Below are 118,878 nucleotides of genomic sequence, written 5' to 3' on the forward strand. Positions count from 1 at the left end.
GAACGGATACAGTTCAGATGTGTGGGGTTTATGACTGATAAAATCATGTATATTAATTTTTTTCAAAATCATTTTTAGGAAAAGCCTTTTCTTTTTGCACAAATCAAGGTTTTTCTCAAAACTGATTTTGGGTGCTCATGATAGTGAAACTCAGTTCTAACAGGTTTAGGACTGATATAATGTTCTAATAGCAGTCTCTGAACTCCAAAGTATGTTCTTGCATACTAATTCTAGCATATATGCATTGGTTTTGGAACCCCTACCTCATAAAGCTGAAAATTGATCTTTAAGTCGTACAAGTACACGATTTGCATGGGCCGGTCGGATCTCTTGGTTGGTCCTTCTCCTTCATAGCTACACCTCCACTTTAATGGTGGTCGACACCCTTGAGAGAAGAAGAAGAATAAGGGAGAGATATGGACTGAATTTGGGAGAGAGGGAGAACAAAAAAACAAAATAGTGAAAATTTTAAAGAGACCTCGGCTAAGGAGGGCTTGCAGCCTCTTTTATAAGTCTATTTGGATTTTCCAAATCCTAATAGGCTCTATTTACTTTCTTTTTTTCTCGCTATTTTATAGCACACAAAATCCTAAATCTAATTCATACTTTATTAGTTCATTCCTATCTTTTCTCGTTTCTTATGTTTCCTTTATTTTTTCATTTGCTCAATTATGGCAATGTAGGAGGGTCCACCCTTCTTCCTTTATTAGTTCCCTCTTAATTAAGACGGGCCAGTAAGAGTGACGTCCCATCTTGATTCAAAGTTGCCAATTAAATTGGCTATAGAATCACATCTTTAATCTCTAAACCCATTTCCAAATTTTGGAAACTATGGTTTTTTTTTCTAAGTTTCAAACTTTGGAATGTCCACTAGGGAGGGACGTCCCATCCTACGGATGCTTTTTTATAATTTTTGCAACCTAACTTCATACCTATATTTTAATCCTATTACTAAGTAGCATAAATTTTTATTTTAGGAAATCTTTGAAATTCCTATTGACTTTGGATTCAAGGAGGTTTCTATTAGAAAATTCTAGTTTTTTTGACAAAGTGGGAAGGTCCATCTAGGTTTGGCCCACATAGGGGATGTCCTGCTCCATTGGACTCCTACAATTTATTAATTGTGATTGAATTTCAATTCTAATAAATTTTTAATTTAAAATATTAATTGGATCCAAATCCCAATTGAATCCAATTCTATTTAAGTTAGATTATATTCAATTAAGTTTCATACCAAATTACTAAAATCCATATCCAAATAAAAATCCAAATTCACTTTAAATTTTACTCAAATTAATTTAAATTTTACATGTAATTTAAATCCAATTTAACTTTGAATTTAAATTCAAATTTCAAACTGTAATTAAATTTTGATTATTTTTAACATGTAAATTCAAATCTAAAGTTAGCATTAATTTAATTTCTAAATTTCACTTAATTTAAATATAAAATTTACTTTTTAATTATTTACTAATTACCAAAAATCACAGGTATTACATATATGCTGCATCCAAAGTCTCTACTTTGATCCATGGTTCCGGCCAGACAGTACACATGAACAATAGTAACACCAGCCAATGAGACATACGACCATGCCACTTTTTTATTTCGACAGAGAAAGTTGGGGTTAGATAGACCCCTACTAGTTATACAACCATACCATTGGGTTTCGAAACTTGCAACATCCAAACAGAAGGTGACATGCACTAACTGCTCCTACCAGACAAGCGGAGCGCATGATCAAAACAAAAATTTTGTGTTTTGAAATCACCACTGTTTGTGGCCTTCGTCACCACCATTCATTGTACAAACAGTAGAGGCATGATCAGGTGCAACCACATTGCACGAATGGCTGCTGCAACTGATCACCCTCTATCTTCTGTCGTACATCCTGTCAGAATGGGACCCAGCAGCAGATAGACGGTGATGAAATGCTGTGGCACATTGCATTTGTGCATTGTGATTGCGCCTGATCTCAACACACAAACAGTAGGGCTCACCAAAAGTTGCTGATGTCATTATTACTCAAATAAAAGCGTCAACGAAGGCTACAGATGGTAGAGATTTCAAAAAACATAAAAAAAAAAAAGCGTTTTGGTATATCACCTGATCTGACCTCCTACCTCCCTTAGGCTTGATTACAAGTGTGCACCATCAAATGGGCCACTCGGTTTCTTTGGATTTCGGTCAAACCCTTGGGTTCTGTCATACTCTGCAAGAACTCTGTTCAAACCATTCTTGTGCTCAGTTGGACATGTGCTCTCTAATCAAACAATCATTTCAATCTAAACCCAAAAAAAAATTATCATAAATCATAAATAAAAATATCAAAACATGTAGAACTTAGAAAAGAATCCATACACCAATATGAAGTTATAGAACAAATATTTGTGCATTAAGCACCTGATCACCCTCCATCTTGGGGACAAGGCCTGTCAGTTGTGGGACCCAAGGCCTGATGGACGGCGACCAGGTGCTTAATGCACAAATATTTGTGTAATCATCTTACACCCGATCCGGACTCTACAACTCATCTTCCACAGCGAGGGAGGATAGGGTGAAATCACATTGCACACAAAATCTGTGCCATACAACAGCATACATTTTTTTGTGCAATGTGATTGCACTGATCCCCATTCTTCCATGGCTGATCAGGTAAAACAGTGTTTTACAAGACAACAATGAAATGCCAACACAAGACATCGCTTATGTCCTCTTTGGCATACAAGGCAACCAGAAAGTCTACAAAATCCCCTCCATTTTAGAGGCGTTTTTTTGCAGCTTAAGCGTGCACAACGGACCCCTCAGGAGGCATGAACATATCCAGCAACAGAGAAAAGGAAAATGAATGGACGTAGAAAACATCGCAAGAGCCAGTTCATTGAACTACCTCAAGTCTAGGGATGCAAACAAATCAGATCTGGATCAGCAAAATATAAAAAAAAAAGTTGGATCTGGATCGGGTCTGAACAGCCTGCATATGATGTCAATGTTCAAAGCATCTTGATGGTTATTGCCTCATCTTCACTGCTACGGCAAACATTGACAAGATACTATGGTGTTGCCCACAAGGCCTCAACACATCTGGCTAGGTGGATCGGCTTAAGGCATTTAAGTTGAAGGATGTCATGACTCATGAGCAAGATACCAGGGGTGTGACCACCGAGGTGGTATTCCATGTGGTAAGCGAGGTCATGTGCCAAACTGAAGGCCCAGGTTCAAATCCCTCTGCCACATGGGGCTTAAGAGATATCTGGTAGGAGTCTGCCTAACCCCAGCTTGCCTATAAAAAAAACACCAGGGGTGTATCCCGTGCCTTATGGCCAAAGCAGCAATCTCCCTGGTGGGCAAAGGCAATGACAAAGAGGTTTTAACCGTTTGAGATTGGGCCATACCGCAGAGCATCAACCTCCAGCGTGCACTACCACCTGAACCAACAAGGTTTTTCCTTGATATATATATATATATATATATATATATATATATATATATATATATATATATATATATATATATATATATATATATATATATATATATATATATATATATATACCACGGCATTGCACAACAACCGAAACTTAAAAGAACATTCAGCTCACTTGAACTGAATTAAGATTTTGAGTGTGCTGTCTCATGGCAAAATAATGAAATCGCATTAGCAAAACGGCCATCTGACGATGGCATTGAATGCCAGAAAGTCACATTATCAATTCATCACCCATGCTGTAACATCCATGCAGATATCAGGCTACATACCTGAATTTTTATCCAGCTGACATTCTTCAACTCTTATAGACCACTAACCTGAAACCTAACTAATTCACCAAAATCTGAAAGGCAAACCTCCATTTCTGAGATGTGGGTTCGCCAGTTTAATATACAGAGGTAGAAAGAAACTGTATCCTAGTAAAAGAAAGATAAACCGAACCAGGCATAACCAGTTTTCCCCATGAAATTATACAAAGATTACAATCACCTCTATCAGGTTCCGTCTGTCCAAACCCATCAATCTTGTATACAAGTCGAACAATGTTGGCAAGCCAATAAATGAGATGAAGTCAAGGCAGCAGAGACGTCAATTGTGCACTGAAGAGATCACCCAAAGCTCCTCTAATGTCCATCTGGGGAAAAGAAAGGAAGAAGATTAAGAACAAAGCAAACATGCTTAGCTTTCCCCACAATGTCTTGTGACTGTGTTTGTAGTCATGCAGTCGGAAAGAAAGAGTGACATAAAAAGTAGACAAGCAGGGGATATATATGCTGCCTGGTTTTGCCCGGTGCCATACCTTCTGGTTCCCAAAAGGTATAGAGTTCAATGGTGCATAAGTAATGGCAGTTTATGCCATGATTGTGCACATAAGCAAGAAATTAAGCACATAAAGAACAATCAACAGCAGTAATATCACCTGTGCCTCAACAATGAAGAACTAACCCCAAATGAAGAACTATGTTATGAAATTATAGCTAGAAATCATACGGTTTTCTCACAAAATACACTTGCTGCACAGATGTATTATTTTGCAGGACTTAGGGACAGAGAGTAGTGCTGCAACATCACGATTTCCAAAATCAGGAAACTCGTGAGTCTTTCTTTACTATATAAGCAAACAGTTACAACCAACGTTGTCAGTATCGGTATCGGCCCTGAATCGTTTGGCCACCGATTCAGCTGCATTGGCCGATACCGATAATCAAGTGAATTGTTGTGTATCGGCCCAAAAATAATAATAAATTATTATGTGTCAATCATAACATGACACGTGTTAAAATCATTAAAATAATATTAAATTTTTATTTTTTGGTATTTTTTAGATTTATTAAAAAATAGCCGATTCAGGCTTGCAGCGTATCGATTTTCTGCCGATACAGGCAGATACGCACCGATACTGATAACATTGGTTACAACCAGTAATGTTACATAAATGCGCTTAATAAAATAACAACACCCATATACAATAAAGGGGCAATCACGGAAAATAAATTAATCACAAAAATATACTCTGGATTGGATCTGGATCACAGACCCAACAGGATCCAACAACCATATATCACGTTCCAACAAGATGCACATAAAACACAGGGATGGGAGAGTAAAAAGGAGAAATGGATTTCTTATGGAACTTGGTCAATGAATAGATGTTCATTTCTCACTGAAGTGGTTCAATAAACAAATGACAGACCACTGCACATGATTACTGATAGCGCAGACACCTATCAAGAAGGGCCGTCAGAACTGGTGACCTATTCTCAGCATTAGTGGGCATCAGTATGTTGCTTCTACATCATTGCATTGAGAAGCAACTAAGTGAAAAGACATAATTTCCCAATAATTCCCCAGCACTTCTACTGTAAGAAAGTGGACAAACACCTACTTCAAATTGGCCACATAAATAAACACAATTTTGTCTAATAATCCCTGAAGCAGGCGAAGGATATAGGATTGATGCTTATCAAAAGTACTTGTCCCAAAAAAAGGAGGAGAAAACAGCATCCATAGTGGTCACGTTTTGCACAAACATGAAGATTTACCTGATCGCAGCAGACAAGTCTAGTGATCAATGGGTAGAACTCTCTCAAGTGCTTTATGAATATCTGACTGTTCATAACACACATCCCTTTTAAGACCTGCAAAAACCAAATTATTTTGCAACTTTGAACTAGAAGAAACATATTTACAATACTAAAGTGGCACCTTCCATCATAGTTGGAAAACCCGGCGAGTCGACTCGGGAATCACCCGAGTCGACCCGGATCGGGCCCCAACTGGGTCACGATTCAGGACTGGCGATCCAACCCATTATATAAAATTTTTTATCATGTATTTTATTATTTTAATGCATAATTCTTATATAAAGTCACTTGTTATGAAAAATCTAATATTGTTCAATGAAAAAAGTTAATAATCATGAATAATTATATGTTTTTGTAACTTAGCTATATTGATAATTAAGCTTGAAGTTTAGTTATTTTCATGTCTTATTCATGTGCCTACACTATAAAATATAAGTCCTGACTCGTCAGAGACAACCCTCTGACTCGGTGACCCAGTAGGGGTCCGATCCGAGCCCAGGTCACGAGTTTGCCAACTATGCCTTCCATAACCTAAAGAAAATTGCCACAGTTTACTAGCAATGCAACATATTGCTGTATGCAGATGATGGGACAGAATGATTGGAAAGGCAGTGCATAAATTGTTCATCAATGCTGAATTATTCATTCTTGACATTTACTATGGTTAAATGCTCCTACTTCCAAGTTAACTCATGCCAGCTGAAGACTCGGGGAAAACCTATATTAGGTCATCAGGACCTCCTAGAGACATTAAAAAACCTGCAAAACACAAAAAACTATGCTCATACAAAATGCTCAATACCTTGACAATAACAGGAGACCGGAGCTCAACAACACGGTGAATGTCCACATTAGCAGCCTCCCCTGCACTGGATTGCAAGTCTGATACTTCTTTCAGTATCTGGCCACAGAATGAAACTAACTTCCCTTCTGCTAAATCTCTCAGCTTCCCTTCTGATTCAAAACCAATGCCATCCAAATCATCTTCTCGATCATTGGTAAGGGAACCATTACATGAAACCTGCTTCTGACCATCAAAATCGATTGTAGAAGTTGCTTTGTGTAAAATATCCAAATAAATATCAGTTCCAGCTATTTCTTGCCGAAGAAGATTCATGGGTGGCCTGGAAAAACATGAAATAATCAATGTAAGATAGTGCCTGAAGATTCAATGACCCATTTTTGGGTAGGATAACCCATAGTTGGCAAACTCATGACTCGGGCTCAGATTGGACCCCTACTGGGTCACCGAGTCAGCGGGTTGACTCGGACGAGTCAGGACTCTATTTTATAGTGTAAGCACATGAATAAGACATGGAAATAACTGAACTTCAAGCTAATATGTCAATAGCTAAGTTACAAAAACATTTAATTTATACATGATTATTAACTTTTTCATTGAACAACATTAGATTCTTCATAACAAGTGACTTTATATAAGAATTATGCATTAAAATAATAAAATACATGATAAAAAAAATTTATTTAATAGGTTGGATCGGCAGTCCTGAATCATGACCCAGTTGGGGTCCGATCCGGGTCAACTCGGGCGATTCCCGAGTCGACTCACCGGGTTTGACAACTATGGGATAACCCAACATCCGTGATGCTGAAAAATGCAGTGGACTAGATACTCAGCCAGAGTCAATGGAGAAAAGAGAATAATAGAATGTCTCAGTATATTACAACTCTGCCCACTAAGTCAATGATCTCTGTTACATTTCAGTACCTCGGTTTTGGACTCAATAGTTCCCGTGGCAAGTCTCTTAGACCATGGTGTGCTATCAAAACTGGTAGAACATTCAAAAGTATAGTGTGCAGCTTACCTTTCCAAAGGCATCTGATGCATACGCATCCTAAGGTTGGCAAATGAATTATATTGGGCAGCAAAGTCCAAAACAGACAACAAAATGTCTATAATGGTAATTTTTTGCGGGGCCTTCAACTTTCTCCAGTATTTCCTCTGCAAGTGTAAAAGAAATATGGTTATAGTTGAGAAGAAACAACAGAGTACACAAATAAAAGTCTGTACATAGGATATGTTCATGGAAATAAGCAACTGCAGCTTGCTGGGTTTGGGACATTCCCGAACGAGTATCAACCCTTTGAATGACATAACTAGATATTAATCAAACTCAATAACAATGTTGAATATCTTAGCAACATAGCTTTAGGCCGTCCTATCATGCCGATCTCATAAAAAATCAAGGGTCCTCCAGTAGATCAAGAATCTCCTCCAGCAAGCAGAAACCAACAAAAACTGAGATGCAAACTTCTTCCCAAATACATTGGATCCTTTCTTCTATTTTGGCTGTCCATGTAATAGTGCAATTGGTACTATTGACAGCATTATTCTATTAGCAAAGAGTCATACTGCAAGTATTTTTTTGGTTTAATTGGACCCTGTAGATATGTTTATCATCACTTGTTTCACAAGAAAACATTCTCTGGATCTCATTCTTTCAGCCTAATTTTTTGTAAAGTTAACTGATTTTTAGACTTAGTTAAGAACATTTCTAAACATCAAAATGTCCTAAACTAATGTGTCTGTTTTACTAGACGAACTATAAAGATCACATATGTGTGCAATAAAGGGTCAAAAAAACTAACGGTCCTACTAAATAGTTGTTGTAGCACCTCACTTTCACGAGGCCTGAGGTTTTATGGTTACCAGTCAAGGAAGTGGAAGCGGGAGCAGGAAGCGGAAGCAGGAAGCGTGGCACTTTCAAAATTTTAGGAAGCGGGAAGCGTGGGACGATTTAAAAGCAAATCAAGAATCTTTTCGGAAGCGACCTAGGAAGTGAACCGGAAGCGACCTAGGAAGCGAACCGGAAGCGACATAGGAAGCGAGAGGGAAGCGAAAAAAAAAATTAAAAAAAAATACAAAAAAAATGGAAAAAGGGGGGAAGTGCGCTTCCCAAAAAATTTGATGCTTCCCACTGCGTTTCAAAAGCGCGATGTTTCGCGCTTCCAAAACGCGCTTCGGGGAAGCGCGATTCCCCACTAGGCTAGGCGCTTCCAGTAACTCTGGAATTTTTATTTGCCATGAATCAAGTGTCTCGGTTTATGCATAAACCAAGGAAAGTAGATAGGAAAGTTGTTAAAAGAAATTCAAGGCACTTGAAGGGAACACTTGGGGCCCACTTGTTTTCGCTGAGCTGGCATCCCTTTCCCACCATGAATGAAACAAAGATCAATTTATCATGGCAGAAAAGTGCTACAAGCGGGGCCCCAGTTTTTCCCACCACCTACTACATTTCATGCGCAAATCCTTCCATACCTCCCCCCATATGAAAGCATTCTCATGGGAAAACAGAGATGGCATGATCTTTCAGAAATCCATGCCCTTTCCCATGAAAGGCCCTTCCCTTCCATGGAAATGAAACAAACCGGCCCTTGGTGACAGATGATTGTAATGAAACAAGGTACAATGAAACAATAGTGAAACAAACACAATGCCAACAAAGGGCTTTAATAAACTCACTTAAGGTTGGTCACTAATGGACCAAATACAATCTCAAAAGAGATAAAAATATCAAACAACACAAGAGGCATACAAGCCTATAAGATGGGAAAAAACCTAGAGAAAACCCTCAAATGCTTCTAAGAGCATTGCTGAATAACAAGGGAGTGAGGCTCTATTTATAGATCCTCACTCCAGCACATGGGAGGCAGTCCAGCTCTTTGGACTGCCTTCCAACAGTCATATTTTGACAGTTGTACCCAACATTCCTATTTTGACTGTTGTGCCTAACAGTCAAAATATGGTTGTTGGGCAGTTTATTTATTACAATGCTAAATTACATTTCAGTCTCTAGTGGATTGTACTATATGATAAAAGACAAAAATACCCTTAGCGGGTATTTGAATACAATTCTATTTTTAACACTCCTCAAACTTATGGGAAAATCACTGAAAGTTTGCTAAGAAGATACAAAAATTGAGGCAATGGAAGAGCTTTAGTGAAGAAGTCTGTAATCTGAAATTCGGACTGGACATATGGCAATGTAATAGTCTCCTTCAAATATTCTTCGCGAGCATAGTGACAATTCGTCTCAATGTGTTTTGTTCGCTCGTGAAATGTGTGATTGTTGGCTATATAGATGGCATTTTTATTATCACAACATAGCTTTGAAGGTTCTGACACATCAACACCCATATTGGAAAGTAGTGCGCTTATCCACACACCTTCAGTAGTTGTAGTAGCCATTGCCCTGTACTCAGCTTCCGTAAAGGATAAAGATACCTTCTGTTGTTTTCTGCATCGCCAAGAAATGAGAAAATCACCTAAAAACACACAAAAGTCAGTAGTTGAGTGACGATTATTGGGATCTCCTCTCCAGACAGAATCAGTGTAAAAAATAAGACTTAAGGATGAGGAAGAGGATAAGAATAGTCCTTTAGATATAGTTTTCTTGATGTATCGAACTATTCTTAATACTGCACTCATGTGTACGGTTGTGAGCGCATGTTGAAATTGACTTGCAGAATGTACGGCATGCGCAATATCTGACCTTGTAAGGGACAGGTACATCAATGATTCAATAAGTTGTTGATAAGGGATTGGATCATCTAATAATACTCCATCTTTAGCTCCCATTTTCGCATTTATTACTTCAAAAGTATCAGCATATTTTGTGTCAGTGATTCCTGAACGCTCAACAATATCAGCTGCAAACTTGATTTGAGATAAAAGGTATCCTCTTGGTGAGTAGACTACTTCAATTCCTAAAAAGTATCTTAAAAAACCAAGATCAGTCATATCAAAGGATTTTTTAAGCAAAATTTTAATATATTCAAATTCCTTTTGATCAGTGATGATCATATCATCAACATACAAAAGAAGAATGATCAATCAGGTACCTGTAGATCTCACAAAAAAAAGCAGTGTCAGTGTAACAAGATTTAAATTCAAGTTTTGTACCATTGAACCGATCATACCATGCTTTAGGGGTTTGTTTAAGCCCGTATAGGGCTTTTTGAAGATCAAGGACCATGCCTTTTTCAATAGACAGAACAGGGGGAGGATCCATGTATACTTCTTCATTTAAGTTTTCATTCAAGAATGCATTTTTAACATCTAACTGATATATCAGCCATTTTCGAATGGATGTTATAGCAACTAGAGTTCTAATTGTAGTCATGCGAGCTACTGGGGCAAAGGCCTCTTCATAATCTATATCATATTCTTGATAATATTCTTTTGCAACAAGTCTTGCTTTATATCTCTCAAGAGACCCATCACTTTTGTTTTAATTTTAAACACTCATCTATACCCTATTGTCTTCTTTCCGATAAGAATAGGTTGAATTTCCCAAGTGTGAGCCTTATGTAATGCATCTAATTCAATTTTCATGGTTTCAACCCATTCATTTATATTTTTGGCCTCGTTATAGTTGGATGGTTCATGATAGGAATGAATGGCTAGAAGACATGCCCTGTAGTTTGGTAAGAAGGATTTGTATAAGACAAACCTACTTGAAGGCCTATGTGTTCGCTCTGACCTTCTAACACTAGTTTCTTCAGTATTTGTTAGTTGATTATATTTGTCAAGGGCAAATGGATGCTCCCCAGTATTTCGTCTAGAGTATTGAAGAAGATCTTGAGATGGTTCGCTACTTGAGTCATTAATAGACTCGAAGGTTTCAATATCATTACTAATACCTTTATTGGGTAACAAATCAAATAAGAAAGCATACTCGGATTCTTCCTTAAGAACTTCAAAATCAAATCCATTGTCATTTTCTAGAAAAGTAACATTTCTAGAAACATAGAGTTTATCATTTGTTTTATCATAACATCGATATCTTTTTTTATTATCAGCATAACCAAGAAAGACACATTTTATGGCTTTATGAAAGAGTTTGCTATATTTTTCAAGAAGCACGAAACATTTACAACCAAATACCATTAGCCTTTTTAAATCAAGAGAAATTTTAAAGAGTTTTTCAATAGGAGACTTGTTTTCCAAAGTTTGAGAAGGCATTCTATTTATTAGATAGACTGCGGTTAGGACAGCTTCAGCCCAAAATTGCTTTGGAATTTCTTTTGAAATAAGTAGGGTTCTGGTAGTTTCAATGATATGACGATGTTTTCTTTTAGAAATTCCATTTTCTTGAGGTGTCCTAGGGCATGATTTTTGATGCACAATTCCATGATTTTTTAGATATAATTAAAATTCATTTGAAAGAAACTCTCCCCCAGAGTCGGAGCGGAAGACATTAATATTTGTTTTAAAATGATTTTTAACTAGATTATGAAAGTTTTTAAAACATGAAAAAACTTCGGATTTGAGTTTTAGAAAGTAAATCCAAGTATGTCTACTAAAATCATCTATAAATGTAACATAGTACGAATAACCACCTTTTGACATAACAGGAGCGGGACCCCACACATTCGAATGTACTAATTCAAAAATTTTATGTGTCACAGAGGTTCTAGACCCAAAAAGTATCATTTACATTTTTCCAAGTATACAATCTTCACAGACAAAATTTTTATCTTTACAAAAATTTTCCAAAAATAGAAAAAGAGATCATTTAGTTATACTTGGGTGTCCTAATTTTTTATGCCAAAGATCTATATTAATGTCTTTGACATGATTACAAAACGAGTATTTTGATAAACACAGGAAATCCATGTAGTAAAGGTCTCCTCGTCTATGGCCTTGCCCAATATGCTTCCCTAACTGGAGATCCTGCACCCAACACGCCTTAGATGAGAAAAATACTTTATAACCATAGTCAACAATTTGAGAGACCGAAAAAAGATTTAAATCGAGTTTGAGAATGACTCGCACTTTTGGAACAAAGAATTTTTTTAAAATATCATCAAGGTTTCCTAAGCTTTTGACTTTTAAAGAGGTACCATCGGCAGTTGACACACATGAGAAATATGATTTAGTGCAATCGGATAATAGAGACTCATTATGAGTCATGTGGAAAGAAGCACCTGAGTCTAGAATCCAAGAGATCTTACCTGGAGGAGACGAGGAAGAGATGGCAACCCAAGTGTAGAAGGTGTAGCCTTGAGAAGTTGTGAGACGGCTTCTGGTATTTGAGCAAGATTTTTAATTCATTGAAGTTGCCCCCTTTTCTTGATTCTTGAGGTTCTTCACTTAAGGCGGCCACCTTTTTAAATTTTGGACATTTCGGTCTTATATGTCTGGGTTCCTTACAATGATGACAAATAATTTTTCCTTTGTATCCTCCCTTGTATCCCCCTCCATTGTGTCCTTCCTCATTGAACTTCTTCTCAAAGTGAGGTGGTTTAAATGTTTTCACAAAATTTTTGGGTCTTGCCATGGCAAGGACCTCATCATTAGACTTGTGCATTCCAAGTCTTGTCTCTTCTTGACAAATTTGAGCAAAGGCCTCACTTATAGAAGGAGAAGTGGTCCTATGAAGTAAAGAAGATCTTATTTGCTCAAATTCCGGTTGAAGGCCATAAAGAAAGGAGAAAAGATTTTCTCTTTCGATTTGGGTCCTTCTCATATCAATAGCCGAACCTTCCTATTTTGGTTCCAACATGGCTAATTCATCCCAAATAGGAGATAAAATATCGTAAAAATCTCTTACACTTTTATCTTCTTGTTTTGAATTGTGTACCTTGTCATGGAGATAATAAAGTCTAGCCATATCTTTTTGGATAAAGGTACTTCTTAAAAAGCTCCATACGTCACATGTCTTCTTGAATTTGATGATATTGGTGGTGATCTTGAACTCCATGGTATTCATAAACCATGAGAGTATTTGTGCATTGCTTGCCTCTCAATCTTCCAATTTATTTTGGTATTCTTCCAAGGCTTTTTTTTTCTTCTTCGGGCAAGGCTTTAACTTGATCTCCTTCTCTTCTAGTCAATTTGAGTTGTGGTTCACTAGTAGAACCACTAACAAAACCCCATATTATTTTTCCTTTGAAATGATTCTCCATAGCCGTCGTCTACATCAAGTAGTTGTTTTCATTGAGTTTGTAGGTGATGACGGTGGCGGACTCTTTCTCTCATAATGAATACTTGAGTTTACAATAGAGGAGATAAGGAATGATCAATAATCGAAGAACACATTCTTCACGAGATTTTCCTTCTTTCAAGAGCCTAACTTTGATACCATGTAATGAAACAAGGTACAATGAAACAAGGTACAATGAAACAATAGTGAAACAAACACAATGCCAACAAAGGGATTTAATAAACTCACTTAAGGTTGGTCACTAATGGACCAAATACAATCTCACAAGAGATAAAAATATCAAACAACACAAGAGGCATACAAGCCTATAAGATGAGAAAAACTCTAGAGAAAACCCTGAAATGCTTCTAAGAGCATTGTTGAATAACAAGAGAGTGAGGCTCATCTCTTAGGACTACCTTCCAATAGTCATTAACGTCTAGTTGGACTGTCTCCCAAGAGTCATATTTTGACTGTTGTGCCCAACCATAAATATAACTGTTGTGCCTAATAGTCATAATATGGCTGTTGGGCAGTTTATTTATTGCAATGTTAAATTACATTTCAGTCCCTAGTGGATTGTATTATATGATAAAAGACAAAAATACCCTTATCAGGTATTTGAATACAATTTTATTTTTAACAATGATGTATAAGAAAATGCAACCAAATGAACATATGCTAAACAGTGATGGCCATTTTCAATGATATGAATCAGTGATTCCAGTGAAAGGATATCAGTTTCAGGCAATTGATTGAACAAGCACTAAAGCATAACACATGTCTGTGGCAACAATCACTGCTCAAGTCGCATGGAATCGGTAAACAGAACATGCTAAACATGATCTAAAGGATAGATTTTCCTTTTGGAGCTTAGATCTATGTAAATCAAGTGTGTACCACCATAAGTTAAGGTATATATATACTTGAAAGCACGATTTTTAGGGGGTCGTAATAGGACGTAACAAAAAAAGTAGGACCATCCCCTTCTCATACATACATACATATATAGAGGGGAGAAGGTGCCTACCAAAGGAGCTATGTCACATAGGTGCAGGTGCGGATGCGGGTACGGATGCAGCACTTTAAAAAAACTTGGGTGCAGGGGTGCGGAAAGTATATATATATATATATAGAGAGAGAGAGAGAGAGAATTTTTAACAGTTTTAAGTTAACACTATGTGTATTTGTGTGCATTTATGTATTTATATATATAATATAGATAAATATGGACTTGATTAGGGTTAACTGAATCTACTTTTGGATAGAAATGGACCTCAGTGTGGTTGACTTCACCTAACATAAAGGAAGCTATGTCCAAGTGTTGTGTGACATAGCAAGGGAGTCAACTGCAGTACAGGGGTTTCCAAGGTGTTTTATGCAAATCTGACAACGCAGATGTGTTCAGCATGGTACATTTGCTAAAAAATGACACTTGGATCATATTTTTTCAATGAAAAAGTGTGAATTTTTCAGCTTGAATATTTATGAAAATTGCAAGCCATCAATTTTCAATCCTTATAAAAACCTACTCACGTATCTGAATTGGACGATCCAAGAGTCCATTCCTATAAAATAAAAGCACATCTGTACACTCAGATTTGAGAACATGAAAAAAAAATCCCTCCAGAAGCCTGGTAGGCTGGTGGTAGGCACAGATCGGAGTAAGCAGCTAAACCCTATATATATATATATATATATATATATATATATATATATATATATATATATATATATATATATAGAGAGAGAGAGAGAGAGAGTAATGGGTCCGTGCTAAATGAAATATGCTAAATGAAACGTGCTAAATGAGTTTTTTAGGGTTTTTTGTTTTATTTTTAAATTCTGACTGTAAAGATGTGATCTGTGTACTTGATTTTATAGGAATCAGCTCTTAAAGTGTTTGATTCCTACACATGGGTGGGTTTTTATAACGTTCAAAAAAACAATGGTCCAAAATCTTTGTAAATTTTCGAGGCTTCAATATCATTTTTTTCATCGAAAACACATGATCAAGGTGTGGATTCCTCGTAAATCGACCATGCCCAATACATTTATGGGGTCAGAACTGCGAAAAAAACACTGGAACAGCAGAAAAACCCATTTAGCATGTTTCATATAGCACGGACCTCTCTCTCTCTCTCTCTCTCTCTCTCTCTCTCTATATATATATATATATATATATATATATATATATATATATAGTCACATGATCTGCCAAAAAAAAAACAGGTACAGAGTTGTTTCACGGCTTATGACCCAGAATGTATATTCCACAAATTGTATCATTCGTGGTATATGGAGGACCATTTCACTAGCAACCCATGAACAAGTACAACATTTAACTCAAAAACAGAGAACCACGTCACCATCATCAAATGATCTATGCCTAGGTTGGAGACACCGCAACCAAATCGGGGGCTTTAGACAACGTCAGGCCCATAATATGAGTCCTGGCTCAGTCTTGTTAGGTCAGCTTTAGGTGGAACTTAGGAACATATCTCCAAATACTATCAGGCTCCACAACTCATCATGGACATGATTTCTCTTTGAGAAAGAAATCTCTGACTGCCTCAGAAATGTCTTTAGATACAGTAGACCAGAATGAACTAAATAAGCTATCTGGGTATCCATCTAAGCTTGGGGCGCTATCTCCATCAAGAATAAAGACCACCTTAACCACCTCCTCTTTCAACCCCACGGATTTGGACAACCTTTAAAAGGGTTACGATTGATGTAGCCCATGACAAATAACTTGAAGAAATAATTTGAGGCCTCTCAAAAAATACTCTCTTCCCACCACATAGGATTTGTCCTCCCTCTGAAGTCAGTTCATCTATTTACGCTACGTATTGCGGTTTGTCATAAGGTGGAAGAGTTGGGATGATCTCAACATCCAATGGTCATTAACGAAGCAGCGATCGATCCTACTGGCGCGATAGTTAGGACCAACTTGCTTGTTATGCCAAGTAAAACAGGAAGACCCATAATCAATCTCTATCAGTCCTGCTAAGTTTATGACATCATTGAATTCATTGGCACCCATATGATAGGTAGTCAAATCCCAACATTTAGAAATATGTTTGGTAACCGTCTGATCACTAATGAGCAATCATGGATGCGGGACCCGCCCCGGGGGGAACCCCCAGACCCCCCCCCCCCCCCCCCTTCTATATATATTTACATTTTTGCCCCTGCCGCACCCCCGCACCCAAGATTTTTTAAAGTGCCGCACCCCCGCACCCGCACCCATGTGACATAGCCTCAAACCTAAATGGGATTCTCCAAGAAAGCATCCACGCAAAGCTGCAGCAGATTGTGTTCTTCTCTGACATGTATTCACGTTACCATGGTCTTTAGCCAACTTTAGAATGTTTGAAATAGAAAATTTCTGCCAAAAGACTTTGAAAAGGCAGCAACCACAACATATTACATTCAGCATGCAACAAAGACGAAGAAGCAGAACTATCGGTTTCAAAATTTCTTCTAAACGTAGCCATACTGGACCTGCACTTTATAAACAAGGGAAAAGTAAATATCCTTACCTGTATACTGTCAATGGCACCTAACAGTAATAGTTGGGTAATGCATTTCCCTCTAATTGATCCAATGAGAGGACTCTCCTCGTCATCCTTAAGCTCTGATTCAATGGGTTCTTGGACCTGAAACAAATGAAGACCATAATAGCATGAGTATAAAGCTAACATCCAAGAGCATAATTTAGCAGGAAAAACAGCTGGAAAAGACCTTAACACATTAGGCACATAAAGATAAAGAAAAAATCAGTATTGTTTGATGATGATAGTTTCAGTTGTAAGTAAATGTACTAGTTACAGTGTAAGTCGATCCTATACAGATCAAGAGCTAGGGCCTGTTGTCCTGTGAAGGACTGGAGGAACCACGAGGTTGGTTCCTCATTTTCATCACATAGACCCTATACCAAAACAAAAAAAAAAGTCCAAAGAAAATTCTAATGGGATAAAAAGCAAACTCAATTTTCAAACTTTTGAATATTTGATTGCCATCATTCCAAACCATAGTTGTGAAAAGCATGCCTCAAGGTGCAAAAAGTGTGCCTCGCCTCAAAGCGAGGGGCTCTGAGCATTGAGGCACACTAAAATACCATAAAATCACTAAGGTGTGTGCCTCATAAGCCATGAGGCGTACACCTCATAGCGAGGCGCAACTCAGGATATTTGGCAAATGGGGGTGTTTTGACCCACATTTGACCAAAATTAACTCTCTCTCTCTCTCTCTCTCTCTCTCTCTCTCTCTCTCTCTCTCTCTCTCTCTCTCTCTATATATATATATATATATATATATATATATATATATATATATATATATACACACACACACACACACACACACACACACACACACACACGTGTGATTGCAATATCGCATATTTTTTCATGATTTTTAAAATCGAAAAATATAATTTTTAAATTATATATTATATTTAAATTGATAAAATCATGAGAAAATATAGGCGACGTCAACAGGGTCTGGGCGTGGCTCAGAGCTCTCTGACATAAGCTAATTGAGTTATTTATGATTTAAAAAAAAATCAGTTTTTAACCTTTAAATTTGAACAAAAATTGAGCGAAATTCGAAAGCAAAATTTAGGTATGACCACTGTTAGATCCGTCTCAGAATGCAGATCGCGTTGGCGGCCTGTTTTTCCGAAATTGAATTACGGTTGGCCCAAAAAATGCATTTTATAAAAATGGTCGGCCTCTATTTTTGACATTTTTCTGGATTGGATCGACCTAGATCTGCTCCATTTGATCCAAGTTAATATGGATCTTGACTGGGTCCATAATCCATATTGACTAGGATCTGGTCCAAGTAGGATCCATATGGATTTGGATCTTAGATCCAAATTTGAATCTGAAATCCATTGATGGACATTTTAAAACTTTAAAATCAACTTTAAATTAAAAATACGATGAGGTAGAGTTCTACTTGGGGTGGAACTCTACCCCATAGAGATTTCCAGAGGGGGGCAACACCCTCTGGAATATTTTTTAGAATAATAATTAAAAAGAAAATTTAATTAATAATAGAAAGGATAGGATATCTAGAAGAGGTAGAGTTCTAAATTAAGTAGAACTTTATCTCTAAGGTAATCATCTAGAGGGATATCAGCCCTTTCTAGATTAAAACAACTTTAAAAAAATAATAATAAAATAATATGATACAACAAAGTATAAAAAAGGGTTGTATCTCCCTCTCTCTAGAACTCGTGTTCTAGAGAGAGAGAGAGAATGAGATAGAAAAAAAAAGAAAGAAAGAGAGAAAAGAAAAGAAAGAAAGAAAAGAAGGAGAAGACAAAAAAAAATATTGTTTTCATACATCCATCAATTTTTTCAAGTTTTTTCGATCTTTGATTCAAGGTATGGGTTTCTCTCTAATTTTTCACAAGAAGGGATTGGTATAATCTAATTTAGGCATAGATTTAGAGGGAAAATCTAAATTTAAAGGTGATATATATAAAGAAATATATAGTGCCGATTTTATATAAATATATATATATATATTTAATGTTTTTTTTATTGACGATTTTTCCTTGTGCATTCAAACCTAAAAATATGCATGTTGATACATATATGATGATTTTCTTGGCCCTGCAACTAGAAATGTGTATGTAATTTTAGGCCTGTCAATTTTGTAAAGTATGTATCTAAATACATGTGTTGATTTTTCTTTATTCGCATCAGATTATTAATTTTATTTTTCAAGCTCATGCAAATCTCTCTCTCTCTCTCTCTCTCTCTCTCTCTCTCTCTCTCTATATATATATATATATATATATATATATTCAAGTGTGACGTGTTTTCTTGTTCACACAAACCTGGATATATATGTATATACATATATATTTCAAATTGGTTGATTTCTATAAATCCAGACATATATGCATGTGTTTCAAACTTAACGAGTTGTATGTTCATATTCAGATTCTGTTGAGTCTCATGCTCATGCATTTGAATATATCCGTCTGAATCAGATTTGTCGAGTTATATATGTATTCGCAAACCTGATTATATTTAGTTTGATTCAGGTTGTCGAGTTTCATATGCATACAGCTGAATATGTTTTGTTGTTTTGGATTCGCATATACATGCATATGAAATTATTTTCCTAGTTCAGATTTGTTGATTTAGATATACATGCATCTAAATATCTATATTATGATCAGATCTGCCAAGTATGTGCTCATGCAGATTCGGTTCAGATCTGCTGAGTAGATGCTTATTTTATTGGATCTGATCTGCTGAACACATGTATATGCTGTTCTGGATCAGATCTACCAAACAGCATGTATATGATGTTTTTGATCAAATCTGCCGAACATGTATATGTTGTTCTGGATCAGATAAACCGAACTCATGTATATGTTGTTTCAGTGCAGATCGGACTAATTACATGTTTATTTTGGATCAGATTTGTCGTGACACATGTTCATGTATGTGCATTTATCAAGTTTAGCATATATAAATATGCAGACCCGCAAGTATAGTTGTGTATACCGGTCTGGCCAACCCATGTACATGATTTTGATCGTGTACATGGATCAGCCAGCAGATTGATAGATATATATCTTTGGTTTGGCCGACCCATGTACCATGTACATGGATCAGCCAGCAGATTGATAGATATATATCTTTGGTTTGGCCGACCCATGTACATGTTTGTGAATATGTATATGGATTGGCCCGCAGGGCTGGTACATGTGTGTTTGATGTCTGGCCGACCCATGTAAATGATTATGATTATGATCATGTACATGGATCAGCCAGCATGCTGAAAATGTGTATTTTTCAGCATTGGCCGACCCATGTACATGAATTTGATTATGTACATGGATCAGCCTCATCTATTGGCTTGGCAAAATTTCTACATAGTTCATTGAGTACATGAATTTGGTCATATACATGTTTAAGATTGATATATGTATTCTTTTTTAGATGATACATAAACTTTATCCTGATTTGATCAGTTTACAATTGTAGATATCATACGCATGAATCTGAAATTTATTTGATGTTTGCATGACTGTGATCATATGCATGTTTGGTTGATTATGCATAGAATTGATCATGAATGGAGTGTTCTCCAAGCATCTATTGGCATGTGTATTTGTTTGTCTTAGTGTGCATTCATATTTTATGTTTTGAATATGCATTGTGAACATGTTTGGAAACAATGTGTGTTGCATGTTCACTAAAATTTTGCAAAGATGCATAAATTACTTTTGAGATGTATTGGTGGTCAGATGTGAACCACTAATGGCCGTAAAGGCTAAGAGTATGTGTTGCGCCAACTGTTGTTGATTTTATTTATGAATTGCAAATTTTTTTTGTAAAAATTATTGGTTTTCCAAAGTTAATTATATAGTTAAATTGTCAGGGTCAGGGCCCAAAATTGTTTTTGCATGTTGATTTGCAAAACGGTTCTTATGTAAAGAACTTGAAATTTATTTGAAATGGTAAAAGAGACCAGTGTAATTAATCTCTTCCTTGATGTCTCTTTCACAGTGTGGGAATCGTGGATAGCGGTCATGGGAGACCATGAGGATACTAAAACTCTGTGTGATTGTTCTCATAAACCTGATATAGTGGTTCACCTCCCGAACACGGTTTTAGGAAGATTCAACCACTTTGCTTGAGGGTGGTGGTGTTGACTCAACTGGAGTTATTGGTATATCAAGAAAATAGCATCAGTGAATGTCGATTTCCCTGATGTCCTGACATTAGATATTGATTTCTAATATTCTAATGGATGGTGTTGATTTCTGAAATCGATCGCGGAACAAGTGTGAAACCCGGTAATAAAATACAAATTATGTGTTAAGCTACAACTGGGAACCTAACTTGAACTTTGAGAATTTGTACTTGTTTTGAGTATCCGTAGGTTTAAGGAAAAGTAAAAATTAAATTTGTGTGCATTTAATAAGGACATGCATGCAAAAGCAACTCTAATAAATAACTTAATAAGTTATTAATTCATATGCATTGAATCATGCATATTTACTATTCAACATTAGTTCATGCATTCATATGCTTATTTGGTTTCACATGGTAATTGTTTCTGCTGGTTGAATGCTTAAATGGTAAAATAGTTGTGGTAAGTTATTGTTTGTTATTCCTCTAAAATTTATAAATAAATTGATTTATGCTATTTCTTTTATTGTTTGGATTTTTAGAGGAATCCGTACAAAGGACTTCCGTTCTTACCCGTTTTTTTTAAATTGTTTTACTAGCACGGATACTCAGTGATGTCCTCAACAGCTAGCTAGAGACAACAAGTTCTATGACTGGTCTACTGGTGTTCTGAGTTCTGACAGGGTGGCTCGAGTTGATATAGTCGATTTTCATGTTCTAGACTATTTAACATTTTTATTAAATTAATAAAGTTTGATTTATTTTTTCAGTTGATTCAATGCACGGTTTGGTTTGTGGTTTGGTATATTAAATATGTAATGCCCCGGATCCTTGAGTGAGTTTCTGTAATTGTTTAAAAAAATCATTATTTTCTACGAGGGTCAGTTGGGGTCGTTACAGTGATTTTGTATTTTTTGTTTTCTTCCCCATAAACTCGAAGAGGAAAGAAGAACTGAAGAACAAATCTTGAGTTTCGACGTTTCGTTGGTTTGTTGAAGAGGTAACCATTTCCATCTCTCTCTCTCTCAAGCAGCATACCGTGCTTCACGTTTTGGTAAAATATGTTTCCTAACATTCATTATTTATGACTTGCAACATGTTTTGTTACACAGAATGTTTCCTAATATTCATTTGCAATGCTTTGTTAAGATATATACATATATATGTATGTATATAAATATATATAATATGAAATGAAATGGGGATCTTCGAAACACGAGCTTAGATTCACAAGGGCAAGTGTCAAGAATGACACTAAAGCATAACCCTTAAAAAGGGTATAACTGAAAACAAAATAAAAATAAAAATGTATTCTTTATTGATATGAAAAACCAATTGCTTAAGAAGCAGTGGAATGAAATACAAGAGGGGTTGCACCCCTTTATATACACAGCTGAAAGAGAACTCAATAGAGTTGTTGGACACAGTCCAACAGCTCTATTAAGAGTTGTTGGACTGTGTCAGTCCAACAGCTCTATTGCTAGTCAAGTCTGGACAGTCATTCTAGTTCAAACTGAACTAGATGACATAAAGACAAAAAATAAAAATAAAGAAAAAAATTACAGAAATGAAAAAATGTATATATATAATAATATAATATTATTATATATATGTACAGTTTTACATTTTAACACTCCCCCTCAAACTTACGGTACAATGAGCAAAAGTTTATCTAAGAGAATGTGAAATCGAGGAGCAGCGAGAGGCTTTGTAAAGAAGTCTGCTAACTGATATTCTGAAGTGACATATGGCAGATCAATTATCCCGTGTAGATATTCCTCTCTGACGTAGTGACAATCCATTTCGATGTGTTTGGTGCGTTCATGGAATGTTCTGTTACTGACAATGTACATCGCACTTTTGTTGTCACAACACATTTGTGAAGCCTTTGTTGCTTCAGCTCCCATGTCAGCAAGCAGTCGTCGGAGCCAAACTACTTTCATGATCGTGGTTGTCATGGCTCTGTATTCAGCTTCGGTGGATGAAAGAGATATCTTATGCTGCTTTTTACACCTCCACGAGATCAATGATTCCCCTAAAAAGACACAAAAGCCAGTGGTTGAGTGTCTGTTATTGGGATCACCTCCCCAATCAGCATCAGTATATGCAATTAAAAGAAGAGAAGAGGAGGAAGATAAGAAAAGTCCTCGTGAAAGAGAGGACTTGATGTATCTGATAATACGCATGACGGCTCTCATATGAACAGAAGTAGGAGCATGTTGAAATTGACTTGTTGTGTGAACAGCATGTGTTATATCTGGTCTGGTAATGGATAGATAGAAAAGTGCCCCGACAAGTTGTCTGTAAGGAGTAGGCCCCTTCCCTTCGCTTCTTTGTCAGGCAGGGGCTGAGGCCCCTGCCATTCGCTATTTTGGCAGGCAGGGGCCGAAGCCCCTGCTATTTATTGTTCAATCGGAAGGGACCGAGGTCTCCTGCCGCCTTGCTGTTTTCGGCAGTGGCTCGTCCCTGTCGCCTAATCCTACCCATGCCCTCGTCGCACCATTAATTAGATTAGCATAATTAAATATTTCACACTCTTGCAGATTTACGCAACGGGTCCCGTTCGCGCTCCGCGGCCCGACCCTCGTATCATCTACACTCGTAGACGCACACAGTTGCACGACATCCCGAGGTAGGGGAAAGTCGCACGAAGAGTTTGTATGAATGAAATAAGATATAAGGATTTCATGATCGAATGGTTTATTTGGCATACATGCTTATCTACATGCTTATCTATAGGATTACTTAACTAGTGATTGTCTGTGTTGTGTTTCCGCATCCGTATTCTTTGAAATTACATACTTATCGTGAGCTCTACGAGTAGACTCGTTGCTAGAAAGATCTTATTATTGTATTTCCGCCTTGCTCACTGTTATAAGTTACTGTAGATGCCTTGTTGGTTATTGCCTGATGAATCTTGTATGAGACTTCTTACTTCTTAGTATTCGAGCATGCCAAGTAAAATACTGATTTTATGAAACACTGTGCTGGGTTATCTATCGAGAAACCCACGAACTTACTATCGTAATCAGACCTTAAGGCAGGTATGATACAAATAGTACGGGAGGTCATTGAGTACGTCGAAATGAACCATCAACACTTTATTGATATCAATGAGATAATACCGGCCTCCACAGGCCAATTGCGAAAAGAGCAATACATGTCATGTATGAACCAAAAGAATCATAAAACATTATATGTTGCCCTCTCATCGTAGTTGTACCTCTAGGAAGGTACGATCGTACTTTTTGGACAAGTACGTCCCATGTGGGTTACTATGGTTGGATGATGAGGTTGTAGCAACCTCGATGCGTGCATTTAGCACAATGCTGAGATCACATAAATGGTGACAACTCACCTTCACAGGCAAAATGCTCGAGTGGGTCTAATAGACCAGAGCATGTAGGATGGGGCGGCGGTTAAGAAACCCCCGCCGTACCCATTCGACCTTCACGGTTCATCAAGGGAGAGGATGGATGGTACAAAAACTCCGATGAACAGGTTGTTAACAACCACCCCACGGACAAAAGACTCGGCTTCCCCAGTCATCGGAGTTAGGGGAATTGGGATTAGCATAAATTATCCTAGGTGATAACTCCCATACTTCTGCAGAAGTTGGATGCATCCATGGGCCACGAATGCCTTTGGGGATTTACTCTCTTGGTCACTGATCGTCCCCTTAGGAGCAGACTCAGTCAGTCATCCGGGTTAATTAAATACCTAACATAATAAACCCCCGGATCGGTCTCGGTTGTTTCTACGTTTCGCATCTGTGCGTACCCACAGGCCAGTTAATATCAGAATTTAAGGAATATCTTTTTGAATAGTTGTAGCTGATTGAGACTTGCACTGCTTGAACTGCTTCGAATAATAGCTCTTTGCACATATTATATTTGTTAGAATAGATTACAACTTTATTGATTGTTTTAATATAACAATTGCTTATCTCATGAATGTCCTGCTTTATTTTCATTCTATTTATCTATTCGTGCACCTACTGGTTTGTTATGAAACTGACCCATTTTATGGGCAGGTGAGGAGTAGGACTTCACAGACGACCGATGGCGTGGTGCAATATGGCTCAAGATTTATCTTCTTTCTGCTGGCGGCTTGGCTCTAAGTCTTTTTGAGTTTTTCTTTAGATTATTGAACTTTGGGAAGATGTTCATTTTGTAATAAGCTGCAAATTTTTAATCTATTGCCTTATTTCCTCAATTCCTTTAAGTTGTGGTTTATGTGAATGATGGTTTTTTAGCTAACGTACCCAGGATTTGTTGACTTGTGCTCCTTTCTAAATGTCTTTCGCTGTCGATTTTAAAAGTAAAAACTTAAAATCTTTGAAAGGTTTTTCGATAATGTTTTCGAAATCACAAGTCGAAATTTTGGGGCGTTACAATGATCCCTGCATCAGAATTCTTAATAAGCAAAGCAGTGTCAGTTAAACAGAATTGAAAACCAATATCAATCATAACACGACTAAACCTATCATACCAAGCTTTTGGTGCTTGTTTAAGTCCATAAAGAGCTTTTTCTAAGCGAAGGACTTTACCCTTAGGAATACTTAGACCAGGAGGGGGTTCCATGTATACTTTTTCAACTAGCTTTCCATTTAAAAAAACATTTTTGACATCCATTTGAAAAATAGACCATTTTTTGATAGAAGCTAAGGCAATTAAGATTCGGACAGTTGTCATACGAGCCACCGGAGGAAAGGTTTCTTCATAATCAATCTCATATTCTTGGGCATAACCTTTGGCTACTAAACAGACTTTATATCTTTCAAGAGTATCATCACTCTTGGTTTTAATTTTATAAACCCATCGACATCCTATAGTTTTCTTCCCTAAAGGAAGATCTTGAATATTCCATGTAGAAGCCTTTTCAAGTGCATCTAATTCAGCTTTCATGGCTTCTATCCATTTGATATCATTTTTTGCTTGAAAATATGTGGATGGTTCTTCATATGAGTGAATTAATGCAATAATTGCCCTATATATGGGTGAGAAAGATTCGTATGATACAAACTTTTCTGGAGGCCTCGAGACTTGGAATGATTGTCTAGTTGGAATGTTAGAATATTTTTCAAGTGCACATGGAGGATTAGACTCTTGTCGCCTGGAATATTAAATACTATTATCTCTATGAACTTCTTCATTTTCAACATTAAGATCAATAATTCTTTGATCATCATCAAAGTTACACTCAAGGTAATATTCATCAGATGTTGATGTTAGATCTAGCAAAAAGGAGTACTCAGTGACGTCTTTTAATTTTCTAAAATCAAAGAAGCTCTCCTTTTCAAGAAATGAAACATTTCTAGACACATATAGTTTATTATTTTTGAAGACAAAACATCTATAACATTTCTGGTTTTCAGCATATCCTAAAAAGGCACAGAGAATCGCACGAGGGGAAAGTTTATCATTTTTGTCAGTAAATATGAAACATTTGCACCCAAATATTCTTAGTCTAGAGTAGTTTGGAGAAATGTTCATAAGTTTTTCAATGGAAGTGATATTTTTTAACGAAGAAGATGACATCCTATTAATGAGATAGGTGGCAGTTAAGGCAGCTTCTACCCAAAAGTCTTTCGGGACTTGATTTGCTATTAATTAAGTCCTAGTGGTTTCTATAATATGGCGATATTTTCGTTCTGCCAGTCCATTTTGTTGAGGTATATAAAGACAAGATCTTTGATATGTGATGCCATGCAATTTAAGATAATTTTGAAAATTTGTGGATAAAAACTCTCCCCCTGAATCTATGTGAAAAATCGTAATATCATTTTGAAACTTGTTTTTAACCATATTATAAAAAGTTTAAAAGTATAAAAATACTTCAGACTTATGTTTGAGAAAGTACATCCATGTATATCGAGAGAAATCATCGACAAAAATAACATAGTAAACAAATCCTCCTTCAGAAATTACTGGTGCAAGACCCCAAACATCCGAGTGTATTAATTCAAGTGGTCTTGAAGAGAAAAAGGTTCTGTTTTGAAATGGTAATCTTTTTATTTTGCCGAGAATACAATCTTTACAATCAAATGATTCAGAGTTACAAAATTTTTCTAGATTTGGAAAATGTTGGATTTTGGCTATATGTGGGTGACCAAGTCTCTTATGCCACAGTTCAAACTCTATTTTTTGAATATTATAACAAAAAACTTCCTTCGGTATTTCCAAAAAATCCATGTAATAGAGTCCTCCTTCTCTATGGCCTTCCCCAATCAGCTTGCCTGACTGACAATCCTGTACCCAACAACCATGAGAAGAAAAAGAAATATTACACCCATAATCAAAAATTTGAGATACAGATAAAAGATTTACATTTAATTTGGGAACATGTCTAATTTCTGGAATAGAAAATTTCTTTGTTTTATAAATTTTTTCAAAATTTCTTATTCCTTCTATTTCAAAAGAAGTATCATCAGCAGTAAAGACCTTTGACACACTTATTTTATTTTTAACGCATTTGGATAGACTTTGATTATTTGGGGTCATATGAAAAGATGCACCAGAGTCAAGGAGCCAATAAATTTTACCTAGATCAGAAAAAGATGAGGTTGTTGCGTCGGTTGAAGCTTCAGATGAGGAAGATGCACCTTTGATGAGAGGCTGAAGAATCTCCATTAGTTGGGCCAGAGAAACTGGTGCATCCTGATCTTTAGGCTCCGATCCAGCAATTGCAGCTCTTTTTTCTCTCAGCTCCTTAAGTTTGGGACATTGTGGCCTGTAGTGTCCCGGTTCATGACAGTGATGACAAATAACTTTCTTCTTATCATAGTCACCATTTTGTCGATTAAAGTGAGGAGGCCTATATGATCGAACATGATTCCCTGGTCTAGACACGGCTAAAACAGAATCATCTTTAATTTTTAAAGAACCTTTCCGGAGACGATTTTCTTCCATTGTTAACTCTTCAATAGTTTCAACAATAGAAGGAATTTTTCCCCGGTGAAGTAAGGGACGATTTAGTGGTTTCAAATTCCAGTGATAAACTGGTAAAAATGTTCAGCATCGAGTTGTTTCTGACGAACCTCGATGTCTTCGGCATAATGCCACTTTGGTTCTAAAAGGGAAAGTTCTTCCCAAAGTTCAAACAACCCATTGTAATATTCACGAATAGTTTTGTATCCTTGTGTTATCATTCGAATTTTTTCTTGGAGGTTGCACACGTGTGCAATATCTTTAAGGGAATACATATTCTTAAGGTATTCCCATGCCTTATCGGCATGATCAAATTTGGCAAGACTTAAGCATTTTTTAATGTCAACGCTATTGATAAGCCATGACATTATCTTCGCATGAGATATTCTTCATTCTTTCCATTTCTTCTCGTACGAGGCAATAGCCTTGATTTTCTCTTCTTCCGATAGAGGGACCTCTTTATCTCCCTCCTTTTTAGTAAGAGATAGCTTAGGTTCCGAATCGGAACCATCCACAATCCCCCATAGGCCTTTTCCCCATATATGGTGCTTCATGATTGAAGCCCATGTTACATAGTTCGTATCGCTTAGTTTCATAGGCATGATGGTGACTTTATCATTGTCATCCATCGATTACAAGGAGAGAAAGAATAGGGATAGAAGAGAAACAAGAAGGAAAATGAAAAAGAAAGAAGAAAAAAAACAATACAACAAGATGTGAAATCTTCCCCAATGAAGTGATAAAACACTTCTCTTCAAGTGGCGAACACTTTTGCAAACGGGCATGGAAACCGAGGCAGCTCTTCCTCAAGATTTAGTACTTCCACAGCTCTGATACCATAAAATGAAATGGGGATCTTCGAAACACGAGCTTAGATTCACAAGGGCAAGTGTCAAGAATGACACTAAAGCATAACCCTTAAAAAGGGTATAACTGAAAACAAAATAAAAATAAAAATGTATTCTTATTGATATAAAAAACCAATTGCTTAAGAAGCATTGGAAAGAAATACAAGAGGGGCTGCACCCCTTTATATACACAGCTGAAAGAGAACTCAATAAAGCTGTTGGACTCCAACAGCTCTATTAAGAGTTGTTGGACGGTGTCAGTCCAACAACTCTATTTCTAGTCAAGTCTGGACAGGACTTGACTAGCAACCGTCATTCTAGTTCAAACTGAACTAGATGACATAAAGACAAAAAATAAAAATAAAGGAAAAAATTACAGAAAAGAAAGAAATGAAAAAAAGTATTTATATATATATATATAATAATATAATATTATTATATATATATGTACAGTTTTACATTTTAACATAATATACATATTGTTTATATATATATATATATTTAACTCCACTTGTGTATAATTGTTTAGTTATACACTGTCGGTCCCAAGCCCGGATAAAGGAAGAGGGTTGTGATAGGCCAGTGACAACCAGCATAAAAACTTAGTCATACCCTATGAATATGAACCAATATGAGAATTTCGTTGGAGGCGTTCCCTACTGAGCGACGTGTTGTACTCTATAGGCCTGGAGGCAGTGATAAATGGGCAAGGGTTGCTAGGTCGTCGCCCAGAAACGACGCGTCACACCGGCGCCCGGGTGTGGTGTCAAATAGGCAAGGGTTCCCTCACTTTGTTGGACGGGTGGGGTAAAGAAGTTAGTCCAAGACCATAAAATTAGGTTAGCCACTTGGAACATAGGGTCTTTAACTGGTAAGTTGGTAGAGTTAGTAGATGTTATGTGTAGGAGAAAGATTGATATTTTATGTCTACAAGAGACCAAATGGGTAGGTGAGAAAACAAATGTGATAGAACCTTGGAGATATAAGATTTGGTATACAAGAATAAATAGGAATAGGAATGGAGTAGGGATTGTTATGAGTCGCGAGTTTATAGATAATGCAGTTGAGGTCCGCAGGAAGGGTGATAGGATTTTACTTATTAAATTAGTATTATGTACGGATATTATTAATATCATTAGTGTTTATGCACCTCAAGTAGGTTTAGATGATTCCATTAAGCGTCAATTTTGGAAAGATTTAGATGGAGTAGTACAAGGGATATCTTATGGAGAAAAGTTTTTCATGGACAGTGACCTTAATGGACATGTAGGCATTAGTAGGGATGGATTTGAGAGTATCCGTGGAGGCTATGGTATAGGAGAAATAAACGAAAGTGGAGAAAGGATTTTAGATTTTGGTTTGTCCTATGATATGATCTTAACAAACACTTGGTTTAGGAAGAGGGAGTCTCACCTAGTAATATTTAAAAGTAGGGTTAATACGAGTCAGATAGATTTTTTCTTACTTAGAAAGACAGATAGGGGTTGTTGCATCGATTGTAAGGTTATACCGGGAGAAAGTGTAGCTACACAACATAGAGTCTTAATTTTAGATCTTAGAATTAGACAATGCCGCAAAAGGGATAGACATAGGATAGATCCTAGAATTAAGTGGTGGGCACTGAAAAAGAGCTAAACAAGGAATGTTTGTAGAGCATGTAGTTAAGGAAGCTGATTGGTGTCTCGAAGATGATTCAGAATCAATGTGGAGTAAAATAGCGGGTGGCATGAGAAAGGTGGCTAAGGAGGTATTGGGTGAGTCTAAAGGCGGTGCACCGCTAGGTAAGGATACATCATGGTGAAACGAGGATGTCAAATTAGCTATTAAGGTTAAAAGAGAGTGTTATAGAAATCTAAGTAAGAATCGTGATAATGAGAATTTGGAGAAGTATATGATAGCAAAAAAGGAAGCTAAAAAAGTAGTTCGAAACGCGAGGGATAAGGTATATAAGGAGGTTTATGACAAGTTGGATACCAAAGAGGGCGAGAAGGATATTTATAGGCTTGCAAAGATGAGATATATGAAATCTAGGGATCGGGGTATGGTTAGATGTATCAAAGACGAAACACAAAGGGTTGTAGTCAAAGATAAGGAGATTAACGAGAGATGGAAAGATTATTTTGATAAGCTTTTTAATGGAAGTCATGCTCAGGATCTTGGAGACTTCGTCATTCCTTTTCATGAAATGAATCATGACTTCATGCGCAAAATTCAAAAGAAAGAAATTGCAGAGGCTTTGAAGAAAATGAAATCAAGAAGGGCAGTTGGCCCATATGGTATACCCATCGAGGCTTGGAAATACTTGGGAGAGAAAGGTTTAAAATGGTTGACAAATCTTTTTAACAAGATTTGGCAGACAAATAAGATACCTAGTGAGTGGAGGAAGAGTACTTTGGTGCCTCTATATAAGAATAAGGGTGATATACAAGATTGCACAAACTATCGTGGTATAAAACTCATGAGTCATACTATGAAACTTTGGGAGAGAGTGATTGAGTCTAGGTTAAAGAAGGTTATCATGATATCGGAGAATCAATTTGGTTTTATGCCTGGAAGATCAACTATGGAAGCTATACATCTTCTTAGACAACTTATTGAGAGATATAGAAAGAGGAACAAAGATTTGCATATGGTTTTTATTGATTTGGAGAAGGCATACGATAGAGTACCTAAGGACGTTCTCTGATGGACAATGGTGAAGAAAGATGTTTCTCTCAAGTACATTAGTATAATTAAAGATATGTATGAAGGAGTAGTAACCAATGTCCACACTTATGAAGGGGTGACAACCAATTTTCCTATAACGGTTGGGTTACATCAAGGATCTGCTTTAAGCCCTTTCCTATTTGCTATAGTGATAGATGAGCTTACGAGATCAATTCAAGAAAATGTGTCGTGGTGTATGTTGTTTGTTGATGACATTGTTTTGATTGATGAGTCTAGAGCTAGGATTAATGCTAAGTTAGAATTATGGAGACAGACATTGGAAGCAAGAGGTTTTAAGTTGAGTAAGAGTAAGACAGAAAATATGGAATGTCGGTTTAGTAAGCAACGAAGTAGTGATGGGAGTGTAGTGAAGCTTGGTGAGCAAGAAATATCGGTGGATGATTGTTTCAAATATTTGGGATCTATCATTCATAAGTATGGAGAAATTGATGGAGATGTAAATCATAGGATAAAGGTTGGGTGGATAAAATGGAAAAGCGCAACTGGAGTGTTGTGCGATCGTAGAATGCCATTGCGGTTGAAGGGAAAGTTTTATAGGACGACTATTAGGCCCGCTTTACTATATGGTACGGAATGTTGGGCTGCCAAGAGACATCATATTCAAAAAATGAGTGTAGTTGAAATGTGAATGCTTAGATAGATATGTAGAAATACAATAAAAGATAAGATTCGGAACGAGGAAATACGTAAGAAGGTAGGCGTTGCACCCATTGAAAATAAGATGAGAGAGAATCGTTTACGGTGGTTTGGACATATTCGGCGAAGGCCTAATGATGCTCCAGTTAGAAGGATGGAGAAATGGGAAAATATATTAGTTAAAAGAGGTCGGGGTAGGCCTAGGAAGACTTGGATGGAGATGATAGGAAAGGATATGAATGCTTTGAACCTCACCGAGGACATGGCATTGAATAGAAATGATTAGAGGAGAAGGATTCATGTGGAAGACCCGGAATGATTTTCTTTTTTGGTTCATATCGCCGACCCCAATTGTTTTGGGATGAAGGCGTAGTTGTTGTTGTTGTTGTATATATATATATATATATATATATATATATATATATATATATATATATATATATATATATATATATATATATATATATATATATATATATATTTTTATTTATTTATTTATTTATTTATTTATTTATTTATTTATTTATTTATTTTATCATTGTAATAAGTAAATATCCAATAGGGGTATTTTTGTTTTTTTACAATCTTGTAATAGGTTGTGCCCATTAGGGCCACAACAGTTTGACTTAAAGGGCAATAAGGGAATCCCTCCATAGAGTCCCAACCGCTCCCAAGGACTCTATGCTCCCTTGTGTATAAATAGGGGTAATATCCATCTTGTAATGCTAATGTTTTCTCAAGCATTTAGTTATACAAAAATCCTATATTTTAAGTGTGTTCTTGGCCCTTGTGTGGCCTATGTGTATGTGCTTTTGTGTTGACCCATAAGTGGTCTTGGTGTTATTTGATATTGTGTTCTTGTAAGCCTATAAGAGGCATTCTTTTGCATTCTATTTCTCATTTCATTACATGGTATTAGAACTATCGATTAAAGAACTTGTTTGTGTGGACTTGAGCATGTGCATCGTGTGATTGTAAGCTCGGGTGTCTAAAGAGTACTTGACTTTCAATTTACCACTTTTCTGTTTATTTTTTTTCTATTTCCCTCTCTCTATTCCTTATTTGTAAAAATTTAGAATGATAGAGAAGTTGTCATCAACATTCCCGTGAGACTCAATGATACAAACTATGTCACATGGGTGTGGGTGCGGGTGCGGCGCAATTTTAAAAATTTTGGACACGGGGACTCGGCTATATATATATATATATTATTTAAAAAAAAAAGTGCGTGACTGTGCATATAGCACAGTCTGTGCACAGCACAGTCACTGTGACTGTGCACAGTCACAGCAGTCTCTTTATATATATATACAACAACAACAACCCCAACTACACCTTCATCCCAAAACAATTGGGGTCGGCGATATGAACCAAAAAAGAAAATCATTCTGGGTCTTCCACATGAATCCTTCTCCTCCAATCATTTCTATCCAATGCCATGTCCTCGGTGAGGTTCAAAGCATTCATATCCTTTCCTATCATCTCCATCCATGTCTTCCTAGGCCTACCCCGACCTCTTTTAAGAAATATATTTTCCCATTTCTCCATCCTTCTAACTGGAGCATCATTAGGCCTTCGCCGAATATGTCCAAACCACCGTAAACAATTCTCTCTCATCTTATTTTCAATAGGTGCAACGCCTACCTTCTTATGTATCTCCTCGTTCTGAATCTTATCTTTTATTGTATTTTCACACATCCATCTAAGCATACGCATCTCAGCTACACTCTCTTTATATATATATATATATATATATATATATATATATATATATATATATATATATATATATATAATCATTTTTTTTAGTTTTTCACCCTAAAATAGACTAATATAGACTCGGTCAACATTGACCGAGTCCAAAACAAGGACGGACTCGATCTCAATTCGTTGACTGAGTCCGGGCCATGTCCTAAGCCACACCCGTGTCGGGGCGTGTCGACTAGGGTGTGGCGCCTCCCTAGCCGAGTCCGTGTGACTTAGGATACAAACTATGTGATGTGGGCATCCATAATAAACACAAAATATGAGAAAAGGGTCTATGGGGTTTGCTTGATGGCATCGAAATAGAACCAAAATTCATACTTACCAAGATTGAAAATGGCAAGGAAGTAGTGCTTCAAGGAGTATAGATGTCTAAAGTCATTGCCGAATACGAGAAAAATAAAAAAATGGAGGATGGCTCATCAATAGTGTTGACATCAAAAAGTGTTCGAGTTTGGCAATTTTTTATTTTACTAATAATGCATGAAAGTATCTTAAAGATATGTATTGTCTAAAAGACAACTCAAGTATGTAATGTGCAAAATAAAGTTAGAAACTTAGAACCATGACCCAAGGAGAAATGAACATTAGGGAATATTATAATGTTTTTCTCTTATTTTAGATGAATTGGCTCTTTTAGAACCTAAGTGGCATTTCCCTCAAGACGTAGAACTCCGTGAAAATCAAATTAAAATATAGCATTTCTACCAATTTGTTAATGGGCTTAGACCCGAATTTCCGAATTTGAAGGGACCAAATGGGCCCTTCTTCATAGAGGAGTACCTTTCATAGTTGAAACGCTTGAAGAATTAATTATAAAGGATAATAGATTGAAGAAACCTTCCTCTACTAAAGACAAAGAATTTGTGCGTACTATGTAAAGGCCCGGAAACCATACAAAGGCTTACAGGACCCCTCACTTTGAGAGAAGCTCAAATGATCACGGAAGAAATGATTATGAATACAAGAAGAGTGGTAAATGAATGTCACTTTTGCAATGAGCAAAGTCACATCAAACCTTTTTTGCCCAAAAAGAAGAAGAAAAGATCGGAGAGATGGAAAGAAAGTGGCTTATGTGGAGTCATATTTTAAAAGGAATGGTGTAGATGAAAGCTCAGAAAGCGTTGGCTCAATGTCTCTAGCACAACTTATGGAGGCACTACAACCAATGTTCAAAAATCAAGCTTTTTTCCCTCTGATGCGGTTATATCCACATGTATTTGATCCTGGTAAGACTTCTTAGATTATTAATTCTGGAGCTTTTTTTCATGTGACTCCAAATAAGACCATACTATCTGGTACCGCAGAATGAAGGGTGTACAGTCATTTCACATCATACGAGTTGATTCTCTTTTTTCTCTTTGGTTTCTTACTTTTGCAACACCCAGTAGTTTTTTAGAGCCATTTTAAAGCCAAAAGAGGTCAGTTTGACGACACCCTTGTCCATCGCATGACATACTACCACCGCACGGCACTGATAGTCCAACGCATACCGCTCGTTACTACACCCAATTAGGGGTGGCAAAATCTGACCCAACCCGCCAACCCGCTTCTTAGTCGGGTTAGAGTTTGGCTTAAACGGGTTCGTGTCGTAAACGGGTCGACCCGCCTAACCCGTTTATTAAATGGGTCATGTTTGTGTTAGGGGTATGCCAACCCACCAACCCGTTTGACCCGTTTAATAAACGGGTTAGGCAGGCAGGTCAACCCGTTTACACAAACCCGTCAACCCGCAACCCGTTTATATATATATATATATATATATATATATATATATATATATATATATATATATATATATATATATATATATATAAACTTATCTAACCCTAACTCCTAACTTTACACTTTAGTCACCGACCTAACTCCTTCCTACCCAGCCGCAGTCGAGAGCTCGAGACCTCTCCTCTCCAGTGGTGGTGTGCTTCTAGAAAAGACTTCCTTATATAAAGAAAGCTTTTAGACAGGATGAAAAAGTTAAGGTATCGAAGAAATTTGCCTAAAAATGTAACACAGAACAAATACTTGTAATTCATGCAATTACAACTCATTCAAACAAAATCAATTAACATCATATATATGTGTAACTGAATTGTAGAGTGTAATTAGATGCAACAAGTTGAGATAATCTTGGAAACACATCAGAAAAACACACATGCACACTCCATTCTTCCATAAAAAGAAGAAATATGTAGGCAATTGGACACTTTCAACTGTTACCTTGACTGGAGATGAAGGAACCAAAACATCTCCAGCACGATTTCTGGATTTCATGGTCAAATTCTTTAGCAAAAGTGTGTCCATCATGTTCCCCATAATCCTCTGACCAAATGTTTGACTCCTTTGTGAGTTTTCAGCATCAGAAGCTTTCCCTATCATTCCAACAGGTGATGGTAGAACTACAAATATGATCGATCAAAATTAATTAATACAATTCAAAAGAATGTTCATCGATGCATCTTATGCTTAGAGATACCACCAGAACATTGAGGACATGCCACAGTATTGCAAATCATGCAACTATGCCATAACAACAAACCTTCAGATTCCTCCAAGTTTAGCTTCATCTGCGCTTCATGATTATTGTCTGATACAGGAGTAACTCTTGGATTCTGGCCAAAGCTTACATTGTCAACACTTTGAAGCCTACTATTGAAATCTTTTCCATTTTCACTATCATGAAGATGATGAGAGTCCACTCTGCTATCATCACCAGCAGGCAAACTTGCACCTCTATTAGAAGTCTGCTCATTCATCAAAATAATAGGGACCATTGACACATCAAATCCAAGTGAATTGAGCAACTCAAGGGGTTGTGTAGTATAGATGGCATCACTGAAAAAAATCAAATGCAAACTCAAAGTCACCCGCTGAAGGAATAATTTACAAGCACGATTAAGAGATAATAAAATCCTCAAATAAGATCCTGTTTATACCGTATGCTTATCAATAGTGTGTCCCAGTCACTATCACTGAATTGGTGACCACCAACTTCTATGAGGTGCACAAGAGCGCCTAATGATAGTGAAACTACTGCTTGATCTGTTTTCTTAGCGCAATCCAACAAAAGTCCCAAAAGTGAGGGTAACATAAAGCAGACCTCCTGCAAATAATAGTAACCCCATAAAGATGCTAAGAGATTACTGAAGTGCATGAAAACTACAATCTTCAGAATCTCTGCAGGGAAAAAGAACTAAAGATAACTATTCATTGTTTTGCAAGTATGGAAGCTAATTGGATTCAGACTTTGATAAAAAATGGCATCATTTAAAGCCATATGAAGGCCAGATTTAATACCTTGTAAAATGTATTGAAAAGATTACAGAGTAGTTGAAGCGAATGGATGCTGGTTTCACGAAGCCACTCTTCACCAGAAGCAGCAGCCACACCCTTTCCAGCATCTCTTACATGATCAAAAATAGGAAAAAGAACACGGTGGAAAATGCTCTCCCAAAATGCAGATGAGAACTTGTGACCCCTCTCATTCAGCAAATCAAAGAGCACCTCTAGTGCACAGTTCCTGACCTCCAATCTTGGGTCTGATGTCAGGTCAGATAATCCCGCCAACATTGGAAACCAGTAATGTTCTGTGACATCAAAATTAGGATCACCGCCATCAATGACTGGCTTCAAAGCACCACCAGGAATAAGACCCTGAAAGAAGATGTTTTCATCAAAACGTGAGCTCAAATCAGCCATGTAAACCAACATCCAAACAGATTCAGACACTATAATTGCAGAACCATATAATTAGCAATTTGACATTGACCACAAAAACAGTCAACTAGCTGCCACAACAATTAGATTCTTCATCAACAAGATGCAAGAATCTATTCTTGAATGCTGAATTAAATGGTACAACCAGCAGAATTAGAAAGTCAAATGTTAATATGTAGGTCTGGAAGCTTAATAGGTTCATTTATCGCTGCAACAAGAACATCAATAATGTGGTTCGGAAGTTTTTATAATACACTTAAAAGAAAGTGATTTACCCAAGCAGCAATAGATTGTTAATTTGAACATGGAAGTTACAAACTTGGCATTATTTTACTAGTTGGTGACATGATCATTGCAAAAAGTTCTTTATTTAAAGAAATAAAGGGCTTCTACATAACTAATGACTTGGGGAGTTGCACCACTTTCTTGAATGTGAAACAGATAGAACAGAACCAACAATGATATTAAATTATTTTAGCAAAAATATCCTGTGAACACTTGACAGGTTTAACATGGTCGAGTATACACCTACTGATGCTCCTTGTTTAATCAAAAACAAAGAACTGCTCCTAAAAGAACTAGAGAAATAAGTGAGCATGGTTGAGAGATTTCAATGTTTTTTATTTTCCAGTGCATGTACTCTCCTACCTTAGTTAATTGGAAGTACAGGAAATTTTTTAATATATGTTAAAAAAAGTATCAGTTATACACCAAATTGAAACAATAAAGTTTTCTGGTGCTGTTTCAGCTAGAGTCTGAAACACAAGAAAATTGGCTCCTAGTTAGTTAGGAAGGAACCTAACTTCATTGAGAAGCAAAAGGTATGGAAATACTAAGGTAGGATATAGAGCTCTAATAGGGATCATTTTCAAGTGTTCATGTATAAGGTTAAAGTTAAACAAATATTCAGGAAGTGAAAATATGTTGATCAACTGCTTGTTATGATTCAAAAGAAAAAGTCCAACAGCATTAGTTTCTCATCTAGTTTTTTATCACAGGTTCAACCAGTTTGATTGACTTTTGCCAAAGAAAACCTAATATAGTTGGAAGTAAAATTTCAAGTGTTTGAACAAAAAATTGCAGAAACTACATAAGGACTTTGAAAAAAAAATGCCATTTTCTTTAAGACAAGTATATGCTTAAACAAGTACACTTTCACGAGGAATATTACACATTACAACAGAAGCGCACTTCAATAATGTCTATATCTATTATGTAAAACCCCATATAAAAAAAAATCTGTTTGGACCCGGGCCGGGTCGGGTCCGGACCCGACCCGGGCCCCCTTTTTATTTTAGGGTTTTCAAAAGTAAAAACCCGAGCAGTCGGGCGCCGCAAACCCCCCCTTCTCCCCCTTCGTTCTGGGCTGGATAAGGAAACCCATCGAGGGTTTCCCCTTTCGGGTGCCCCCTGCGCCTTTAAGAGAAAGGATGGAGGGCGAGGGGGGGGATCACGCCTCCCTCTTCTCTTCTCCTCCCTCTCGCAGCCCTCGCTCCCATTCCACGCCGGTCTCCTCCCTGCTGCGCACGTCGCCGACGCCGGCCACCGCCTCCCAGGTTAGTACTCTTCTCTTCTCCTCCCTCTTCTCCTCCTCACCCCCCTCCCTGTCACCTCGCCGGGAGGCCGGCAGGCGGCTCACAGCCACTGCCGCGGCCTCCCACCGCCTCCCTGTGTCGCCAGGGCCCCGACAGGTGGCCTACGCGGGCCCTGTCGTCCCCGTCTCCCTCTGCGATTCGCCGGAGTGCCGGCAGGGGACCGGTGGCCCCTGCGGCACCCCTTTTTGCTGCCACCTTGTGGCTTTCGGCAGGGGCTGGCCCCCTGCCGTCTGGTGCTGTCGGCAAGGGTGGCCCCTTGCCGACCTGTGTTGTCGGCAGGGGCTCAGCCCCTGCCACATCGTGCTGTCGGCAGGGGTTGGCCCCTGCCGACCTGTGCTTTCGGCAGGGGTGGCCCTTGCCGACCTGTGTTGTCGGCAGGGGCTCAGCCCCTGCCACTTCGTGCTGGCGGCAGGGGTTGGCCCCTGCCGACCTGTGCTTTCGGCAGGGGCTGGGCCCCCCTGCCGTCTGGTGCTGTCGGCAGGGGTGGCCCTTGCCGACCTGTGTTGTCGGCAGGGGCTCAGCCCCTGCCACTTCGTGCTGGCGGCAGGGGTTGGCCCCTGCCGACCTGTGCTTTCGGCAGGGGCTGGGCCCCCCTGCCGTCTGGTGCTGTCGGCAGGGGTGGCCCTTGCCGACCTGTGTTGTCGGCAGGGGCTCAGCCCCTGCCACTTCGTGCTGGCGGCAGGGGTTGGCCCCTGCCGACCTGTGCTTTCGGCAGGGGCTGGGCCCTCCTGCCGTCTGGTGCTGTCGGCAGGGGTGGCCCCTTGCCGACCTGTGTTGTCGACAGAGGCTCAGCCCCTGCCACTTCGTGCGGTCGGCAGGGGTGGCCCTTGCCGACCTGTGCTTTCGGCAGGGGCTGGGCCCCCCTGCCGTCTGGTGCTGTCGGCAGGGGCTCAGCCCCTGCCACTTCGTGCGGTCGGCAGGGGTGGCCCTTGCCGACCTGTGTTGTCGGCAGGGGCTCAGCCCCTGCCACTTCGTGCTGACGGCAGGGGTTGGCCCCTGCCGACCTGTGCTTTCGGCAGGGGCTGGCCCCCTACCATCCATGTGCTTCTGGCAGGGGTTGGCCCCCTGCCATCCTTATGCTTCCGGCAGGGGCTGGCCCCCTGCCATCCATTGCTGTCGGCAGGGGCTCAGCCCCTGCCACTGTGTGCTGTTGGCAGGGGTTGAGCCCCTGCCACTTCTTGCTGTCGGCAGGGGCTCAGCCCCTGCCACTTCTTGCTGTCGTCTGGGGCTCAGCCCCTGCCACTGTGTGCTGTTGGCAGGGGCTCAGCCCCTGCCACTTGGTGGCTGTCGGCAGGGGTTGGCCCCCTGCCACTACGCTATGTTTAGGCAGGGGCTTGTCCCCCGCCGCTTGTCTGTTTTCGGCCAGCAGGGGCACACCCCTGCTGCCTCTCTTTTCCTATAGGCAGGTCTGTCTTTCTTTTTCTCCGCATTATTATTAACATAGCACTGTTGTAGACCTCGCATCGGACCCCCGCTCTGGCTCCGCGGCCCGAGCCTCGTATCATCTACACACGTAGACGCACGCAGTTGCACAACATCCCGAGGTAGGGGAAAGTCGCACGAATAGTATGTATGAACAAAATAAAATAAGACTTCTGAGATAGAATATTTATTTTGCATACTTGTGCATCTGAAGAAATATTGACTGGTCAAAGTTTACTCTTTGTGATTCTTTTGAAATTGCATAATGTAAATTCTTTGGGTAGACTCATCAAGTAGTTTAATTGGCATGCATGTTTACGTGTAAGATTACTTAACTGATAATTGTCTATTTTGCATGATTACTCCTTTGAGACTGCATACTTAAGGTAGACTTTGTGAATAGACTCAGAATGCACTGCAATTGCTATTGTAATCGAACCTTAAGGCAGGTACGATATGAATTTTATGTAAGATCATGGAGTGTATTGAAGTATGAAATTTACACTTTATTGGTTTTGATGTGATAATATCGGCCTCCACAGGCCAAATTGCTCAGAAAAGCAAAACATGTCATGTAGGAAACAAAAGAGTCATAAACCATTATGTTGCCTCTCATCGTAATTGTACCTCTAGGAAGGTACGATCGTACTTTTGGACAAGTACGTCCCATGTGGGTTACGATGGTGGGATGATGAAGTTGTGGCAACCTCGATGAGTGCAATTAGCAAAATGCTGAGATCACATAAAATGGTGACTATTTCGCCTTCACAGGCAAGATGCTCGAGTGGGTCTAATGGACCAGAGCATATAGGATGGGGCGGCGGTTAAGAAACCCCCGTCGTACCCATCTGATCTTCACGGTTCATCAAGGGAGAGGATGGATGGTACAAAGACTCCGATGGACAGGTTGTTAACAACCACCCCACGAGCAAAAGACTCGGTTTTCCCCAGTCATCGGAGTTAGGGGGAATTGGGATTACCATAAATTATCCTAGGTGGTAACTCCCAGGCACTTCTGCAGAAGTTGGATGCATCCATGGGCCACGAATGCCTTTGGGGATTTACTCTCTTGGTCACTGACCGTCCTCTTAGGAGCGGACTCAGTCAGCCATCCGGGTTAATGAAAAACACCTGACATAATAAACCCCCGGATCGGACTCGGTTGTTTCTACGTTTCGCGTCTGTGCGTACCCACAGGCCAGTTAATATCAGAACTCAAAGAATATATTCAAGAATGGTTGTAGATGGCTAAGACTTACACTGCTTCAATTAACATCTCTTTGCACTTATTACATTTGTTAGAATAGACTATAATTGTTTTAATTGCTTAAATATCATAACCGCTTATCTCATGAATGCCCTGTTTTGTTTTATTCTACTTATCTGTTTCGTGCACCTACTGGTTTGTTATAAAACTGACCCATTTCATGGGCAGGTGAGGAGTAGGACTTTACTGGCAGTCGATGGCGTGATGCAACATGGATCAAGATTTGTCTTCTTTCTGCTGGCGGCTTGGCTCTGAGACTTTTTTGGAGTTTTCTTAGATTTATTGAACTATGAAACAAAATGCTCATTTTGAAATAAACTGCAGATTTTAATCTATTGCCTTATTTCTTAAATTCCTTTAATTTGTTGCACATGTGAATGATGGTTTCTCAGCTAACGTACCCAAGATTATTAACTTGTGTTCCTTTCTAAATGTCTTCCGCTGTCGTTTTTAAAAAGTTAAAACTTTAAATTTTTGAAAGGTTTTTCGATGAGGTTTTCGAAATCACAAGTCGAAATTTTGGGGCGTTACATATTATCACTTGTTCACATCTTAGTAGTCAAATGCACTAGGCAGCACCTAGTTGAGTGTTAAGGTGTCACCCAGAGATCCACAAAAGAATATAATTGTAAAACCCACGTTTTTCAAAAAAAAATTATCGGACCCGTGCCGGGTCGGGTCCGGACCCGACCCGGGCCCGCCTGCGATAGGGTTTCATAACCCGACGCAGGAGAGGTTTTGTTTAAAACAAAACCCCCCTGTGCGCCGCATTCCCCCCACCGCGCCTTCGGCCCGATTGGGAAACCCATCGGGGTTTCCCCTTTTGTCGCCCCTCCCCGAGCTCTTTAAGAGCATTGCGGGAGGGGAGGAACGATGCCCCGCCCCCCTTCTCGTTCCCTGCAGGCGACAACCTCGCCGGCAACCCCGACCGACGCCTCCTCCTTCCCTGCGCACGCCGCCGACCGCCAGCCACCTCGCCTCCTCTCCTTCCAGGTATGCAGCCTCCACCTTCTCCTCCTCCCCCTCCCATCTCTCTCTGTCACCTCGCCAGGACGCCGGCAGGCGGCGCACGTCCTCTGTCGCGCCCTCCCACCTCCCTCTTTGCCCATTGGAAACCCGACAGGGGGCCTACAGGGCCCCTGTCGTCCCCTTCTCTCTTGTGGGGGTTCGCCGGAGTGCCGGCAGGGGGGGCCAATGGCCCCTGCGGCATTTCCTCACCCCTGTGGGTGATAGGGAAACCGACGGGAGGTCGGTTGCCCCCTGTCACCCCCGTCCCGAGCCCTCTCTCTGGCAGGGGTTAGCCCCCTGCCTCCTCTCAATCTCCGGTGAGCAGGGGCAATGCCCCTGCCGTTTCCTGTTTTTCCGGCTGGCAGGGGCGATGCCCCTGTCGCCCTTTGTTTTGCTGGGCTGGCAGGGGCTCGCCCCTGCCGCCTCTTGGCTTCTGGGAGGGCAGGGGATATCCCCCCTGCTGCCTCTTGTTTCTCGGCACGCAGGGGGCTTGTCACCCCTGCGGCTCCGTGGTTTTGTCAGGCAGGGGTCGAGGCCCCTGCCATTTGTTGGTTCTGCAGGCAGAGGCCGAGGCCCTTGCTGCCCCTTTATTGGTGGCTATCGACCCTGTGAGTGGTCGTTTGTTTGATGCATGTATCATTGATTTCGGTACCTGTTGAGGACCTTGTCCGCAAAGGATTTTCTGTGAAGGGTATGTATGATCAAGATCAGGTAATCCGACTAGAGTGGTGAATCTCTGTGAGGAAGTACACTGTCCAAGATCGGGTAGCCGCAAAGATGGCAAATTCCTGTGAGGAAGTATATTGTCCAAGACCAGGTAAACCTTCTAGGGCGGTAATTCCTTGTGAGGTCGTACATTTCCCAGACCAGGTGATCCAGCGTGGAACTTGTAGATTTTGATTTCGTAGAGAATTATGGTGTGTTTTGATGCTCTTCTGAGAGCATTTGATATAACCAGTTATGAATATTTAAATTTGGCTTTCTGTTGTAGCATGATTATATATTGGTTTTAGATTAGAAAGTTGGATCCTTGCTGATTCTAGATCTTGATACAAGGATATGTTTTTGTCTTATACTAAAGTTAGGGCCATTCTACGAATGATAACTTAAGCGAAGATAGGATAACTGGCCATGTAAGGCCTTGAAGTATAAGCATTAATTAATGCTTTTCCGGACATAGAGTCTGTTAGAATTAGTAAGGGTAACGAACGGCAACCTGATTATGATATAGGACAGAAACCTCCGTTAAAGGAACGTAAACAAACTAGAGCAATGTCTTGTTGTGTCTCTTCATTCGTATCAAATCTAGTAGAAGGTGACGAATAAACATTCTTACAGTCTTCTGCCAAGCCCTTTTTGTGACTCCGTATAAACTCTTGCGAAGACATAAATTATTAACAATTTACCCACATTTTGTTCGATCGAGTTGTTGGCTTCGAACCTGTCTCAGGAATTTATTATGTGCTATCCTGATTACTTTAATAGCAAACGTGTTTCAGATCACTCACACATATTGTGTATCCTCCTTAACAACGATTAACTAAGAACCAGATTGTCGCAGTAAATCTTTTAATAAATATTTCGCGGACGAAATTCTTTTAAGAAGGGTAGGATGTAAAACCCACGTTTTTCAAAAAAAAAAAAAATTTATCGGACCCGGGCCGGGTCGGGTCCGGACCCGACCCGGGCCCGCCTGCGATAGGGTTTCATAACCCGACGCAGGCGAGGTTTTGTTTAAAACAAAACCCCCCTGTACGCCGCATTCCCCCCACCGCGCCTTCGGCCCGATTGGGAAACCCATCTGGGTTTCCCCTTTTGTCGCCCCTCCCCGAGCTCTTTAAGAGCATTGCGGGAGGGGAGGAACGATGCCCCGCCCCCCTTCTCGTTCCCTACAGGCGACAACCTCGCCGGCAACCCCGACCGACGCCTCCTCCTTCCCTGCGCACGCCGCCGACCGCCAGCCACCTCGCCTCCTCTCCTTCCAGGTATGCAGCCTCCACCTTCTCCTCCTCCCCCTCCCATCTCTCTCTGTCACCTCGCCAGGACGCCGGCAGGCGGCGCACGGCCTCTGCCGCGCCCTCCCACCTCCCTCTTTGCCCAATGGAAACCCGACAGGGGGCCTACAGGGCCCCTGTCGTCCCCTTCTCTCTTGTGGGGGTTCGCCGGAGTGCCGGCAGGGGGGGCCAATGGCCCCTGCGGCACCTCCTCACCCCTGTGGGTGATAGGGAAACCGACGGGAGGTCGGTTGCCCCCTGTCACCCCCGTCCCGAGCCCTCTCTCTGGCAGGGGTTAGCCCCCTGCCTCCTCTCAATCTCCGGTGAGCAGGGGCAATGCCCCTGCCGTTTCCTGTTTTTCCGGCTGGCAGGGGCGATGCCCCTGTCGCCCTTTGTTTTGCTGGGCTGGCAGGGGCTCGCCCCTGCCGCCTCTTGGCTTCTGGGAGGGCAGGGGATATCCCCCCTGCTGCCTCTTGTTTCTCGGCACGCAGGGGGCTTGTCACCCCTGCGGCTCCGTGGTTTTGTCAGGCAGGGGTCGAGGCCCCTGCCATTTGTTGGTTCTGCAGGCAGGGGCCGAGGCCCTTGCTGTCCCTTGATTCGTCAGGCAGGGGCTGGGGCCCCTGCCATTCCCTATTTTTGTCAGGCAGGGGCCAAGGCCCCTGCCATATCATGTTCTTCAGGCAAGGGGCCCGAGGCCCCTGCCGTTCTCTATTCTGCGGGGTAGGGGTCGATACCCCTGCCCTTCATTATTCTGTCTGGCAGGGGCCGAAACCCCTGCCATTCTGAGCTGGCACGCAGGGACCAGTGTCCCTGCCACTTGTTACCTTCGTGAGGCAGGGGCCGAGGCCCCTGTCAGCTGTTTTGTCAGGTAGGGGCCGATGCCCCTGCCATGCGTGACCTTGTTTGGCAGGGGCAGAGGCCCCTGCCCTTCGCTTCCTCGTCAGGCAGGGGCCGAAGCCCCTGCTATTTTATTGTTCTGTCGGAAGGAGCCGAGGGCCCCTGCCGCCTTGCTGTTTTCGGCAGTGGCTCGTCCCTGTCGCCTAAACCTACCCATGTCCTCATCGCACCATTAATTAGATTAGCTTAATTAAATGTTTCGCACTCTTGCAGATTTACGCAACAGGTCTCGATCGTGCTCTGCGGCTCAACCCTCATATTATCCTCACGCTTAGGCGTACGCAGTTGCACGACATCCCAAGGTAGGCTAAAGTCGCACAAGGGGCAATAAGATCTAATTAAGTTGAAATAATTAAAATGTCTATGCTAGTTGTACTTAGATTTATACTGCTTTTGCGTGACTTATTATTCTTGTCTCCATGTTTATGAGTCGATGTACGGTTTTACTCTTCGAGTAGTAATTTGTGTATTTGCTTACGTGTTGAAGGTGGTTTCGCACTTTTTGAAATACTTATGCCCTAAGTTGCTTGCATGTATACTCGCCTGTACCTTTCTATGGGTGGATGTACAATTTCATTATTCGATTATTATTTTGCGTAGTGTTTATGAATTTGAGGTGTGGTTTCGTATTTCTTGAAATACATATGCCCTTGTTTGCTTGCATCCATTTTTGCCTGCACGTTTCCTTTGAGTGAGGTACGACCTTGTGTCTCGTGTATTACTTATGACCTTATGTGTTTGCCTGTCTAAGTGGTCAATGTATGGTGTTGGTACCTCATGTATTACTTATGTGTTTTTCCCTCGATGTGCGGCATCGCAAGTCGAGAGTTGTTTGTTGACATGTTATAACCTGCATATGCTCACACTCATGGTAAATATGTACTTACATAACTGTAGTCTTGTGCATATCCTGTTATCACCTGTTTTCAAAACACCAGAAGTTTCACTTGAGCACTATAGTTCTTTTAAAGAGGATTTCCTTCTGCAAACCCAGGGCTCTTCAAAATGCACAACTTTTGCAAAGTATGATTAAGTCTTGCAGGATTGCGAAGTCACATTTGGCCCCTCCCAAGTCCACACACTTGGGAGAAATGTTTTATAACCTTGACTCAAGTTGCGGCTCATTTTGAATAACCCCGATCAGGGGCATGAGCATATGAATGAGTGGGGTTCTGTTGAAGGACCCATTCTTTATGTATCAAACTAGTGTAACATGTCGATACTAAGATAAATTTTGGATGTAAGATTGATAGTGTTGTGTCTTGTGTGAATGACTTAATGTGGCATTATGGCTTTTAAGGATGAATCGTGCCAAATGAGCACTCCTATATTCTTTGAATTGTTATGAAGTTGTGTGTTGGGTATTCCTTTTGAGAAGCCCACAGACCTCCCTTGTTCAATATAGCGTACTTTTAGACATGCACAACATGTTAAGTACTTTGTTGATCGGACGAGAGATCCGAGATGACCTTGCATCATGAAATATGAAAAATGTTATTAAAGTGACTTCAAAACTTATCTTGCCAGGCTGTGTTGTATTAATTCTTTTGCAGATAATATCTGTTGGGGTTTCTTTTGTGGAACCATATCCCTTTCATCGTAGTCGTACTTATGACATGTACGACCGTACTTTTTGACAAGTATGTCTTCTTACGTTGCGATGATTGGATGAGTAGGTTGTGGCAACCTCGATGAGTGCAAATAACAAAATGTTATGATCACCTAAATAAGTGATGTTTTCGCCTTCACCGGCAAGATACTCGAGTGGGTCGAAAGACTAGAGTATGTAGAATGGGTCTTCAGTTAACTACCCCTGATGTACTCATTCGAATCGCTGACTCCTGTCAGGAGAGAGGACAGGAAGGTACAAAACTTCGATGGACAGGCCATTAATGGCAGTTACGAGCAAAAGACTCGGCTTCCCCAGTCATCGAAGTTAGGGGAATGAGACTACCATAATTATCCTAGGTGGTAGCTCTCCATGTTTGGGATGCATCCATTGTTTATGCTGCTTTGGGGATTTCTCTCTTGGTCACCGACCGTCCCCTTAGGTGCGGACTCAGTCAGCTATCCGGGTTATCATAAAATACATAGCATAATAAACCCCCGGATCAGTCTAGGTTGTTTCTAGAGTCGTGCCTTGTGCGTACCCGCTTGGCCAGTTAATATCGAAACATAAGTTAAACCTGATCGCAATGTGTTCAGTTATGCACGTATGAAAGTTATAGGGTACAACAGGTTCAATACTTATGGAATTGTGTGTGTGGTTGATGAAGCATTGTATTTTGTTAGTTAACTTCCTTGTGCAGTGCTTTGCTTGTAATAGTTAGCCTACTGGTGCCAGTAAAATGCTTGTAATAATTTTAACATTGTGTTCATGATAGTTGCTCTGTGAATCTGTTGAAATTAAATTGCTATATAATTGCCTGTCTACTTGACATATTAAATTATTCTGCTTAATTATGTTCAATATTGTCATGTCTGTGCACCTACCAGTTTTTAGTGAAACTGACCCATTTTATGGGTAGGTTTTGGATAGGTAATACAGTCTGCGATGGCACGATGGCGTGATGAGAGCAAGATAGAGCTTTTTCCCTGACGTTTCGCTTCTGAGGACATGTTGGTAAATTTGGTATGAAGGGTATTCCAAAATTTCTCTTTTATTAAACCGTGAGTTAATAAAACTGTTTTAGTAAGCTTCTTCTTGGTTTCAACAAACGAATTCTCAATTATTGAAACTCTGTTTCTAAACCATTTGACTTCAATGGTTGTGCGGGATTTGACAAAAAGGAAAGTTTACGCTGTAATGTGCTTAAGATCCATTGACTTGTGGTTTTAAAAAAATATCATTTTCCGCTGAAGTATTATTTAAACTCTGATTATTGTATGATTTCAAAGCTTTCTAAACTTTTTCTAAAAAGTCACAAGTCCTGGATTTTTGGGTCGTTACAATAATTATTTAAATAAAATATTAAGTCATTAGAAAAACTGAAAACTTAAATATTTCAGAATACAAAGCACTAGCGACTAAGGTGCACATTAGGGTATCTACATTAGGTGGCACCATTGTAGTTGTGAATTAGATGGGATTATTGTAATGTGTGTAGACTAGTAAGCTAAGTCACAGGGACTCGGCAAAGCAGGTGCCGCACCCGCATCAACGCGATGCGGGTGCGCGTGCCCGGTGCGGTCAACACGACCCTGGGTGCGGTCAACGCACCCAAGGTCATTTTCGTCCAATTTTTGAACGTAAAAAAAATTGTTGCCCGATCAAAAGGGGCTGCGAAAGAGGATTAGGGAAAAAATTTTGCCCTAATCCTCTCCTCTCCCGCGCAGCTCCGCTCTCTCGCTCGCCTCCTCTCCTCCCGACGTCTCGCAGAGGAGCCCGACGCCACCTCCTTCTCTCCCTCGTCGCAGGTACCCTCTCGCTCTCTTGTTGGGTCGGCAGGGGAGGGGCCGAGCCCTCCCTGCTCCCTTAGTCTCCTCTCTGACTCCCTCTGCTCTCCGCCGACCGCTCCAGGTATGCCCCAGACTCCCTCTGCTCTCCTCTCTGACTCCCTCTGCTCTCCTCCTCTCCTCTTTGTCTTCCCTCTCTCCCTCTTAGAACATTGGGGTCTCCGTGCGCACAGCTTGTGCTTTTTTGGGTCTCTGTGTTTGGTTTCCCTTTGCCGCAGCGGAATCGTGTCCCTACTTGATGCTAACGGCTCAACTGCAAGGTTCCTTGTGCAGCTTGCCAGAGGGCTTGGACATGCGGTTTGGCAGACCACACTGCAGCGTTCTATTGTTGTTGGTTCCCTTGTTGTTATGTGGGCTTTCGGATGTTCGGTATGTGTTGGCTCAGGTGGGGAGTTGAAACAGCTCTCCTTCCTGCACTGATATTTTCAATGTCGGAATCATGCCAGTAGTTATATGCTTGTCTCAAAGATTAAGCCATGCATGTGTAAGTATGAACTAATTCAGACTGTGAAACTGTGAATGGCTCACTAAAACATTTTTTTTAACTGATAACTGATAAAACTTAAAAATTATATAATATAGATTTTTTTATTTATTTATTTATTTATTTATTTTGCCGCACCCCCGCACCCATGTGACATAGCTAGTAAGTGGCATCTTGCACTTGCTACTGGGTTTGCAGACTGATCATAAAGGTTAGACATAAAGAAGAACAAGAACCTATAGATACAAGGCGCAACTAGTATTGAAAGATCTACCATGCATAACTTAATCAGCAGCTTCAACACCTATATCAGAAGTCAGTGCATAAGTGAACTCGCTCAGAGAAATAAAATTTAAACGATCAAAATGTACTCCCACATCATCTAATTGAATGCATGTATGGTGCATCATCAAAGTCATTCACGGACCTCAGCAAGGCGATCTTCACATATCCGAAGTAGTGCAACAGCCTTCAAGCTTATCCTTGTTGATGTTTTATTGTTGGCAAATCCAATGAGACAATTGACACAGTCCATAAAGCAGTCTCCAACAACTTGATCAAAGTGTTCTAAGATAACTGCAATCCATGTCATGTCAAGAATATGAATTGATTTACAACAAGATTTGAAAATATCAGGCCACATATCAACCAGCTTTGAAAAGTAACATAAATGATAAGACAAAGTTTTCCACCTTGTTCCACATTTTCGAAAGCACTTTCAGCAATTGATTCTGTTTCATCGTCAGCAGCAGCTGTAAAGACCATAAAAACACTTCTCCAGCCTGATTTTATGCTTCCTACCTTAGACTTGATCATCTGAATGATCATTTAATTCACCACATAAACAACAATGGGTCAGCCCCAGCAAACCACGATTGATAATATTCATCCAATAGCTTCCAGTCATAAACTGGAATCAGGAAACTCAACAGTAAGATAAACAGAAACAACAATGAGTCCGTCCAGAAAACCGTGATTTGTAAAATACTCATATAATAGCTTCCAATTCATCAAATGGAATCAGGAAACCAATACAGTTAGATGAACATACTTGGACAATACAATCAACAATTAGGCTCCTTATGGATTGACTCTGGCTATTCCTTATAAGAACGACAAATGGTTTCAAGATGTCATTCTGGAAAGTAAACTTGGTGAGCTCAGCACGCTCAAGGTATTTCATTCCAAGCTGCCTTAGTGAATCGATCGCATACATGGCAATTTTCTCGTCACGATGGCTTCCAGCTGAAATGAAATGGAGAGACAAAATAGACCAGATCCTAGCCCAAACCTGAAGACACAAACATTAAGAAAGGTAACAAAAAAGTCACCACTCGCCAGATAAAACAGGCACAGAGTTGTGAAGAATTTGACAACTTTGCATGTTTAGAAATGCATTTTCATACTTTGAATGTCATTCAATCATCGAAGAAGATGGTATCATTCGCATAAGAGATGTCATTTCTAGTCCATCTGTTTCTATTTTCTATATATGGAAAGTTAAGAAATTATCACATAACAATCGATAAGTTGCAAAAGAAAAAGGGTACGTTAATGAATGATTTTGATATATAGTCTACTCAATAATCTATTATTATGGATGAATATAGTTAATTAACTTAATTCTTGTATATATATAGTCACAGATATAGGCAATATCATGAAAATATCATGATAATATCATTGTAAATTCATAAAACGATATTCAAGGTGAAATCTCATGATATTTTAAAATTATCAGAAATTTACATATATTGTGATAATATCATGTTATCAATTAATTTTACTTGTTTACTTTCTTTTCATATCTTAAATATGCTTTTTCCTTTTTCTTTTATACTTTTTACTTATTTCTTTGATTATATGTATATTATTGTATAAACATGTTATTGTCTTAATTGTTTCGGTTCTTTTATAATTTTCTAAAATTTTTAAGTTTCAAGATTTTTCTGAGATTTAACAACTAAATCTATATTATCATGAGAAATTGCCTTGTCGAGACCAATATTTGTCATTATCACACACACACACATATATATATATAGAGAGAGAGAGAGAGAGAGAAAGAGAGAGGGAGAAATGTGCAACTGCTACACCCAAATAGACCTGTCACAGCAATCCAACCTTTTTAGATCGGAGTGCTCTCATTAAACCAAAAAAGAAGGGGCAAACCACCATCTCCTCTCCACCATGCCAGACCGATCCACTCTTACTCTACCATGCCCCACTCATCTTCCCTTCATTTGCCGCTGCCAATAGGCTTTCGCTGGCAATCTCCCACTAGAGGTCAGCTAGTGGCCACCTGCCAGCGGGGACAGGTGGATTTCTGGTGAGAGAGAGAGAGATTTTTCTTAGGGTTTCATCTCACATTCGATCTTAGATGATTAGACGGCTAAGATGAGTCCATTCAGGTCTGGCACCTACACATCTCTCTCTCGCCCTCTCCATATATATATATATATATATATATATATATATATATATGTGTGTGTGTGTGTGTGTGTGTGTGTGTGTGTGTGCATCCATGTGCGTGTGCGTGTGTGTGTGTGTGTGTGTTCCATAAAATGCATTTACAATACACAAATATAAGTGTTTAAGGTATTTTTTAAAACTTGAAAAATTTTGGACTTAGTTGATGCTAACCAAGTCAAAATTTGGACTACAATGCTCAAGTGGTGGTTGACCACACCTAACATTTGTTGACTTGCACCCAGCAATGTCAAATGCCAAACTCACACCCGCACACACAGGGTGCTTTTGGGGTGCATATAAGTCGGACCCCAAAGCTATAAAACCTAGTGACTCATGACTCAACTCAGAAGGGGTTGACTCATGACTTGCCAGGTCAACTCTGTGACTTGGCCAAGTCATGATGACTTTATATTTTCCATAAAATATGTACACTATGTTTTTAATATTGTATTTCTAACTGCTATATACAATATATAGTATAATATACATATTATGTATACAAAGCATTATGCAAACATACTACTTATATATAATGCACATAATATGCATATATATATGTAGACACACTCACATCATATATGTATGACTCAACTTAGTCATTCCATGTCTTGGCCAAGTCAGACCATGACTCGGCAAAGTTTTGTTAAGTTTCGAATCTTTTAATAATTTGACCTAGTGAATGGCCAAGTCAACCGAGTCATCGAGTTGACTAGGCAAGTTTTTAAACACTGGTTAGTGCTGAATCTACTTTGACCAAGGTCTGGGTCAATTAAGACTTGGGCCTGGTCTCACTCAAACTTGAGTAAAAAACAGACCTAAGTATGAGTCACATCTAGGCTGGCTTTGACTCAGGTTCAAATTTCAAAACAGATCAAAGTCCATAAGACCATATTCTGACCCAAGTCTAATTGTAACACTACTGGCCTGAGCCAGGTGTCACACAAGAATATAAAAGGGAAGAGAGAGAGAGAGTACCTGGGGTTGCTAGAAGGCTAGAAGCTCACTAGAAATCAGCATGCTGGGGGGCAGGCTGAGCATGCCCTAACCCCTCCCCACCCACTTTTTTCTGGACCAAACTAGACTCAATCAACACTGAACAAGTCCAGTTTTATACATATATAACCTTGGCCAGAGGAATGTTGACCAGATCTGACAATAGCGGAACCCTTGTCCCTCCATGTCGGGTGCTGCATTCAACCTATAACTCCCTGGTGTAGCTGCTCGTAAGAGGTGTCTATGTGGCATAGCTCTATGTAGAAGTGGGCATCAACCCGATAAGTCCACTATGGCCAGCCCGGCCCACTATGGGAGGGGCCTGGGCTTTCATTTTAGACCCAACCCCGGCACTAAGCGGGCTTCTGGCCCGACCCAGCCCGAATATATATATATATATATGTGTGTGTGTGTGTGTGTGTGTGTGTGTGTGTGTGTGTGTGTGTGTGTGTGTGTGTGTGTACTAATTTTATAATATATATTTATGTTTATGTAATTATATGTATAGCTATATATAATATATAATTGTATATATTCATGGGCTAGCCCAGCCCAATTAGACCCATGGGCCTAACGGGTGGGCCGCAGGCTGGACATTCGACAATAGGCCAGCCCGAACAGGGCCTAGGCCTGTCAATTGAGGGGCCGGGCTTGACTGGGCCCTGCTTGGTCAATGGCCCGGACAGCCCAGTTCATTAGCAGGCTGGGCCAGCCCGTTGCGCACCCCGCCTCTACGATATTACTAGTTTCAAAAAAAAGAAAGCTAATAATCATACGTACTAAGCACAGAATGCATGGGGTACCCCCAGCTCTCTCTCTCTCTCTCTCTCTCTCTCTCTCTCTCTCTCTCTCTCTATATATATATATATATATATATATATATATAAACACACTAAGCACAGAAACTCAGCATGTCTGAAGATAAAAGGTAGCACCTTCACCAGCACGAGTATAGATGTTCAATGCTGAAATATCTGGTCAATGAGTTTATCAAAACCTAAAGCAAAAGACCAATACTGAAAGGAGTATTTTCTGACCATGCGTATTCGAGCCATATTGTAATAACTGATCTCAACAAGTTTCTGAAGGCTGAAGACACGGGCAGGAGACTGTTTGAGTTCTTCAGCAGAGACCTCACAGAGAGCTGTGAAAAACTCAACCACTGAATCACTAGGCAATTTGACACTGTTAATAAACACTTGCTCCATCGGTTTCCCTGCCAGCTCCCTTAGTGACTGGTGAACAGCATCTCTCGAAATTTGGTTTGAGCCTTGCATCACAGTGGCAGCAATGGCTGGGGTTGACGTGATATATTCTAGCCTGGAGACACATTCTAATACAGCATTCCATGTGTCCTGAAGTGAATCTGTCTCTGTGTCACACAGTGCTAGCAGAGTTCTTAGCGCTTCTACGTTTTTGCTCTTCATCTCCTTTGGAGCATGCAAGAAAGTAAATCTACAAATTGGAATTAATTAGAAGATGCTGGAGGTTAGCATTTAGCCCGAGGTAATAGTTGACTATAGGGAAACCTTCTCTTTTTACACCAAAAAAAAAGAATTACCTTACTAGGGATGTCAAGAAGGCATAGCGCATGGTATCCATACCCAGAACACGTGTCAGATGTATACCCGACCTGAGACCCTCCATACACAAAATAACCCTCGACTTATTTTCACTATCTTCCATAGTAACAGAAAAGGCAGCAAGCAAAGGCCATCCAACAGCTTCAAGCATTGGCCGTGCTAACTCAATCTGACATGCAATGTGAAAAATCCCCCTCTTTTCCCCTTGCTTTCTGAAAAAGGCCTGTGTGCGTGCAACAATTTCGTCACTTTCCTTCTTTGTATCACTGGCAGACTTTCTTCTTGGAAGGGCCAAATTCAGACTACTGACAAGACGACCTCCCTCTGTTTCTGTCCTCTGCCTAATGTTTCTACCACTACCAGCTTCATCATCCTTCAACCTTATTTCTTCCCTCACAATAGATTCATAGATCTCCTCTAGGAGCTCCTTAGGTGCACATTCCTCAGCATCAGTAGAGTTCATTAGTACAAAATCAGATTTTGACATTCTAGACTTTGTCATGGGATTGTGTGCATCAGTATTCAACATAATTACAGCATACGCAAGAATATATGCAGTATCTGGATTTTTAAAAAGCCCTGGGTTGTCGGCACAGTAACTGCAAAAGAAGCACCAAAGAATGTGATAATGAAAAATATTCCCAATCCTGAGATATAAAGTTGAAAAAAAAATCCAATAAAAGAAGAAAGTGAAACAGAAAAGATATGCAAGCTTGCACATATACATGCACAGTTGCGCACCAGCACATGCATGTGAGGGCACACACGTGTGCGAGACTGCACCCACACACATATTCACACAAGCAGAGAAAAGTCCAAAGAAGAAGGCATTGGTTCAAAGATCTCTATATGATAAAATCACTAAAGTGCAGTTTAACTACCGTTCGGCAAACTTTTCCATGATACGATCAATCTTTTGTGCTTCTCCAGGAAGCCTAAACCCTTTAAGGAATTCTCTAATTGCAGCATCAAACTTCAAACCAGAGAAATTCATGGAATCAACATAAGCATGCATGACAGCCAGAGGGAACCCCTCATGTTGACCCAAATAATCACCAATCATAGCCTGTAAGATGTACTTGTCATAGAGATCTTTGAAATGCAAAAAGTGAATAACAAAGGACAGAAAAAACTCGGTTAAAAGAAAAGACCTTGTCTAGGCTCGGAGTATTTCTCAGGAACAGAGCTACAGATGCAGGTGTATTTTCAACCAACATATTTGACATTAAGTAATCTACACCTCTTGCTGGTTTCCTGTTGAACTGTTAAAAAAAGAAATCAAATTTAGACACCAATTGTTGAAGTTCATAGGAAATAGTTGCTCTAAAGATCCAGAAATACAGAATAATAATGGAGGATACCACTCCTGTATGCAATCCAGAGGAAGCATTTGATTATCATGTTCTACTGCATTTACTGTTTGTGTGTGTCTGTGTACATGTGACTTAATGCAATGCAGATTTATACAATTATTACTCATGTATTTGTAATGAATCAAGAGCCTTCAATTAAGAACAAAGTGTCCACCAAAGATCCAAATGGACAAGCAAAAAAATGGTCACTAATGGCACACTAGCAAAACTCACAAAGGGCAAAAAGAGATTGGGACTGGTCCAACGGCTCTATTTGTAGCAGTTGTACTACTCCAACATCTAGTCAAACTAATCAACTTTATGTTGACTAGTCAAAAAGAACAAAATTTAAATAAAAAGAAAAAAATTATTTACAATAAAAATATATACACATATGTATATATGTATATAATACATATACATATGTTGGTATGTATATATAGATACACACACACACATATATATATATTATGTATATATATACAATTTAACACTTTTCCTCAAACTTAAGGTAGAATGACCGAAAGTTTGCCTAAAAGGAAGTCAAATCTAAGAGCAATGAGAGGTTTGGTGAAGAAATCTATCAACTCGTACTCTGATGTAACATAGGGCAAATCAATATCGCCATGTAGATACTTTTTTCGTACATAGTGACAATTTATCTCGATATATTTAGTGCGTTCATGAAATGTACGGTTGTTGGCAATGTAGATCACAATTTTTTTGTTACATCACATTCGTGAGGCGCTAGTTACTTGAACTCCCATATCGGTCAGCAATATTCTGAGTCAAACCACCTCCATCGTTGTAGTAACCATAGCCCGATATTCAGCTTTAGTTGACAAGAGAGACCTTTTGTTGCTTCTTGAATCGTTATGGTTGAGTGTTTGTTGTTAAGATCACCTCCTCAGTTAACATCAATATAAGCAATTAAATTCAATTTAGATGAAGCATACAAGAAGAGGCCTCGAGAAAGAGAAATCTTGATATATCTAATAATACGCAAAATTGCTCCCATGTGAACAGAAGTAAGAGCAGGATGAAATTGACCGGTTTTGTGTACAGTGTATGCTATATCAGGTCTAGTAATTTAAAAGTAAGAGGGTGCGCTAATAAGTCGTTTGTAAGGAGTTGGATCTTCAAGAGCTTTTTCATCATGAATTCTCATCTTGGCATCGACAACATCGAAAGTATCAACTCTCTTTTCATGTGTGATTCCAAACCTAGAGACAATATTAAAAGCAAATTTAGACGGAGACAACAAATGCCTTCTAAGAGAATAAGCAACTTCAATTCATAAGAAATATCTTAAGAAACCCAAATCAATCATTTCAAAGTGTTTTTTGAGAAGTTTTTTAATGTTTTCAACTCCCTGTTTGTCTCTTCCGGTGATGAACACGTCGTCCACATAGAGGAGGAGAATAATAATACCTGCATCAAAAATCTTAACAAACAAAGTTGTGTCAGTCAAGCAAGTTATAAATTCAATATCAAGCATAACTTGACTAAACTTGTCATACCAAGTTTTCGGTGCTTGTTTAATACCATAAATTGCTTGTTCAAATGAAGAGCTTTTCCTTTAGAAATCTTCACACCATATGGCGCCTCTCTATATACTTTTTCAACTAAGTTTCTATTAAGGAAGGAATTTTTGACATTCAATTGATATATAGGTCATTTTCTAACATAAACTAAGGCTACTAAGGTCCTAACCAGAGTTGTCAGTCGGGGAAGCGGGCGCAGAAAGTGAGACACTTCCAAAATTTTAGGAAGCGGAAAGTGAGGGACGACTTAGAAGCGAATCAGGAATCGTCTCGGAAGCGAGAAGAAAAGCAAACCAGAAGCGACCTAGGAAGCGAGGGAGAAGCGAAAAAAGAAAGGAAAATGAAAATAGAAGGAAAATTGAGGGGGAAGCGCGCTTTCCAATTTTTGGGGCGCTTCTCAGCATGTTTTGAAAGCGCCACGTTTTGCGCTTTCCCATGTCCTATGTTGCTTCCAGTTGTTAGAATTCCACTTTGGTACCTGTATTGAGAAAGGAGAGAGAGAGAGAGAGACGAAGAAAATGATACAAGAGGGGGGCTACGGCCATCACTATTTCTGTATTGAAATCGTGACCTAAAACTGTGCATTTATATTTGCATTACAGAGGTATGAATCCGGGTCTGGTGTATTCAGACCCGATTAATAAAAAGCTTTACATGGCTCGGGTCCTCTGTACATAATCTTTACATGGATCGGGTCGGATCCTTGGTCAGATCCTTTTCACCTTTTTCACCCCCCTCAAGTTGATCATGGTTTTGGACCATGAACAACTTGCTTTTAAGCATCCAAAAATGATCCTTTGTTAACCCTTTGGTAAATATGTTTGCAACCTGTCTTTTAGTACTGACAAACTCAGGCTCAATCTCTTTTTCTTCAACCTTCTGTCTCACAAAGTGTTGGTCGATTTCAATGGGCACGACTGTGATGTACTGGATTGGATGACATGTTTATAGCACTTTGGTTATCACATAGCAAAGTAGTGTGGGAGATCTTTTCTCCTACTTCAGTTAGTAGATGTCTGATCCATGTGACTTTGGCGGTAGCAACAGCCATGGATCTATACTCAGCCACAGTGCTTGATCTAGCAATAGCCTTTTGTTTTCTATTGCTCCAAGAGACTAGATTTCTTCCAATGAAGACACAATATCCTGATGTAAATCTTCGTTCATCAGGATATCCTGCCCAGTCTGCATCACAATATACATCCCCAATAGTCCCTTTCAGATATCTAAGGATCCTCTTGACCGCTTCCATATGTTCAGTATGTGGCGCATGCATAAATTGAGACACTTGATTGACTGAATAAATAATATCAGGTCTAGTGAATGTGAGGTACTGCAACATTCCTATTATGCTTCGATACCTGGTGGGGTCATCACACAGATCTCCATCATGAGCGCTAAGTTTTTGATGAAACACACTCGAAGTTCCTAGAGGTTTGCAGTCTTTCATGCTTGCCTTGCTGAGAACATCTACGGCGTACTTGTGTTGAGTGAGTGTCAAGCCCTGAGCCTGGTTATCAACTTCTACACCAAGGAAATAACATAGAACTCCAAGATCTTTCATTTTGAACCTCTGACCTAGTAAGTCTTTTACTTCTTGGATGTGACCCGCAGAGATTCATGTGATGATAATATCATTGACATAAATTAATAATAGAGTGGTCACAGGCTGACTTTTAAAAATAAATAATGAGTGGTCCAGCATGGAACGTGAAAATCCATGTTTCTGAATCTCTAGCAAGAAGCTATCAAACCAAGAGCGAGATGCTTGCTTCAGACCATAGATAGCTCTTTTTAACCTGCACACATGGGTTTTACAATTTTGTTCTTGATATCCAGGGGGTTGCTCCATGTATACTTCCTCCTTCAAATCCCCATACAAGAATGCATTTTTTACATCAAACTGACTCAACTTTCATCGATGTTCAACAGCCAGAGAAATAATAATTAGAATAGTTCTCATTCTTACAACCGAACTAAAGGTCTCATCATAGTCTTGTCCTACTTTTTGAGTGAATCCTTTTGCCACAAGCATTGTCTTATATCGTTCAATGGTACCATCTGGCTTGTACTTTATTTTGTAGACCCATTTACATCCGACAACATTTTTGTCAGGTGGTCTGGGAACAACTTCCCAGGTTTCACATTCATGCAAGGCTTGCATTTCATCATTCATGGCTTCTACCTATTTGGTAGAAGTGGTTGTCTGATAGTACATGATGGGCTCATCTTATTGATGGCAGTTAAAAACAGTTGAAGATCCAAGGAGAAGTTGTTATAGCTAACCCACCTGTCAATAGGATGTCGTATGCGGTTTGATTTTCTGACCTCAAGAGTATGAGGAGTAGGATTGGCGACTGAGACATGATCTGAATGGCTTGATGTTGTCGGTCTATGTGTAGAATAGACAATGCCTTTGTATCTGCCCGGTACTTCCTCTACATTCTATGATCCCGACGTCCCAGTGTTCTCAAAAATCTCTTCTTGCTGCACGCAATCTGAGGAACATGCTTCATTGGAGCCAGCAAAAAGTTCTGAGCTCAGCCAAGGATAGTAAACTTTAGTTGATATATTCGTTGTGTCGGCTCCGTGATCAAAATTTTATTCATCAAAGACAACATTTCTTGAGATTCTGATGCGTTTGTCGGTGGGATCATAACACCTATATCCTTTGTAATCATCTGCATATCCCACAAATCTACACTTCTGGGCCTTGTCCTGAAACTTGTTTCTCAGAGACTGATCAATATGCACATAGCAGACATCCAAAAACACGCAAATCATGATAACTAGGATGAGCTCCAAAAAGACAATGATAAGGAGACTTATTTTCTAAAATAACCATACGCAGTCTATTTATCACATGCACGGTAGAATGGAAAGCTTTTGTCCATACGTTGATGGGAAGATTGTTGTCATAGAGCATACTCATGGCACTTTCAACGATATGCCTATGTTTTCGTTCAACAATCCCATTTTGTTGAAGGGTGTAAGGACAGGACACCCTTCTTCCTATTCCGTTATTTTGAAGAAAAGAAATAAAATCACGGGATGAGAATTCCTCATCTCCATCACATTGGAAAAATTGAATGGACTCAGAAAATTGATTTTTGACAAAGGAAAGGAAATTTTGAAACAAAGATAAGACTTCCGACTTATTTTTTATGAAATATATCCAGGTGTATCGAAAATAGTTATCAACAAAGATTAGATAGTATCTGCTCCCAGATCCAGAGGCAATTGGGGCGGGTCCTCATACATCAGAACAGATTATCTCAAAAGGTTTTGAAGCTCTTTTATTTATGGAATGAAAAGGCAATACATGACTCTTGCATAAAAGACAACTGGAACACTTGTGACTGCTCTCATCCCCATTGAGACTTTCTTTTAGAATGAGATTATTAGAGACAAGTTTCTCAATAAAATGACTCCCACAATGTGTTAATCGACTATGTCATAAGAATGGCTTATTACATTCAGAAATACTAAAAACATTAGCAGAAGAGGATGAACACGACTCTAATGAAGGCTTCGAATTCAGATGAACAGGGTAAACAGCATGACATGGACCTTCTTCAAAGACATACATATTGTGTTGTCTCTTTCCTTCAGCGAATGTTTCCCTCGTATGTAGGTCCTTGACCTGCACAGAGAAGGGAGTGAATTCAACTGAAGCATTATTATCATCAATAAGTTTGGAGACAGAGACAATATTTTTCTTAATGTCAGGAGCATGAAGAACGTCAGAAAGAGTAAGAGTGGAGTATGACATGGGAATGACAGTTTTTCCAACATGAGAAACAGGATGGTGGGATCCATCTCCAGTGACAATCTCACTTTTTCCAAAATAAGGAATAGGGTTAGAAATCTTACCTGCATCACCTGTTACATGAGTCGTTGCCCTTGAGTCGACAAACCAAGTGCCTTCATCACTCTGCTTCAATTTCAACTCTGACAAGGCAGATATCAGCAGATCTTTAATCTCTCCACTATCTCTGGTATTTGAGAACTTCCTTTTGGTTTCTGTCTGTGAACCCTTTCCTTTATTCTCTGGATTATGCCAACAATTCGCATTGATATGCCATTTTTTGTTACAAAGGAAGCAAGTAGGGATGGATCTTGATCCCTGCGCATGAGCTAACATATTTGGAATGGGAAGCAGACCACGCCCTCCGTATCCACTTCGCCCTTGTCCTCCTCATCCTCGACCTCTACCATAAGTCACTCCTGTGGCAAAAACTTCTTGAGAATTTGTGTGAATGTGAGATTCTTCAGAGAATCCTTTCAGAGTCATTTCGTACCGGATCAATTTGGCTCGTAGCTCATCAAAGGTAAGGAGAACAGGAAAGCACAATAGTGAAGTGACTATCATATTGTAGTCAGATCTCAATCCACTCAGAGTTTGTTGCACCATGTCATTGTCACTTACGGCACAACCTATAACGGCAAGCTGATCTGTGATGATCTTTATCTTATTCAAATACTTCATGATGGTCATGGAGTCTTTTCTTAGCAACTGAAATTCCCTTTTTAGAAAAACCATCCTTGCTTGAAAAACCTGCGAATATGTTTGAACCAGTCGTTCCCAGAGTTGTAGTGTTGTACAATTGTCGGGAATGGCAACAAGGACCTCTTGAGACAGAGTTGAGGTGATGTATGCAACAACTGATTAATCTTTTTTTTCCCAATTGAGAAATTCTACATTTTTGACATATACGATCGAACTTGCCCCTTGATCATTTTTCTCTTCTCTCGGGACAAATTCTGGTGGGACTGGAGTGGTTTCATCCAGGTGACCTAAGAGACCTTGGCTCTTTATAAAAGGAATAATTTGTCTCTTCCAAATCAAGAAGTTTGAGGTATTCAAATTTTCAGAAATGAGTTGGTTGAGAAAACTTGAAGAAAGATTTGATTAAGAGGAATAAGGATCCATAAAGAGTAAAATTCAACAAGAGTGTTCACGAAGTGCAAGAGTTTTCACGAAATGCTCAGCCTTTTTTTTTGGCTGTCAGATTAAGAGAATAAAGGGACTGAACCTTTTCCTAAGCACTCCAAAAAACTGAGATTGACGTAATAAAATAAACTTTCCCACATTAAATATATTTTCAGGCAAGTAGCAGAAATAAGAATCAGGAAGGGAACTACACAGTAAACATATATTTGAATGTGCAATAATAGGTGCGTGGAGAAGATTGGACTGAGGAAGATCGAACAGACAATAGCAATAAAGGGAGGTCAAGCAGGCAATATCAAAAAAATTGAAATAGGGATCGTGATTGGTCTGGTGTTTCACGTGAGTTGATTTCAACGATTCACGTGAAACACAACCACTCCTTCTCACGATCTGGGTTCACGTGAACAGGATTCACGTGAATCTCAGACCCAAGAGAAACAAGCCCACGTGAGATGTGGGTACACAGAAAAATTCAGGAAAGAGGAGAAGAATGAGAGAAGAAAGGAAATAAAGAAGAGTAGAAAAGGGGAGAAGCGAGAAACCTCAAAACTCTGATTGTCGCACCCGACGAAAACTTTTTTCGGCCCTTAGACAGATCTCGGCTTTGATACCATGTTAGAATTCCACCTTGGTACCTGTATTGAGAAAGGAGAGAGAGAGAGAGACGAAGAAAAGGATATAAGAGGGGGCTGCGGCTGTCACGATTTATGTATTGAAATCATGACCTAAAACTGTGCATTTATATTTGCATTACAGGGGTATGGATCCGAGTCTGGTGTATCTAGACCCGATTAATAAAAAGGTTTACATGGCTTGGTCCTCTGTACATAATCTTTACATGGATCGGGTAGGATCCTTGGTCAGATCCTTTACACCTTTTTCACCGGTAACCCTAGTCCTAACAGTGGTCAACCTAGCAACCAGAGCAAATGTTTTTTCATAATCTATGTCATATTCTTAAGAATATCTCATAGCAACTAATCTGGTTTTATATCTTTCAAGAGTTTAATCACTCTTGGTTTTCACCTTATATACCCACCTAACTTATAGGTTTCTTTACCTATGGGATATCTTGAATAGTCCATGTCCAGGCCTTTTCTAGAGCTTATAACTTCACCCTAATGGCTTCTACCCACTCAAAATGTTTTTTGGCTTGATCATAGGTAGAAGGTTCTACATATGAATGAATTAACACAATATATGTCTTGTAATTGGGTGAAAATGAATCATAAGATGTGGTTTTGCGATTCTAGATGACCTTCTTATTGGTACTTCAGACTGATTTTCATTATCAGAATATTTTTCTAGTGCACATGGATGCTTAGGATCCCTACGCCTAGATTATTGCAAATCATATCCCTATGGGATTGCTCTTTACTAAGTCATATCATTATGGGATTGTTCTTTATTTACCATATCATTTCTAAAGCCATTACCATTATCAAGGTCACATTCATAATCACAATCATCGGATCATACTTTGAAATTAAATCTAACAAAATGGAATACTCAATTACTTTATAATTTTCAAAATCAAAGAAACTTTCCTTTTCTAAGGACATGTTTCTTGAAACATATAATTTGCTATTCTTAAATTCAAAGCATTTGCACCCAAAAACTTAGTCTAGAATGATCAAAAACTAATTTAAAGAGTTTTTCAACTAGTATCATATTTTGCAAAGAAGAATATGGTATTCTGTTAAAGAGATATACAGCGGTTAGCGCACCTTCAGCCCAAAAATCTTTTGATACTAGGTTTGCTATCAGGTTCTTGTAGTTTTCATAATGTGTATGTGTTTTCTTTCTGCCAAACTAATTTTTTGTGGTGTGTGAGGACATGATCTTTGATGTGTAATGTCATGCAAATTTAGATAATACTTAAATTCTTTGGATACAATTTTTTTTCTTGAATCGGTACGAAAGATAGAAATAACATTTTCAAATTTATTTTTGACCAAATTGTGAAATATTTGAAAATGTAAGAAAACTTTGGATTTATGTCTAAGGAAGTAGATCCAAGTATACCTAAAGAAATCATCAACAAAATTTTCATAGTATGCATATTCACCCTTTGATATAACTTGTGTTAGGCCCCAAACAACCGAATGTATTAACTCAAGCGGTCTAGAAGAGACAAAAGTTCCTTTTTGAAATAGCAATCGCTTCATTTTACCAAGAATACAATCTTTACAAGTAAAATTTTCATAATTACAAAAGTTTTCTAAACTTGAAAAATATTCAATTTTGGATACATTAGGGTGACCAAGCCTTTTGTGCCACAAGTCCAAATCCAATTTTTTAACATTACAACAAAAAGTATTCTTTAGTATTTTCAAAAAGTCCATATAGTAAAGGCTTTCTTCTCTATGTTCTTCCCTAATCAGCTTCCCTGACTGGCGACCCTCCACGCAAGAACCATCAGATGAGGAAACATCATATTCATGGTCAGATATTTGAGAAACAAACAAGAGGTTTAGATTTAACTTAAGAATATACCTAACTTTTAAAATAGTATTTTTTGAAGTTTTGAAAAATACTTTTGAAATTCCCTATTTATTTTATTTCAAGAGATGTACCATCGACAGTAAGCACATTTGGCATGCTTAAGTTAGTATGACATTCAAATAAAATATTACCATTGGAGGTCATATGAAAAGATGCACCAGAGTGAAGAAGCCAAGGAGATTTACCAGGATTGGAGAAGGATGAAATTGTAACTCCAGCTAAAGAAGATGCCCTTTTGAAAAGAGGTTAAAGTTCTTCCACTAGTTGAGCCAATGACATGTTTTCAATGGATAAATCTTGTGGGTTACTAATGTCATTTAACTTTTGCAGTTAGCCAACTAAAGTCACCTTCTCTTCTCTCCTTCTTAGCTTTGGATATTGAGACTGAAGTCACCTTCTCTTCTCTCCTTCTTAGCTTTGGATATTGAGGTTTAATGTGTCCTGGTTAATGGCAATAGTGAAAATTTATTTTTCGCTTATCATACACGTTGCCTTGTCTCTCAAAATGAGGTGGCTTGTAAGCACGCATGTAATTTCCCAGCTTAGAGACGACTAGAACTGAATCATATTCATTCTTCGTAGTATGCCGCTTTAACCTATTCTCCTTCGCACTTAATTGTTCAATAGTGTCAGCAATAGAGAGAAATTTTCCTCTATGAAGGAAGGTTGATTTGGTAGTCTCAAATTCCGGTCTTAAACCATTTATAAATTGAGAAAAATGTTTTACATCAGTTTGCCTTTGGCAAAACTCAATATCTTCAGGGCAATGCCACCTAGGTTCAAGAAAAGTCAACTTTTTCCAAGGTTTGGACAACTCATTATAGTATTCCCTAATACTTTTGTCACATTGGATCATGGTTCAAACTGTCTTGCAAGTTACACACATGTGCAATATCCTTAAAGGAATACATATTCTTGAGCCATTCCCAATCCTTGCTAGCATGCTCAAATCTTGCAAGGCTAGACCATTTTTTAATATCAACACTATTAATAAGCCAAGACATAATCTTGGTATGTTTCATTCTCCACTTTTTGCATTTTTCTCATACCTAAGGCCTTAGTTTTCTCACCAACTGAAAGTGACACTTCATTCTCGTTCTCTACCTTAGTGAAAACTAGTTTGGGCTTCGGATCGGATCCATCCGCCCCATAACTCTTTTCCCTAAATATGGTGTTTCGTAATTGAAGACCATATTACATAGTTTACATCATTAAGTTTCATGGGCATGATGGAGGCATTTTCTTTGTCATCCATTCTTACATAGGGTGAAAGAGAAAGAGATAAAGAGAAGAAGAGAAAATAATGTAGAAGATAAGCAATAGCACGAGCACCACACCACAAACTTTGGGCAGAATCAATGAGCACCTGAACCAACGAAACAAGTCAATCTTCATAGGCACGAACACATGAACACTTGAATCACCAATGAACAAGAGTCTCCTCTAGATCCCACAAGCACAAAATCGTGATGATCAATGTCCAAAGGTCCAAGAGCAACGAAGCTCTGATACCATGTAATGAATCAAGAGCCTTCATTTAAGAACAAAGTGTCAACCAAAGATCCAAATGGACAAGCACAAAAGTGGCCATTAGGGCACACTCACAAAACCCACAAAGGGTACACACAAGAAGGCTCAAAATATAAAAAACATAGATTTTATTAATAACCCAAAATGCAAGAAACCTATGTCACATGGGTGCGGGTGCGAGTGCGAGTGCGGGTGCGGGGATTCGGCACTTCCAAAAAACCCGGGTGCGGGGGTGCGGCAGGGGCAAAAATGTAATATATATATATATATATATATATATATATATATATAAAGGGGGTCGGGGAATAAGGGTTTTTTTTTTATTTTGCAGTTGTCAGCTGCAGCAGCTGACAGACTGTCAGCAGCTGATTCAGCATAATTTTTTGAAAAAAAAAATTCGAGAAGCCCATTTGGGCAATTTTAAAAAAAAAAATGGACCTTAATGTCAACGCACCCAGGATCGGGTTGACCGCACCCGGTGCGGCACCCGCACCCGCGTCGAGTCGCGTCGACGCGGGTGCGGCACCCTCCTAGCCGAATCCCTGTGACATAGCAAGAAACATTACATAAAATGAGGGGTTTCACCGCTTTTTATATACATCATAGAGAGCCAAAAAGAGACGTTGGAGCTAGTCCAACGGCTCTATTTGTATTTGTTGGACTAGTCAAACAAGTCAACTTTACGTTGACTAGTCAAAAAGAACAAAAAATAAATAAAAAGAAAAGGAAATATTTACAATAAAAATATATACATATATAATACGTATATATACATATATATATATATATATATGTATATGTATATAATACATATATATACATGGTATGTATATATAGATACACACATATATATTATGTATATATATACATTATATGTATATACAATTTAACAGTATTGTCCCTTTTTCCACCTACATGATTCTCTTGGTTTGAGTTGTAAATTTTTGGAAACCTAACGGCTTTATAAATGTATAGGTGTTTGGTGCTATGGACTTTCTCATTTTGAAAGAAATCCATGTAATATATTATTGTGGTACCAATACGAAACTTGCAAATTTGACAGAAAGGAATCCTAACAAGGCATATGAAGTCATGAGTCATCTTAACTTTAACTGCAATACCATATAGTCCAAATAACAGATATTACCTCAGATATAGCAGCTTCCAACGTTAACTTGTGAGCCTTAACCTTTTCAAACCGATTGGCCAAGTCTTCCTTATGTTTCACATCATCAACACTAGCTTCCCTTGCCAAAAGCTCCTCTTCAGAGCACTGACCAATATTAGCCAGTTCAGCAGATTCACGCCGTGATCTCTCCCAATCAACAAGTGATTTTAACACACTTACAAGACACTGAAAAGATGCAAAAACAGTGGCATGATCTTTATTTGTTTTTAAGTCCTACAGCAGAGAATAAGGGAATGCAGGTGAATATTGTTTTAGTTTAACTTCAAGATCACAGCAAGATAAAAGAGTAACCTGCAGAGACAAAGCTTTAATGGATGTGTTCTGAGATAAACTAATCGAATTTGGTTCGGTACTCAGAGACCCTTGCCTTATCCTAGAAAGAGCATGAACCTGCCTTCAGCCAAGGCAACAATGAAGAATGCATTGGTAACACAAAAAACTAGTAGAACTTGCCTTTCAAAAAAAAAATTAGTAGAACTTGCTGAAGATATTTGAAGATATCATATACTTTAAATGTTAATCCAAATAAAGAAGAAAAAAATCTACATTACCATGCGCTCAAAAAGGTTAGGTGACTCAAGATCACAGTCATAGTTGACAAATATGTCAGCAAGCATCTGAGGATCCCTGCACACCTTCTCAAGCATTCTGCACAACACATTAGCCAAGGTGAGAGTGGAATATGACAAGAGGAATGAGTTCATACTTCATACTTAAAAGCCATAAGCAACCCTGGTGCAGCATATTTTCAACTTCGAAATCAAATTAAACAAAATTCAAGAGGAGCTAGGCTACTCTATAGAATTGTTGCTCTTGCTTCTATTTGTGCCATCCATAGGTAAGCTGGACAATATGGAAGCAAAACAGATGAGAAAGTCCAATGTCTGATCAAGCCAGGTCTGCCAAGTGAATAGTCTTAAAAGCCAAGGTTGACCGAGCCTTTGGGGAGTAGAGCCAGTATGCCTAAAGAAGACAAGGACCCTTAGCCTGTTGGACAAATTAAGAAGGATAGACCTTAAATTGAACAACGTATGCCACCCACCAGATCATTTATTGAGTTGGCCTATAATACCCTGTTCTCAGCCTCCTGGCCAATCAGGCCAAGAAAGCAGGTCTGAACAGGCCGTGATCACTAGATTTATCAGCAAGCATGGCCCGTTTTCATCTGTATTGAAAAATACTAAAAAACAATGACAGTTAGTGCTAATTTCCTAATAAATTCTTCCTATGTTAAGCACTAACCTGGTTGACTCCTCTATGCAATCTTAATAGGTAAGGTTAAATGCAACATGAGGATTTCAAGCAGAAACATAGAAACTTCAGGGTAGGAACTAAATAGCTCACCTGAGAACGCTTGTCCTTTGATTACTGGCACTCTCAGCATTGTCTAGTGGCCGTAATATAATCAATGGGAAAAATACTCCTATCTCACCCTGCAAATGTCTTTTAACATTTAAACAACCAGAGGACAAAACCAAAAGTAGAGGGGACTTACAAAGTGATCTTCAGAAGAACATAGGCAATCTCATTGAGTGTCATCATACCTTTAGACTTTCCCTAAACCGCAGCAAAAGCACCATAAAAATTCCAATGGCATGCTGCCCAGTGGACAAAACATGGAAAAAAGAATTAAGCAGGACCATTCATTTGAGAAACAAAAAGAGAAACAAAAAAGAGGGAACAAAGAAGGCAAAAGGTTCTGCTGTTATGGAAGCATGCATTTTGTCATGTAAATAGAACAGGACAAGCTAAAGTTCTTCAAATGTCAATAGAATAGGAAAAGCTAAAGTTCAAAAACATTCAACAGATGGCCCAAGCAACCTGAAAGACAGCGGGTGATGAAGAAACTGATGCCCGCAGCAAAGCATAGGAAAGATATGCTTTGACTGAGTCAATGAAATGAAAGTTCCTTGTAAAGGACACGCTCACCCCTTCTAACAAATTCTGCAAATGAATATCAGACAGAGAAATCAGTTGCTTCCGACAGTATGATCTAATATATAGATTCAAATAGTGAAAAGTCACAGCATGCAACAGAATCACACCTGTAGAAGTTCAAGTGACAGCAACCTCGTCTTAGTAGCAACCTCATCATTCTCTTCTTTCATGCTCATCTGCAAAAAAACATGGATGTCTGAATGCCAAGACCACTTAGCTGATTGAAGGAAAACAGGACAATGTACAATTCTAAAAAGCACCTTGCAAAGTGTTCGGAACAACAGCAAAGCATCACGTTTCCCTATACTCATGGTCTCAAGATCAATCCCTCTGAAATGAATGCAATGTTTGTTCTGAAGAATCAATCAATAGAACTTTTGCAATGCACGCATAACAAAGTCTTTAAAATCAAATGCCATATCACCAAAGTTACTCCCTAGGCTAAGATTTTCCACACTGAAGAACTGCCTTTTGCAATGTATGAATAACAGTCTTTAAGGTGACATATCACCCCAAATAAATTACTTTCTATATTAACACTTTCCATACCGAGATACTTTTTTCCCATCCTCGAGATGAACTGCCTTGTCAAGAACAGCCTCCAAACCCTGAAAAATGTAAGTGTTCACAATCAATCTGTTTGGAAATGCAAACGAAAGAAGTAATCATCCATGAGATCAAAGTGCAATGTAAAATCTTTGGTACCTTGATATCAGCGCCACCAGCAAGATGTTGAAGCTCCTCAACAATTGCATGAGATGTGCCTTTATCGTCATCCATAGAAAGTGCATCCCCCAAAGTTTTCTTATCATCTGGTTTATCCATGGAAATTTCCTCAGATGAAATCTCAGCTACCTGTTCTGAATTACCTGATGCTGGAAGAGTCGCTTGAATTTCTCCTTCCGCGGTCGGAGGAACATTCATGAGATTCTGGCAGGAAAAGAAACTTTAATAAAGGTTTTTCCTTTCCATATTGAAAACAGCAATTACAACAACAGGCAAGTAAAAATATCTGGAATGGAAGGATTTTGTGCTTCTGTACCTCATCGCTTTCCATTCGCCTAAAAATGATGTTAATCATTTGAGTCAACATGGCCTTTGATGTCGCCTGGTTTATAGGACTCTTGCTATGACATCCAAGTTAAGAATCAGAACATCATAGAAATGTATCTGCAATCATAAAATGCTGCCATATAAGCCACAGTTTGGTACCTGTTAAGTGCAATGTTGTAACATATTCTAATCACTCCCAACAGGCATTCACCATGTACTGCAGTCAAGGAATGGCCACTAATGTTATTCAACTGATAATATCTGAATGAATTACTCCTTAACAGAACTTATTAAACAAGCTGAACAGAACTAGTACACTCATAGGGGTGTTGCGTGTGTGTGTGTGTGTGTGGGAGGGGGGGGGGGGTTATCTTGCTTCATTTGATATTTTGATGCTCCTTCTCTCTTTCTTACGGGCCATTCTTTTTCTTCATTATAGGTCATATTTAGGAGTATTTGTGTCCTCTTTTATAGTCTAAGAATGTTTATCGAAATACTCACCAACGTTACCACTTCCCAATAAATACCCGATATCCAAGTTCATGGTCTAGGTTTGTGTGTACAGTTTAAAGTTTATGTATGTTAAGCCTCCCATTCTCCTAGAATATTTGTCATTTTTTTACAACCCTTTTATAGAAGCACACAGCTTCTATTAGAAAAAGGAAAAAACAACAAAAATGGCAACGATAAACCGAAAGCAGAGTATTAGGTCTGAGACAGATCAATCAGGAGATCACTGTATAATTTATACTGTACATATTAAATAGCCTAAAATATAAGTGTATTACATTACAATCGGGTAATCTGTCAATGAATATCTATTACAGGTAGAAAAGATAGGTTGCCATGATGGCAAACTCACTCTCTGCTTACCACTTAGCCAGTGGTGTTGACTTAAAAGAGTTCCTACTACAACTACATATATGAAGCCATGATAATTTAAATTCAGATTTCAAAAAACCAGAAGAGGCTTTAGTTGGCCTTATAACTTGAAAACAGATGATTTATAAGACAATTTGTTTGTAGACCTGTAGTTTATTAGATTCTGATAACATGTCCTCTGTCAACTTAGAGAACTTATGGTATGCCCCTTCATGGCAATGGATTGAACTTGAAGGCATAAAGATTCAAATGATGGGAGCTAAAGCAATCAATTCTCAACTTTGCAATGAAATTTTTATTCATAGCAAATCTGCAGAAAATTAGTCTGACAAGAGAAAATGGAAAATTTTATTTCTAGACAGCCAGGCAAACATAACCTTTCTATAAAACAAGACAAGAAACCATGCTACAACAGAATTTCCTGATTTAAGCAGAGCATACCTCTGAACTTGGTCGATGCTACAGCAGTTAAAAGTACCTTCAGCACTTGTAGGATGGTACTGCACAATATAGCTATCAGATATTTGGCCAACAGTTGTGGACATTAAGATCCACACAGTGTGAATTAAATATGAAAAAACAGTATACCTATCAAATGAAGAATTATCAGTACAACCACAGACCATGTTGAGAATATCAGTGAACAATGGAGCATTTCTACCACCATGTAGACCAGGATCACCTTCCAAATGGTCATAGGCAATGAGTTTCTGTGACAAAAGAATATATCAGATGTGCAAGATTCTTGTACCGTACAAGCCATATGCAAATTATTAAAGGAGAGATATTTCTGGTTGGTCCGTATGAAGATAATTCCATATGTAGCAATAGTTCACTAGAATGGCAATTCAGGTAAATATAAGGAGCTCTTCTCAACTCATTTTCAGAAACTATAACTATCAAATTTTCAACTTTTTTGAACAAAATTTAAAATAACTACAAGGGTTCCTATTTGAGACTCAAGCTAAGGGTTAGGCCATCTAATGATTTAACCCCAAATCACTCAGTTAAGAAATTTGTGAGAGTTTGAAATATTTATTGAAATGAGTGTAGTTGAGATGCGTATGCTGAGATGGATGTGTGGAAACACAATAAAAGATAAGATTCGGAACGAGGAGATACGTAAGAAGGTAGGCGTTGCACCCATTGAAAATAAGATGAGAGAGAATCGTTTACAGTGGTTTGGACATATTTGGCGAAGGCCTAATGATGCTCCAGTTAGAAGGATGGAGAAATGGGAAAATATATTAGTTAAAAGAGGTCGGGGTAGGCCTAGGAAGACATGGATGGAGGTGATAGGAAAGGATATGAATGCTTTGAACCTCACCGAAGATATGGCATTGGATAGAAATGATTGGAGGAGAAGGATTCATGTGGAAGACCCAGAATGATTTTCTTTTTTGGTTCATATCGCCGACCCCAATTGTTTTGGGATGAAGGCGTAGTTGTTGTTGTTGTTGTTGTTGTACTGTCATGTAATAAATTGGTTTTTTTTTCAGAAATAGTCTCCTCTAGTTTTTTCTTTTCTGTATAGACTAAGTGAACATGCCTGATCTGACTGGTTTGAACATGGTTGTGGTCATGAGAGTTTTTTTATTGAAGCAGTGAATTTCCTGACTTTGTTGAGGAGTTTGACAGGACTCTTTTGTTAGTTTTCTTTTCTGCTGCACATGTTTACTTTGATGTATGAGCAAGTTGATTTTTTCTTTATTTTTCTTGCATAGACATCCTATTGTTGGTTAAAACTGCTGAAGAATAAGATGATAAATCAGTGATTTATGTTTGTGCCCAACAGTTTTTGCAGCTCAACTCATAATGTTATTCAAATGTTCTCCAGACACAAACTAGATTGAAAATTTTCCCAACAGAAGCCCAAAAAGTTTTAAAAAAATGACAATGCACACACGGATCAATAGAAGAGTTCACTTACATGAAGGCAATCAAGAGCGAGCTCAACAATTTTCGCATTTTTTGTCTCAAATGCTAAACGGAGAGGCTGTAAGACAATATCTAAATCAGGCCCTCCTAGAGTATGACCAGCACTTGACAAGGCTCCTGTAATTGTCTCACTTGTCCCAACTGTTCTAACCACCTTATTAGTTCCCATCTTGGTAGAAGGAGAAGCATCCACTTGAGTTTCATCTTTCACTGCCTCTGCCTCACCAGTGCCGCTCACTTTTGAAGACAAACTGCAATAAAGGAATTTCATTATATCACCAAATATTTGAACTTCACACAGCATACTAGAAATGAAATTCTAACAACAAACCACAAGAACATCATGCATACGGCAAGGAAACAAGACAGGCACCTATAGAATGTTTAAACTAAACCAGATCGGCAAGCAGGGAAAGGATATGCCACAAATTTATTCATGCCTAAATGGCACCTTGCCAGAAAATTAAACAGAAAGGAAGCCTTTAGGAAGGAAATATGGTGATACTTTTACCAGCCTGGTGGTCTGATAGCCTGGTGTACATGAAAAATGATGCCACCAACCATCAACATGAAATAAGCAGGTTTGAGTGGTTTAGAATTGACCAATCGTAAGTACCAGGCACTCAATTTTTTCTGTTAATATCAATGCCCCACAAAGTAATTTGGTTGTATATCTGCAAAATAAATGAAAGAGGTACCAGCCCAGTACAATATTTCCACCAAGTCAAATGGAAGACATCGACCAAATAGTTTGCAACCACCATCATCCCCTCAAATCACACTGGCCACTCATATAGAACTAGGAGATTGTCTACTTATGACTTTCTTAAGAGACTGCTTGCTCGTCTGATTGGATAATTCTCTCTTCCCTTTATCCCTTCTAGTTTGATTTTGCAGCAAGCATGCTGCTCTGCTGTAACTTTGATAGATTTATATGGAAAAGGCTTGCTAATCTCTTTCAGCAATTGAGAATGGCAAATACAAATATGAGTGAGATGAAACTTCTATGTTGAAAACGAACCCACCTTTTCAACATAGAATCATGGAGAAATGGGACCTGATGGATTCTCCACAACTCTGAGAGAGAGTGGCCAAAGAGTGCCATGCCTAAAAACAGGTAGACAGGTTCAGTCCTTCACAGAGTTACCAGTCGGGGAAGCGGGAGCGGGAAGCAATACGGGAAGCAGAAGCGGGAAGCAAGGCACTTTCAAAAATTTAGGAAGCGGGAAGCGTTGGATGACTTAGAAGAAAATCACGAACCGTCTCGGAAGCGACCTAGGAAGCGAACCGGAAGCGAGGGGGAAGCGAAAAAAAAAAATGAAAAAAATGGGGAAGCGAGGGGGAAGCGTGTTTCCCATAAAAGGAAAATGTGCTTCCCATTTTTGGGAAGTGTGCTTCCCTGCACGTTTCGGAAGCGCGACATTTCGCGCTTCCGAAACGTGCTTCGGGGAAGCGCGCTTCCCCATGCGCCTAGGCGCTTCCGGTAACTCTGGTCCTTCACAGCTTTGTGGAGCAGTTTCAGAATATCTCAGGATGGTTTTTTATAAAACATCACATCCCATTCTGTACTGCATGGACCAGAGTGCAAAGGGCCCACAGATCTGGTTTCAGATGGGACAGATAGGGAGTGGATGGATTTTACAATTAAGAGGACTGCAAATAACACTTGCATTCCATTTTTGTGGGGACACAATCATCCTGCTTTTGATGCAAGATGTGGGGGCTATGCAGGATGGGGACGCAAACATCCCAACAGGATATTGCATCTCACCGTTCCAACACCCCCTTAGGGAAAACCAGTTCTGAAGAAGAAGAAAAGGGTTTCCTCAACAGCTCGCTGGGTATAAACCGCTTCACATTAAAAAATGTGCAGTAGGAAATAAAAAATCACTGAGCATAACCATCCAACTATTGCCCTAAGATTGTGGCCCATACACTAAATTGTTTTCCTCGTAACCAGCAAAATCTGAAGGCTGCACACCCAACAATGACTATTCATGCACAGATCTAGGGCCTCCTCTCACAGCAGGGGATAAATGGCTGGGGATGATCTCTCTTGGATTGGACAGCAATGTAATGAAATAGCAGAAAATGCAAAAACAATGTCACTAAGGGCCTACAAGATCACAATCACAAAAGTGCACATGTACAAACCAATGTCACTAAGGCCTTACAAGATCACAATAACAATGTACACAAGCACAAGTCCAATATAAGACAATACAATAACCAACAAAAAGCAACAACAAAAGCACTAAGTGCATATGCAACATTAAAAAACTAAATAGAAAAACACAAAACATAAAAATATTTATCTTTATTGAGCATAAATGCTTAAGAGCAACATTGAAAAATGAAAGTGGATAAAAGCCCCTATTTATACACATACAAGATAGAGGGAGACCACAATAGAGCTGTTGGACTACTCCAACAGCTCTATTGATTATTGACTAGTCAAAAAAGAATCTAACAGCTATATTTGGTATTTGACTAAATAGTCCCTATAAAAAATAGAAAAAGACAAACAGAAATGAATAAAATAAAGTACTAGTTTGCCCCTAATGGGCATAGCCTATTACAAAAACTGAAATGGCCAAAATACCCCTAATGGGTATTTACCTATTACATCATTTATAAATAAAATATATATACATATATGAATATATATATATATATGTGTGTACAATATCAACCAAAAATATATATATGTATGAAAATACATATATATACATGTACAACCTAACACTCCTCAAATTTATGGTGTGATATACCAAAAGTTTGAAAATACATAAATAATCAACAGGAAGGATCAAAGTCTTCAAGTATCTTCATTCGATGTCTCCATCTTTATGTCGCATCAGAGAATTTTGTAAATACAAGTCTCTAAATGTCTTCATTGATGATCGTCTACAAACGCCTTTATCAGCTATCTCCATCTTCATGACACGATGCATCAAATATATTCCTTTTTCAATCCATCGCATCTTTACGAACCTGCAGGGAGAACAAAACAAAGGTTCTAACTAAACAAGGAAAATATCCTAACCCAATATTTATAAAAGTTTAAAAAATAATATACTTTCAAAACAAGAATAACCTATGTCACACAGACTCGGTTAGGGAGGTGCCGCACCCGAGTCGACACGCCCTGACACGGGTGCGGCTTCGGACTCGGCCCGAACTCTGTCAACGTTGAGTCGAACTCGGTCAATGAGTCGAGGCCGAGTCCGTCCACATTTTGGACTCGGACAACTTTGATCGAGTCCAAAAATGTTCATTTTTAGGACAAAAAACAAAAAAATTTATTTTTATATATCTTTTTTTAAATATATATATATATAATCAGACTGTGCAATGCAGTTGCACAATCACAGACTATGCAACTTCAACTGCACAGTAACAGACTGCATTGCACAGTCTGTGCAACTGTTAACGTATAAAGTTTAAACATTTGAATGTCAAAACTAAACAGATCACAAAGATGTGAATGCTATACTAAAGGGGTCATTTCAAAAATTAGACCAGTACAGATTATGGACCATTTCACAAGGTCATAGTTTCAAGTTTTTTTTCCTTTAACCATGGCCCATAGATGTGTTTACCTTAATTTAATTGTTCACTAGAATTATTGTTATATATATATATATAGCCGAGTCCCCGTGTCCAAAATGTTTGAAATTGCGCCGCACCCGTGTCACACCCGCACCCATGTGACATAGAGAATAACACATAAATAAAATTTTTAAAAAAAGGTAATAATTTTTAGAAACATGAGATAATCATTAAGAAAGATAAGAGGAGTATTCCTCAAGGATTAATTTTTATGAAATCAAACCATAAACTCAAAATCAACATATCTTTTAAGAAGACATAAATGTTGATCGATGAGAATGATGTAATCACGAAAGTATACATAAATCATCTAGAAGAGATAAACAATTAGCATAAATAATATCCCAAGCATTTCAAATAACATGCATATAAAATAGAATAATTCAAAAGAAGATCTCACGAACAGAGGAGCTAATTAAATTCATGCATACAATAATGTGAACAAGATAATTAATATGAAACACACATATGCAATTAAAGCATATTTAATGCACATGAAACGACAATAAAAAAAACTATTTTATTAATAAAATGCACATAGAATGCATGAATTTAATGAAAAGAAACAAGTAACCTTCGATTATAAACCATATCTAGTGGACAACACATAAGTGTTTACTTAAGAAACATATTCTCAAAACCTACAAAGGGAGCACACACAAGAAAACTCATAATATAAAGAATAAGATTTTTATTAAACATCACAAGTATGCAAAAATGCTTGAAATTTTTATCCATAAATATCTTTCATACAAGGAAAAACAAGTAGTAAAAGTTTAGAAATTTCAAGAAGAGTTTTTTAAAATCCCACATAACAAAGAGAATGATATTTGCAAATCAATACCAATTTATGAAAATCTGAAGAGATTTAAATTAGCACAAATATTAAGAAGTGATATTTTGTAAACTTCAACAATAGTTTGACCACCACAAGCAATCACCTCACTAGGCCTCTAAAACTCAAAAATCAAGTGTATCGGTGACTAGAACAAGGGCATAATCACTATGCTACTAAAGGGCTAAAAATCATACAAAACTGTGAATAAATATCTCTTGTCTACATATAATGACACTCAAACCAAGTGTATCAGCAACTACAGCAAAAACATAACAAGAATGCCACTAATGGCCAAAAACACACACACGAAGGTGTGAATAAACATCTTTTATCTACATATAATGGTACTCAAAACAAGTGTATCAACGACTAGATTAAGAGTATAACCAATGGGTGCACATAATTCACTACATTTAAACACAACATCTCTTGTCTACATATAATAACACATAAAACAAGTGTATCAACGACTAGAATAAAAGTATAACAAGAACGCTACTAATGGGCTTAAAACGCACACGAAGGTGTGAATAAACATCTTTTGTTTACATATAATGACACTTAGATAAGAGGCATAATAGGAGAAAACACACAAGGTAAAAAACTTATAATGAAATCAAGTTAATATTACTAATAAGAATATCAATCTTTCAAAACGCCATGGTTTTTAAAATAGATAGTCATCTCAGATACACATAATTATAAGCATTCATAATAAAGACAATGTCCAAAAACAAATGAGTGATTCAACACACTCACATAATCAGAGATCGCCTAACTGTCAGTTAGAGCCAAACTAAAAACTGACAATCTAAACCAGTGTTGTGAAAAGCGTTGAGGCGTAGCGAGGAGCTCTACCAAAAACCGAGGTGAGGCGTAAAGCGTAAGCCTCAAAAGAAAATTGAAAACTTTTAAAAAATTATAAAAAAGTATCTAAAAATACAAATAAATAAAGAAATGTTTTGTTGATGAAGTAACAACCAATAAAAAATAGAAAATCTCAAATAAGTACTAAAAAATATGAGATTAACATATAAAAGTAACTAAGAAACTGATTAAATAACTGGAAAACTAATTATATAATTGAAAAATATAGTGTCCTATAAAGGTAACAACCAATAAGCAATAGAAAATCTCAAATAAGTACTAAAAATATGAGATTAACCTATAAAAGTTAAAATATATGAAAATTTTCTTCTTGACGCCTTAAGGTGCATACGGCCGCACCTCAAGGCGAGTTGCGCCTTTTGTACCTCAAGGTGTTTTTTGATAACATTGATCTAAACTGACATAAAACGAGGTGCACACAAATCAGCCCAACAAACATCTCTGATTCAACAATAACAAAACCAAGAAAAATGATGCATCACATAAAAGTCTGAGATGGACAACACAAATGCCATAAGAAAGAAATAAATACTCACGAAACTCAATTTTCAAACAAGTGAGTTCATATATAAGAATCGATTTGAAAAAATAAAGTTTCAAATCAAATCCTAATAACGGTAGATAAAAACTAAGAATGCACAACAAGTGTCAATTGATGCAATCAAATGCAATAGATAACTCAATTTAGATTGCAGTCTACTATGAGATAATCAATGCCATATGACATTAAAGAGGGCCAAAACAAATATAGAGATTATCAAAGTATCATATAGAAAACCAAGTACATAAACAAGTATAACTAATCATGGATACTCATAAAGAGATCAAATATATATGCAAGTGATAGATTAAGGCACTAAGAGCACAATATAAAAATGTATATTTTATAAATAACAAATATGCAATGAATCAAGAGTCTTTTAATCAAGAATACACATGTCCACCAAAGATCCAGGTGGATAAGCACGTCCATGAATAATGGACAAGTACTAAAGAGAATCATGAAGGAAATACTTAGAACACCCATAAAGAGCAAACACAAAGAAGTTTCTAATAATTCTCAACTTAATATTTTATTAAAAACTATGTATGCAACATAATCCCATGAAAAACATGTAAAATAATGTCATAAGACTGAGAAAATAACGTAATCATAAGTACCACAAAATATTATAATTATTGTCTTACAAAAGGACCATAAAAGGCATTTATTAAAGTGAATGACTTTCCATAAAAAAAATTATGTTCAATACCTTATGCACGAATAAACAATCTTATTAATCATGTAAGGCAATCATAAGTGCATAAGGATCAAATATTAATATAAAAATTATTTATTCATAAGTTAGATCATAATTTTTAACACTTCATATGCTATTTTTAATACACCAAGAGTAAAGAGAAAAATAAAATACAAGTTTAAGCAAAATTTCATAAGATCATACTTGTGAAATACACACAACATCATTAATTTAAAATATATGGTAATTTTTCAAAAGAGAACAAAACAAAGTTTAATAATAAATACGAACATGATTTGACATTTATAATCATGACTTGTTCAAACGAAGCATCTAAATGCCTCAAGCATACAAGATTATATACATATATATCAAATAAAGCAAGTTTTGGAAAAAAAATTAAGATTCAAACATGATTTAAAAAACATACGTATATATAATTTCACAAGATTAAACAAATAAGCCTTATAAGATATTTAAAAAAAACAAGTCTAATGATCATTAAAACACATTTAAATTTCTTTTAATAAAAATAACAAATATATATATATATATATATATATATATTTTAAAGATATAAGATGCATACCGAGTCAAGATTTTCCTTGAATCCAAGTCACACAACGATCATGAATCCTTCACGAAGCACAAACTCGAACTAAAGAATCCCAAAACCCAAAAGAAGCAAAATGCCAAGAATTTCTTGGCTCTGGTACCATGTAATGAAATAGCGGAAAATGCAAAAAAAATGCCATTAAGGGCTTACAAGATCACAATCACAATCTGCACAAGCACAAGTCCACTATGGGACAATATAATAACCAACAAAATGCAACAACAAAAGCATTAAACGCATACAAAACATTAAAGAACTAAATAGAAAAACACAAAACATAAAAATATTTATCTTTATTGAGCATAAATGCTTAAGAGAAGCATTGGAAAATGAAAGGGGATAAAAGCCCCTATTTATACACATACAAGAAAGAGGGAGACCTCAATAGAGCTGTTAGACTGCCAATAGCTCTATTGACTAGTCAACTCTATGTTGACTAGTCAAAAAAGAACCTAACAGCTATATTTGATATTTGACCAAATAGTCCTTATAAAAACAGAAAAGAAAAAAAATAAAATAAAGTATTAGTTTGCCCCTAATGGGAACAGCCTATTACAATAACTGAAATGACCAAAATACTCCTAATGGTATTTACCTATTACATCATATATAAATAAAATATATATACATATATATATATATGAATATATATACATATATATATATATGAATATATATGTACAATATGAACCAAAAATTTATGTGTATGAAAATACATATATATAGATGTACAACTTAACAAGCAAGACCAATATCTCAATGAACTCTTCGATTAAGTGATGACATTTTGTTATCCATTTAAATGTTATATTGCTTTTAATGAATTTCTTCTGAAGAAAAAAAAAAGAAAAAGGAGGAATCAGTCAAAGATAAGATTTTTGTTTCTATACACAATTTGTGTTTCGCTGATAACAAATTAGAAATTTTGGTAGGTCCAAAACCTTACCATGATTAATTGCAAATGCATTTATCATGACTTGACAAGAACCTACTTGGGCCATGAAAGGGATAACCTCTCTTTGTTAAGAATCTCATATATGAATAAATTGTTCCAAGTGACAACTTGCATGGTCTACAGAAGAGCCATAACCTTGCAAGATTTCACCTAGTTGGTTATGTAGATTGATCCAACTACTTGGAAAATATTGGTAACTATTTTGGACATGGAAGCATTACACTGGTTGGTAAGCTATATAGGGAAAACATAACTTATTAGTTATTTCATTATATGTCCCATATTTCAAAAGCATATCCATACATAGGCATTGATCCATTTTCTGAATAATGAATTATCTTGTAGTTGTCATCTAGAATGAGAATTTCTCCCCATGCTAAAAACCACAAATTCCATCAACCATTTCTGTTTTTTATCTTCCACACTACTCTTGCACCCAGTAACTTCTTGCACCTTTAATGTTATCATGGTTTTCTTTTTTCTACTAAAAATGTTTACTTTTCTATGATCGAAGTAGAATACACAAAATATAAATGAAATATTTGGATAATCATATGAAGAATAACACTGAGAACACATACTTATTATCTTCTGGCAAAGTTGCAGCATGAATTTTCTCACTTGAAGCAGGTGGTCGACTGAGCTCTTTAGTACAATCTGCAGGAGAAAAATTAATTATAAAGAAAAAAAGGGTTAGTCATGTGTTCAAATGCATCTAAATGCAACTCAAGAGAACATTTCCCTTTTACCTTTTTCTTTTCTTTTTTTGGTATAAAACCAGAACCAAAAAAGCACGCACACACACAGTCCATGTATTAGAATGTGGAATATGGATTGGATATGGATCCGATATCGGATCCATATCCATTCACGAGTTTTGCTTTAAGTTGTATCATAATGTAACATGTGTTACTTATAAGGGGCAATGTTGTCCTTGTAAAAGATTTTTGTAACCCTATACTAATGAAGGACTAGCGCTGCAACCGAGATAGATTGGGCTGCCGATTTCACAAGAAAGGTTCTCTCTTTCTCTTTCTCTCTCTCTCACGTGTTTTCACATGGTATCAGAGCACGCTGTATTCCTGGGTAGAAAAAAAAAATCTTCCTCAGGGACGTGAACAACCAAGCAATAGCCGAGTTCTCCCTCAGGGACGTGAACAGCCAAGCAATAGCCGAGTTCTCCCTCAGGGACGTGAACAGCCAAGCAAAAGCCGAGTTCTCCTTGTTTTTTTTTGAAGTCGTGAATCTGGTCCTCCTCAGCAACGTTCTCCTTGTTTTTTTGAAGTTGTGAATCTGGTCCTCCTCAGCAAGCAACGTGAATTTGTTCACGTGAATCAGGTTCTCTCCCCTCTCTGTCAACGTGTTCTTCTTGTTTCCTTCAGAAGTCGTGAATCTGGTTCTCCTCAGCAACGTGAATTTGTTCACGTGAATCAGGTTCTCTCCCCTCTCTGTTAACGTCTGCTACCTAATTTGTCCTCTTCAATTTTCCTTTTCCAGCAATTGGTAATTCTCCTTCCTTTCTCATAGTTTTTCTTATTGATTTCACCTTCTTTTCTTATAGTTTTCCTTTATCCTCTTTATTCACACACAGCAACTGGTAGTTTTTTTTTATCCACACACAGCCTGCTGCAGTTTTTTTATTATTCCTCTTAATCCACACACAGCCTGCTGCAGTTTTTTATTCCTCTTAATCCACACACAGCCTGTTTTTTTTTTATCCACACACAGCAACTTGTCATAACTGGGTTAGTTGTTGCACTTCTTTTTCTTAATTTTCCCACAGCAACTGCAGGTCATTTTTCTTCTTCATTCATTCTCAGTTTACACAAAAAGGCTGAATTCGTTTCTTCTGGTACCTATTTCTGTCATAAGCTGTGTCACTCTATTCTTTGTTTTCAGTCACATTTCTGTCATAAGCCTACAAATGGATTCTACAGGCAATTCTAGTCTTTCCTCCAACTTCCTGGGGCAGCTGGTTTCGGAAAAATTGAATACAAATAACTGTTTGACTTGGAAAAGGCAGATTACCCCTTTTATTCGCAATCAAGATCTTTCAGGTCACTTGGATGGCTCCACTCAAATACCTCCGGAATTTGTCACCACCGAAGAAAAAGGGGATGGAGCAATGTCAAGCACCATTCGTAATCCTGTATTTACTGCTTGGATGAAACGTGATCAGGCTCTCGTTGCATATATCACCTCCACACTGTCGCAAGAAGTTTTTGTTTCTATCCCTGATGATTGCACATCTAAAGTATTGTGGGAAACTTTAGCTCAAACCTACTCTCAGATATCAGAGGCTAAGGTGTTGTTTCTCAAGCGTGAATTTCAGCTTTTAAAGAAGGGAGCAATGACCATTATTGAATTTTTAAATCAAGTCAAAAGCATCACAGATCAATTAGCCCTTGTTGGATATCCAGTGTCCGACAAAGAAAAGGTGCAACAAACACTGAATGCCCTGGGATCAGAGTATCATGTACTTGTCACTTCTTTATTATGCTTGCCTTCGTTGCCCAGTTTTGAGGAATTACGTGTTAAACTCTTCCAATACGAGATGTCATTGAAAAGCATATCTCACGCTTCAGCAAGGCAACCATCTACGCATGAGATTCTTGTCACAGGGACGTTTGCTGATCGTACACGGGGAGGGCGTGGCAGAGGCAAGGAAAATCCAATCCAGGGTGGACGTGGGTTACTACCTACACCAAATTCTAATGCCAATTTTTCAAAGAATGTTCCCACATGCTATCAGTGCAACAAGCGAGGTCATATCAAGGCCAACTGTTGGTTCAACCCACAAAATCGGAATAGAATGCAAAACACCAGAAATGTTGGTACATCAGGAACTGCAGGTACGTTCCGAGTCAGTGAAGATGCTAAAGATCTCCTTCTATCTGCTATGGCCAACTTGAATCTGAAGCAAAATGATGATGGAATATGGTATGTTGACTCTGGGGCAGCAACCCATGTCACTGGTAATGCAGGTAAGTTCTCTACTCTGACTCCCTATTTTGAAAAATCTAATATTGTAACCGGAGATGGGACTCACCACCCTATTTCGGACATAGGCAATGTCGTCATTCCTTTGTCTAAGTCATCTATTCATTTATCTGATGTTGTTCATGCACCAAATATAAAGAAAAATATTGTATCTGTTTCCAAGCTTGTTGATTCTACCAATTCTTCTGTGGAATTTACTCCTACTTCTGTCTTTGTCAAGGATCTTCAAACGAAGGAGATGTTCGCTAAAGGAGAGCGACGTGGAGACATGTATGTCTTTAATGAAGATCCAGCTTCCAGTGTCCTGAAGCCCCAGTCTGATCTCGTCTCCAAAAGTTTCCTAAGTACATCCAAATGTAATAAGTCAGATCTCTGGCATTCTCGTCTTGGTCATTGTAGTCAAGTCTTTATTGAAAAGTTAGTGTCCAATGGTCTTCTTTCAGAGTCTGTTTCACCTTTATTGAGGAATAAAATATGTCCCAGTTGTCAGGTTTGCAAAAGTCATGTACTTCCATTTCATCAAATAAATAAAAGAGCTTTTATACCTTTTGAGATAATATGTTCAGATGTTTGGGGCCCAGCTCCTAATCCTTCCTCTTCTGGAAGTAAATATTATATGTCCTTTATTGACAGTTTCTCTCGTTTTACCTGGATATTCTTTATGAAACACAAATCAGAGGTCTTTTCCATTTTCCGTCATTTTCATGCCTATGTTAAAAATCAATTCTCTCAAAATATCCAAATTCTCCAATGTGATGGAGGTGGTGAGTATTCCTCTAAAGAATTTTTAGATTTTCTCCAAGATAATGGGATGCATCGTAGAGTTTCTTGCCCGTACACTCCACAACAAAATGGAATTGTTGAACGTAAACACAGACATATTGTGGAAAGTGCTATGAGTATGATGCATGGGAGTAACTTACCCATTAGTCTTTGGTCTGAAGCCTTTCACACTGTCACTCATGTGATAAACCGCCTTCCTATGCCTATTCTTGAAAATCAATTTCCCTATTATGTTCTCTTTGGTGCACATCCCGATTATAATGAGTTACGAGTTTTTGGGTGCACATGTTATGTTCATATTGACAAATCCATGAGGACTAAATTCCAAGACAAAGCCTCTATATGCCAATTTGTAGGTTATGCAGATGAACACAAGGGTTACAGATGTTATGATCCTGCAAATAAGAAGATTAGAATTTCCAGAAATGTTTTTTATGAAAATAATTTTCTGGGAAAAGAAACAAATGCCAATCGTGAACCTACTGGTTCAGTTGCTAATTGGTATGATCCATGGCTTAGTGTTGAACTTATTTCACATGTTGTCGAGCATACTATTCTGTCTCCTGAAAGCATACATGGTGAGACAGTTTCAGATGATGCATCATAAGCAGAGTGTCTAAGATACAAAGGAAATGTGTATACCAAGAGATCTAGAGAGCAAACGAATGTACCTGTTGAAGAACACATTGCATTGTCTAATCACAGATCTAATGACAGAGAAGCACCAAGAAGATCAGGGAAGATAAGGCACCCTATTGAAAAGTGGGTTAGTTATGACAACTTTTCTATGGACTTTCAGATCTTTCTATCCCAGGTTGAAAAACACGATGAACCACTTGGTTTTCATCAAGCTATCCAATCCAACAAATGGATTGAAGCGATGAATGAGGAGATCGAGGCACTTCATGAATGTCGAACATGGGAGATAGTTGGCCGTCCTCCAGACAAAAATGTTGTTGGTTCCATGGTTGCCAGTTGAGGAAGCGGGAGCGGGAAGCGATACGGGAAGCGGGAGCGGGAAGCGAGGCACTTTCAAAATTTTAGGAAGCGGGGAAGCGTGGGACCACTTAGGAGCGATTCGGAAAGCGTCTCGGAAGCGACCTAGGAAGCGTCTCGGAAGCGACCCAGGAAGCGTCTCGGAAGCGAGGGGGAAGCGAAAAAAATAAAAATAAAAAATAAAAAATACAAAAAATTTGAAAAAACAGGGGAAGCGTGGGGGAAGCGTGGGGGAAGCGAGGGGGAAGCGTTGGGGAAGCGTGGGGGAAGCGCGCTTCCCATTAAAGGGAAGCGCGTCCCCCATTAAAGGGAAACGCGTCCCCCATTAAAGGGAAGCGCGCTTCCCAAAAAAGGGGGACGCTTCCCCCCACGCTTCGGAAGCGCGACGTTTCGCGCTTCCGAAGCGCGCTTCCCCTTTTAGCTAGGCGCTTCCGGTAACTCTGGTTGGTTCCAAATGGGTTTATAAAATTAAATATAAACTGGATGGTAGCATTGAACGATACAAGGCGCGTCTTGTGGCCAAGGGTTTCACTCAAGAATATGATCAGGATTATGATGAGACATTCAGCCCAGTGGTGAGAATGGGAACTATTCGCATTATACTTGGCCTGGCAATTGAACATGGGTGGATCCTCAGTCAGCTTCATGTTAAGAATGCATTCCTTCATGGGAACTTAAAGGAAGAGGTCTATATGGAGCAGCCTCAAGGTTATACAGAGGGAAGCCCAAAAGAATATGTATGCAAGTTAACCAGAGCTTTGTATGGATTGAAGCAAGCTTCTAGGTCATGGTTTGAAAGCTTTTCCTTAGAAATCCATAAACATGGTTTCTTTCGTTCCCAACTTGACCATTCTCTGTTCATATATAGGAACGGTACCACTGTGGTTTTCTTACTCATATATGTTGATGATATTGTTATCACTGGTAATGCTCCAGACCACATTCAGCGAATTAAAGTTCTATTGAGTATGCGATTCAAAATGAAAGACCTTGGGGAGCTGAGATATTTTCTTGGAGTAGAGGTAGATAGACAAGGTGATAAAATGTCATTAACTCAACATAAATACACTCTTGATTTTCTAGCTAAAGCAGGAATGACAGATTGTAAACCTCTACCCACACTCAGTGTTGTTAATCAAAGGCTCAGTATCTGTGATGGTGAGTTATATCCTGATGCTGTCAAGTATCGGAGTTTAGTAGGTATGTTACAATACCTTACCTTCACTAGACCAGACATTGTGTATTCTGTCAATCAAGTATCTCAATTCATGCATGGACCAAAGACTGGTCACATGGATGTTGTCAAACGCATTCTTCGCTATCTAAAAGGAACGGTGGGTGATGGACTCACATATACTCAATCTTCATGGAAATCACCAAAACATGACATACTTGCCTATACATATGCAGACTGGGCAGGGGATCCAGATGAGAGAAGGTCTGTTTCAGGATACTGTGTTTTCATTGGGAGAAATCTTGTCTCATGGAGTAGCAGAAAACAGAAGGTTGTGGCAAGATCTAGCACAGCGGCAGAGTATAGATCTATGGCAGCTACCACAGCAGAAGTGACCTGGATTAGGCATCTTCTTACAGAGATGGGAGAGGATATCTCAAATTCGACACTTATGTGTGATAATAGAAGTGCTATACAAATTGCATTCAATCCAATCCATCACAGTCGGACTAAACATATTGAAATCGATCAACATTTCATCAGACAAAAGATAGCCGACAAAGAGATTGAACCAGTTTATGTGCCTTCAGAAGACCAAGTTGCTGATATGTTTACAAAAGGTCTTACAAGCCATCGTTTCTGGTATCTGAAGAACAAGTTGCACATGGTTCAACCCCATACACAACTTGAGGGAGGGTATTAGAATGTGGAATATGGATTGGATATGGATCCGATATCGGATCCATATCCATCCACGAGTTTTGCTTTAAGTTGTATCATAATGTAACATGTGTTACTTATAAGGGGCAATGTTGTCCTTGTAAAAGATTTTCGTAACCCTATACTAATGAAGGACTAGCGCAGCAACCGAGATAGATTGGGCTGCCGATTTCACAAGAAAGGTTCTCTCTTTCTCTTTCTCTCTCTCTCTCACGTGTTTTCACACCATGCCATTGTCCACCATAGCTAATGTGTCCTTAAAGACAAGCCATAGAAATGATGACTTTAATCCAAAATTGCATTGTTCTGAAGGTTAAGAGGGACATGCTCAAAAGGTTCGGTGGTATTAGAGATCGAACAAAATCTATACAGCTTGTTTGCTACCTTAAGAATTGGCAAAGATATCTAGCCTCTGCTTTTCTCTATTCCTAGTTTATTGTTTAGTTGTTTTCTTTCATCTTAGTTAAGAGAATTCCAAGGTCCCCACACAAAGTATGCTCGTTCCCACTACCAGCAGGTGCTTAAAGTACGGCCGTCACAACTCTCAGGAGCCTGAATTCTACTTGAGGCCTGCGCCAGCAATATCCTAATACCATGATGGCTGGTTCTATGCAGCAAAATTACATTTCAACCTTGATTGCGACATCAGTATCCTAATACCATGATGGCTAGTTCTATGCAGCAAAATTACGTTTCACCCTTGATTCTGGATGTACGCTCTGCCCAAATGTAATATCGTGTGTTTTTCTATAATATTAAATTCTGAAACTTCATAAAATTTGGCTAAGTGTTTCGTAAAGTCTATAGAAATCTTCGATTTTAGGTGGCGTCAATTGAGTTTGGGCGTGGTCCAAGACCTAAATGAGCCAATTAAGATTTGGTAAAACTTTTGATTTTTGACCTTTAAAATCGAGCGAAATTCAAGTAATATATCATTAGATGCATCTCAAAATTCTGAAAACATTGAACTTTTGTTTTTCTGAATTCGGGCTACGGTTGGCCCGAAAATCCTATTTTTTCAAAAATGACCCGTCTCGATGTGACCAATTCTGGATTGGATCGGATCTGATCTGTTTGACCCAAGTCAATATAGATCTAGCTAGACCCATATTAATTAGAATCTGATACAGTTTGAGATCCATATAGATTTAGATCTTAGATCCGAATTCAAATCCAAAATCCAAGTCTAATGAATTTAAAGTTTTAAATTCAATATAAATGTTAAATTGAATGAAATTCAAAGTTAAAAAAGACTCCCATAGGGGTGAGATACCCTCTTAAACTTTTTGAAAAAATATTATTTAATAAATATTAATTAATTAATTAATTAATTAATAAAAATTAATTAATTCTAAAAATTTATTTTTGGTATGGCAAGGTTCTACATTTGTGGAACTCTACCTAATATGTAGGGATTCTAGAAGAGCCCAAATGGGGTTAAAGTAAAAATAGTAAAACAAAATAAAATACCAAATGGATAAAAAAGTAATTAAAAAGAGAAGAAGAGGTTTGAGATAAAGTTCTACATTAGAAGAACTCTATCTCATAACCAAATGGGTGAGAAACTCGAGAAGGGACGCCACCCTCTCTCTAGAAAACCAAAAAAAAATTATAAAAGGGTCTAACTCGCCCCTCTCTCTAGATTTTGTTTTCCAGAAAGAGAGAAGGAAGAAGGGAAAAGAAAGAAAGAGAAAAAAAAGAGAGAGAAAGGGAAAAGAGGAAGGAAAGAAGAAAGAGGACTTCCTTCCGTCCCGATCATCCAACGTTATTTTCGGTTTTTTCCGTTTTCAAACAAAGGTACGGGTTCTTCTACTGATTTGAACAGAGAGAAATAGCCTAAACTAAGTTTATGTAATGTTTTTGGTGGAAAAGAAAAAAAAAATAGGAGAAAAATCTGATTTAGAATATAAGAATATATATACATAACATTACTCTGATTATGTATATATTTATATATATATATATATGAGATGATTTCCTTTCTTTATATATATATAATGCTAAATCAGCCATTTATTTTTGTCATGGCATGTATTTGATTTTCTGACTTCGTGCTTATAGCTAAACCTGATCTACTATCCGTATGGACAGATCTGTCACACTTTGCGTGTGGACAGATCTGGACAGACGTGTCCATATGAACAGATCTGGACAAATCTGTTTCACCGTGCATATGGACAGATCTATACAGATCCGTCACACCGTGTGTGTGGACAGATCTCTCACATTGTTCTTGTGGATAGATCTGCCCGACCATACAAGAGGACAGATCTGCAAATTTTTAATTTTTTTTGGTACGCAGACTTGCTCCAGATCTGCCGATTTCTTTTGGGTGCACGCAAGAAGCCAAGCCTGCCGCGAGGCCTGATATATATATATATATATATATATATATATATATATATATATATATATATATATATGTGTGTGTGTGTGTGTGTGTGTGTGTGTGTGTGAAAAAACGAACAGGGATGTATTCAGCTCATTCAGGTCTGATTTGGGATCAGACTGCTGTTTATAACGGCTGAATGTTATGTTTTAAAAAAAAAATCGTCGTTAAGACATGTCTATATGTGCTAGAACTCATTGGTTGTTAATAAAACCTTTGAGGATCCGAATTGTTGATAAGATGATCAACGGATTCTTTCTTTTTTAGCATTGTCATAGGTTTCGTATTAAGGTGTTGTGCGACACTGTAACTGTTTTTAACATAACTGTTAGTAGACAATGTTTCAAAAGAAAAAAAAACATTGCCATTAAAACGTATGTACATGTGTTGAATCAATCGTTGACTGTAGGGGTGGAGCCGTTATTTTGTTATGAGATATAACAACGCTTTTTTACATTTCCCAGCATTTTTAACATGTTATATTAAAGTTATTTGAAGGCTGTCATGATTGCTTTCATATCATAATTTTATTTAATGTCATTAGGTTGGTCAAAAGTGTTGTTAATGTTGTCTTATGACCTGCTGTTTATGGACGAGCTCATAGCCGACCCCTGTGAAGGGCATGAGCAAGCTGCTCATGCTTGGTTTGTCTACGATATGGTTGTTATGAAGTTGTTTGATGTTGCCATGTGGGTTGGCATCGAAACAACCTTGAAATTTGAATTTTGATCTATATTAGCATTATGTCTGGAAAAAAAATTGTAAGTTGTCATGATTAGGCTGAATATTAATTTGTTTTTGTTGTTGTCATGTGAGTTGTTACAATGCTGTTAAATATGTTTTGTTTATGATTGTTGGTGAGCTGTTATAGGGCATGGTAGTGCTGCACATTTTTTTGCAAGATTGTACGTTGTTCACTACTTTTGGTTGCATGTTTATGCATGAGAAACATGCTGCCAATAGCATGCTAGTGTTGTCTTGTGCATGGGGGCAGCATAACTTTGGCTCGATAGTTATGTTTTGTATCTCGAGCATGCTCGAATTGGCAACGGTGTTTATTGGTTATGTATGCTCATGAAATTAAATATTATGTTGGCATAAATGTACATATCATGAACACGTAATGTTTGAAGTTCTTTTAATGTTGCAATAACATAATCATGTGCATGTTTCGATGTTATGCATGAGATGAATCATAAAAGCATAATGCATGTTGCAAGCAAGTATTCATATGCATATGCAAATTGTTTTATATGTACATTCTAGTTGCATATGAATGAATATGCATTGTAGACATGTTTGAATAATTGTGTGGTTACATGTTCACTGACGATTTTTGTATAAGATACATCGTTGGTCAGATGTGAACTACTGTAGGCCATGTGGGCCACGAGCATGTATTGTAATAAGATATGTGTGTATGCACTGCAAAATCCATTTTGAAATTATTGACTTTTTGAATTAATTACACTGATAAATATTGTAACGGGCCAAGGTCTCGTGTTGTGTTTTGCATGTAGATTTGCAACACGATTCTTTTGTAAAGAATTTGACTTTTGTTAAAAAGATAAAAGAAATAAACAGGATAATTAATATTTCTTTTTTCTAGATGTCCCTTCCACATTGTGGAAATCCTAGATGGCGGTTTTGGGAAAACCGTGAGGATACTAAAATTTCATGTGCGATTGTGTCCCTGAACCCGATATGGTGGTTCGCCTTTCGGCCACGACTTTAGGGAGTTTTCAACCACTTTGCTTGGGAGTGGTGTTGTAGACACAGCTATTGTTATTGATATACCAAGAAAGTGGCATAAGTGAATGTTAATTTTCTAGGTGTCCCGATATTATACGTTGATTTCTAATATTCTGATGGATGGTGTTGATTCCTGATATCGGTCAAGGAACAAGTGTGAAACCCAGTAATAAAATACAAATCGTGTGTTAAGCTATAACTGGAAACGTATCTTGAACTTCAAGAATTTGTGATGTTCGTTTTGAGTATCTGCGGGTTTAATGAAAAGTGAAACTAAACTTGTATGCATTTAATAGAGACATGCATGCAAAAAAGAACTCTGATAATAACCTAATAATTTATTCATGCATGCGCATTGCAATCATGCATATTTTTTGTTCTGCATTAGTTAATGCATTCTTACTTGTTTTGTTTCATGTGAGATATTGTTAATGCATGATAATGGCTTTTAAAAAATGCTTGAATGGTAATTGAATTATGAGAGTGTTGTAGTTATGTTCCTCTGAAAACTTGCATGAATTTGATTTATTCTTTTTCTTTCTTATTTAGATTTTTAAAAGAATTCGTATAAAGAATCTTTAATTTTTATCCAGTACTTCCTATGTTTTTCACATGACCTGAAGCTCAATGACGAGGACGACTGCCACAGGGAGCCTACGAGACTACATGAATTACCTTTTATTTTTTGACAGTGTCATTTTAATTTAGTTCTGTTTTCAGACTTTAATTATTGAGTAATGTAGTTAGTTATTTTGTTTGGACGATTAAATGTAGAGATCCCTTGTGGTTTAAAAGTTGTTAAATCTGCAAGGCCCCGAATCCTTGGGTTTTGATTTCTGCAATTGTTTAAAAAAAATATCTCACTTTTCAATGGGGATAAGTTGGGGGTAGTTACACCAAATCTCTTCCTTTATTTTAAGTCGTTGTCGTTGGAAGTAACCGTTAAAAAGAAACAGGTGCCCCTCATATATCTCCACTGCCCACTCTTCTAAAGCTTTTGCAATCATATGGCATATATCCGAGCTTAGCCTATCATCTTTTAGAGATGTAAGATGTCAAACTCAATCTCATAGTTAACCTTCCTCTTATCAAACTTAAAATTTTCAACCAATGTCAAGCCATTCGCACTTCGGACGCCAAACTGTTCCAATGTTTATCAACGACCAGAGTCCAAATCCATTAGGCATCATGGGACGGTAACAACGTCACAGTGCCAGACAAAGGGAACTAGAAAATCTTTCCTTTTCTTTTTCAACATATCAAAATCGAACTAAAAACACGGTAAAATTCATCGTCCAAGAGATCACCATTTCCCGGATCAAGAATATAGTTCACATTGTCAATAAGCAAGGAAACAGCTGATGGAATTAACAAGCAAACGAAAGAGGACTGCTAGATCACTGACCGATGTAGGCCTGAAGAGCCTTCTGCAGCGGCCCATGCTTTTTCCCAGAGCATTCCTTCAGCATGGACTCGAAGGCGCGCGTCACGAATCCGCCCGCAGCCCCAGCCCCAGCCATCACGCCAAACCGAATAATTTTCCTTTTTCCTCTTTGCTCGAGCGCCGGACGTCTTAAAAGATCTGCGCATCGAATAGCAGAAGAAAACGAGTTGTCGATCCGAAGCCAATAAGATCAGATAATGGCAAAATCTCTTCTTTCAGCAACAAAGAAACATCAGATGACCAACAAAAAAAAACAAACGCTTATAACGAACCGTAATTACCAATCGATGAATCGGACTAACGACTCTCCCCAAGACGCCGCATTCGCGAGAACGATCTCCAGGATCTCCAGATCCTGAGGATGAAGAGCGAGATCCGAGTAAGGAGAAAGGAGAGACGAGCGTCACGATTTATGAGAGAAGGCAAAGGGGATTTCGATTCTTCTGTTCCAAATGAGAATAAGACAACGAAACAGGAGGAGGTGGTGGTGGGCGGAGGTCTCCTTACCTGCAACTTGTTGCCAAGTTCGGGATCTGACGATCGTCACACTGAGAGAGAGAGAGAGAGAGAGAGAGGAAGGCTTGGCCTAATGAACAAAAGAGCATAGCCGGAGGAGGGTGCACTGTGTGCTCGGCTGAGAGGCGCTAAAATTCGCACGCGCCAGGCGAGCCAACCTCGCGCGGATGCACATGCGCGTAATGACGTAAGCAGCTGAGGAGTATCGCCCAAGCACCACCGTTAATCTTCGAGATGAACGGACGATTCAAAACCCAATGTAGGAAGACTTTTTGTGTTTGGTGTTGCTGTGGCAGCTGCCCAATATGGTATGGCACCAAATTTCGCTGAAATTTTGAAATAAAAGCTAAGGGAGGATGCGTATCTTCATGGGCCGCTATACACTCCTCCCAAAAAAGGTGATATTTTCATAATTTTGCCTGTTTTGAAAACAGCCGTATATGGCTTAATATTAGTGTGACATTAATCATTATTTTAAAAAAATGTTTTTCCTTGCTTTTTCTTCCCTCTTGTTTATGTATCTTTGCATATTTTGAGCTTTTCTGCGTGTGATCTTTGCATGTTTTGAAATTTTAAGTGTTCATAGAGTTTAATTTAGGGCCTTTTGGAATCTCGATGCTGGGATGGGCGTTTATGAATTTGGTGTTCCCGAGGCAAAATCTTGGTCAAATGCCCAGTGGTCTCGTTTGGAATCTCGGCGCTAGGATGGGTGTTTATGCATTTGGGATGGAAGGTGAGGCCCTTTCTTCTTTGTATTTACCTTAAAAATGGATTTGGCAGCTAGGTGGTAGCTGGCAAAGCGGCTGCCACTTTCTCAAAATGCATAAATTTTATAAATGCTCATCCCAATTACCAATCCCAAACATGCTCTTATTGCAAGATATTGAGTGGAAATCCCGACGCCAAGATCTGTGACATTTTTGTTTCGGGAAAATGTCAGCTGGGATTAGTCAGACCCTTACCGGTTATACAATTATACTATTGGGTTTTGAACGTGCAACAGCCCAACATAAGGTGACGTGCACTACCTGTTCCTACCAGACAAGCGGAGCCGCTGTTTGGTCAAGATTTGCCACATTGGTGATATGCAGAATGCAAATGGGTCAGATCCAGCATGGTGGTTTTGTGAATTTTGGTTGTTTCGAAATTGATTTTTATTTGGATCCCCGTCTATTTAGGTGTTTTGGATCTGAACAGTTTGCATTCATAGTTGTACGGCATTGCAAGTCAAAGCTGGGACGAGCTTGTCAAAATGCTTGCTTACCATTGGTCTGGTTAAGGTGCCTATGATTTCATATGCTATATGCAAAAAATTCTTGTTCGGTGGGCTATTCAAGATGTAATTTAACCAATGTGGGCTCTGTGTGTTTGGTAGGAGCTGTCAGTGTTAAGACAAGAAAGTTGTACACGATAAATCAAGTACAAGATTTTGATGATGAGCAGCTGGAATAACTGAATTTAAGTTAAGGCAATGAAAATATATGAAAAGAATTGAAGAATTCGTTGAAGAATCTGTGAAAACAAGTGTGCAAATGTAAATTTCTTTAAAAGTCTTAGATTCTTAGCCTTACTTTGATTGTATATCTTACTAGCATTTTACCTAAAAATACTTAAAGAATAACTTTTCTAGAAGGACCCTTGGCAAAACTCATTTTAGAAAGCTCTGTACCCATATTTTCATGTTTATTAGTCGACCAACAGACTCATCAGTCGACCAATTTTTTTGTTCTAGTTTTTCAAAGCAAAACGTCAACTTTTTGATTAGTCGATCGGACAAAATGATTGATTTCTGAAATATTTAACAGAGTCGATTAAAATTTTTTTCAGTCTACTAATGACTTTCATCAGACGACTGACTTTTTTTTAGTAAACTAAGTTTCAAAATCCAAAATTCAAAACTATTCAGCTAGATACAGTAGTCGACTGATGATAACAGTTAGTCTGTTAATATTTGATTTCAGTCAACTAATAACTATTTCAATCGACTAATATAGTCATTTTTTGAAACTTTCAAAAGTTGTGTTCTTTTATTTTTTAAATGTTTTTTTATTGTTCAAAAACCTCTGTTTGACACCCCTTCATACCACCAGCATCTTGAATTATTTAGCTATAAATAAGAATAAGATCTACACTCAAAATTATCAAGAGAAACATCAAATTCTTTGTTTTTCACTCATATTCATTCAAGTATTTATTTTCTCACTCATTGAGTATTTTCACTATAGTTTTTCACTTCAATTCTTTATGTGGGTTAGTGAAATTGTGAGTTGAGTATTTAAGCGGCCTTAGAAGCCTATTCCACACCATTTGCATTCATAAGAAAGGCTCATAGGTTGATTGTAAGTTGGTTATTTCAATTTTTCTGTAAAATGAAAGAGTCTCCTTGGTTTAAAAGAGAAGTTTGCTTTCAGTGGGGTTGTTGCTGAAAGTAGGACCGGTTTTGGTTTGTTTGATCTTTTGGTGACACAAGTGTGATAGTATAAATCTTAAGGGGGTTTGCTTGGGGACTGGATGTAGGTCTCGAAGACGGAACCAGGATAAAAAATTTGTGTTCTTTGTGTGTGATTGCTTTGCAGTATTCAAATTCCTTAAAATTTCAAATACGAAGATTAAAAGCACTATTTACCCTCCTCTAGTGCTTGTTGCATCGATCCTACAGCACTTTTATTTGGTATCAAAGCAAGGTTTATTATCTTTTGATCTTACCATCATCTAGCATGACAACATCATCTTCTCAGCACAAAGAAGGATGCTCCTCAGTTCGTCCTCCTCTCTTTGACGAAACAAACTATGGCTATTAGAAAGTAAGAATGACAATATTTCTACAATCTATGGCTCTTAGAATTTGGAGAGTCGTTTCAAAAAAATATTAAGCATCATCAATTGATTTCAGCCTGTGGACCGATGAAGCAAAAAAGACTGCTTCACTCAAGGATAAAGCTATAAATGTGCTATATTGTGCCATTAACAAAGTAGAGTTCAATCATATCTCTCAACGTTCTACTGCAAATGAAATTTAGCAAACTCTTTTCGTGACTCATAAAGGTACATCAAATGTAAAGAAATCTAAAGTTGTCTCTTTAGTTCATAAATTTGAGTTATTTAAAACAAAGCAAAATGAATCAATTTCTGACATGCTAACTAGAATGACTGATATTACTAATACTCTCAAATCTCTTGGAAAAGAATATTCGCAAGTGGATTTAATTAAAAAAGTCATAAGGTGTTTAACTCCTAAATGGGAGAGAAAGACAACAACAATAAAGGAAGCCAATGATTTAAACACCCTTTCTCTTGAAGATTTAGTTGGTAATTTGATGGTATATCAAGATCAACTTTAAGATAGACAAAAAGAAAAACCAAAGAAGAAATCTCTTGCATTCAAAGCCACTTCAGACTCTGAAGATTCAAATTCAAATGAAGATATTGCCTGTATCATTAGGCAATTCAAAAGATTCATCAAAAGGAAAAGATTCTAAAGAAAGTTGAAAAAAATTGAACCATGAAATCCTGATGAAGTCAAATGTTTCAACTGCAAAAAGGCTGGACATATCAAAAGAGATTGTCTTCTTCTCAAAATCAAGCCTAAGGACTAGTTTAAGAAAAAAAAGGCATTTCAAGCAAGTTGGGATGAAAGTGACTCTTCTTGCGATGAAGAATCAAATGAAGAAGTTGCCAACATGTGCTTTATAGCACAAGAAGACACGGTAAGTCAATTTGATTATAATGACTTATTAGAAGCTCTTAATGATTTATATATTAAAATTAAGAGTCTAAGTTCTAAAAAAAAATAGTTGAAAACAAGAAAATTGACTCTAGACTCCAAGAACAATTTATTACTTCAAGAGATGGAAGATCTCAATAAAGAAAACTTTTTTCAAGCATCTAAGATAAAAGAAATCGGCATTAGAACCAATGTCTTACAAGAAGTGATATCCAGTTTAAAAGAAAAATCTAATGGTCCTCTTTCTATAGTGACTAAGTTCAATAATGGTCAAGAAAATCTAGAAAAACTTATTGGTTTTCAAAAATGCTCGATTAACAAAATTGGATTGGGATATAGTTTCTTTGATACTCAAAACAGACCAAACTATGTGGTAAAGAATCAAAGTCAAAATTCTCAATCATTGGTTCAAAGAACTCAGTTTTCTATACATGTATATCATGGTAGAAACATATCACATCATGGTACTTTCAATGCATATAAGCCTAGACATGATTATTCATCTTATCATTATAGAAATGCTAAATCATTTTATGATAAAAAGAGTAATTATTCTCAAAGGAAACCAAAATCCAAATAGATTTGGATTCCTAAGACTAACTCTCATGGACCCGAATATAAAAAGGGGTCAAATGTTTTGTCTTCCAATTTTGTTGTAGGTACACAAAATAAGGAACAAGTGGATCTTGGACAACGGTTATTACAAACATATGACTGGAAGGCCGGATTTATTTTCTACACTTCAAATGATTAAGGAATTGTTACCTTTGGTGATAATAGTAAGGGGAAAGTAATCGGCATTGGTAATATTTGTAATAAAAAAAAATTTTTGATAGAAAATGTTTTTTTAGTAGATGGATTAATGCATAATTTGTTATCTATTAGTCAATTATATGACAAAGGTTTTCTCGTTTCTTTTGAACATGATTTATTTTTAATTTCTAATTCTTGTTCTAAAAAGATCATCTTTAAAGAAAATTTAATAGTTTTTTTTTTTTTAAAGAACATTCAGATAAACAAATGGGAAGCTACGTCAAGTTTTATTTCATCACATCAAAGTTTATTTCATCATAAGCCCAATTATCCAAAAACAATGAACAGAAAAGTAGTAGTGCCATGACCTCCCCTGACAAAGTCGTTGCCCTCACTCTAATAGTTCATTTGTATTCTCACCTGAAAAACAGTAAACCAAAAAGGAATCAGACTAATCCTCTATGAGTAAGTAGTACAGTTCTATACATCAGTGTGTAGTGTCATGTGAACAGGTATATAAGAAACATAATTTAATAGGGAATTCAATGTTCCTTCAACGTACCTTTGCCTTTTATATTTAACACATAAGCAACATGAACTAACTCATCATGTTATGTGTGTGATCCTATGGGTTCAATTTCTAAGTTCTATTTTGCTTAGATCCCTATCTTTTCATTTGTCACAACATTTGTATTTTCTTGTTCTTTATTCCATTCTTAACTTTGTGGGTACACACAGTCACTTGACATCGTAGCAGACCAAGATTATACGGGGGTTCATTATATAATACCCTGTATAATTAGTCGTACGGATACCCCAAGAAGGAACCATTTTCGACCGAGAGAGGCCCCCAATTGGCAAGTAACTAACACTGAATGCACCCATCTCTTCTGCAGAAGACTCAGATCTACCACCTAGGACTCACTGGTAGTCCTAGTCCCTTAACTTCAAGAACTGGGGACAGGGTGAGACGCCTCGCTCTCACAACATAAGAATGTAGTGTGTACCACCCACTCTCTCCAAAGTTGACCATGGGTCTGGTAACATACACTGTGATCCAGTGTACCCAGAACCCGAGAATCCAGTAACATACACCGTCGTGGTGTACCCAGAGACCCGATGGAAATTGGTAACATACACCCTTTTCGGTATACCCATCTTTCATCTTATTAATCATTATTTTATTTATGTTTAGTGTTATTGTTCGAAGGATCCGGCATCCCTATCATGTCGTAGTATTTCGAATAACCATGGATTACCTGCATCATGATATGACCCCCCTCCCCCCCCCCCCACACACACACACACACCATGTGGTTCAATATACAACCACATGTTTTGTAATCAACCAAAGTGGTGCACTCTTACTCAGCACCAAGATGCGAGCCAATAGGCTCACCCGTAGGCTTGACACCAATGCTAACCAAGGTCAATAGATTCAACCCACAATTTGACTATCCTCGTTATTTTTCACATGCATCGGTAGTAGGACTGTCCAATTGAATCCTACAGTAGGATGACATAGCACTCTAGCATCTCCAATTCCTCCAATAGCAACCTTGGTATCTAAATTACATGGAGACGGTTGTGGATATAGGGATACAACCAATTTTGTGAAGTTTCTAATATGACTAGCATATAAATATAAAATGAAAGGCAAAATGCAGTAGCCGTGTCTCATGGCTTCTCCATTTTTCATAGTTAACAAAGAATCACTATGCTAGTTTATTATAATGATTGTATAGATTTTCAATATATTTTCTAAATAAGATATATACACCATTACATTCAGGTAAATCAGGTTGAAAGTTTTATATGTATCATGGTACATATATCCGAGTAATCTAATACATATAGGTGTCGCATCACCTAGGCACGGGTCTGGGGTACCTGAGCCCGAGCTGTAAGACCCGCAATTTTTCAGATAACTTTGAATAAATTCCTGAGGCATTCTTCAGTGAAAAATAGCATTTTTACCGTAAAGCGAATCGAACCGATTCCTGCGACCCAGATATACTTAGGATATTCGTATCTTCACGAATATATGCTCAAACGCTCTGGAGATCATAACTTCCTCTCTGCTCGAAATCAAGAGATTCCTGCGAGCCAACTTTTTTAGTTGCATAAATACGAAGATAATGGTCTACTCAAAATTTTTCGGAAAAAATGCCGAAAACTCAACTTTTTTGCAAGACCCACGAAAATGTTGGTGGGACCCACATAAATATTCTTCAGAAAATATCCGGTGGGACCCACGAAAATATCTCATGGAAATATCTCAGATGGATAAGATCAAACAGTCAGATGGATAAGATCAAAAGGAATTTCTAAAAAAGCTATGGACTAAAATGGAAATTCTGAAACTTGGGGCTCAAGTTTCAGAATCTATAAATAGAGGAGCCCCTCTTCTTTGAAAAATCGTCTAGCCCTCTCTCTCTCCTCCTTTTCCAAACCTCCCCTACCTAGCCTAGCCCACCTGAGCCCACCTGACCTGGTCTGAGCCTGCCTGACTTAGCCTGAGCCTGCCTGACCTGGTCCTAACCCACCTGACCTAGGTCTGAACTCACCTGACCTAGCTCAAACCCAGTTGACTTGACTTGAACCTAGTTGGGTTGGAAGTCAAAGTCAAAGTCCTTTTTAGTCCAACTTTTGGTTTGGATTTCTGAACCCAGACATAGCCTACTTGGGTTGAGTTCGAACCTGCTGAACCCAGTTGACTTGGACCGAACCCTGTTTGGTTCAAACCACTTAGGTTGAGTAGCTTGACCTACTCTACCTCTTTCTCAACTAAGTCAGCTTCATCTGACTTAGCCTGACCTCTCGAAGGAAGGCTCAAAGCCAACGAAGCAACCCGGAGCCGTTTCTTCCACGATTTGAAGTAAGTTCGCTTCATTAAACCATCTCTCTCAAGTATTTGAATGTTTGTATATAGCATATACTTTCTGAAGTAGTATCTTGCTTTAGTTCTTGGTTGAGCCCTCTAGGACACTTCGGTGTTCACGCGCTCGCCTCGTAACTATCGTCGGATATATATGTTCGAATACGCAGTATATGCGTTCTTCAAAATAGTATCTCACCCCAGTTCTTGGTTGAGCCCTCTAGGACACTTTGGTGTTCACTCGCTCGCCTCGTAACTATCGTTGGATACAGATCTAGGTGTATATCTGCTGATACTGCCGACGCGTCTTATATCGCACAGGCCATGTAATTTACCTTTGCCGTCGCGTCGTATGATGCCAAGGCTCCCTGCTTTCTGTACTTCCGATTACTGCACTTCCGATTATGCATTTACTTACGCCGTCGCGTCGAACGATGCCAAGGCTTCTGCTTTGTTATATATGTAGAATATTTCGTTCAGTTACACACCCTGAACAATAGTATATGCATTTCCTTTACGCCGCCGCTGTATAAAGCACAGGCTTCTGCTTATATTACATATATGGCGCGTAAGTGAGCGTTCAAATGGAAATCAACTCCAAAATCGCCCATGCGATTCCCTTACCGCTCCTCGTACAAGATTCTGCTTGACGAATGAAGCCCCTATTGGAAAGGCTTCGCCTTTTGGCAAAATGCTCTTTACGTAAAGACTAAATCAATTACGTATGGCCTGGCTATGGCCCAAGGTTCCTACAACCTTGATGGATGCAAAGTACGCACAACGGTGCACATCCATTTCCCGAGTTAAGCGTAGCGATTTCTCACCAAAGAGGGGAGATGCCGCTGAAATGGATAAAAGAAACGCACGCTTTCTCCGTAAAAGAGAGAAAGTGTTGCTGAAATTCCTGAAGGAGCTAAGAATGGCTCAAAAAGAACGTAGCAGAAGTGCTACCCAGTTATGGAACGCCTTCTACGATGTAGAAAGGTTCGTCGCACCACTGCCGATAGAGCAGAGAAGGTGTTGACAGAATGGTTGGCAGAAGAACTGCCAAAACCAGTTAAGTGGCACAATGATGTCCTTTGTTGGAACGATGTCAGAATGACTCGTCTCCCTGACACCTGCAAGGGGATCATACTTGTAAGAGCCGTTGCGCCAAAGTAGTGGTAGCGCCTTGACAAGGTCCTGAGCTCGTTGCGTAAAGATACGCCGAGTAGCCGATCCGTAGAGATCGAGTCATGTGCATGCTCATTAAGAATTATCAGACAACCAGACTCGTAAGGGCCGCTGAGCCGGAGTGTGTTGTTTCCACCGAAAGAGGTGAAGTGCTCGTCAAGGCCGAAGTGCCGAGAGCAGAGTTAAGCATGCATATGAATAAAACCTTTGTTCCACGGTGAAAACTGTGTGGTTGATTGGGGTCGGGTACATACTTCTCAAAGGCTGCCCTATAGGCATGCAATGTTCGTCAAGTAATTGTAAGACCGGCAGGCCCCTTTCAGAATTTCTCACCGAGGAAGACGGTGATGGCGCAGCCTTGAGTGACATATATTTCACCCGAACCTGATAGAGTTCATTGATGGCCTTCGTCACTCAGAGGTATGGAGGTCGTGGTTATCCTTAAATATCTAAGGATTGAACCCAACTACTGCAGTAGCAGAATGCATTCGGATACCTAGTAAGGATCTCTTCTGGTATGCTGTACCGTCCTACTAGGGGGATGGGGTCAACAAGCCTCTGGGGTATCTAAAATACATAGAATAATCAACCCCCAGATCGTCGCGTTGTCGCCCAGATATGAGTCCCCTAAGCCCAGGGGGAGGTACAATTATCGAAACAAAGCATTAGCTTAGGTACAACGCTACTTTGAATGTATGAGTGGATGACGTTGTTGAGTCAGTCCTGCATAACCTTTGTGAAGATGTCATGGTCGGTATACTACTGGACCGATTGGGAAAGAACCCCATTGATATCCGTACGACTAAGTGAAGCTCGGAGAGCTGTCCTTAGATTCGTAGGATACGGATGTGCCAAGCATAAAGGCTTGAGCTAGACATCCATTCGTGACTCTGAGGAAGTCAAGGCTAAGTCGTAGAGACTTAAGAGGTTATTCTAACTCACAGCCCTGAAGAGGCTTATGCGAAGTCATGACGACTTGCGTGGATGTTCAACTCATAGCCCTGATGAGGCTTTTGCGATATACGCTAAGTCATGGAGGCTTGAGCGTCGTATTACGAACTGCGACCCTGAGTGGTCTATGCATTTACTTGAGTTGAATAGATAGGTGTTTGCCTACTTACCAGACAATCAGTGGTTCTGACCCCGTTTAATGGGGATTTCAGGTGTTGCACCTGCGTGGCGATATGCGGAGCAAGGCGGCATCAAGTTCCAGGGTTTCTCTAGACAGAGTTATACTGCTTCCTTTTTATTGAACCTTCACTGCTTTTCTAAGCAGTAGTGTTGTAATAAACATGTGCTTTCGATAAAATGGAACACCTTGGTGGTCAATGAGTTGCTTGGCCACATACCTGCAACGTGCTCGGAGTTTTCTAAAACCGACGACTCATTATCGTCTTATTCCGCTGCTAAAAGCTTTTCTAAGTTCCGCTGCAAAGAAAAAAAAAAGAAATCCATGAAAATTTTAACTTAGCTTTGTTTTGGAAATCCGGGGCGTTACACGAGCAGAATGATCTTAACAAAAAACTTAGAATTACTGGGATAATATTATTTTCTAGATATTTTTCATCTTCATTTGTTTGTGCTTCCATGATGGTTGCTTCTCCGCAGGCGGATACCAAGACCTATCAGGCACTGGTGCCCTGCAGTCTGCTTGTCCTTTTGGGAGGGCCAGGACCATCGTCTAGGTTGGGTCATATGTTAACTTGATGGCACCGATTGGGCATAAGTGATGTGTTGACCATGATGGGAAGCAAAATCTTCATAGGTAGCATGCAAATAGCTGGCTCAATGCCCAACCTCAGACACATTGTAACTGTATTTTTTGTTCCTAAATGTATAGTGCATGCATATACTGCCTTGTACCATATTTATATCCACATCCAACCCATTTAGCGTTGTTCTCTCTACTTTGTCTAAAAATGTCTGTATTATACAAGAAAACATGTGGTGGATGAGCATTCGGCGTGGACTCGTGTTGAGTTTGACTTGTATGTTGGTGAACCTTAGTTACATAAATTTTCAGTTGGATATTACATGATCTATCGATAGTAAAGCTTCATATGTTTGGAAATGGATTGAATTCCAGTTGTATTGTATTTGTTCCCAGCCCTTCTATAGACACGAACACATTAATTTACGTGAACGGTCATGTGAACTCTCTCTCTCTCTCTCTCTCTCTCTCTCTCTCTCTCTCTCTCTCTCTCTCTCTCTCTCTCTCTCTCTCTCTCTCTCCCAGCTCACTGGAGCCTTGTGATGGAATAATCGTAACATCGATGTAGCTAGTAATATTTCAAAAAAAAAATGGCTTGGACAACATGTATCTACATGATATGGTTTCTGGAATAAAATATTCATGGATTGGATTTCATGATACTACCCACAACGTATAGAGGTATGTACACCTACCTCTTGACGATACGAAATTCGACGCTAAGGAGCTTCTCTTCCTCATGTTTGTCAGAGATCCTTTTGCAACTCATCGCCGAAAATGATGGTGGTGAAAGAAAAGCAAACAAGAAAGGGATAAGGGGCTGCTAACTCATTTGAGAGGGAAAGTTGAGAGAGAAAGGGAAAAAGTTTCAATGAAACTCGCTTTTTATAAACCCTCTGTCGTTTCCATTTTTTTTTCCTCCCACAAAATTGAAACTCGTGGGAGGCTCATTATGGGCTAAAGCCTCCCATTTTGAAAAATCATGGAATGGACCTTTCCCATTCCAGACGGTTGGGTTTCCAACCTTGGCTACCCACTGAGCCATCTTTCTAAAAAAAATGCACTCTCTGATTTTAATGCTCTCTTAAATACCTAATTTATGGCTCATTTTGAATTTGAAAAACCTAATTTAAAAATGTCGGTTTTAGTAAAAAGTGTTCCTAACCCACCGAGGAATTTGAACTGGGTTCTCTTTCCTAAGGGATAACGAGCCCCACCAATGCACTATTGCTTGTGTCGTTGCATTTTCTTGCAACAATATTTGTTTTATCTTCTTTCAATATTTTGATGAGTTTTATAAAATAACATTTTGGCAAAAAATTTGGCGCATAAGGGGATTCGAACCCGAGTTCTCCTCCCTTAGAGGTGATGAACCTCACCAATGCGCCAATTTTTTTACTTAGTTGCACTTCCTTGCAACTAAATTTCTCTTATTTCTTTCTGACGTTTTTTCAAAATCCCCCAAAAAAGATGTCTTTATACGTCATTTTGTGGATGAGAGGCTTTAAACCTGGGACGTCATCACATCTAGTTGTGCGCTCCACCACAACGCTACTCCTTTTTTTGTTGTCTTCTTTATTACGTAAATATCTTTTAAGCCGGTGTGGTGCTCTGAAGCATTCTTACTTGATTCTGAAGTCTATTGCCCGAAAGGTCCGAATCACATTGTTATAGTATTCTAATATTATGCAACAAGAGTTATTCTCCATCTCTCATTTATTTATTAAAAATACATGATTTTTTGTAGGGTTTTACAAGATTTATGCTTAATTTCTGATTCTTGTTCTAAAAAGACCATCTTTAAATGAAAGAGAAGGAACAATGTATATGAACTTTATCTTGATGAGTTACCCACTTTCAATGAAAAATGTCTTATTGCTTTAAATGAAATTCAATGGTTATGGCACAAGAGACTTGGACATGTTAACTTCAAATTAATTTCTAAGTTATCAAAAAATGATCTTGTTAGAGGCCTACCAAGAATAAAAGTAATTTATGACAATTGCAAAACTTTAGTGAACATAAACACATACAATTTCACAATTCATGTTCACAATGCACATTCAAAACACAAGGAGAATGTATATTAAGTCAATTACATACATATGCAAATAGAAAGCTTCCAGATCACACCATTCATGTTCAATTTCATGCATATTATCAATCAAATATGCATATGATCATAATCATACAAACATCTAAATATTTTTAGACTCATGCGCATGATATGCATAATTGCAAACTGATCAGTTTAGGATCATATTTATATACCAAGTCAAAAAACTACATTTTTCGACCAGATTCATATGCATGACCATTTTCATGTACGTAAATCAACTATGCAGAAAATTATATGTGTTGATAAGATTCGTGCACATAATCGGTTTTATGAATACGAATTGTATGTAACAATTTAACCATTGTTGGTTATATTTATGTACATGGATCGACCAATCAAAAAGTAACCAATTGCTGGTCGGATTCATGTACATGGTCATATTCATATACATGTATTGAATATGCAGAAAATTATCAACTACTGGTCAAATTCATGTAAATGTTTTGATCAATCATAAAATGTCAATAACTAGTTAGAGTCATGTACATGACCAGATTCATGTACATGGATCAACCAGTCAAAAAGATACCCACAACTGGTTAGATTCATGTATATGAATCAGCAAAGCATGAAATATACAACTATGGGTCAGATTCATGTATATAAATCGACCAAGCATAAAATATCATCGGCTGGTCAGATTCATGTACATGGATCCACCAAATATAAAATATCAATCAGCTGGTCTAATTCATGTATATGAACAAGTTCATGTACATCGATCGACCAACATAATTTAATAATCGGTTGGTCTGATTCATGTACATAAACAAGTTTATATATATGGATCAGCCATATATAATTTATAATCAGCCAGTCTGATTCATGTACATGGATCAACTAGATAAACAGTAATATCCGTTCGTATGATCCATGTACATTGACAAATTCACGTACATGGATCGGCCATGCATGAATATACACAACTGGTAACCAGATTCATGTACATGGATCATTTAACACCAAAACACGTGCATATTTCCAACTTATAACAGAAAATACCAGCAGTACTGAAAATAGACATATTTTAAAAATGAAATTGACAAGTTAGACTATGTATCTATTTTCATATGCATGCTTAATGAAATCGATATAACTGAACATGTATATTTTCATATACATGAGCAAGGAAATCAATAAATCTAGATTACATGTCTATTTTTAGATGCATGAACAAGTAAGTAGATAAATATGAATTACATATGTATTTTCAGATACATGAACAAGGAAGTCGATAAATCTGAACAAATATATTTTTAGATGCATGGGCATGGATATATATATAGTATGCATGAGCAATAAAAAATCAATAAGTCTGAACTACATGCATATTTTCAAATGCATGATCAATAAAATCGATAAATATGAAAAATAAATCTTTATATATATAATCGACAATATATATATATATTAATTTTTTTGAAATCAGATTTTCCTTTTTTTCCTCTAAACATATACTATTGTGTGTTTTTCCATGATTTTTAATTTCAAAAATTATGATTTTTTAACTAAGTATTTAATGAGATTAATAAAAGTCATGGAAAATACCTTTAAATATAGGTGATGTCAGCTGGGTCTGGGCATAGCTCAAAGCCCACTGACAAGACCCAACTGAGCCAATTAATATTTGAGAAAATTCGTGTTTTTAATCATTAAATTCGAGCAAAAATCAAGCAAAATTTAGGTTAAATTGAGGCAAAATTCGAAGGCAAAAATCAAATAAGTATATCGTTAGATGCATATCATAATATTGAGAATGTTGGTGCTTTGTTTTTCTGAAATCGAGTTATGGTTGGCCTAAAAAATGTGTTTTCCAAAAATGACCCCCCTCTATTTTTACCTTTTTTGGGTTAGATCATATTGGATATGCCATGTTTGATCCAAGTTGGTATGGATCTAGATTCAGTCCAAAACTCATATTAACTAGGATCTAGTGCATGTAGGATCCATATAGATTTTGGATATAGATTTGAATATCGGATCTGAGTTTGAATCCAAAACCAAGATATGGTCAATTTAAAACTTTAAAATCAATTTAAAAGTTAAATTGAGTAGCTAGAGTTCTACCTAGAGTAGAACTCTACCATGGGAAGATTTCTAGAGGGGGGCAACACCCTCTTAAATGTCATTAGAATATATATTTAATAATAAATTAAACAATGATTAATAAACTAAAATAATTATTAATAAAGAGGAGTATCTAGAGAGGTAGAGCTTTACCTTTGGTAGAACTATACTCTCTAATAGAGAGAGTTATCTAGAGGGGACTTCACTTTCTAGATAAAGAGTTAGTTAAAAAAAACAAAACAAATAAAAAGAAAAGAGAAAAAAATCTAGATAACATTATAAAAGAGAGGGTTGGACTCCTCTCTCTCTAGAATCATATTCTAGAAAGAGAGAGCCCAATTCCAACTCATAGGAGATAGAGAGAGAACCTAACTCATTGGGAGAGAGAGAGAGAAAAGAAAGAGAAAATGAAACAAATAAAGGAAGAGAGAAGGAAAGGAAAGGAAGAAGAAGAAGAAAAGGAAAGAGAGGGAAAAACTAGTCTTCTCACCTATCATCCATTGGTTTTTTATCTTTTTCCATATTTGAATTAAGATATAGTTTCCTCTCTAGATTTGTACAGAAAGAAGTAGTTTTAAATCTGATTTATATGTAAGTTTGGATGGAAAAGGGAAATGTAATTCAAAAATGCATAAAAATATGCATCAACTCACACTTTTATGTTTTTTTTATTGAACGTGAGCATGCCATTGATTTTTCATGTTTAAGCATGTGTTCAACATCAATTTATTATTGAATTCACATATCATAGAAATACATGATGTCAATTTCTGCATATAGTCTTTCTACGCTGAATATATATATATATATATATATATATATATATATATATATATATATATATATATATATATATATATATATATATATTAGTCATGCCAATTTTTACATATTCTGATTTTTATTGTGCATATTCAAATAACAATACATATATACTATTGAGGATTAGTTTTGATCCAGTTTAAACCTGTTGATATGCATATATGCTATTGCAAAGCCTGAATCAACATTTCCCATATATTTTTTGATGTTCACAACATATGATTGGATTACCGATGTGTTGCATAGACAATCTGATTAGACTGTTGCCTTGCTTGGCTTTGTAATATGACCAGATTGTCGATGCATGAGCAATCTGATCAGGTCAACACTATTGATTGTGAGTGCAAGTTGATCAAACCTCTGAAAAAAAATTTATGATGTTAGCAAAACCGGTCGTGAATAGTTATAAAAAACATTTGTGTTTTGCTATTATGTTGTTCAGATTCGAATATTTGATGTGATTGAGGTTAGATAATTAATCTGAATATGTTGTATATGAGGTCTCTCTGACGATTTTATCTAAAAGTTATTTTGGTTGACTGTTAATGAATCTTATTATGTGGTTTTGATAATTGCTTTTAGATTTGATGACATGTTGTTTTGTGGACTGTCATTAAATATGATTTTGCTATTAGTTTGTGAACTGTGAATAGCATTAATCACATGTTGTTTTGCTACCGATAAAATTTAACTGTATATGTTAATCTTGATGGTTGTTATCATATTAATTATGCAATTATTTTTTATAGGGTGACTATATATTAATTTGATAGACTCGCATCAAACCTGAATTTTATGTTGTTATGTTGTCTATCATCAAATCTGAATTTTTTGTTGTAAACTGTCATCAAATATGTTTTTATGATGTTATGTTGACTGTCATCAACTCTAAATTTATGTTGTTGAGTTGACTGTCATCAAATTTAGCATATGCTATTATGTTGGTTGTTATCAGACTGATTGCAAATCTGATTATTTTGTTATAAGCGTGAAATAGTATTAGCTACATATGTGTTGTTCTGGGCAGCACGTTGTTGCATATTTGTGCAACAACACCACATTGTCAACAACATGTTCATATGCATAGTTTGTAGCAACAACATGTTGCTGACAGCATGTTGCTGCTCATATTTGAGTAGTGACAATAAGTTGTCAACAACATGTTGTTGTGCACATGTTGCAACTACAATGTTGTTGTTAGCATGTTACTGCTCACTTTCATACAACAATGACATGTTGTTCGTTGAGCAAGATTATGCATTGAAAGATCAGGTTTTGTCAAGTTGGGTGCAGTGTATAATCTGATCAGATTTGTGCATTGTTTGTGCACATGCAATCTGATTGGATTTGACACTGATTGCACATGTGTAATCTGATCAGATTGTCGAGTGGTGCATTATGTACAATCTGATCAGATTTGATAGAGTGTGTGTTTGTGCATCCTGATCATATTGGTAGTGTGTTGGATGTTATTTTTGAACAATTTGGCTATGTTCAGACCTGCATTAATGTGGATTGCAGGGTGATATATCTAATGCAATTTGATTGTATATGTTTATGTAGTCGAATACTATGTTGCAAATATACGTATCATACATATAAAATTTATGAAGTTCATTTTGACATTTGCATAAATATGATCATGTGCATGTTTGAGTATTTATGCATGGAATTGATTATGATAATATGTGTTGTAAGCATTTGTTTACATGCATATGCAATTGACTTTATGCGTATTCATATTTTATGATTGAATATGCATTGTAGACATGTTTTAGAACAAGATGTGTGTTGCATGTTCACTAAAATTTTGCAAAAAGATACATAAATCATTTTAAGGTGCTTTTGTGGTCATATGTGAACCAGTGTGGGCCAGAAGCATGTGTTACTCCAATATTATTGATTTTATTTTTGTATTATAAAATTTATTTTTTGAAACTATTGGTTTTCCAAAATTAATTGCACTGTTACAAATGTGATTGACTAGGGCCCATAATTGGTTTTGCATGTGAATTTACAAAATTGTTCTTATGTAAATAACTTGAAATTGTTTAAAATGATAAAAGATACCAAATAATGTAATTAATTTCTTCCTTGATATTCCTTTCACATTATGAAAATCTTGGATAATGGTCATGGGGGACCGTGAGGATACTAAAACTGCTTGTGAGATTGTGCCTTTGAACTCAATATGGTGGTTCACCTCTTGACCACGATTTTAGGGAGATTTTAGCTACTTTGCTTAGGAATGGTGTCGTTGACTCAATTATAGTTTTGGTATACCAATAAAGTGACATCAATAATTGAGGATTTTCATTGATGTCTTGACATTATGTGAGAATTTTTAATGTTTTGATAAAAGGTGAGGAATCCTAATATCAGTCATGAAACGAGTGTGGAACCCAGTAATAAAATACAAATTATGTGTTAAGCTACAACTAGGAGCTGAACTTAGACTTCAAGAAATTATGCCCATTTTGAGTATCTACGAGTTTAAGAAAAAAAATAAACTAAAATTGTGTGCATTTAATATGAACATGCATGCAAACACAACTCTGATAAATAACTTAATAAGTTATTCTTGCATGTGCATTGAATAATGCATATTTACTATTCTGCATTAGTTCGTGTATTCATGTTTATTCTGTTCTGCATAATATTTATTTAAATGTTGAATGATAAGTTAATCATAAAAATTGTTTTTATGATATTCCTCTGAAATTATGCATGAATTTTGTTTATACTATTCATTTACTGTTTGAATTTTTAGAAAAATTCATACAAAAGGACTTTGGTTTTTACCCATTTACAAAATCTATTTTTTTATAGGTTTGGGTGCTCAGTGATGGTTTGACTTGCTAGTTGGAGATTGTGAGCCTAGCGTGACTAGTGTGGGTTCTTGACAGAATGGCTTCTTGACATAGATGATCTTCTATTTAAGCTTATTTGACATTTATTTAATTGATTAATAAAGATGATTATTCTTCGTTGATTCAATGCACTGTCTGTTGTGGTTTGATATGTATTAAATCTGTGAGACCCTAGATCCTTGGGTTTGTTTTCGCAATTGTTAAAAAAAATCTACTTTTTATGAGGATTTGTTGGGGTCGTTACAAAACATATGCTCAAACTAGTTTATACCATTCTTTTTTATGTGTGAATTAAGAGAGAAACCCGTACCTTGATTCAAAGTATGAAAAACTATAGAAATCAATGGGTGCTTGTATTTTTTTTTCTTTTTCTTCTCTTTTTTTCTTTTTTCTTTTCTTTTCTCAACCCCCATAAACCACACAATTTCTCTCTCTCTCTCTCTCTCTCTCTCTCTCTCTAGAACATGAGTTATAGAGGGAGAGAGGTTATGACTCCTTTTTATATTTTTTTCAACTCTTCTAGAGAGGGGGTGATGTCCCCTTCTAGATGCCCCTCTTAGGGGTAGAGTTCTACTAAGTGTAGAACTCTACCTCATTCTTATTCTTAATTAAAAGTTGGTTGATTTTAAATTTTAAATTCAAAATAGTTTTAAAATTACCATGGATGGATTATGAATCCAAATTGAATTCATGATCCAAATCCAATTTGATCCCAACTTGGACTGGATCTTAGTCAATATGAATTATAAACTGAGTCCAGATCCATATTAGCATGGATCAAATGGAGCAGATATAGTCTTATTTAGATAAGAAAAAAGCTAAAAAAATAGAAGCTGGTCATTTTTGAAAAATGCATTTTTTGGGCCAACCATAATCCGATTTTGAGAAAACAGATCTTCTATGAGTTCTACGTTCCAAGGCGGATCTAACGGTGGTAACACCTCAATTTTTGTTCTGAATTTAACCTAAATTTTACATGAATTTAAAAGTTAAAAATTAATTTTTTTACAGATTTTTGTTAACATAATTAGCTCTTGTCGGTGGGCTATGGGTCATGCCCAAACCCAACTGCTTAATATCCAGTCATTTCTCATGTTTTTTATCAATTAAATATAAATATAAAATTTAAAAATTATATTTTAAATTAACTTTAAAAACCATGAAAAATTTATGAGATATTACAATATATACATATGTTTATATATTTTTATATAAAATATAAAGTTAACATGAACCGGACAAGTCACGAAGTTGACGGTCACTAGTCACTCATGGATGAGCCGAGTGACGAGTCACTGGGTTTTAAACCATGATCCTAGTCTTAGGTTGATTAGCTTAAAGCCTTAAATGAGCCGAGCTTAATGGCTTTTGCCTTGTTACAACTCATTTGAACCAGGATATTTTTTTTATTAGCACATGTTGTTGAATGACCCGTTTAAGTTGTACTGGCCCAATCTTCCTTTTAGTTTTCTGTGAAAGGAACTATTGACAAAATTTAGGCTCTGTTTGGAAATTGGTTGTTGGAATTGGAGTTTGTGCATTTGCTAAAAGCATGGTCAAACTAGCTTAGGTGGTGGATGTTTGAAAAGTGGTAGCCGAGACGGGAGTTTATGCATTTTGGAGAGGAAATGAGACCCTCTCCCCTTCATATTTGCATTAAAACATGGATTTGATAACTACCACCTCCTAGAGGCTGTTAAATCCAGGATTTGGTGACTACCACTTTTCTACATGCACGAACTCCCTTTGATTGTCAGTTTTCAAACCGAAACTTAACCCCATAGATGTGTCCAACAATGTTTGTTTGCCTGGAACTGCACCTTGGGTCATGTTTTCTCCATGTAAAGATGTGATTTTTTGTTCATAAAATTTTTGTGTCACCCAAACAGACATCAACCCAAGTTTTTGTGTCACCCAAATAGCATGTACAGTCGACTATACAAAATATACATCTACATCATACATGTTTGTGAAAACCTGGTTTTGTGTCACCCAAACAGACATCAACCCAAGTTTTGGGCCCAAAAATCATGGTTTAACTGAAACCAAGTCATAAGCCTGCTTTTCAATGGCATCCAAACTGGACCACACGCGCTCTGTGTGCTTGGTAGGTACTGTCAGTGCACGTCTCCTTGTGGTGGGATGTTGCAGGTTCAAAACCCCAATGGTATGTTGAATAAAACTGGTGGGGTCTGCTTAACCCCAGCTTTCCTTTAAAAAAAAATGTTGGCTCTAAACCATTTAATGTTCACTCAAAGTTGTTAAGTTTGGAAACCGGGTAGTCCAAGGAAGTTATGTATTTAAAAATGTATTTGCTGTCAAATCCACTATTTAGTGCAAATATAAAAGGGAAGATAGTCTCACTTCCTATCCCAAATGCATAAAAAATCCCATACCAGCTTCCAGCTTTCAAACACTCACTGCTAAAGTAGTTTGACCATGTATCTATAAAATGCATAAACTCTACCAACTGGGGCTCTAATTGTTTGGTAGGAGCTGTTAGTGCATGTCACCTTGTGTTGGAAGGTTGCAAGTTCAAATCTCAATGGTACATTGTTAACTGGTGGAGGTCTGCCTAACCCCAGCTTGCCTATAAAAAAATTAATAAACTCCCATCCTAGTTGCTAGTTTTCAAACAGAGCCTTAAAGAAATGCTTGTGACTTTATTTGAGCTATATTTGATGTCGCACAAAACAACCATAGGTGTTGGCATAACCAAACTTTCGGTTAGAGGAAAAGGGCAAACATTCAAAAGTGTCAATCAAACATGGGGCATTTGTTTCCCGTCCATAGATATGACAGACCCTCTTTTCATGTAATAAAAGTACATTTAAAAATGAGAAAACACAAGTTGAAAAAGGAAAAAGTGACATATTGACTAATCAAACATATGTCCTGTTAACAATGGGAGAGGGTGTCGTGTGTTCTCCCCGGAACACAAATTCGCGTGTTCTGGTGTGTACGGAGGAATATCTTGGGACCCGTGATAATTCATATGCCAATGTTGTAAGCAATGACTTTATAATAAAATAACATATAAAAAAGGTAGATATGCTTTTGACAGAAATGTCCTCCCGTAAGATAGATATGTGTTGGATGAAAATGTCCTCCAACTCCCCGTATATAGATTTGCACGTCCTGCCTTTGTTTTTAGCTTGTGTTACAACACATGTCTGCCTGCTCATTTCTACCTTGTGTTAGATAGAAAACATTTTCGGGTTCGTTCCTACCTCGTTGAGATAACTATAAATCGAACGACTGGTTCAATCATTGGTGGGCGTCATAGAGGGATTTGTCGGCCATCTCTTTTTACAGTCTTCTCTTCTTCTTCATTTTCGTTAGGCAGTATGGAAAAAAGTAATGACGTACAAACATTCCAACAAGTGCCATTAAAGCGTCGTCAGTACCTTTCCATGTCATCATGCTATTATGAAGAACGTATGGCATCATGAGTGTCATTAAGGCGTTGTTTTGTTATTGCAGGGTGATTTTAAGGTTTCTACGGTTGGAAACTTGAAGATATTTGTAAGACGCTGGGACTTGTTGACAAGAATGCTTGGTTACATATGCGAGCAAGGGCCTCTACCTCATCCGATATCGTCCATTCACTCAGTATATGCAATGTAATGCAAATCGTGATTGTAGTAACATGTATATCGATTTTTGAGAAATTGTTTTGTTTGTTAATATCTATTTTTAATATATTATGATGAATTGTCATATATCGATTTGTAAGATATTATGTATTTTCTAGTGTCGATTTATGAGATATTATTATGTTTGTTAATATTGATTTGTAATATATTATGTTGAATTGTTGTATATCGATTTGTAAGATATTATGTGTTTTCTAGTGTTGATTTGTGAGATATTGTTTTGTTTGTTAATATCGATTTGTAATATATTATGCTGAATTATAGTATATCGATTTGTAAGATATTATGTGTTTTATAGTGTCGATTTGGTGATATTGTTTTGTTTGTTAATATCGATTTAGAATATATTATGTTGAATTATCGTATATCGATTTTGAAGATATTATGTATTTTCTAGTAGCGATTTGTGAGATATTGTTTTGGTTGATAATATCGATTTGTAATATATTATATTGAATTGTCGTATATCGATTTGTAAGATATTATGTATTTTCTAGTGTCGATTTATGAGATATTGTTTTGGTTGTTAATCTCGATTTGTAATATATTATGTTGAATTTTCGTATATCGATTTGTAAGCTGTTATGTGTTTTCCAGTATCGATTTGTGAGATATTGTTTTGTTTGTTAATATCGATTTGTAATATATTATGTTGAATTACTGTATATTGATTTGTAAGATATTATGTGTTTTCTAGTGTCGATTTGTGAGATGTGGTAAGCGGTTGTTAATATCGATTTGTAATATATTATGCTGAATTGTCGTATATCGATTTGTAGGATATTATGCTGAATTGTTGTATACCGATTTGTAATATATTATGCAAAATTGTCGTATATCGATTTGTAAGATATTATGTATTTTCTAGTGTCGATTTGTGAGATATGGTTTTGTTTGTTATTATCTAATTATAAGCTATTATGTTGTTGCTTTGATACTGTGATTCATTCAATCATTTCTTTGACTTGCTTAACTAATCGGTAGTCGTTGTTATATGCATCTTGAATAAATCATAGTAAATGTATGCGCTAGCTAACGTAAATTGATATTTCGCTCATGAGAGTGTTAGGCATATCAACTAGTTGCAGTAAAGATGATGTGTCTCAATCACTGGAAAGTCATGGAGCAACAAATATCCGTACTATCTATGCACCTGAAGAAGTGAATGTGTACTAATGATGCACATGATAAGAAGGGTTCTAGCATTTGATTCACTCTCGACTTGAATATTCCAGCAGACGAAATGCAATTCAATAATGATATTCCAGAAGATGAAATACATTTCGATAATGAGATAGACGATCATGACAATGCACTTGACAATGGTGTAGACACCTCAAGTTCACATGATAGTATACTTGACTCTGTTCCCGTAGAGGGAATGCAGTTTAATAATGAGAAATATGCATACAAAATTTAGAATGATTATGCCTTAAAACTTGGCTTCAGTGTTAGAAGATATTCTTGGGAAAAAATATACAGGGTGTCGTAGTGAAAAAGGCATATGTTTGTTCTAAGCAAGGTTGAAAGAAGTCAAGTGGAAATCCAAAAAAGAGCAAGCCAGATTCAAGATATGGTTGTCCAGCGAGAATGGTGTTAAGAAGACTTCCAAATGGGAAATATGTAGTTTATACTTTAATCAATAATCATAACTATAAATTATATCCTTCATTTATGACTCCTATGGTAAGGTCACATCGTAGAGTATTTGAAGTGCATGTTGTAATTGATGAAATAGCTGATAGCACCAGCATTGCACCAAGGAAGACATATAATTTGTGCACGTACATAGATGGTGGTCGCGAGAATGTACCATTCACACCAATGGATCTAAGAAACCATTTAAGAAGGAAAAGGTCGGACAACATGAAGAATGGAGAAATATGTTCTTTGGTTGATTACCTACAGAAGAATTCAAGCAATGACCCTGGTTTCTTTAGTGCAATGCAAATGGATGAAAATGGGTATGTTGTGAACATGTTTTGGGCAGATTCAAAGTCAAGAATAGATTATGAATGCTTCAATGATATGCTTATTTTTTATACGACAATGAAGATTAATACGGAACAATAGCCATTTGCGCAGTTTGTCGGAGTGAACCATCACTCACGGAGCTGCATATTAGGCGACGCTTTTTTGTATGACCAGACAAAGAAAACCTTTGAGTGGTTGTTTAGAGTATTTACACAAGCAATGAATGAAAAGCACCCGGGAGCAGTACTTATAGATGGTGATAATGCAATTGCGGCTGTAGTGTCTCATGTATGGCCATATGCACATTATCGCCTATGTTTGTGTCATATCTTTCAAA

The 118,878-nt window shown here is 37.9% G+C and overlaps 1 protein-coding gene across 5 annotated transcripts; it reads right to left on the reverse strand.

The window, feature by feature from the left end:
• Nucleotides 1–3,637: 3,637 nt before the first annotated feature.
• On the reverse strand, nt 3,638–94,873 carry LOC149827551 (brefeldin A-inhibited guanine nucleotide-exchange protein 5-like). Of its 5 annotated transcripts, none has more exons than XM_090019467.1 (35): nt 94,786–94,873; nt 94,560–94,633; nt 94,240–94,416; nt 82,602–82,677; nt 73,863–74,121; nt 72,521–72,642; nt 72,374–72,432; nt 71,210–71,267; nt 71,040–71,124; nt 70,703–70,927; nt 70,547–70,605; nt 70,258–70,327; nt 70,105–70,173; nt 69,881–70,003; nt 69,604–69,657; nt 69,404–69,492; nt 68,611–68,707; nt 68,351–68,449; nt 68,018–68,224; nt 56,137–56,247; nt 55,867–56,051; nt 54,964–55,584; nt 54,440–54,857; nt 50,989–51,228; nt 50,630–50,753; nt 50,365–50,513; nt 37,395–37,751; nt 37,034–37,200; nt 36,637–36,932; nt 36,318–36,496; nt 17,069–17,185; nt 7,401–7,537; nt 6,377–6,698; nt 5,533–5,628; nt 3,638–4,124 (listed from the first exon to the last, which is right to left on the reverse strand). In XM_090019467.1, the coding sequence occupies exons 3-35, from the start codon at nt 94,352–94,354 to the stop codon at nt 4,062–4,064; spliced, it is 5,448 nt and encodes a 1,815-aa protein (XP_089875593.1). In that variant the 5' UTR covers nt 94,355–94,416; nt 94,560–94,633; nt 94,786–94,873; the 3' UTR covers nt 3,638–4,061. The 5 variants fall into 5 exon arrangements, with proteins under 5 accessions (XP_089875593.1, XP_089875592.1, XP_089875594.1 ...); XM_090019466.1 differs by having other exon boundaries at nt 94,551–94,633; XM_090019468.1 differs by lacking the exon at nt 82,602–82,677 and having other exon boundaries at nt 94,551–94,633.
• Nucleotides 94,874–118,878: the final 24,005 nt, after the last annotated feature.

Source organism: Nuphar pumila, chromosome 10 (assembly GCF_984573655.1).
Source record: "Nuphar pumila chromosome 10, dmNupPumi1.hap1.1, whole genome shotgun sequence".
NCBI classification, from domain to species: domain Eukaryota; kingdom Viridiplantae; phylum Streptophyta; class Magnoliopsida; order Nymphaeales; family Nymphaeaceae; genus Nuphar; species Nuphar pumila.

What these genes read in the sequence shown, in the direction of transcription:
- LOC149827551 (XM_090019467.1), bottom strand. Translation starts at nt 94,354, where the DNA reads ATGGCTGGGGCTGGGGCTGCGGGCGGATTCGTGACGCGCGCCTTCGAG. An exon ending in TGTTCCGAACACTTTGCAAG is followed by an intron (nt 70,174 to 70,257) that starts GTGCTTTTTAGA and finishes GTTTTTTTGCAG; the next exon opens with ATGAGCATGAAAGAAGAGAA. An exon ending in TTTTCAATACATTTTACAAG is followed by an intron (nt 37,201 to 37,394) that starts GTATTAAATCTG and finishes TATTATTTGCAG; the next exon opens with GAGGTCTGCTTTATGTTACC.